The sequence below is a fragment of the Ictalurus furcatus genome, chromosome 10, assembly GCF_023375685.1.
Source record: "Ictalurus furcatus strain D&B chromosome 10, Billie_1.0, whole genome shotgun sequence".
NCBI lineage: Eukaryota > Metazoa > Chordata > Actinopteri > Siluriformes > Ictaluridae > Ictalurus > Ictalurus furcatus.
This window is the reverse complement of record NC_071264.1, coordinates 15,804,262-15,948,440: the sequence shown is the minus strand read 5'-3', so window position 1 is coordinate 15,948,440 and position 144,179 is coordinate 15,804,262. Positions and strand designations below refer to the sequence as shown.

The following is a 144,179-nucleotide window of genomic DNA, read 5'->3' as shown; positions in this document are numbered from 1 at the left end:
CAAGAAAGCACCCGGTTATAATTCAGCAAGCACGCGTCAGACTAAAATATAAAAACTCTTTTTGACTCTTAAACATGTACCACATAAAACCTCGTACGAAGATTCAATGAAAATTTGGTTCAACAACGTGTTTTCCCCTCCTGCGGCAGGCGATGCCGCGTTTCTATTGGTTCCTGTGGGTTGAAATACATTCGTAGATTGGCTCACACACCTGTCAATCACTCCTCTGACCGGAGCTTTAGGCTCAGCGCGCGAAATCGAGCTCTCGCGGCAGCACGTGCATACGTTAGGATATGTATCGCGATATTATGCTAATATAACGGACACAAACATTGTTATGGTCTTTAAAAAAAAAAAAAACACTTTTAGTGTTTTAGTGATATCATATCAGAAAACTGATATGATATAAAAGTCTCACTATTTGTTTTTTAAAGAAAAGATTTAAGGGAAAGCCGTAAACTCATAAACCAGCATTGAACTCTTGGAATACTGACAAGCGCCACACACACACACGCACACACACACACGCACACACACACAGACACACACACCTCCTGCACTAGGATTGGCCTGTAGGTCATACTCGCGGCTTCAACGGTCCAATCATAACGCAGAATGGCGTGTTTGTCCTTTGTGGTGATTGGCGGGAGAATGTACAGTCAATCAAAATGGCGAAAGCAGTTGTATCTCAATATACTTCAAACAATTTATGTTTACATATTTTTTTCTTAGTCTGTGTACACACAAATGAACTTTTCCGCAAATGACAGTTGAGTGGGCAAAAATCATGGCTGTAGTAACACAATATCTTACTTAACATTAACCAATATTAACATTATTTAGCATGAAAGGTATTCTTTTAGTTTCAGACCTGCATTGTGATAGTGACATTTACTCTTATGCACAAATTAGTTCTGCTTCAGGACTTTTTCATCTCATTCAAATATTAGAATTATGTTGTGAAAGGTATCTCTCCTAAGTTGCTCCATCTGGTAAAAGCTCACTTAAGGCACAACTCTGTAGTTGGGCAGATTCCAGGTCTGTTTTATTGGTAGTATTAACATCCTGGTTAAGAAGTGTAGTAACTTTCATATCAGAAAACATTTCACAAAAGATTTGTCTTATTCTCCAAAAGCTCTTGTGAAATGAAAACAAAATGTTCCTTTGGGTTCCACACATAAGATTTGGTCTGAGACTTATACATTTTTATTGCCCAATAAGGTAAAGGAAGTTCAGCTTAAAGTGTTGCACAGATATTACCCATGTAATACCTTTCTAATAGATTTAGGGATGATAGCTTACCACTATGTCCTTTCTGTAATCTTGAGCCAGAATCTCATACATCTATTTTGCATTTGCAATTACTCTAAAGGTTTCTGGAACCAGATATCCATGTCAATACATCATGCATTTCATAAAATAATTGCAATAGATGAACCCATGATACTGTTTTTATATTGTAACACTGGCTTTTCTATAGTTGATGACACTATAAAATTGTTGATTTTGCTTGGGAAATTTCATTTGGACAAAACAAAATAACAGCCATCAAACCCTGTTTCAGATGTTTTTGCATAGATTTAAAAATATTTTTGACTCAGTAAACAAGGTGATGTGGAACATGAACGCTACATCTACATTTCTTTTGAATACAGTACTTTGTTCAATATAAAATATCAGTGTTATAATTTATGATGAAGTTAGAGTTGTGTAATGTATCACCCTGTTGTTATTATGTACAAGATATGGTTGTTTCTTTGATCAAATAAATGTAAAAGAAACATGATTTAACACGCTAACAGTTAAATAATTAACTGCTATTAAATATGTCTAACATATTGGTAATAAACAACCAATTTTGTTTAGGGTTCGGTCTTTGTTTAGATTTTGTTCAAGGACTTTTCATATTTCATATTGTAATACCTCAAACTGGGTGGCACTTTTTGTTGTTGCTGTTATTCAGAAAATAATCATTTTCTGATAATGAGACAAAAAAAAAAGTCATGTTACAGAGAAACCTCAGAGAAAGGGTGTCCCATGCCGGAGACCATGATAAAGCACTGACAAAAAGCTCCATAAAGTTCATAAAGGCATCGTAAAAGTAAATCATGTTCCATGCTCACGAAAGCAGATTTTCTATAGCTTCATAAAATTGGGATTAAACCACTGGAGTCACACGGATTACTTTTACAATGCCTTTATGAACGTTTTGGCGCTTGAAAGTTTTGGTTACTTGGACTGTAAATGGAGGGACAGAAATCTCACAGCCTTCATTAAAAATGTCTTCATTTGTGTTCTGAAGATGAACGAAAGTCTTATGGGTTTGGAACCACATGAGGATGAGTAATTGATGGCAGAATGTTTATTTTTGGGTGAACTATCCCTTTAAGATGCCTTCGAAAAATGTGAAATTAACATCACTTTACAGAAACCTCCACCTTATCAACGATTATAAACACCATTAGATGGCATGTATATCATACAAGTCCCAGTGAATGAGCTGTTACTATATAAATTACAACATATTAGAACAAACACATAAATATAAACCTGTGACTTGCCATGCAGCTGGAACTACTTTCGGAGCTGCTGTTATAGAAAAGTAATCCACACCTCCTGACCAATCAGATTCCACAATTCAACAGCACTGTATTATAAATGTATATAACATATCAATGAATATCTAAGTTATACAAAACAGTGTGTAGACATTAAACAAAATACTAAAATATTTTAGTAGGACCCTTTACCCTTTATACTTTACGAGCGAAGAGCGCGTTAGAAGACTGTAATTTTACAAGGAACTTTGTGCATATGACGACAAAATTCTTAAAATGTGAATGTATGTGTATGTGTGTGTGTGTGTGTGTGTGTGTGTGTGTGTGAATAAATAGTAATAAAAATGACAAGAACTGTTATCACGCCTCACAAACTTTTTTTCAGCTCTTCTTCATCATCGCTGGAAATTTGCCGCCATCTTGTGGTAACAATGGCAGGCCGAATCCTAAATCACTTCCTTTGGCTGTGTAGTACACTAGGTATGGACTAATAAATTGACGTAGTGCGGGTATATAAGGAGTAGTGAGACGTTAACGTTAACTTTTTTCATGTGACTCCAAAATTATCTTATTATTACGTTGTAGAAGCCATTATATACCACACCCTATGTAGTGCACTTCTCCATGCTGTTTGTAATGGGGCCGTTGGTCTTTAACCCAGTGACGTAAACATTTGAAACTATTTCCTGTTCCTGTTTCTCTACGGAAATAACCAAACGCAAACAGCGTTATTGATTTAGAGGTATGTTTGTAAATTACATAGTAGTGGATTGTTGTTGTTTTGATAATCAGATGTTCAATGGGTTGACAGTCTCGTGTGTGTGTGTGTGTGTGTGTGTGTGTGTGTGTGTGTGTGTGTAAAAGTGAGTGTGTGTGTGTAAAAGTGAGTGTGTGTGTAAGTGAGTGTGTGTAAGTGTGTGTAAGTGTGTAAATATTCAGGATCAGATCGAAAACATATTTTAGCTGCCTATTTCCGTCATGGCTCAAACATGTTTTAATTTAAGTTTTAGGAAGCTAAGAACCCTTAATTATCCAACACATTCTTAAAGAACCATTCAAGAACCCTTCAGCAACCCAAGTACCAAGGCAGTTTAACTAAATCTTCAGTACCAAACAGGTTCTAGATATTAAAAAGAAAAAAAAATTACCAAGTGTTTGGACTTTTAAGAGTGTTTGTAGAAAAATAATCGGAACTGTACATTTTCAGTCAGTTATTCCAAAGTGTTCATGTTTGTGAACATTAGGACATTTAAAAGCACTCACAGGGGGAAAAAAAGTGTTTAAATTCTGTTGCCAAAGTAGGACCCAGAACCTACATTTTTCCCTCCATGATACTGTTATAAACATTACTGAAAATGTTAGGCATTTTATTTATTTATTTATTTATTTATTTATAACAAGGAATAGTGGTTTTAGTTTTTCACAATCTTGTCAAGAATGTGAGATATGTTATTGCAGCAAGTTCAGTTCTCTAGGTTCATCCTTTCTCTGTCAAGACTTATTGTAAACATGGCTTGATTTGGAATGCAACTGATACTGTTGTTCTGGTAGACAAGTTATTTATTTTAGTATTTATTTACTTTTTATCAGTATATTTTAGTAAAAAAGTGTGATTAGTCCAGTCAAGTTAAGATACAAACAGAAGTGAAATAGATCTGTTTCTTTTGCACAGATATGGACATTGATTCATCCATGTCATCACCCTGCTGGATCAATACCCCTTTAGAGTAGCAGGAATGAACATGTTTGCTGGGCATGAAGTTTTGGTCAATGTTTGTATTGCACTAAGTACAAAATGGCAGAAGAGACCGAACTGGTGGACGAGAAGAAGCTGACAGAGCTCTGTGTGAACCGTAACACTGTGGTGAATAGCCCCTTAGAAAGATCAATCGCTGGATCAAGAGGCACTGAGAATATCTCTGGAGAACACACAGCTGCTGAATGTCTGATTATGGGTGCCTCCTTACAGCCATGCAGGGAAAGCACTGAGGCATTCAAAGTTCAGAAAGAGCCACCTAAACGAGATGACAGCTACCCATCTTCTCTTCGTTCCACCTCCACTTCCTGCAGCTCCTACAGCCTAGAAATCAGCGTATCCACAGCCACAACTAATGACAGTAACAAAGAATCTAGACCACTGCCTCTAAAGACACCGCCAGAGAGCAGAGATGGTCAAAACCATGAGGCCAAGCCCTCAAGTCCCCTGGTCGATCATAAACCAGTTTATTCAGTAACGAAGTCTTATAAATCTTCAGATCCCACTCCACTCCAAGAAAGGGAGCAGTTAGAAAAATTAAAGTTCCGTCAGTACCCAGATAAGCATGACATTTCTGAGATTGTAACACCCAAGAGCCCAAATATAGAATCTGGACTGGAGAAGACATTTTTGTCCATCCCTAGTGGTGATGGGAAGGTAGGAGCTCAACCAGTGTCAACAAGCAAGCCGCCTGAAGCATCTTCTATTCAGGAAGTTGGAAAGCATGACAGCTTTAGTACAGAGAAGCGAGCCAGCCAGGAGGAAGAAGACATGTTTTATGCATTTGTAATTCTGCATGCAGAGGAAGACTCAGAAGACGCTGTGAGACTCAAGTCCAGGTTGGAGTCGATCTCCTCAACAACTGGAGCGACTTTTTCTGAGGACTTTGCAGTGCCCGGCCAGTCCACCTTCAGGAGTGTGGAGGACGCCATCGAGAACTCGGCCTACGTCATGCTGCTGCTCACCCCAAACTTTAACACTCACCTAAATGAGACAAACGCAGATTCTGCACTCTTGAACTCAATTGAAAAACCACACAAATACAACACTGTAATCCCTCTGCTACCCCGGGCCAATGGTTTGACTCGTAACCAAATGCCCTTCATTTTGAGAACTAAAAACCCACTAGATGAAATGAAGGACAGAGACATTTTTGAAAAGATGGCCAAAAAGGTCTTGGACTCGAGAAACATACAGAGACAGAAGTCAGTGTGGAGACAGGCACAACTAGTAAAGAAACAACGGGAAAAACAGCAGTGGTTGCAGGAAAAGAAACGGTACTGTAAGGACTTTATTCAAGAGTCTCCAAGGGTCCGAGAGTTAGAGGAGCAAATACAGCAACTGAAAATGCAACAGCAACGCCTGCAACCTCCTTATGCTCAACAGCCCAATTCACACCAAGGTTTTCCTGGAAGACCACAGTCATCTGGCCCCATGCCTTTCCGAAGCCCAAGTCCGATGCCTTCATATTACAGTGGGAATATGTGGCCACAACTACCATCCAACATCCACATCCAGAATGCTAAGTGCATCATGATTGGGAATAACTCCACCATGACTGTGGGAGGAGGTGTAGACTCTGGGGATGAAGATAATTTCTGAAAAGTGAAACACTGTCTTGAATCACAAAAATAAGTGCAATTCACCTCACTATAAGATGGACCTTTTAGATTATCCAATGATTATGATTGATATGGTATCACAGTTTCATCATTCCTCGGTGTATGATCGGGTGGTTACTTAACTGTTGACTTTTTGCACAATACATAAAATGTCCATTACCTTCTTCCAATTCATTTTTCAAGTTCCTGATTGCAGTGGTTCTCGTCTTTTGTGTTTGGCTGCGACTCCCCAAAAATATCGCAACTGCCTTCCTCTGGACTCGCCCTTAATAATACTACAGCGACCTCAGTCTCTCCGCTCAGGTGACTTCGCTGAATCCCTGTCTAATCCTGTACTTTTGTAAACATGTTGCGATGCGACCTCTGTTGAGACTCCTCGCATGTTTACAATTCTATTATACACAACATCTATCAAACACACAGAATAACATGGCATTGTAGACTCTAATTAAACCTAAAAACTATCTGGAGATGTTTTTGGCTAAGAAGTGCTATACACTGCCCTGCTAGATGGATTTTTATTTTTATTTTTTGGCTTATTACACCACATTTCCTCTCTGCCGCTCTCTCTTTCAGCTTGTAAGGACAATTTACTAAATACTAACCATGTAAGAGATTTTATGGAAAAGTCTTTCTCAAAAACAAAGAACAATTATTGGATTTGAGCTTTCCTTTTGGTTTTATCACTGGCTTGTGTGTTTTTAAATGGTTGATTAGTACCATGAAACTGTAATATTGTTTTAAACTAGGTTATCATATTGTAAAAATTGCAAATGATTCACAAATTATTGTATATGGCTGCTGGTCTGGTCAAAAAATGATTACCCAGGACTCAGATTTTGTGTGGTCTGCCATCAAAACATAGTTATTTTAAAAGGTGTTTATCAGAACTGCATCTGCAATGTTTTTGACAAATTCTCAAATGTCCGTAAATGTATCACATACTAAAAACATAAAGTCTATCTGTTTCTGCAAATACAGTACTGAACAGAGGCTTGTTGGGCTTGTTTTTGGACAGCCAGAAGCAGGAGATGAGCAAGAACAAACAAATGAGGAAGAACATCAGTGTCAAGAACAGATTAAATAACTTGACCATGACTGTGGCAGGAGGTGGAGACTCTGGGTTTGAAGATAGCTTCTGAGATATGAGAATCATGAATGAAAATTGGTGTGATTATCTGTCAATCAGTAATTTTGCATGGAATTGTGTTTTTCTAATGAAATATCTGATGATTTTATCTTCTATGTATTATATGTGGATGACGGTATGATTGTGGTATCCAGCATATCATTAATAAAATGATTATCCTGGAATCTGCTTCCAGTCAATGTTGTTATTTCAGAAGTGTTGTTAGAAGAGTTATTTAAGAGGATTATCAGAACTGTAGTTGTGATATTAAAAGGTTCTAATTTGTCAATGAATTTATCATCTATTCAAAAACACAGACTTTCGGTCATGTGGGTTTTACCTTCTAAACCAGTTCAACAATGAAGTCACATCACTTCCACCCATTGTCATAAAACACTTTGGGACATGGTGTTATTGGAAAATAATCAGCAACAGGGTGGTGTGATATGGCCTGAAGCAAAAGGTGGAGTTGCTGTAATTGTTATTTTCCCTTGACTTGAAGTGTTTTATTTCTCTTATACTACAGCAACTTGACAACAATTACAATTTTTACTTTATTAAAGAATGACAGATATACTTTGGTGTAGTATAGAATAAGTAGTTAGTATAAACAGTCATTCCCTTACCAGCCTCTATTTTTTTCTTTTTATTGAAAAGAATAAGACAAAAAAAAAACTGTTTCTCACAGATGTCTTCATATCAATGATTATATATCTTGGTTAAATAATAATACTGATAAATACTAATAATTTGTTAAATATTATGTTAAATGAAACTTTTCTGCCATTCAAGACACACGGTATGTTTTTATTATAGAAATGGCAACTTGTTAGAATGGGCACATTAATTACACACCTGTGATCTGAAATACAGCTTGACATGATTGTCAGCTGCTGTTAAAGAAAATTAATCTAACTGATCAGATCTGAGAATTCAACAGGACTGTGATATAATTGGATGTAACACTTACTGGCCATTTTATGTTTCATCCACAATGTGTGATCATTTATGTTTACTCTTAGTGTCCAACCACAGCACTGCTGCTGGATGGAAATTTTTTGATTGGTGGATTTTGTCTAAACCCAGTGGTTACAGTAGTTGCCAGAAACACTGCTATATCTGATCCACCTATGCACTATCATACCTGTCTCACTGCTAGTGTTGTTCATGAATGAGTTGGTTCTTTGATATGAACATTGATCCAAATCACATACATGCTACTTTATTTTTTTTGGTGTAGGCAATGTCATTATTCATTCAGTCCCTCATTCATTCATTTATTTATCATAAGTAACCACTTCTGAGCTGTTTGGCATGGTTACAGAGCAGGGAGAATTGTCACCTCAGAGCTCTGAGTACATGTTTTCCTTATGTCTGTGTGGGTTAAATGGTAAATGGTGCACTTATATAGCGCTTTTATCCAAAGCACTTTACATTCACTCATTCACCTATTCACACACACACTCACACACCAATGGTAGCAGAGCTGCCATGCAAGGCACTAACTTGCCATCGGGAGCAACTTGGGGTTCAGTGTCTTGCCCAACTTCGGCATGTGGAGTCATGTGGGCTAGGAATCGAACCGCCAACCCTACGATTAGTGGACTCTACCACCTGAGCCACAGCCGCCCCGGAGAAGCAGGGTTCTCTGCTTCTCCGGTTTCCTCTCACCTCCCAAAAACAGGCATGTAGATGGATTGCGCCTAGGTGTGAATGTGTGTGAATGTCTGCATGGTATTTATTCCCACCTCATGTCCACTGTGTTTTCAGAATAGACTCCTGATGTAAAACAAATGAAATATAGATATCTGTGCTGCCTCCATGTTTCTACATATTGATTTAGATTTTTTAGTTAGACTTTACAGTAGTTTTATATATATATATATATATATATATATATATATATATATATATATATATATATATATATATATATATATAAAATTCGAGCATAGAATCCTTCCCAAACCATTTAATTTTTATAATAAAGTTATGTTTCAGTATAATAATGTTGTTCTATGATCAGGCTGAGGTTTAACATATTAAATTATTTCATCAAAGCAAATATCAATACTGGACTTTTTGCCATTTTTTTAGGTTTGCAACACGGATCAGAAAACGTTTACCATGAGACAGAACGCGGAATAATTTCAGAGATACTGTCACCTCCACGTGAAATTTCCTTGGGAAAACGTGGTCGTTGGCTCCGCCTCCGGAAATGTGTCACAAGGTCAACAGACCCTCACACAGGCAACGCGACCAAGATGGCGGCCTCCTTGTGTCACTGTTACCAGGTGAATATTTTTCCATTAAAACTTTTGTTCAAACTTAATCGGAAGTGTGTATGATTATTGAAACATTGTGCTATTGCTTAGAAATATTAATTTATCTTTTGTAAGGATGTAGCAGTGAAAATAAACAAGCCGAGGTGATAGCTAGCTGGCTAACATTAGTGTGTCATGCCGGTGAGCCGATTTTTATTTTTGGGCCTTTTTCCAATATGATTTCTGTTTTGTTTTTCCTGTTTACTCTGCGATATTTATTTGTTTAATCTTTGAATTTTGGGGGGCATGTGAGGAATTTCACTTAAGAGCATGTCCATTGCTATCGAGTACACCCATTAGATACGTGCGTGTCTACACGATGCTCTGTGCCTGTATTAAAGAACCCTCACCCTAAACACATTAAATGGTTTCATATTGAAGTATTTGTGTTGTGTTTAGTGATTCTGCTTGTAATTGGTTTCTGGTGTTGTATGTTTGTTATGCCTGTGTGAAATTAGCGGTTGTTTGCCCTTCTGACGTAACAAGGGGGGTCATTGATAACTCCTTTATAATGGATTTTAATAGGAGAAAAAATAAACAGTGAGTATTTAATATTGTATATATGGTATACTTGTATATTATGGTATATGTGATCAATAATATGGTGACATTTGAAGGGATGAAAGGTTCAGAATTGGGAAACACCGCTTACTACTTACTGCTATATGCTTACATGTGCATACTGTTACAACATACAGTGGGGGAAATAAGTATTGAATTAAATGTAATTTCAGTATATATAATTCCAGTGATGCTATTCACCAGACTTTGGTATTAACTCAAGAAACCTACACATATATAAAGCAATCTAAACATTAAAGTCTATATATAAAGTTATGTGTAATAAAATGGAATTACACCAGAAAAAAGTATTGAACACAATTATACGAAGTCTGCCACTACCATGCGATGAAAAACAGCCCCACACCTCCAAACGTCACTGTTGGTATAGTGTTTTTAGGGTGATGTGCAGTGCCATTTCTTCTCCAAACATGTTGTGTAGTATGACAGCCAAAAAGTAAAATTTTGCTCTCGTCTGACCAGATTACACACTCCCAGTGTTTCATAGGCTTGTCCAAATGAGTTGTACCAAACTTTAAACAAAGTTCGACATGCCTTTTCTTTAGTAATGGAGTCTTGAGGGGTGAGCGAGAGCAGTGGAGTGCGTTGCCTATTGTTTTCTCTGTGACGATGGTACCTGCTGCCCCCAAGTGTTTCTGGAGCTCTTTCTGAGTGGTCTTTGGCTCTTGGGCTACTCTTCTGGCTATTCTTCTGACTCCCTGGTCAGAAATCTTGGGAGGAGCTCCTGTGCATGGCCGGTTGATGGAGGATTGATGTTGCTTCCACTTGCAGATAATGGCCCCAATGGTGCTTACTGGAGGATTCAGAAGTTTTGAAAGACATCTGTATTGATTCCATCAATATGTTTCGCAACAATAAGGTTGTGAAGTTCTTTGCTTTTACCCATCATGAGACGTTTCTTGTGTGACACCTTGGTAATGAAAAGCCTTTTTATAGACCATCAATTTACTAACCCAGCTGATATTAATTTGCACAGATAGGGGTTATAATTACTTTCTAACTACTTACAGATTTCAGCTGATTCTTTGCCTTACCCTGCCTTGGAGAACTGCTTTTTCTTAGAGTGTTCAATATTTTTTTTCCTGTGTCATTCCACTTTATTACACATAACTTTATTTATGGACTTTAATTTTGTGAATTCTTTATATTTCTGGATTTCTTGAGTTAATACTGATGTCTGATGAAAATTTCATGTGAATAATCTCATTGGAAATGTACTTACTGAAAAAAATGTTGACATGTCCAATACTTATTTCCCCCCACTGTATGCACTGCACTTTGGGTGTGTTGAGTAGTTTTTGAAGTTTTTCTGTCTCTCTCTCTCTGTTTTCAGCACTATGCCAGGAGGGGTTTAGTATTACTGACTACACGCACTTGTTCATCCACATATGAGAGCTCCCGTGTGCACAGGATATGTGGGTCTCTCACAAGTGCCTCACAGGTTTGAACTATCCCAAGTTTACTTATGTTTTACACTTCTAAGAGTCAGTTAAATATTTCTGTAAGGTTACAGTGCATTCCTTCTGCTTTTGCAGGTACGGTATTTATCAGCAGACAGAGGAGGGCGAAAAGGCTTCTTAGGTGAATTTTTGGACAGCATGAAGCAGGAGCTGGGCAAAAACAAGGAGATGAAGGAGAGCATCAAGAAATTTCGCGAGGAGGCCAAAAAGCTGGAGGAATCAGATGCACTTCAACAAGCTCGGCGGAAATATGCAAGTTCCTTCTTATTATGTGTATCTTGGTAATTTATGGAACAGTCCTTATGATTGATTCATACAGGATAAGCAATCTTTGTTTGTAATCTCTGTACAAACTGATTTGTTTGACTTGTATTTATCATATATATACACGTGTGTGTGCATTTGTTCGTTTGTATATATATAAGAGAGAGAGACTCTGCACAAAATCTGTTTGCTATGCAATTGATGTAATATTGGTTATGCCAGGGGTTCCCAAACTTTTCCAGGGCAAGGCCCCCCCAAATGACATTAACATTTGACCGAGGCCCCCCTTTTGCAAGATGTCTTTAAAACACATTAAAAATACAGACTTCTGAATATATCCCCCTTTTTTGTTCATATTTACATCTTACCTCTTTAAATTACATTACATTAGGCATTGATTGTGTGTGTGTGTGTGGTTGTCTGAGAGTGAGACAGAGAAAACATACTAGTGGGAGGGATGGGCATACCAAATTGTTGAGGCCCCCCGGGCGCCCCCTGGCGGCCCCCACTTTGAAAACCACTGGGTTATGCAGTATGCCAGAGAAACATCAGCTCTCCATAATGTACGATGAGTCCTTCAGTGTACACTGAGAAAGTAGCTTTTATTAATTGTTTATATGAACAAAATAGTGTCTTTATACTAGTAACATTTTATTTATCTCTTTGTATTATCATATCTCTGCTTTAAATAATCTCTTTGTAGAAAACCATTGAGTCTGAAACAGTGAGGACTTCAGAGGTGCTGAAGAAGAAGCTGGGGACGCTGTCAGAAACAGTCAAAGAGGTGAGTGCACAAAACATTTAGGAAGGATACATGAGCTGTAAATGGGAGTGTAATTAATGATAAAGTAATAAACACTGTTGAACAAAGGTAGTACCTTTTGTCGTCACTGGGGTGGTACCGTTTTTAGTACTTTTACCTAGAAAGTTGTATGTAGTATACCAAAGATTTAAAGCTTTACTCCAAAAGATAATTACAGTCCAAGTAAATACTTTAAAATGTTTTTCAAAGGTACACTATATCCACATTTTCAGCTGAAAGTCACACATTAAAGGTACAAAAGATTAGTTTACGACAGCGTTACACTATAACACACAAATGTATTCTCAGTCTTCATAAGACTCATCTGCTGTGTTTACAGTGTTTGTGTGTGTGTGTGTGTGTGTGTGTGTGTGTGTTTAGGGTTTAGAAGAGGTCGGCCGCTCGGACATTGGGAAAAAAATCATGGAGGGAATGGAGGAAGCTGCAAAAACAGCCAAGCAGTCAGCAGAGAGTGTCTCTAAGAGTGGAGAGAAGCTGGGAAAGACTGGAGCCTTTCGAGCAATTTCACAGGTCCGAATGAAGACCTATAAGTTTAATGTTTCAAGCTTATTTTTGCTGTGAACATCATGGAAGCATTCGGCTTTGCTGCCCTTTTAGTCAGATGTTTTATAAACTGTGATGCTTATGTGTGTGTGATGCTCCTCAGGGTATGGAGAGCGTAAAAAAGGAAATCGGAGACATTGGACATAGCGGACCTTACAAAGCACCCACTAGGTTACGGAAGAGAAGTGACTTCTCATCTAAAGCAGCGGAGGCTGAAGCCAAAGTTTTTGATGCCAATGAGTAAGATTGCTTGAATGTGATCCTCCTTTTCACCACTCTTGTTGTTTTGTAAGCAGGACATTTAGACACAACTTGCTCAGTGTCCAGATTTTTCTGAAATCTAATATATACTATTGACCAAATGAGCTTTGGGTGGGTGACCTGTCTTTCTCTTTGTGTGTTGGGGGTGGAGGTATCTCCACAGGAACATCTGACAGTTTTGATCTTGTTGGGGCATTATTACTTTTGTTTTTTTAAACTGCAGCATTTATTAACCAAACTAAAAGAGCCAGAAGGTTTCCCTTTGGTTGTTGAGGCTAAGTGTAGGGTTAGAATTAAGTGTAGCATAGCATTAATTAGCTGTGTTGATAACTATGTGAATGGAAGGTCCTCATAAGGATAGTATGTGAAACTTGGGTGTGTCTGTGTGTGATTTCAGGGAGGCAACAGGTGTCGTGCTTCACAAGGACTCGAAATGGTTCCAACAGTGGAAAGACTTCAAGGACAACAATGTAGTTTTTAACAGTAAGTGTCTTCTGTGTTCACTGTGCTATTATTGGGCACACAGTTGTCTCGGAGGAAATGTGGAAAGTTCAGCAAGTTGTGCGATCGTTTGTTCAGCAGATGGCGCTGTGGCCTCAGCCGAACCCGTTGTGGCTTGCATATCAGATGCGGTACTAGATGAAAGTTGTCTTTTGAGCTGAGTATCATATTTTTGCCTAATGAGGCCTATAAATGAAGCATTGCAGTAATGCGTTAATTCGAAGGGAGCTAAAATTGATGAGTCTCACATTTGAAGACTATGATTCATTCAGAATGAGGTAAATAAATTGGATGCTATCTCATGCTGATATTGGAAGGGTGTCTGTTTTTTCTGTCCAGTTCAATTTCATTTCATTTTTTTAAGCCACACAATGGAGGTTTGAGAGCTAACAGAAGAGATTTGCCTTTTTCTCCTCCAAAAGGTTTTAGCCGCATTGGAGTTTAAGAATGTTCCCTCAAGTATGAAGCTGTTAACTACTGTCCGCATGACCTATAACATATCATCTAATACTTACACTATTATAAATTATTTGTAAAGAGAGTTATGATTCATGATAAAGGGATGCTGCTGGTCAGAAAGTATGATGCTGTGAACAGAGGCCAATTAGGCCACATTGAGCTGTGGTTCAGGCCTTTTTTTAAAGGTACAATTCTGCAAAAATAAAATTTACAATACAGTTTAGAGCTTGGAAGCTAATGTAGCTAAGACTTAAGGGAAGTTTAGCATTATTTAGCATCATGCAAACTACATGCCTGAATCATCACATACTCACCTCAATCTGTGTTGAGTTGTTCGAACAGACTGACCGATGTGGTTCCTGACACTGTATGATCGTTATCTATAAAAATTGACAAAATGTTGACAAAGAGCTAAATATAGTCATTGCTCAAACTCAGTTAAAAGAATTATTTTATGTGTGTGTGTGTGTATGTGTGTGTGTATGTGTGTGTGTGTGTGTGTGTATATATATATATATATATATATATATATATATATATATATATATATATATATATATATATATATATATAATATAGACTGCTGTTTTATGAAACTTTTTGTTTATGGTAATACTGAGCTAAACGTCTTTTAATTGTCACATTGGCTTGTTGATTCTTTAAACCCTTTACTTGTTTTCTATCTGCAGGATTCTTTGAAATGAAGATGAAATACGACGAGAGTGACAATGCCTTAATCAGAGCGTCTCGTGCAGTCACGGATAAGATGACAGATCTTATAGGTAAAGTGGATCACCTCAGCTACCTATATTTTAACAGACTTCTCATAGCAAGAGATTTGATTTGGAAATAGGTTTTGTCTTTTATATTCATACAAGTGAAACTGATGAAATGGGGAGGAGCATTCCTGATCTGCATTCCTTATCTAATACTGTTTAAGAAACCTGGGTATGCGAGTGTGTGACGCTGACTGAACACCAAATGATTTATCTTCATGCATATGATTCCCCTTTATGGCTCCTTTTACGGTTTATGGACGTGCGTCAGACCCAGGTAGCAGTGAGCAACAAGCAGATTGCTGATTATTTTTTAGTAAAAAAGACTTGTATTAATTCTTTAGTGTGCATGTTTACAAGATACAAGTTTTTCCTGATTTGGTAAACTTTTCAAAGAAGCTTACTGTTATTTTAATTATGTTATTTGTAAGTGGAATTCAGAGCACGCTGACAGCACGAGCTAACCAATGTCTTTAAATCTCTGTGAATTAAGCATGGCCTCTCTTCCTGTCAGTCCCAGTGTAGGAGATATGGTCCCAGAAAGGGACATAGCCTCTGTTCCTGTCAGTCTCCATGAAAGGGGAGTGAGCTCTGTGCTTATCAGTCTCTACAAAGAAGGTGTGCCTGTCAGTCTTGGTGAAGGAGGCATGGCCTCTATGCCCATCAGTCCCAATGAAAGTTGCCCACTGTTCCAGTCACTCACAATAAAGGAGGTGTGGCTTCTCTGCCTATTAGTTGGCAGTGGCATGTCCTCTGGGTTGGCAGTTCTAGTGGAAAAGGTGTGCCATCTGTGAAGGGGCATGGTCCCTATGCTGATCAGTCTTAATGAAGGAAGTCCGTCCTATTTGCTTTAGTCCCATTAAAGGAGGCATGGCCACTTTGCCCATCCATCCCATCAACGTAGGCATGGACTCTGCCTGTCATTCCTATCAATGTAGGCATGGCCTCTGCGGCTGTAAGTCCAAATGAATGAGGTGTGTATTCTGCAATGGTCAGTCCTAAAAGAGTAGGTGTGGCCTTTGTGCCTGCTCGTCTCAGTGAAGTAGCGAGACCTCTACTGCCTTTTAGTTTCAGTGTAGGACATGTGGTCCTTATAAAGGATGGCTTCTGTCCCACAGTGTATCATCTGAATGAGAGATTAATATTATATATAGTGGCCAGAAAGTTGATGCCCATTATCTACAAATGTCTAAAATGAAACAAGGCACTTTTGATTTTTGTTTCTTAATAGGTGGCTTGTTCTCCAAGACTGAGATGTCTGAAGTTCTCACTGAGATCTTGAAGGCAGACCCCAACTTTGATAAAGACTCATTTCTAAAACAATGTGAGAAGGACATCATTCCCAACATCCTGGAGGTACGTCGGCAACACATTTAACTGTAGCAAAGTGACGTGCACTTGTGTGCCACTTTAAACTCATTCGTCTTTGTTTTTTTTAGGCTATGATTCAAGGAGAGCTTGAGGTCCTCAAGGATTGGTGCTATGAAGCTGTATGTGGACATAATTCAGTATTGACAATGTGTTCGTTTGATGTGTTGCACTTGTTATGGATTTCGATAATTCCTTAAATGACGAGATTCTCTGATGCTTTACACTTGGTTTCACAGACTTATAGCCAGTTGGCCCATCCAATTCAGCAAGCTAAAGGAATGGGACTGCAGTTTCACTCGAAGATTCTTGACATCGACAATGTAGATGTGAGCATAAAGCTGACAATATGCAGGAAAATATGTTACATTACTCTTTTCTGTTTATTTATATATATATATATATATATATATATATATATATATATATATATATAGACACACACACACACACACACACACACAAGGGTGAGATTTGTTCACTTTGACCAGGCTGTGTACTCAAATAAATTCCCCTAAAAGGATCTCATTAGTTGAAAAAAAGGGGTGACTTTGAAAATCTCACCTACCCTTTCACACTACACAATTTTAAATATTATGAAATGTCTTGTGTCAGTCAAGTCTTCAAGAACTGTGACGTATTTTTTTTTCCTGCCTGAATTCTGGTTTTGAGCTAGTAGCAATACAGAATAGTCATCACAGTATCACTAGAATAGTACCTTTTTTTTTTTTCTTTCCACAAACAGAACATTAGTATTCACTTCATTGCATTTGTGTTCATTTTTATTCTGAAGACGTAAATCAGTTTGTAACAGTTAATGGAGCATGTATGCAAAAGACAAATGCTTTCTTCTCAGGAAATGCAATTTCAAATCTAATTCAGTTGTGTGTGTGTGTGTGTGTGTGTGTGTGTGTGTGTGTGTGTGTGTGTGTGTAGCTGGCCATGGGGAAAATGATGGAACAAGGCCCTGTCCTCATCATTACTTTCCAGGCACAGTTGGTGATGGTGATCCGTAACACCAAGGGTGAAGTGGTGGAGGGTGACCCGGTGAGTTCTGATGCAGTTTGTGGAGCTGGGATTGTTGGCCCCTTTACACTTTGGGCCAAAGCAGGTGCTTAAATTAGTGTACAGGGTAGCTGGTCTGTTTTTAGCTAAAACAAGGTTTAACCTGGAACTCAAGTCCCAGAGCAATGGTCAGGGCTGGTTTAGTACTCCACACTGCCCCGTAGCACAAGTGTTCATGTTATGTACAAGTGTGTTTGCAGACACCTATGTGACAGTCTGTGCATGATAACTGCACATGCTCACAGATAAATAGATGCAGAAGTATAAATCAGAAAAATAGTCTACAGAATATGGAGCATCCTGAATATCACATATCATTGCTATGGTCACTGGTATGACCTACAGAGGCACTAAACACCAGAAAATGTAGCCTTGGGCTAGGAGTTATGGGGAGCTAGATGGTCCAGTCCCAGGTAGCTAGACATTCCAGTTATAGGAAGCTGGACATTCTTGGTCCACGGACCTAGATATTCCAGTCCCAGGAGCTAGACCTTCTGGTTAGATGTAAAAGGGGAGAGGGGAACAGACATTCCAGTTCCAGAGAGCACATCAGTTACATGTAAACATCAGTTACATTTTTTTTGTATTTTTCCCCCCTTTATCATCTTTGTCATTTCAAATCAGCTTTTATTAGGCTGGTGATTTGGAGTGGAGCTGCTTTTGGTCAGAGTTGGATTAAGAAACACATAAACACTGGCTGGGTCATTAATATGACATGAACGCTTTCTGACAGCCTGTTGATGGGGTTTTGAATGTAGATGGAGCTTTTTTGTAACAGCAGGTCACTGACTGAGACAGAAAATAGAACACTGAAGTAGCCAGGCTATTTTATTTTAAGAAATAAATAAAAACATTCTGTGATTTAGACAGTAAAGGAGTAATTTCTCTGCATGGAAATGCAGTCAGTTGACTATTTCACCCCAAATATTTTTCTGTAAAACCACATCCAGTTCATCAGACCTTCTGATGTGGTTTAAGACATGGTGTGACTTATCTATAAACATGAACAAAACTTCACCATAAAGCTAAACACGGCAATGTTTTGGAGGTGGCCATCTTGAAGACCCAAAACCTTTCTTCCTTAGAACAGTTTGTCTTGGCTCCCAAAGTTTAAAAGTTGGAAGTGATAAAAATGAGAGTATAGTTACTCCTTATATGTAATTTTGTAAATACATACACTCCATGCTATTTCTGTTATTACTTTTACTTGACGATGTCAATGAAGTAAGTATATGACGTTTTATATGATGTTTATGGAACAAATTTTTGGTCAGATAGACTTCCATTATGTGTTGGCTACATTATCCCCATAGTTTCGGTGCAAAAGTAAAGAAGTAAAATCCAGACTGGCTGACTGAGTACATTTGGAATAATTGGCAAAATGTGCAAATTAGATGTGGAGATTTATTGGTCTCTTCTATCTCTCTCTCTCTCGCGCTCTCTCTCTCGGGAAAAAACATTTCTGCCTAATATCAGCCCTGCTTTATGCAGTCTGCGTATTTTAGTATGTAACAGGGCTTTATTAACGTATTTGTGTGTCGTTTTCTGTCTATGTGTTTGACTTCTGGTCCTTAGGAGAAAGTCCTCAGGATGATGTATGTTTGGGCTTTGTGTCGAGACCAGGAGGAGTTCAACCCCTATGCTGCCTGGAGGCTGCTGGACATCTCAGCCTCGAGCACAGAGCAGGTCCTCTGAGTTGCTTGAGGACACACACACACACACACACACACACGGTTCAGAATGGAAGGAAGTGGCTGTGCACACACTCTCCACTGTGTGACACTTTCCCTAAAGCATGACTGTACTACATGGGCTGTGTCGTATCACTGGACCTGAGAGTGATGTAACATGGTTGGATGGACGTGTGACTCTCAGCTGATTGTGTTGCATTTATGCTGCAGATTTGTGTTCAGTTCCTCCCTACACAGTAGGGTCAGTGGTAAAGCAGTGCCATTTATATCAAATAATGACCTTAAAGGGATAGTTCAGCCAGATATGCTAACTCAGCTATCAGTCAGTGGAAAGGCTCAAAAGCCAATGTAACTCTGAAGTCCACCTATTATTAGCTACATTCTCATTTTTTGCCCATCTTTAATGGTTGAGATTTGAATTATAGAATCATTCCCAAAAGTTTAATATCCAATAAACTATAACTGTAAGAACCTATTTGAAGTTTTTAATCACATTTAAAAATGTGGCAAACGTTTGCAAGATTAATCCTTAAACAGGAAGTTACACATCTTGGCTGGAAAATAACATAATTTTTCAGGGTTTTTTTTAATGATACAGTGTGTAATACAGTTTTAAAGTGAAGTGGACTCTGTAATTAAAAAAAAAAAAGAATCAGGAAAGAAATTCTGCTTTTGCCAAGGCATAAACTCATACATTACAAATTGATTTTTAAAATAAATTAGAAAAAAGGTTGACTGTATAAATTAAGTCTATTGTGAATGTTCAAATTCACTTGAAGGAAACATTTTGTACTGGCACCCTGTCCAGGGTGTACCCCGCCTTGTGCCCGATGCTCCCATGGATTGGCTCCAGGTTCGCCCGCGACCCTGAAGAAGGAGTAAGCGGTAGAAGATGGATGGATGGATGGATGGATGGATGGATGGAAACATTTTGTCAGAATGAAATTGAGTGAGGATATGTTTTGTGTTTGAAGTTTGCTTCTTATGAACTGTAAGGCTAATGTAGCTAACAGGGAAGCTTATAGACACCAGTTTAGTATTCGTGAAACTTGATTATTGAATGCCTCAATAATCACACACATTTTAAAAGAGAGTGTGATTGAGGCATGGTTTGTGCCTGTCAGTGTCATTGAAGAAAGTGTGGCCTCTGAACCTTTCGGTATCAGCACAGGGGGTGTGACCTCTGTATCTGTCAGTATCAGTGTAGGAGGAGAGGCCTCTAGCACTTTTGTTCCACTAAAATTTATTTGTTTATTGAATCACACTGAACCTGCTCTAAATCATATACTAATTTGTTGGCTGCTTCAAATATATTTGATCGTTAATCATGTACAGTGTGTATTATCATCTCAAAAATTGCAGATATACACTGCAGCATGAGAAAGACGGTTGACTAACACAGAAATGGTTAGATTTATATTCCAGCTCTGAAAAAAATGATGAACAAGCACATGCATTCATCCATCGCTGAGCTTGGCTATTTCAGGCCTGTCTGCCGTGATAAATCCCCCTGCTGAGGCTCACAGCTCCTCAACACCCACATCCCTCAGTATGATTCTCATGGGTGCCAGCAAATACAACACACCTCCACAGCCTGCTGTTGCCTGAAACCATATGTGATTGTGTTCATCTGTATTAACCAATAGATAATTTACACTGTAAAACAACAACTCTGACTCTGCAAGCATAAAATATGCTCATTATCATAATTAATTTCTTTAACAGAATGAGAATTGGTCATTCCTTGCTACTTCTCAGAGGCATGTGACTCAGCAAGAGCATGCTTTAGAATAAATAGCACGTCTCTGATGTCTCCATAAATGGCCAACAGAGTGAAGAGACACGCAGGAACACTGAGCTTGCAGATTAGAGACACTCTACAGTCAGTGGCTGTGTGTCTGCATGCAGGAGCCTCATGGGCAACACGGTTCTTCAATGGTCAGCAGAATCCAGAAGTGAGCTCAAGCCAAAATTAAATCTGTGATCACCCCAGACACGGACATGCCATCTCTATTAATAAAAGCCATAAGGCAGCTTCTTTACGAGAATCTATAATTCTGTCCTGGAAGGAAGCGATGGCTAATTTGGTTTGTATTGATCAATGAGTCTTGTGCTGGCTTGACAATGTCCCAGTTGTGGCTTTGAAGAGAACACTTTGTCACCAGATTTAACGTGGAGGCAGACATGCCTCGGTCGAGCTCCAAACCAGCATAAATCACAGACTCGACCTCATCTCTCTAGTGGCAGACTGAAGTTCCTGCTTCAAAACCAGCACAAATGTCTTCTTAACTAAACAGTTCCGCCAGATATCAAACCGAATCAGAGTCTCTCTCCTTGGATATAGTAGTAGTAGTCAAGACATTGGGTGTATAACATTTGTTTCTTTTGTTTTGCACTGGAACTACAAGACTAATGTAGCTAATGAGTAATAGAAGTATGTCTCACCCAAAGTCTGAAATCTTCTTATACTTGCTTCAATCTCATTTTTAAAGTAAACAGTTCAATGTATTTAAGTGGAACTATATATTTTAAGAGATAAACAGACAAGGAGGTGTGTAATGCAGCCAGACAAGAAGCGGAGATACTTTTACCACTCTGTAGATGATTATATCCCAATATGTTTTATTCCTCTCATACCACAGCAATTTGCCAATGATTAGTTTTTATTTATTAAATACTGACTTTTTATCCTTTTTTTTTAGATACATTCAATGTTGTGTAATGTTTGTGAGACAAGTTAGTTCGTGTTGTTACTTGCATTATAACAGTTATTTATATATTAAAAAAAATAATTCCCTCATGAGCCTCTTTTTCTTCTCTCTGTTGAAGTGAATCAGACACACAAAAAAAATGCAGTTTGTCATGCTATCCAAGAAACCCAAAAGTGCAAAATCCTCTGTCCTGAAGACTTTTCTGTGACCGATTACTTACTGTTACACAGAACTGACAATGGAGACTCTTTGCTTAAATGGTAAACATCCCCAGACAGAAAACGTCACCATAGCAATGATTATATCTTTTTCTTTGTTAAATAACAATACGTTTTTATTGTTAGCCTTAGATCTTATAGATTGTCTGCCACACAAGTCCCTCTAAGTTGTTATTATGCAATCTATGATGCATTAGAACGGGTGCATTAATGCAAACCTATGATTGAATTACAGTTGGCACTTCTGTCAGAGCTGCTGGTAAAGAAAATTAATCAACACTGTCTGACCAATCAGATTCGAGATTTCAACAGCTCTGGAGTATAAAATCTTAGGAATTAAATCAAATTGCCTGAACAAAATGAGAAAAATAAGTGCACCTGGGTTGTTCAAGACGGCTTCCTGGATAACGTTACAGAATAGATACAAATATACATTTTGAATGAGATAAAGTTTCATTACCTGTTCACTACATTAGTGTCATATTTCCAGTGCAAAACTAAAGAAGCAAATATTAGACACTAAACATGATGTAGCTGATTGGTGCTACTTGAGGTGGGGATTGGGTACATTTGATTTGCTGAACTGTTCCTTTAAATCATCCAGGTGAATCACAAAACAATGAAATCTCTTCTTAAATGTCTGAAATCATAGCAGTGAGGTCAAACATTGCTGCTGATAAATGTTTCTGCTGATGTCTTCATTGTGTCAGTGAAAACAGCAGCTATAATCCTAGCACCTTAGCAAAAGGAAAATCCAATTTTTCCTTTTGTGACATTACAGATTTCACCTCCTGACATGCTTGAAGACAAGTAGTGAATGAATAAGCATGCTTGCACTCATAAAATTTTCTTAGCAAGATATTACAGCTTGACACTCTTTGAAATATTGATGTTTTAAGTGTCAGGGTGGTGTGTTAGAGTGTAAATCCTCTCAGCTCTATACATGGCCTGCCTCAGGAGTGCAGTAAAACAAGCTGAGCTCAGCTGCACAGCACAAATTCCCATCAATTATCTCTCACGCAGCATGTTAACATGTGCCCATCGTCTCCCACACTCCTCCAGCTCCCAGCATCTGGTGCCTCCTCTATTCTCATCCTTGACTGTTGTTCATCCATACATCTAAAGCAATTCCACAGGTATCGATTTCACTAGTAAGGATTATTCATGTGTGTAAGATGTTCTGTCAGATGTTAGTTTTGTCTGCAAATCATATATAAGGAAAACAAAAATAAGTATTTATTTATTTAGCACTTGTACACTGTGCTTTACACATGAGTAAAGTATTAATGATAAGCGTATGAATAAAACCATTAAACTAACGTATACAAAATGATCCAAATCATGAAAAATAACCAATAGTTATGAATAAATCAGGCTAAAGAAACTACTAAGCTCCACTTGTAATCTGGTTTTAAAATATTTCAATTTAATAATATATAGAACTTGATAGAGTTTAATAATACACATATCCAGCAATTACAAACAAGTACACACAAGTATAGTGTAGTCTTTTATCTATATTTCATCATATTGTTGCCTACTTTTACATGAGACTGAGGCTCTGCAGCCAAGAAAGTGGGTGCCAACATTTTTCAACCCACGACAAATCACAAGGAACATGAAAAACAAGTGTGGATGGTGTGCATCTGTTCTGTTTTGTACTTTGCCACAAAGTCTGAAGCACACAACAATATAGGATATCTTTGTATGCTATTGCATTATGATTTCCCTTCACTAGAATTAAGGGGCCCAAAGACAAGCTTTTTAGCTAAGTTTTATTTTCTCAAACGGTGAATTTCACCACTTTGATCAAGCTGGTTGGTTAGCCACATATGGTAATGAAATGTTCATTATGGCATTTACTGTTGTCCAATATGGCCACCCTGAAAACAGCTCTTTAAAGTAAATGCTTACGTTTTCCTCAGATTGATGGTTGTTCGCATGACTTCACTGAGGAACTTAATGGAACTGAATGTGGTTTGAGACAAATATACAGAAAGGATTTTGGATGAGATTGACTTGACCTAAATGTTTAAAATACTTATTGTAGCTTCAGGGGAAAACTAAACACATAGGACACTAAACATGCCTTTTGTATGCCTTTGTATAGCATAGCGTGCTTAGTTTGTGCAACAGGTATTTCAGATTTTTTTTCAGGAACATTTAGACAAGATACAACTTCTATGCCCTGAATGTCTTGCTAAAAGTACAGTGCCTGCTCTGTCTCATTCTCAAAGTGACACATCACTCAAGGAAGCAGTCATTCTTCTACATGGAAGTATCACGTGTACACTGCTGAAAGGATATCTCATTAGCATGTGGAAAGTAACAATTTGTTCATGGGCTGTCTAGTGTAACAAATAGCTGTATTAAAGTGCGATGCAGCTGCTCTGAGCCATGGTTTACTTGCCTACGAAATGGGCCGCATGGTGCAACAAAGCTGCTGTGCTGTGATGGATGAGCACTACACCTCTGCATTTAAAGAAGAACAGGAGGGGGAGAGAGATGGAGAGATTTAGGAAGACGGCCAAGCTTTTGATCAAATATGAAAAGGCAGGAAATTAAACCATGGACAAAAATATAGAAATCATCTTTCGTGGGGAGGTTCTCCATACTGATGACTGATTAAAAGAACAGAGCCAATCTGAATTATTAATAGAGTAGTCCAATCCTGATCTGTGCTTTAACTAGAATTAAAGCGGGAACATGGTACAGTCAGCATACTGAAAAAGACACACAGCTGTCAGAAGAGCGTGATTCTGGTGTTATAGCATATCAGAAAATCCAGGAGAGTTTACACACAAGCAGAAAAATCTACAAAGAATGTAAAATGTTATAAAATACATGGTATACATATATCAAAAAGGAATGTGTGTATCTCTTTTTTTCCAGACAGACAGCAATTTAGTGTTTGATAAATTTAAAGAAACCATCAAATGTATGTAATTTTGAGATGCTTCAGGCACAGTGTCATGCCTTCTTCAGTGGTACTGACAGACACAGAGGGGATATGCCCATTCAACCACAAGAGCATTAGCGAGGTCACATTCCCACTGGTACATTATACATGTACGTACACTGTATGGCCAAAGGTTTGTTGACATTTGAAAATTACACCCATACGTGGTTCTTTGCATGCTCTAACATTACAATTTCCCTTCACTGGAATTAAGAGGCCCAAACCTGTTCCAGCTTGACAGTGCTTCTGTGCACAACACAAGGTCCATGAAGACATGGTTTGTCAAGTTTGGTGTGGAAGGACTTGGGTGGTCTGCACAGAGCCCTGACCTCTTCGTCTTGACACCTTTGGGATGAACTGGAATGCCAATTGTACCCCAGGCCTCCTCGCCTAACATCAGTGCTTGACCTCATTAATGCTCTTGTGGTTGAATGGGCATATCCCCACAGCCATGTGCCAAAGTATAGGGGAAAGGCTTCCCAGAAGAGTGAAGGTTGTTATAAGCGCAAAAGGGACAACTAAATCTAGAACGGGTCGTTCAAAAAACACACAGGAGTGTAAGGGTCAGGTGTCCACAAAATTTTGGCCATTTTGTGTATGCTACAGCTTTTAGTAGATACCCATATCCAGAGTGACTTACAGAAGTACTTTGTAGCGTCCACGGAAAACACATCCACATTCTAGTGCAGTTCAGGGACTAAGAAAAACAAAAGAAAACGCACAAGGCAAGTATATATATATATATATATATATATATATATATATATATATATATATATATATATATATATATATATATAAACCAAGTGCTAATTCAAGTGCTTGGTGAGGAGATAGGTCTTTAGTCTTTGTTTGAAGACGGACAGTGACTCAGCTGTTTGAACAGCCAGGGGAAGTTAATTCCACCAACTGCATGCCAGGACAGAGAAGTGTATTCATGAATATCTTCCTTGTACCTTGAAAGATGATGGATCCGGTTAGGGATGTCACGAGAACCAATACTTCGGTACCAAGTCGGTACCAACATTCTTAAAACGTGACAGTACTTGTTTTTCTGCAATAATGTTAGCACCGTTTGTAACGAAAGTGTCGAAAGTACCGAGGTTGCGATTCTTCCGGACCTGATGGGGGCAGCAAATACGCGCAAGTGTTTTAGTCGGTCCACAAGTGGTGAAGAAGAAGAGGAACGCCTACAAGCACATGGGAAAAACTACAGAAGTTTAGCTTAGCTTAACAAGTTTAGTTCCGACCCGACTCGAGAGGAAAGCTAGTATCGGTTTCCGGTGGGTAACGGATGCTATCGTTCATTTCAATCAAAGCGAGGAAACACCTGGAATTTGGCGAAGCACCTGAAAGACGGTCCTATATTATGTTTGTTTGAGGCAGCTGCATTGTGGCCGTGAAACCAGCTAACGTTATGCTCCATGTAATGTTTGCGATAGACAGTTATTTGTTAATGATGCTAACGCATTGCAATGTAATAGACTACCTCCTAATGGGCCACCATACATCGCCATTCAGCCCGTGTCCTGTCAGCTAAATGTAGCCTAATGTCACTAATAATTATTAAAATGTTCATGCTTCTAATAAATCTTTTTGGCCTGCCATCATATCAGTGAATTTAAACTAATGCTTGCATTCGGAGTATAAGGCGTGTGTGTGTGTGTGCGCGCGCGCGCGCGTTTAGGAGTGCACCTCCGGAGACTCATTGTCAGACAGTGTTTGATAACTAAAATACCCTCCCCCCTCCCTCTCCCTCTGTCTCCCCCTCTCTCTCTTTGCCAGTATCAGCCAGAGGAGGATGTCCTCCAGGAGAGTTTATTTATTTATTTTTTTACATTTTATTTTTATACCACACCGTGGTATCGAGTATCGTGTACGTTTGGTGGTATCGGTACTGACTACTAGATTTTTGGTATCGTGACATCCCTAGATCCAGTCAAGCCATGCCATAAGCTCGAAGGGAGCATTGTCCAGAGCAGGGTGTGATAAGTTGCTTCAGGTAGGAAGAAATTCTCTATATGATGATTTATGAAAATTGATTGATGATTTTTTCCAATGCAGTATTTAAACTAATTCACACAATTTTCTATTTACTCCACGTATAGTCTATCAGTCCAGACATGTTTGCTGCCTGACATTTGCTTCTTTAGTTTTCTATGGCAACTACAAGACTAATGTAGCTAACAAGTAATGGAAGTCCTCACCCAAACTCATTTCTGTAATATATCTGATTCAAACCACATACAGTTCTTCAGTTATGTCACTAAGACTTACTGATGGGGCGACCATCTTGAACAACAGGAATCACTTTTATCCTTTACAGTGTAGTATGTCCCTAATCTCCACCTACCAGTGTTTGAAGGTAGAAATGTATTAGAAAGCTGGAAGATCATAATACAGCCCAACTTTGGGCTTAAACTTGTAAACTTTTTTTGTGGCTTGTGATTCGAGTCATTTGAATCTTACAGCTGTGTGTATAGGGGATGGATTTTGGGTGATATAGATTATTAGTTACATTAGCCTCACATCTCTACCACAAAACCAAAAAGCAAGCCTTGTACATATGACATATCTTGCCTGATATAATGGGAAAATGTATAAATTTGATTTTCTGTCCCTTTTATCCTAACACTTTTAACCAGCAACCAATGGAGTTGGTAGCTCTGGACTTTTCCATAAAATAATTTTGTATGTCTTGCTTCCAAAAGACCAATATTTAAAGCTTCAGGGAGAAAGGTAGAAAATACATCAAATTTGGTCATTCACCCAGTTTAACTCCTGCAGTTTGTGGTAATAATCTAAGTACCTCTTTCCAAATGGCTTTTACTTTTTGCCAGTCCATTTAGCAGTGTATCGGCTTTCCTTTATCTTCACTGATCTGAAATAATCCTCTTGTATTGTTGATGACTTTTTTTTAACAGCACCTCTGACAGAATTTCTGGCTGCAAGGCAAATCACAGGCTCATTTTAAACACAGACTTGGTCTCTATAGTAACAGCTTACACAGGGGTCTGTATTGATGATGCACCATTTAATCACACAATTGTTGATATGTTGAAGTTTATTTAACATTTGTGAAAGGGTTTTCAGTGTTAATGCTTCTTAACAGTCAGATGTACAGCTGTATACATTTTCCACCATGGGGAAAATCTTAAGGACAGAGGAGCTTACCAACATAAACAGAGCTAAATAAAATGTCCCATGACAACAGTGATGAATTCTAAGTAGGTTTCAGTATCAGTTCTATACTGTGCTATATATATATAAATATATATATATATATATATATATATATATATATATATATATATATATATATATATATATATATATATATATAGTGCCCTCCACTAATATTGGCACTCTTGGTAAATATGAGCAAAGAAGGCTGTCAAAAAATCGTCTTTATTGTTTAACCTTTTGATATGTTGTTCAAAGAAAATTCACAAAAATACTCTACTCTCATGGATATCAAACAACTGCAAACACAACACAGGTTTATCAAAAAAAAAAACCTTTCTTAAATATATGTGTGCCACAATATGAATTCATATGAGAAAAATATATTTGAGGTACATTCCCATTGATATTTTACATTTGTTAGTACATTTCTTTGGAAAAGCATGTGTTGTGTTTGCAGTTGTTTGATATCCAAGAAAGCAGAGTATTTTTGTGAATTTTCTGAACAAAAGATCAAAAGGTTAAACAATAAAGACATTTTTTCACAGCCTTCTTTGCTCATATTTACCAAGGATGCCAATATTAGTGGAGGGCACTGTATATATCCTCCTAAGACCCAGCAATTCATTTTCTGTTGCTGCATTTTGATATTTTGGTATAGTTGTGGCATATTGTATAATAGCCTCATAAGTATTTAATATATATATGAGTGTGTGTCTGCAGTGACGGGTGATTGACTCTCACACTCAGAAGCTTCACTGTGGCCATTATCCATCCATGTAGAAATCATTCTAAATGGGGACGACTTAATGATTAATGCAGTGTGATTAAACAAGGCCTCATCCATAAGAAACGTTGCTGAATTTGGGTGCCACAATTAACTGTGCCCCTCCCTTTTTCCATAAGTAACATCATTTATTATTTATGTGCTCTGGGTCAGTAAGGCTTCATTTCAAACCAGCTGTAATTACACTGGAAATGGCATTTCATTAGTTAACTGTCATTTTAGCTTTGGTGAATAAATGACTTCTGGGCTGTTCTAATATGTTCTAAAACCTTATGAACAGTAAAACCCTCAGTACTGAATTAACTCTTTGTATGCTCATTTGTGAATTTACATAATTTATAGAAACAGCAATTTAAGAATTATTGATTATTTATTAAGTTTAAATTCTTTGCTTTGTTTTCAACTTTACTCTTACTTAATATTTTCAACAGCTTTGTTTTGGTCCCCTATCTCTCTCTCTCTCTCTCTCTCTTTCTCTCTCTCTTTCTCTCTCTCTCTCTCTCTCTCTCTCTCTCTCTCTGTATATATGTATGTGTTGAAATTTAAATTTATTTGCATTATTCAGCAGTGATAGCACAACATCGTCCTATGGAATGCTATTGGTGTCACTGCATTCCTGGAAAAACAATGGATAAACTGGACATCATTCTTTATTCATTTAATTCACTCCACTTCACCATAGTTTACTATTTGTGTTTCTGGTGTTCAGGGATTTATAATAATGACTATCAAGATCAAACTGTATTTGTTTGGATTATTTGGATTATCTCTGATGATAATGAAGGCTGAAACCGGTTAATATAATTTCCTTAATAGCAGGGATGACTGGCCACTGGCAAAAATACCATTAAAGAACATATCTATTGTGTCGCCCAATTTATTACCACTCATAATTCCACTGAGATACAATATTTAAAAAATGCACAGATTTTCTTTACAGAAGTTATTTCATATGCAGCGTGACCAGCATGCGTCTAGATAGGTTCTGTAAAATGATCATCTCAAAAAGAATAGGCTAAATGATTATATGGCATACACTGCCAATCAAAAGTTTTTAAGCACCTAGAGTTTCACATGTTTTCTTACAGTTTAACGACTGTTATTACCACAGACCGAACACAGTCTTGGGGAGTAACGGAATACATGTAACAGCGTTACATAATCAGGATACAAAAAATTGGTAACTGTAATTTTTTTTCATTTAAAACCAAATAAATTACTCTTTTGACATAATACAATATAAGCAGCTGCTTGATTATAGTTCTGGTTCTCTCTTGCTAGTCATGGCTCATGTGAATAACCTCCTGATGCAAGTTAATTTGGTAGAAATGAACACAAATATTCATATTGTGATACTTGGATTACGTTACTGATTACATTTTTATGAAGTAATTTTAACTGTAACAGAATACATTATTAAAGTAACCCTCCCAACCCTGGTGATAGAGAATAGCAATTAAATACGGAAAGCTAAATCTTTGTGGAACTTAATTACTGCTCACTTTCAGCTCCTAATGGGACTCTAAATGAGCAAGTTATTAAAGGCAGGCGCAGTTGGAGGGTAAGGCCGTAAAGATTATAGATTAAAAAAGTACTATAGTGTTAACTATAAAACATACATATGTGGTGAGCATAAAAAGCATAATTAGAGTTATAAAGATTGGGGCCTTTTATTATGAGATTAGTTCTAGGATGTTCCAATAAAATAAAGTCATTGCTAGCATTACTAGCATTACTCAAGTCGTAAAACATTTAATAATAAAGATTTCTCCCTTCATTTAAAGATTTCTCAATTCACCTATTCCTGTGTTAGAGTTTCAGATTTTAGAGTATTTCAATTATGTTTTTTAAACAAAAATCGATTTAAACAATTTAAACACAATGATTTATATTTTCCATTCAAACATTTGGTAAAATAACTTCTTCATTTAAAAATAAACTTTTCTCATAAGAATTTCACATGATAGCATGTTATATCAAAATGTATGTGGCAACCTTTTGACAGCACTAGAAAATTTTATCCATCATTCATGGCTAATTGATATACAGTTAAAATTTTATTAAGTACAATCAGCCATAATAAAATTGTAAAAACTTTAAACTCAGTGCTTTATATATATATATATATATATATATATATATATATATATATCCTGAAGGTCATTGAGACATTTAATGTGTTCATAACGTGTTCAGCTCCATCATGCATAATAAAAACATTCCCATTGGTATTACTGGAGTGATGGCTTTCCCTATAATGTTGATTACTGAGGGCCTTGAGGAGAAGAAGAAATGAGGGGCTATCATATCAACTCATTCGCTGGACATGCCTACTTTATCACACGGTTGACCTGCAGGGGCTTCAGGCTGCTCATGGGATAAAGCTGTGACTGAAAGCATTGGTGTGTGGGAAATTACACTACTAATCTTTAAGCATAAAATATTAGCTGCTTTCTTCAGGAGTGTGTTTTTGTTGCTTGGAAAAAAAAAACAGATGTTGAATGTCTACATTTCAAACTTCACAACGATTGTTAGAGTGACCCTTAGAGTTGGCCAGCCTAGACCAGTTTTAGGTTTGGGGAGAGGTTAATACAGAGGCCCATAAGTGCAAAACACGTCAACAAACCAAAAACACAACAACTAATGATCTATAAACTGAGAGTTTTTTGTCTCCCAAGTGGCAGAAGAGAAAAATGCTTGCCCTATTGTTGGGAGATTGGGAGTTTGAATCCTGACAATGCCACAGTCGTTATTGGCCAAGAGTGGGAAAGAGCTCTCTGAGTGGGACTACCAGTGTGACAATCTTGGGCAACTGTATGTATGTGGAAGGGCAATTAGTGCTTCCTCAGAGTGTTCTCTGTTCTCTGAGGTGTATCAGCAGCATTAATTCAAAAAGATGTGGTGGCTTCACATGTCTCAGCAGAAGTATTTGCTGGCCATCACCTGCCCAAAGAAGGAGAACAATTTAGTGAGTGGGAACTGGCAAAATGATCAAATTGGGTTAAAATGGAGTTTAAAAAAGAAAGAAAGAATGCACCAATTAAAATTCTGGACACATCCCTGGCACCTGACATTTGGTTTCCTGTACTGAAAATTAGTCTTGAACCATGAACTGCAGATTTGTCCTGTTGACTAATTATTATTGATTTGTTGCTTCTTACTACAGTTGTTTTCACCAGTGTTACAATTCAGACAGACTCACATTCCTCCAAAGACCAAATTAAGTATTATTGTGTTCACTTGCAATTATAACAGGATCATTTAACAGGATCACTACTCAGAACCACTGAAAGTTCTTTTAATTCTGTTTTTCTTGCTTAAGGATTAATTCACTTTCTGAATTGTCAACTTTTTGCATCAGTATCATATATATTTAAAGTATAGAATTCCAGTGATTTGTAGGCTAATTTAAACAGCTGCTTTTTTGTTTGTGATGCTCTGAAGCTCTGATGCGTGAATTGCAACTTTTGCAGTAACTATAAAGATAAAAAAAAAAAAACTTCTCAGTTTTCACTCTAGAAAGCCTATACAACACTCCTTCTTCTTACCCTCACACACAGAGAGTATTATGCATATAGAAGACAAAAAAATGAGAAAGCTGTGTTCATAGAGCCACAAGAGTTCAGGATGTGAAGCAGCGCCTCTGGGATAATCAGACCAAAAACAGACTGCTTAATGGCCTATTAAGTTGAGTTGAGCATGGTGCTTTGGTGTGGGTGTGCATGATTAAAACAAAGAGGTGCTGATAATCAGTGTGAACTCTCTGGTCTGCACAGGAAATAACAGTAGGAGAAAAACAATGCAATCCTTCCTTTGATTCTGCGTGACTCTACCTCTATGCTATTCTCGGAAGTGAAAACATGAAGCAAGCAAGCACTCAAGATTTATGGCACTTAATGCTTTCTGTGATATCTTCTTATAGCTGGACTACTGCTCAAAGTGTTGGACTCACTTATTCATAGTACTACGGAAAAGGATTATAGATGCTGAGTTTAGATGATTATGTATGTTTTCATTAGTTTCATTATAATCTTTCGCTGCTTTCATATGATCAATCAATCTACAATATACAGTAAGTGTCTTCATTTTGTCCAGGTTTAAAAGCAATTCAGACAGAAGTATAAAATAATTTGGTATCCTGTCCTAGTCAGTTGTTATCATATAAAAACAGCAATAAGCATAACCAAAAAAACTGAGGTTCTGAAGCTGATCAATCCAGTATTGGAATGAATATCAAAAGTTTGCATGAATGGAATGAATATTCGCAGAAGCTTGCAATTTCTCAAAATTACCGCAGATTTTCTGCAGATTTCGGCCAGGACGCAGCATGTGACACCATCACAATGCGCATTCAGCGAAAGCCCTCTAATTCACATACGTTAAATAATAAATAAAAAAAAGACAAAACAGTTAGGAATGTTAACATTTGCCTAAGATGTGTTGATAAATTACTAAGAAAAGACTCCACTTTTACATGTAGTGTGTCAACCTACGATCAACATAGAATTAGGAAACATCCACAATGTGTCCCAACAATCCAAAAAGTTTGATTTCGATTTGAGTGTGCAGTTGATATAGATTCTGCTTATACAGAAGATGAACACTTTCCCCTTTAAACACTACATTTCTGACAGCTATGTTAAGTAGAGTTGTGAAGTAAAGTTGATCTTTCTTAATATAGCAACCACCATGGAAGTTCTGTTTATGGTAAGTTTAGTTTTTCTGCCCTGTACTGAGTCTTTTCTGAATAATTTATCAACATATTTGAGAGAAATGTTGATGGTTTTGATAGTTTTGTGTTATACCCTGCTGAAAAAACCCCCAATAGAAATCCTAATAGAATTTGTAACAGTTTTAATGGTTATAATGTGAATTGTATTGGTTTTAATGGAAACTGTAATGGTCCTTGTGGGTCTCTACTGGTAATTTGTTTCCTTTTATTGGTGGCATGTTCTGTCTAGTGGATACCATTAAGGACCAATAATGGTAATGATAATGGTTTTAATAGTTAGCTGAAAGTTTGTAACAGTATTTGTAGTGGAAACCATTAGAATTTCTGTGATGATTTCTACTGGGTTTTTTTTTTTCCAGCAGGGTATTCACTGTCACTGTCATCTTTACATTGTATGTATAATGTTGTACAAGCTAAATCATTAGCATCAGTTATTAGCTTATGCTTGTCATCCATATTTCCCAGTTGCCTAGTAACAGTGTTCTTATGACTTTAATCACTTGAATGTGTATTTGCTTTTTCATGGCAGAAGCACGAATGGGTGAACAAACAGATCAAAATCTTTATTTAGCACACCAGTGCCTCTAACTCAACGTGGTCATTGACATGATCTTAATATTTACCATGACTTCATGATGTTGCTGTTTTTCCCCCCTTAACTTTCTCAATTTCCAACCACAGCAATTTGTTGTCCTTTTGTCCTTTTTTTTGCACAATTATAAACTAATAGTTATATGTTTCCTGTACTGGTTAGCTGCATTTGCACGATAAATTTCATGCAAAACAAATTTTTAAAAAATACACCACTGGCAAAAAGGGAAATTGGCCAAACTATACCTTTAAAGTGAACCTGTGTTCATCCTCGAAGAGCAGAAAAACAACACAGCAATGGATCTTTGACCAAACGAAAATCTTTTAAAGACCTCGAAAGGTTAATGAGGCTTATTGTGCAGTGAGTGAGGAAGACGCTGTTCATTATGGAAGAAGGGCCATGTGCCGCTTGAGGCGGGGACAGTAACGACACCCCATGGATCTCATTATTAAGATTATTGATTCGATCAAGCCACCTGCTATCCAGCACTATCACTATCCCCACCTCTCTTTCTCTCTCTACCTCTATTCTTCTTCCTATATTCATTTTATGCTGCCCAGCAGGATGTAGACTGCCCCTGTGTCTGCCTATTACATTCCACAGTGGAGAGCAGTGAACCTCTAATTGTGGATACGTTTGTGTGTGACAGTATGGCTGCAGAGGCATCACTCCTATGCTTTGACCTAATGGAAAAGGTGGTATCCATGACCAGGACAGCTGAAGACTGGCTGTATGAGGAGGAAGTGGCAGCCGGTGGCACAGATGGCCAAACGGCCGCTTGCCCTCGCCCGGGGCTCTGGATCACATCTAGACCACTGAGACTTGACTGGCGTCTTGGTAGAATCAAAAGGGCGCAGGTCGAGTGGAAACCTGTGGACACATTAATCAGAAAATAAGTTAATGAAGCATACTTATACAATACACCCCCAATACAACTGGCTCTGAATAGATTAGATGTGCAGCATTGATGCTATCTCTGTTTGACACATTCATATGCTTTGATACTGCTGTATCAATGTAGCTACAATTTATTCAGAATAGTATTTAAAGTAGCTTTAGAATGTTAGATGTAATTTTCTCTTATTGGCATCAGAAATAAGGTTTATTACCCTAATTTATACTAGAAAAACTGTACTCTGGTCACATTCATGGCAAAATCAGCAGTGTTGAATTTCATTTTAACTGTATTTATTAATCCAGCTAGACAGAGAATACAGCTGGCTTGAAAGAAGAGTAAATGAGGACATCTGGAACAACTATCTCTGAATAAATAGAGCGGTCTGCAACATCACCTACACCTACCTGTACACTGTCATCCTAGCAAGTTTACTGCAGGGGTTTCAGGCCAATTCACACCTTCACACCAATCCTGGTCCTGCCCCCCCCCCCCCCCCCTCATTCATTAGATGTGATGCTGCCTCTTACAAAATGAGTCCAACGTCTTAATAACCTCCAGCCATTCCAGTCAACAAGACTATGAGATGTTTGTTGTCATGGTTACACTCATCTATGGTTAGGCTATATAATATTCAGGACATTGATTGAATTTTTACATTTTATTTTTGAGAATACCTCATGCCAGATAATCAGAAATGAATATTTTCCATGCAAATGTATAATAGTTTGTATTGGCAAGTATTTACCTTCAAATACCCAATTGTTTACAATTTTTTTATTATTATTTTAAACATATTTATTATTTACAAATAATAAAGTAGTAAGAGTAATAGTAGTAATAAACTTTTGTACTTTTGAACATGCACAATAACCTAGTATATTGCACTTTTTTAGATTATTGCTATTAACTGTTATTGTCATTATTATTAAAAAAAATATATATATATTACTGTCCTTCAATATATATCATCCTGCTGTCACTCATTTGTATTTTTGCACATGGACAATCCAGTATGTCTGTTTTGCATATTTTCTTATGCTTAATGCCCTACATGATTTCATGTTGATCCTACTGCTATTCAATTTGTATTTACATGGAGACTACTACTGTAATATTTACATTTTATCTGTAATACCTTAATTTCTTATCTTAGCTAAAAAAATTTTTTTTAAATAAATAGATACAAAGAAATTAAAGTCATATCTTTATTCATCTTTGAACACATTCCTATCATGTCATAACACATTCATTGTTATAATTATTGGTGACAATGCATTTATCTTTATTATGCATCATGGATAGTTAACAACATGCCTTTTCATAAATAATCATAATTATGTGTATAATGTCTTATGAATGCATTATAACATATTATGAATGTATTCAGAAGTCCTTATACCTATGGGCTTAATAGTAAACATTCCCATTAGTTAGTGTAGCAACAAGAAATAGATGCAATACAATAATATAAGGCAATGCAAACACTGAGCTCGTAATATTAAAAAATTGCTTTTAGTATTAGATACAGATGAGATCTACTCTGTTTGTATGCTTGACGCACTTGGTGTAAATCTACCCATTAAAGTGCAGTAGCATGTCCTATAGAATAACTGCAAAAATGTCAGATAATGAGGAGTCAAATGTTCTAATAAGGAGTCAGATGTTACAATACCCACAGCCCCAACAACCAGAAATGCACTAACGCCTACTTTAAGTTATGTAGGCTGAGTATTTGTTTGTGCGTGGGGGGAAACTCTCTGGATTTGTTCCTGGTTACGAATCGATTCGGTGATTGAATCATTCCAATGAGTTGTTCATAAACAAACGAATCGCTCACGAATCGCATGTCAGTATCCGTTGCTCGATGGTGTTGTTCGAGTTCGTTTTAGCGGAGCTGCAAAGCAGCTGAAGTTTCACTTCACTCCACGTCTGATGTTGGTAATATATTCGTCTTTCTTGGCATAGCAGGGGTAAAATATCTTTGATATCTTTCGTCTCCGTTTTTATTTGCACGCATTGCTGTCTGAGTTGCTGTTTATGCTGTTTAATATTGTAACGGTACATGCTTTGGATTGCAGTGAGCTTCAGAAACTTCCATCGGGTTTATTTGCCAGGGTGACGAAAAATTTCAGAGATAATATGCGGGGGAAAAAGCTGACATTTTAAGTAATTTTATTCCCAGACCTCATTATTTATTACTTGAATATTGTAGTAATGCTGTGTCATATATAAAAAAAGTGCAGAATAGCAATCACATTATATTCTATTCACATTATATTCTATTCTACATTATGTTGAAGAATGTATCTCCTATATACATGAGAAGGTGGTGTATACTTGTATATTTCCAGCACTGTTTGTTTAGATATAGTGAGAAAAGGTGCACACTGTCATTCACTATCAGAAAAAACGCACTACTCTTAATGGTAAAATAACATATACAGCATTATGTGTTCATTCTAACATTGTTTGGTGTGAAACACTGACTTTAACATTATTATTCAAATAAAAATATTCACGATTAATATTTGGTAAATCTAGAAGACTCTAGCAAGGTTGGAGACACTTGTTAGATCTTGGTCTACTTCACCATTCACAATATTTTAAGCTCCTTTAGATTTTTAAGTTTGTGCATGCAGACATCCCGTCTCGAGTCGGACTACGGGTGCAAATCTGGGCAGTGAGATTGATTTTGTGTTCCTGTAAACTGTAAAAATTTACAGTTTTTTTTACAATTTACGCCCCCCCCCCCCCCCCCCATTTCAAATGTATTTAGGTGTCTCAATAATTTTGCCACATTGGTTTATGCTAGAAACTAGTCTCATCTTTAAAATATCATGAGAATTATTTTTTTTTGTTAGAGGAAAGGTGATTCATTTCACAAATTGTTTGAGTTGAAAATTTGAATCATTCTCTGAAGGGAATGATTTCTAAATATAAGTGTAGCATATGGCTTACTTTCCATCTGTGTTAATACCTACACTGCACTTGTTTCCTGGTCCTCCTATGAAGAAGGTACATTTAACCCTGGGTACAGATAAATATCAGTAAATGTTTTGAACAGAGCTTGGCATGGTGTTGGATCAAAGATAAGGGTTCAATTTCTTTCCAAGTTCACTCTTGAAATATTCATTGGGCTATAATTTGGAACCATTTGATAATTGACACCATGTCTGGGTTTTTTATTATCCTCAAAGTCAAGGGTGCTGATTTACAGGCTGGACCAGTGGCTGTTAACTTGTTTGGATTGGAATCTAGCATTTTGGAGTCAAATCCTGCTCAGACTGTTAAAGGGGCGAATATGGAACACTCTTTTTGTCTGGTGTGCTTTTTCTAAGGAGTTGAATCCTGGATGCTGTTCTGAACATCCCTTCATATCTGCTTTCTTTTATTTTTAATCCAAGCTTTCTTTTTCTGGTTTACGAGCTGTAGCTTTTCATACACGTGCCTCTTGCTCTGCATCAGCATTTTCATTTTCTCCTGCACAGATTTAATTACTGTATATCATTCTGTTTCTGCTGACAGAAGTTCAAATTTAAATCCTTTTTTATAATGTTGCTCACAGCAAAGATGGCGTGACCTTTTTGCTGTCCCTCCCCATTGTCCCTTACCGTACTTTTGACATTTGCTGAGTTTTGATGTGATGCCCACAACGACAGACCTCTAGAAGGGTCTGACATGTCTGTGGGCGGATAGTCCCCGGCTGCATGTCCCCACAGCAGGTCACCATGCAGTGGTGGAAGTGCTGTCCTCTGTACTTAGACTTTAGAAAGTGCTGACTTGTTTTTTATAACAGGGTGTGTGCAGTGAGACAGAGGAATCTGAGCGTCAGTTCGGTTTGTGCCAGTCCTATAACTGTGCCATTTCTCCACTGAGGACCTGTGCTGCTATATACACTCCCCCCGTCAGTCACTCACTGCCATCTGTGCTGTCCGTTTCAGCTTAATATTTCATGCTGTGATTTGGGCTGGGAATTAAAGATGCGGCAGGTTGGTTTGACAGTGTGCTGGCATATTCCCTCTGACTGAGCTCCAGGTAGAAAGTGTGCACTCAACCAGTCAGTTTGAAAAAACATGTAACACACATTTTAAATTTGCTACTTATTCACACATTCAGTTTATACTTTATACTCCCTGTCCTTTACATGTCAACATTTTATGTGCAGCTTTATTTCAGTCGCTCCCCTCTCTCTGAAGCTATCCACTTTGGCCGTAAGACACTTTTGTCAATACATTGTAATTATACATTTTGGCATTTCTCAATTATAAGGGAATTTTGAATTTCTTCACAGGGCCTAACATTAGGAGGCAAAACCTCCTTCACTTTGGGACTGACAGGCACAGAAGCCATGTCTCCTTCAACATGACTGACAGGAAGAGAAGCCACGCCTCCTTCACATTGACTGACAGTTACAGAGGCCATGCCTCCATTATTAGGACTGACATTTGCAGAGGCCCCACCTACTTCACTGGGACAGGCACACAGCAGCAATACTTCCTTCATTAAGACAGATAGGCACAGAAGCCCTACCTATTTTATTAGAACTGACAGGCATAGAGGCCACTGATCTGAGATTAGAGCAAAAGGTTTTTACCAACCAACAGTAGCACTGAAACATTTTGTTCTGTGACATTTTGTTCCAGATCTACAATTGTGATTAATAACAAAAATTAGGTTCTGCTCTCTGCAGTTAATTTGCTCTTATTGGAATGCCTCGTTGGCCTCCGGTGGGATGGGAGGCAGCTGTGTTTGACAGAAATCCCATAAGCAGCAAGGGGTCTTTTGTGGATAGCCACTGGGTTCCTCCATTACAACGGATAGTGGTGGCACACACTCAGAGCAGAAAATTACTCTGTCATTTTCCACCACTGCCAGCTGGGCCGTGCCCAGAAAGCCACTGTTAGATTTTTCTTTATTAGTCTTGCTACTGCTTAGAACAAGATTTTTAAAGTGATTACTTCAAAGTTGGCCAGTGATAGATGTGACTGTACATTTATTTGGAGAGGAAGGTGCAGGGAGTTCAGCAGTCTGAGGAGAACCATCATTTCCAGAGACACAGCGAGGCTCAGTGAAGGGGTGGCACAAGAATTCTCCAGGCGGCCCTTAATTTGAATTTTGCCATAATATTAAACATGGCGCAGTAGGCTATTCATTTCCCCATTTCCTGAGGTTGAGCACAAACTGAAACAATAGAATAATAAATAAAAATATTTTCCCCCCTTTTTTCTCCTAGCACTTTTGGGCACCTATCTTTTTTCTGTCCAGTTTAATTTTTTTTTAAAAATTTCATCAGCAGATATGTGTTTCAGAGATGACAGAAGACAACACTGCTATTACATGAGACATATCAATCACTTATTGGAAAAATCTTGTTTTTTAATTAAGCTTTTGTCCTAATAAAGCCACAGTCATCTGTGTCTGGGAGTCCAATAGTGCAAAACTGTCTGTGTTCTCTGGGTGGGAAAGTTGGCATATTCTCTCTTCCCTGTCAATCACAGTGAAATAGGTCATTGTGGGCATCTGTGAGGCATTTGAAGCTGTCATTTAAAATTGTGGGATGTTAATTCAGGCTCAAGTCTACATTTTTTCACCTTGGTTATTAACATAATTTTAATAAATCAAAATGAAATGTTATATGTTTGACCCATAGCTAGCTAGCTAGATTAAGTGTTAACTGGTCCTACATCTTAGTCAGGAACACCTTCATAGGGCCCTTGGTTAAGAAAGGGCACATGACATGATTAAGAGTGGACCCATGGTTCATTCAGGGTTGGGCCTGTGGTTCAGAGTGGGCCCATCTCACCTCTACTACAGGTTCAATCCATCGCAGCGCACAATCACACACCCATTCACACACCACAGACACCTTAGAGATGCCAATCAGCCTATAACGCATGTCTTTGGACTGGGGAAGAAACTGAAGTACTAGAGGAAACCCCCAAAGCACAAGGAGAACATGAAAATTACAGGCACACAGGGCCAAGCCTGGAATCGAACCCCAAACCCTGGAGGTGCGAGGTAACAGTGCTAACCACTAAGCCACTGTGACCCCACTGCTTATAATCTTTAGCATTCATTTTTCTCTTCCAAACATTTTGTAGTCAGTTTCACAAACTTTAAGAGGTAGTGGCACATGATTATAGAGCACCAACTGTAGTTGATCAATGAAAGCTGGAGCTACCTTAGTAACAGTAGCTAGGATGTAGACTATGTGGATGCTGGATAGAGTACAAATTCAAGAAGATTAGATGCATGTAATTTGGGATGTATCTGAGTTCAAGGTGTCCTTGTTTTAAAGCCGGATCTTGTTAATGGGGAACAAACTGTTCTGTACTGATCAATGAATTGAGACACACAAGAGCCCAGAACCACCATCAGATCAGAACCTGCATGATTGATGGCATAAATAGCTCCTCTGGATTTCACCACACACACACACACACACGCACGTACGCACACACGTACGCACACACACACACACACACACAGAGTTTCTATTGTAGCACTGTGTGTCTTTGGTAAATGTTTCCTCTTGCCATTTTCTCCCAAACCCATTTTATCTTTATAAACGGACAGTTGGAAGGAGTTCAGCTAATTTTCCATCAAAGTGCAGGCCATCAGCATCAGCTGACTGATATTGGTGGTGGGAGTGGGGGTGGGGGCGGAACAGAGTGGATAGATGCATGACATTCATCATTAGATCATGGCCTCTAATTCATTTTGCAGAAGGACCACAGACAGGTCACAAATAATGATAAATCCTGGCTTTCACCCCACAGTGCCACCGTGTGAGGAATGGCTGCTGTTGAGATCAGACGCTGTGGGGGACGTAATGATGGGACACGGGGGGGGACACTCTGACTCTAAGCTCCCGAGGACAGCATAGTACACCGGTGGACACCCGGGTGCTTTAATGGAATGCCATTTATGTCCCCGTTTGCCCTTGTTTGTTTTATCTGTCAGCAGTGAAAGAAAACCCTGAGGGTTTTAGCTATGAGACAGACGTGTTATTGAGGATCATTACCATCCCTGCTGGGAAAGAGAGAGGGTATGATTCCAGAAAATAAATGAAAAAGAGAAGCACTATTTGAAATGAGGCAAGATAGAAGAAAGAAAATTAAGAAAGTGAATGCAAGAGATGAAGAAACAATTGTAAAACAATGGGAGAAATGAAATGACAGGGGAAATAAATTGATAATGGGTGACCAAAATAAAGGAGTGAAAGGCAAGAATAAAAGATAAACAATGATAACAGAGTGAGAAAGACTGAATGAAGAGGAGAGATTAATGGTGACAACTACAGAGAGAATGGAGAACAAAGATAAAAAGATAAAATAGTGAAAAAAGTGAAATGAAAAATTTTTTTTAATGAAATGAGCAAAAGAAATGGTAAAAGAAAACAAGAATGTAAAAGGAAAGAATGAAAGACAGATGTTAGAGAATGGATGTTAAAAAGATACATGAAACAGGAAAATGAGGGCTAAACTGAATTCTGGAAGACAAAAAAGGGAATAACAGAGGGGATGAAGAAACAGTGAATGAAAATGAGAGAGAAAAGGAAAGAATGAAAGTAAGCCTGAGAAAGAAAGACTGAAATATAAAAAAGAGAATGACAGCAGTTAACAAAAAAGAGAAAGAAATGGAAAGAATGAAAGAAGTTCCCAACAGGAAAAAAAGAAATAATGAAAAAAAAAAAGAAATGGAAGGGAGAATGGATGAGAAAAAGAGAATGATAAATGTTACATAAGTTAAATAAAGATACATTTTATTTAAATGAGAAAATTATAAAGGAATTATTGGCATATAATTTTGCTTATTTCAAGCATTTATTTATTTATTTATAAAGGAGAGTAAGGGAATGAATTGAAGATATAAGAAAACATAAAGGAGAAAAAGAGTGAAAAAGTAAGAAAGGGGATAATCAAGGAGTGAAAGAAGAATGACAACAAGAATGAAGGGTTGAGACTCAGTGGTCTGCCTACACGTAAAGGACGGGTCACGTGTTTGAGGATTTAGTGTCCACATACTTAATCAAGATGAAGATCAATTTCATTTCTCAAAACTTGACTGTAATGTGAACTTAACACATGAACTTACTAGTGATCCTCGACAAGCTTTCTTTGTATTTGAACTTTCCAGAAGTCAGCTGCCTTTGTACTGCCTTATTCTCTCCCTAGATCTCTACCAAGTGAACCTGACAACTCAATTATGTGAGGATTACTTTTGTGAACATATTTGGAGTCGGATTACTATCAGGAGTTTGGCAGGATGACCAGGATGATCATTGAACCATTGAGGCATGTGTTTACCAACATATTGATGTGCTAAAAGATGTTGAAAGAGTATCTGATGGACATAGAATGAGGCAGCTTGCTTCAATTGCATATGTAATAATAGGAACCTAGATTGGCTGAGCATCACTTTCACTTACTACTACAACAAATACTTAGTGGTTAGCACGTTTGCCTCGCACCCTGGGGCTTGGTGGTTCGATTCCTGCTTCTGCCCCGTGTGCATGGAGTTTGCATGCACTCCCTGTGCTTCAGGGGTTTCCTCACCCAGTCCAAAGACATGCGATGTAGGCTGATTGGCATCTCTAAATTGTCCGTAGTGCCCGTAATGTGTGATTGTCACCCCATCCAACCCCGACCGTGCGGTGTCCCCACCCTGTACCCTGCGTCTCCTGGGATAGGCTCCAGGCTCACAGTGATACTGTGTAGGATAAGCGGTACAGAACCGGCACCAAATATTGTACATCCATTCTCACAAAGCAGCTTTACAGAAATCAGGAGGTAGATTTAGATCAATAATGAGCAAGCCATAGGTGTCAGTGGCAAGGAAAAACTCCCTGAGGAAGAAATCTTGAGAGGGAACCCCATGGCTCAGATAGTGTATATTCTAGAACACACAAGATACTCTCTTCTTTTTCTACTGAGTTTGATCTCAGATCATCAAACCATTTTCATCCTCATCAAACCATTCAGTGAGCCTTTGTGCCCTGTGGATGGGAGCAGAGTCATCCTGGAAGAGATCAGTCTGAAGAAATTCCTATTGATTTGCAGTGAAGGTTCCTTAAAGTGGAGCCAAGCTGTGCCAACAAAAATAAATAAATAAATAAATGGTGCATAACAGAGTATTTGAGTGTTTATATGCTATAAGTGTGGGAGATATGACAGTATGTGGCTGTATTTTTATGCTGTCTGACTTGGAAGCAGGTATCTTCTAACCTCAGCATGTCCTCTCTCTTCTCCTGTAGGCTCTGATGTAAAGGTTTAGGGGCTCATGCTGCGCCGCCATCTGCTTTGCTCTCTGGACAGACGGGCACTGCCCGACCCCGGAGTCAGAGCCTGGCACTGCCCCTTTCATCTGAAGCTTCTCCCTCTGCACTACCTGGAGGACACAGAACGCTTATGAGGTCCTACACGTGAGATTTTTACCTTTAAAGTCCGTGTTATGAGTGCAGATCATGTCGTAAGGTTTGTAACACTGAACTAATGTAAGTGGTAAAGGATATGAAGAAATGATTTGGCTGCTAGCTCATAGCTTAGAAATGATGGGGGGCAGTATGATCAAAAAGCAGTTCACACAGAGTGTATACATGTTAAGGATGTCAATAAGCACTGTCAAATGTCACACAACACATTTTATTCATAATGCTCTAACCAGGACCACAATTTTAGTGTGGTCCACACTGCAGAAATTTAGTTCTTATATTAAAATGCTGTATGTGTACTACATCAATTGCTCATTTTTAATCTCTGTTGCTTTATCCTATATTATTGAATTTCTTGGTTTACAAGAACTTACCTATTGATTTCAGCCTCCAAAAAAAAACAAATTTCACAATATCCTAGAATGATTTATTTAATATTTCTTAAAAATGCCCCAGTGAATTGACGTCATATTAAAGGCGCATATAGTATAAGAGGTTTCTTGGCAAGCATATGCTGTTTATTTTGAAGATTAATTGAAACTTAACCTTTTTTCAGCCTCAAAATATAAGACACTATTTCTGACAGCATGTTCTATATTTTTCCTCGCATTTTTCAGTGAATGATCAGTGAACTAATTTCATATTAAAGAACAATAAAGCAGAGTAGGGTTCTTAGCATTGCTAAATTGTCTATTTTATCTAGTTATTATAAATTATAGAGCTGAGCTGTTCATTGTTTTGTATATTGTACACAATTTACATAAAAAATGGATAATGCAAAATGAACAATCTATTCTCAGAAAAAGATGCTGCGTATAGTAATGAATAAGACAGCGTGCATGTAAACTTTTCTAGTGTTTACATCTTAAAATAGAAAACAGATGCGTGGCAGCTTTTCCCCCACAGCAGCTGTTGGTAATCGTAAAACCATGTATATACAAGCAAACAAACAAAACCTTCAGAAATTATTGAGGTCCGGACCCCGCTGTCCTCATAGCTAGTTATGGCCATGCTTGAGGCATCGGTGCATAACAATTTAAACTCCATTCAGTTAACCATTCAATGATTGTTTATTTATTTATTTGTTATTACCCAGGTACCTTACTTTGCTAACATGACCAGCCTTACTGCACACTTATACATATACAACAAAAGTAGCTACTGCATATCAGGGTTTTAATTATTGGATTTAATCTGAATTGGGAAGCACTGATATTGTTTTGGTGGACAGAATCAGATTCTTGTGTAACATTCAAAGTCTTTACATTCACTTGTGCTTATTTACACTTTGTTCTCTGATGTCGGCTCTCGGAAATCACTGTGTCTTCAAGAACAATCAATTGAGCTGGGTTTATTAATAAAGTAATTTTATTAAGTGCGTGTGTGGATGTGTGCATGTGTGTGTGCGTGTGTGTGTGTGTGTGTGTGGGTATTGTGTTTGAAAGCACTTGGACCACAGAACTACAGACCAATAATAATACTACCAGTGTCCTTGTGTTCGCAGTGTTGTACATCAATATGTGATCGATGATTTATTTTTAACAGCCAATAATTCTGTGCAACAATACTTGAAGCTTTTTTTAATGAGATATATTGTACAGTCAGCTCCAGAACTATTGGAACCCATAGTTACCATTTCCAGCAGCCTTAGTTTTCCCCAGGAGGTGCTTAAGCCTAGTTCACACTACATGCTTCTAAGCCCGATTTGCAACTTGCCAAGCTCGCCTACAAAAACCCTTTGATTGGAGGCAAATCGGTGAGCAATCGGCGCTTGCCAAATGGCAGTTGATAGTTATGTGTGAACAACTCAAGGATGCATCAGAGAGGCTTTCATCACTGATGCCAGACAGATATTTGGCATGGTAAATATCTGGAGCCGTCAGTCGACTCAACATCCTTTGGTGTGAAAAGTGTCGTCACGTCCATCTTCAAATAAACAACTCCTGTTTCGCGTGTGGTTTTTGCATCATATATCTGTGTCACTTCTCGCTTGTGATTTCATGACAAAACGTAGTTTGGACAGCAGATAGAGTTGTCGGGTGACAGAGTCGTTGTCAGATTGTGTAGTTTGTGACCCCCTGTCACCGAGCAATCACGTAGTGTGAACACCACAAAGACTTCATGACTCCCAATTACAAGACAGTCGTGTAGTCTGAACAACACAGCGATCTGCCGACATTGAAAGTCGTGTAGTGTGATATAGCCATTAGCTTCAGTGGGAAACCAGGCAAGAACTGCAGGGAGATATGGCTCTGGCATGCTGACTGCGAATGCTGCTATAACAAGGTAATCACTGACTGATCATGCTGTCAGTGTGTCAAAGTAATACCTTAAGCACTACTAAGACTTGATGTCATTTTAATACCTGCCCAAATTTCCAGCAGTGTTACAAATGTGCTGGATGAAGGTTATTCCATTAATGGACATCTGGTTTGGCTGCTGTTTGTACATATACTATATATTAACCTTGGTTCTGAATGAAGAGTGGGGTGATTTCTCAGACCAGTGGTTTTACAACCTGACCTGTTAAAATTCCACTGGCCCGCCAGCAAAACATTGCAGTTTTGCTGTGTGTACATAGGTACTCATAGGTTTCAAGATACAATCACAACATACAAACAAACATTTACAAAACAGACACAACTCACCTATGAAGCCTCATAGTAGTCCACTGATCCATAACATCCCGACAAAAACAGTCTTGTTACACTGGCTAAGGTCCAAACCATCCAATTATGTAAAAATATTTAGTCCAAAACACATTATTACATCATTAAATACCCACGGACCGTTGCTGCATCATTTCAAATTAACGGCAGATATGCCCAATCTTTCAGGTACTTTAAGAGGTTAAAATATCAGTCACATCAGAACTTTGTAGGGCAATGATGGATCAGCAGTTAAGGCTTTAAAGGAACACTCTACCCTGAAACACATTAAATATGTTTGTGATGTGTTTAGTTATTCTGGTCCTAATTTGTTGGTTGCTGCTGTATTGTTATTAATCCTGGGAAAAATTAGCAATTGTGTGCTGCGCTGATATCACAGGCATACATTGTTATTGGTAGCACAGTTACAATGGTGTTTAATAGAACAAAAATTAAACAACCTCAAACTTAAAGGATAATGGTTAGCTTTTTCATATAGCATATTCATGAGAAATTCAACATAGAAGTAGTTGAGACATTTCTGACACACTGGACACAGAAAGTCCCAGAATGCAAAGCAGTTATACAAGTTACGGCAGAGACTTGGCTCAGCTAGTCAGTGATCTACGAGATGATGAGTATAATGCTGTTGAAGTGGTATTATCATTAAAGTTGAAGCATTGTTTAGGTAGGGAATTGAAGCAAGGGCTAAATCATGCAGCACTATCAGCAGGTAGTTGAATAGCAATCCGGGTAATGTAGAAAACTGTTAACCAAGGTGAAAATTGAGAAACATGTTGATGAAAGAAGCCAAAAGTCGATCACATGTTAATTATAAATGTTGATATGCAAATCTTTCAGGGTGGATACTTCTGATTGTTTAGCTACTGTTCGAAAGGTTGTGAGTTCAAATCCCAGCACCACCAAACTGCCACTTTTGGGTCCTTGAAGATCAAAAGTTCAGTTGTATCCTGATTGCACTGGAACTGTAAGTGACAGCCAAATGAATAAATCCATCCATCCATTTTCTATACCGCTTATCCTTCAGGGTCATGGGGAACCTGGAGCCTATCCCAGGGAACATTGGGCACAAGGCAGGGTGCCAATCCATCGCATATACATTCACAAAATCAAAAAAACATTCATACATTCATTCATACACTACAGACACTTTGGACATGCCAGTTAACCTACCATGCATGTCTTTGGACTGAGGGAGGAAACTGGAGTACCCAGAGGAAACCGCAGTAGCACGGGGAGAACATGAAAGCTCTGCACACACCGGGACGTGGCAGGAATCGAACCCCCATCCCTGGCGTGTGAGGCCGAACGTGCTAACCACTAATGTGCCCAAATTAATATGCAGATTTGTGTCTCTCTACTACAAATGATAACCTACCTTATTTAGTAAGCGATACAAAGGTAAACAGTAGTTATATCATCTCACCCACCCTCTTTATTGTTTACCATGCACCAGTTTTGAAAATGAATACATTGTTGGGTTGGGAAGCGTTATATAAAGTCTCATGCGAAGCTATAATTAGTGTATCATCCACTTTGGATCTTCTGCTACCCATTCAAAGGACAATAATTCCAAAGCAGTTGCGCAGAGTTGAACTTGATGTAAAGATTTGCTCACAAAATCTATTCACATCAGAATTCAGTATGATCCTAGCAAATTGATTGAAATAGCACTTTTTGCTGATAAAGAGCTAGTGTGAGTGGAACGTTATTTAAATTATTATAATTTTTTTTTATCTCTTAGCTTTGTCAAATGCAGGTTTTGTGTGTTCACAGGTGTGGACCAAGGAGATAAGGAGGACAACTAGAGACATTCATATGTGCAATGGATTTCTAAAACTTGGACTGGAGAGCCGCAGACTTCCTCAGCTCTGTCCCCCCAGCCTTCTATAAGTGACTCTATAATAGATTCTGAACCCTACAAAACCACCATCTATCTGTCACTAGCTTCCTCGAGTGTTAGCATTATTAGATTGTTTGTGTAGTGCTATCAGCAGCTTGTGTATCCCATTCCATCTCCTCCCTCCAGTGTCCAGACACCTTATTTAGCAACTACTATTATTATTCTATACACATCCATCCGCTGTCTCACTGATCTGATTAGTCTCAGGTCTGCAGGCTTGGACACGCTGAGAACAGGAAACAAGGATGCGTGTCATAAAACCATTTACAGTTCAGCTGTGCTAACCTCTGAAAAGCAGGGTCCAGTGTATATAACACCTGGACACCCAAGTCCCATCTGGATCCATTTAGCCGGTGTGAGTGAGTGTGTGCATCAGCTTTCTGTCCCTTGCCATGTAATGTTGTCTTCCCTCGTGCCACGTCTGCTGCTGAGAAGACCAGACGTGCTGGGTCTGAAATAAGCAGACTTGTCATTTTGTCCTCCTTGAGGGCCAACTGAGAATCGGAGAGCTCCCACTTGTGTGAGACTGTACAACTCGCAGAAGTTCTCTCCCTTTCTGTCCAATCTGGCTGAGCTGCCCTTACTCCCGAGTGTCCAGACAGTGTGCAGGTTCTGCGGGCGAGGTGTGTGGAGGATGAGCGATGTTCCCCCACTGGAGTACGAGTCGCTCTCCCCTGTGCTCCCCAGCAGGCCACCGCTGGCTGCAGACGCTGAGCAGAGAACGGCTCTAGCTTTTGTGGGCCTGCTCATGCTCTTCCTGCTCTTCCTGCTTGTGCGCTGCTTCCGCATCCTGCTTGATCCTTACAGCCGCATGCCAGCTTCGTCCTGGACTGACCACAAAGAGGGCCTGGAGAGAGGCCAGTTCGACTACGCGCTGGTGTAAAACACAGCCCAGCGATGGTGGACGAGCCGAGAGCCTCTGCCTTCGCTCTCTCTGTGGTCAGCCCTTGACGACTTCCCACCTTCCTGTGAATCTCCTTTCACCGCATCCCGTAGTGATTCCTCAGGGCTACAAGGTTCCCCTTAGAGCAGTGCTGCCTGAACCATGATCCACTTTTCCCTTGGCCCGTAAAATCTGCAGCGCTTTCAGACACAAAATTCAGTCAATTCAGAGTCCAGTACTATGAACTACTACTGTTCCATCAGTTATGAAAAACTAATACAGTTTTGTAAAATTATATTTTTCAGATTCACAAGTCCAGAATAATGTGTTTTTATTGAGTCAATATCAGGTATTGGCATAACACTGTGTGTTAGGCGTATATATGGCGTTACATTTTATAATATATTTTTTTTTAATTAAGTTTTATTTAAATTTTATTTATGTTAATTAAATAAAAACAGAATGCAATGATTTGCAAATCTCATAAACCCATGTTATTCACAATAGAACATAGAAAACATATCAAATGTTTAAAATGAGTAAATGTACTAATTAAAGAAAAAAATTACATAATTTTGAATTTGATGACTGCAACATGTCCCAAAAAAGTTGGGATGGGGGCAACAAAAGGCTGTAAAAGTAAGTGTTACTAAAAAAAAAACAGTTGGAGGTTAATTGGCAACAGGTCAATAACATGATTGGGTATAAAAAAAGTATCTTAGAGAGGAAGAGTCTTTCAGAAGTAAAGATGGGCAGATGTTCACCAATCTGTGAAAAACTGCGTCTACAATTTGTGGAACAATTTCAGGATAATTGCGAAGACTATGAATATGTCATCATCTACAGTACATAATATCATCAAAAGATTCTGAGAATTTGGAGAAATCTCTATGCGCAAGGGACACAGGTGAAAATCAATATTGCATGCCTGTGATTTTCGGGCCCTCAGGTGGCACTGCATTAAAAACAGGCATGATTCTGTAATGGAAATCCCTGCATGAGCTCAGAAACACCTCCAGAACTCATTGTTTGTGAACACAGTCCACCGTGCCATCCACAAATGCTGCTTAAAACTTTATCATGCAAAGAAGAAGCCATATGTGAACATGATCCAGAAATGCTGCCGTCTTCTCTGGGCCAAAGCTCATTTAAAATGGACTGAGGCAAAGGAGAAAACTGTTCTGTGGTTAGACGAATCGAAATTTTAAATTCTTTTTGGAAAACATGGGCCCACATCCTCTAAACTAAAGAGGACTAAAGAGGAGAGGGACCATCTGGCTTTTTATCAGCACTCAGTTCAAAAGCCTGCATCTCTGATGGTATGGGGGTGCATTAGTGCCTATGGAATGGGCAGCTTGCACATCTGGAAAGGCACCAATGCTGAAAGGTATATACAGGTTTTAGAGCAACATACAGTATGCTTCCATCCAGATTCTATCCCATATTTACTTCTGAGAGACTCTGCATCTTTAAGAAACTCTTTTTATACCCAATCATGATACTGACCTGTTGCCAATTAACCTAATTAGTTGTATAATTTTCTAGTAACACTTACTTTTCCAACCTTTTGTTGCCCTGTTCCAACTTTTTTGAGACGTGTTGCAGCCATCAAATTCAAAATTACCTTATTTTTTGCTTAACATGGTACATTTCCTAAGTTTAAACATTTATAAAATAAACAGTTTTCTATGTTCTATTGTGAATAACATATTTGTTTATGGAATTTGGAAATCATTGCATTCTTTTTTTATTTACATTTATTCATTTATTTACATTTTACACAGTATCCCAACTTATTTGGAACTGGGGTTGTGGGCATATATGTGTGTGTGTGTGTGTGTGTGTGTGTGTGTGTGTGTGTGTATATATATATACATATATATATATATATACAGTTGGGTAAGCAAAGTGCTTCTGAGGATGTAGCAGGTGAAACCATAGTTAGACCCATTTTATTTCATTCAGACAAAAATGGATTTGTCTCACTTTAAATTAATAAATATGGATTCTAAATAAAATAATAATATAAACATCTGATACTTGCCATCCGTATTTGACCAATAATGGCTTGAAATGCTGGATGTTTATCAGATCATATTTGACGTTAATTTTTTAATATGCTATCAACTAGTCAGGATAATGATCTCCATCTCAGGGCCATCATTAGTTTAAAGACAATAACATCAGGCATTCTCACAGTAATGTCTTTTGAACATGTTCTGCAATTATTAAAGTGAATAGTTTATAAATTAAAGAAAGTATTGGATCCATATCAGCCCATAATACAGCTCTGATATCTGTGTCATATCAGATTTGAAAGAAAAAAAAAGGCGTCTCCAAATGTCAAATGTGTAAAGTATTAGTTTTTGATAAATGAGGAACTGTTCTTGGTAGTGGACTCAGAGAAAGTATTAATTAGATGTATTTTATTCCATTCTGTCATCATTCAGATCATAATGTTTGGGAACCCACTGTCCGAGTATGCAGGCTATCATTTTTCCACAGCAGGGCTGCCATACTGGATTGACTATTTCCAGGTTAATCAGCTAAACCCTGCCTCATTCACTACAGAGCCACCCCCTTTAACTGAATGAAAAGTTATTGATTTTATTTATTTATTTATTTATACATTTTTTATTTTATTTTATTTTTTATTTTTCACAGATAATCAACAGACAGATAATATTGCCTAGCTGAAAAGGGAATAAAAGTGAATGCACTTCCTACTAAATGAGAGCTAGTAGAAAAGGACAGGCTTTGCTAATCTGGTAATCAAAGCTACAGCTACTTTTGCTTCTCATTTAAAAATCTAATTAGCTAGCTAATGTGCTAGCTCATCACTGGATCTCTAATATGACTTGTCCAGTTCAATCTACTGATTTGTTGATGACTTTTTTTCTTATTTATTATTATCTTTATATACTTAGCTCAGTAACAGCTAGCAAATAAGAGAAGTACCTTTTTTCTCCACTAATATAAAATACAATGTGATTGCTGCTTAAGGCTACTTTCTAGTCCAGTGCATCACCAAACTGCTGTAACAGAGACTAGATAAACATATTTACAACTGTATTTACATCACGTTTGGATAGAATTGTCATACACCAAATATGTAAACACTGTTCACCTGCTATGTGGAAGTACCCTCAGACTGCTGCCTTCGACCACCCGTAATTAGCACAGTTCTTTTTCCCTGATGGTGTGTTATTTCCTCGGTGTTTACATTAGCAGAATCCCCTTTAAGATGTCAGAAATGTGATATTGCTGCCGTGTATTTCAGTGTATTTGTATCATTTACAAGCCATATCTCTATCTATCTATCTATCTATCTATCTATCTATCTATCTATATTTATGCCTTGGACAGTGTTATATGTGTGGTCATTAGCATTAGCTCTATCTCCCGAGCTCTGTGACTGTGTAGTTACTTTGTGAGTTTTAGAACTACTGAAAGTGCTTTATTTTTGTATTCAGACTCAGATTTGGAGTCTCCTTTTGCTAATACTGTACTGTATGTATTCAGTTTAAGATTTCTAGCTCAGTGTCTCCTCAAAGGTTCAAGGAAAAAAAAAAACCCATAACAATGTGTTGCTTTGGTGTGTTTTTGATATTTGTATTGTAAGCAGATTGGATATTTTCCTAAGTCCTTTGTTTTTGCTAAGCTGGGGCAATTGTGTTAAATAAAGAGGGGTTTTATTCACTTTATGCTTCAGAAATCTTCAGGATAAAATAAAAATTACAACAGACACGTTCTACATTATCAATAAGCCACTTTACAACACCTGCACCAGCTGAAATAAGCCGTGACATGTTTGGTGTTTGAGGTTTGCTTTTTAAGTTTAGCACTGGAGTGCCAGTTAACAAGTAAGTGAGGCTTACAGCTCCCAGTGTTGCATGACTCAGTCATTACACGCTTACCTCAAACTGTGTTGAAATGTTCAGTCTATCAAAGACATTTCCTGATCTTGCACTGTATGGCACACTGTTATCTATTAAACTCACCAAAAATACATTATAGAGCTAAAACAGTCATAGTGCCATCTTGAAGCTGAATCACTTTCTTTCTCAGAAACTTTTGTGTCATCAGACCCAAAGTCCAAAGGAAGAATTGTACGTTAGAAGTAATTCTGATTATAACAGGGTTTTAAGGTGCATACTGGTTATTTAATCAAAGAATAAATCACAATGGAGTTAGCTGTCATGTGATGCAGCTTGACTTGAAGTACTGTCCCAACCAGAAGTTGATTCTTTTCCAATAACAACACAGAACCTACATTTCCTGGGCATGAGTAATACTGCATATGCTATTGGCACACTGCGGTTTAGCACCTGTGTGAGGAACAGCACATATATCTCTTTTCCAGGTCTGTTAATGACTTTAAATTCCATACTTTCCCAGCTATTCTAGACATAATGAGGCTTCCATGTTCAAGGAATTGACACACACACACACCAAAGTATTTAAAAACATAACCCATGTTGCTTTATTGCCATTTCTTGTGTTTTACAGATTGTTAAAAAAAAAAAAACCCAAACATGATATGACCAATGTAACTGATCAAAAGTTTCTATTTCCAAAGTGTGGTGGATGCTCATATACAGCCTCATTCCTATATGGTCAGAAAAATACTGCAGTGTGTGTGTATGTGTGTATATGTGTGTGTATGTGTGTATGTGTGTGTGTGTGTGAAACAGTGTTACAGCTGTCATGCCAAACCATCATGAGCACCACAGATGAAATTTTTTTCAGTTCTGAGAACGAGACAATAACTGAGATATTTCAAGTTTGCTTATGATGTTGAAATACAGTACACACACGCACATTCGTTCTTTTACATGTAGTGGCAAATAAAATTATGATTAAAAACATTACAAAAAAAAAAAGAGATACAAAAAGTATACAAAGTTCCCAAGTTAGACAAATGGTTATGCATAAATATAGCTCAGGCTGTTTTTTTTTTTTATTTTTATTTTTTTACAGTGCAGTAACCTTGATGTTTAGGATTGAAGATGTAATGATTTTAGCACCAGAGAGAAAGGACCAGACACTGCAGTCAGGCTGCACCAGATACAGTGCGATAACTCTGAATGTGCAGGTCCTTGATACAGCCACTTCACATTAAACACCATGCTGGCATTATTTCAGTGAGTGTCACATAGAGGACGGCGCCATGTAAACAATTATGGGTGTCACTCGGTGTCTGGCAGCAGTCAAGCACGCATTTATTAATTACAGAAACAAAGTCAACAGCACTTTTAGGTCTATTGCATGTTCTGTTTGGTTTGTCAGCCTTGATGCTCTTAAAAAAAGATTGACATTGAAAAAAAACAATCTACATTTCACTTTTAAAATATACAATTTAATTTTCGAAAAAGCGAGTTTGATAATTGGTTTTCAGCATTGAGACAATACAAAAAAAACAAAAACCAGACAAAACCTCTGATAAAAAGATCATGATTGCAATCTGTAGATTGAGACTGCAATTCTGTAGCACTGGTGGAGTCATTTAGCACCTTTATATTCCTTGAGAGCAAACAAAAGTATGGGAGGGAATAAGTGTTGTGGTTAAATGTGTTATGTGGTCTGGAGTGTGTCAGAAAAATCTGCTACTGTACCGCTGTAGAATTTAAGGTTTAACGGCAGAACAGCTTTGTTAGCTTGTGTGTAGCCGTGTTGCATGTCGAAATCCCTGGTTTAATAAAAAAGCAGGTTTGATGCATAACAGTGATGCCTTTAAAAGGAGCGGTTTGTAATTTTTTGCGACTTTTTAACTTGTGAGGTCCATTTCAATGACAGTGAAAACATTGAGAAGCCTACACCTGAATTCTGATCTGCTCTGATGAAACTATGATTTCCTTGTAAGTTGCAATTAAGGAAAGTGGCTTTTGGCTTGTTTCCGGGCTGGAAAAATGTAAACAATGGCCTAAAGTAAAGCCTGACAACAGAATGATTACATGGCACTATTGTGAATCACAGTTTTTCTAAGGTACCTTTAAAATGATATGATTGTCATAAATTACAAACTGCACCTTTACGAGCTGTATGGTTGAGGTATTACGACATGGCAGCAGATGCAACATTCTCCTGAAACGTCCAGACCTGGGACCGGAAACCATTTGTTCGAGAGGTAAAAGCAATATGTGACACCATTAAGACGTGGCCAATTTTACTCCTCAAGCTCTACCTTTAGATAGATTTCAGTTCTGGCCTTGATCCAACACTGGCTCTAGATGTGTAGCTGCTGGATTAGGTTCAGAATGAAATACTAGAGTTAGGAAGACCTAGAGGAGCAGGCTTGGCCAGCTTTGACATGATTGACTTTCATTCTGACCTGAAATATGGTTGTTGTTGCAGTCCTTCGTGACAAAAAAAGAAACAAATAAGAAACAGTACAATTCTTTATGAATGACTCAATACTGAATGGAATATCCTTTGACCCCAGTGTTCACTGAGATTACAGAACGGTCAGTGGTTGTTCTGGCCATATGTTCAATACATTACATAATATTATGAGACACAATTTAACTGTATGTGCATTTACAGGCTGATATAGTCGCTACATTAAGATCTAAGAGGAATACTGGATTGTCTTGGATTATAGGGAAAAGATTTGGGCATCAGCTTAAGTCCTTTTTTTGGTCATTTTGACAGTTTCGTCTGTCACTAATGGCTTAAATGCCCTTATGGCTAATTAAGCTTTCTGATTGTCTTCATGCTTGTCCTGGCTTGACTGTTATGCTTTGGTCTAAGGGGAAGACTGAATAAGTAAAAGAAAAAAAAAGGGGGTGTGTGGTGATTGAAGACAGTTCTTCAGCATAATAAAGCTCTATAGTGTAGGGACTGGGGTCAAAGGTCAGGAGAGCACTCAGTGCAGGTAAATGTGCAGCTTGATGCGCAGTGCGTCTCCGATCTCCCCCAGCAGGTAGTCAGTGTCGTGCTGGTCCTCCAGCTGGCGGAGTTGGCGTGGGCCGTACAGGGGCAGGGAGGCGATCTCCAGGCGGTAAGAGCCGGCCGGGGGAGTCTTACGGCCCAGGCGCAGAATTGTCTTACCGTCACGCCGCTCCAGCAGCCGGAAGTGCTCAGCCTGGTTGCCATGAGTGATGACGTAGCGAATGTGGTGCTCCAGAGGCTCCAGGGCTGGAAGCAGCTCCAGCAGTGGCTCTCTATTCTGCAGTGAGGCCAGAGACAGGTTCATGGGGATGGAGCTCTGAGTGTCTACGCTGGCCATGCTCACGGACTCCTGCAGCAGAGGAATGAGATTAAAGGGGGTTAAAGAATGAGCATCAATGCACAGACATCTCTAGAGCCACTGTAATATAAAAAATGGATGGATGGAAGGAAGGAAGGACAGAAGGGGAAAAAATACAGAAAAAAGAGATGTAGGAGGAAAATATGTAAGAAATAATGGATAAAGGAAAATGAAAAATGAAAGAAAGAATGAAAAACAAGATCAAAGAGAAAATGAAAGAAGACAGAAAAAAAGACGATATTATAGACAAGGATTAACAAAAAAGGCAGCTAAAGAGAGAAAGCTTAAAGAATGAAAGAACAAAAGAAAGAAGAAACAAAAAGAAGGTTAAATAGATGAAAGCAAGGAGGAAATAAAGCAACACATAAGAAAAGGATAAAATAAATAATAATAATAATTGTTATTATTATTGTTGTTGTTGTTGTTGTTATCTTGTAAGCCCAGTCATAAAGAAACAAACTGAATACAAGTGGAATCAGATGCTGAAGCCAATAAGAGATAAGAGGGGCATAACACACCTTCAGCTCATTGTCTGCAGCGCTGCGTCTGTGACGGCCGCCATTCTCCCTGTTACCATTAATCTTGCACTCGTAACAGGCTTCAGGTGAGAGAGCGCTGTCCTCGACTTCCAATGAACCAAACTGACCCTGGAAGCCCGCTCCTGTGATACAGTGTCTAGACACACACACACACACACGCACACACACGTATCACAATATTTAGGTTTACTCACAAACCTCCAGCAGAACAGTGTTGCATGTTTTAAAAAATTGCACATATACACACACACCAATCAGCCATAGCATTAAAACCACTGAGAGGTGGCATGAATAACATTGATTATCTAATTACTATGGCACCTGTCAAGCGGTGTTAGATATTAGGTAGCAAGTGAACAGTCAGTTCTCAAAGTTGATGTGTTGAAAGCAGGAAAAATTGGCAAGCATAAGGATCTGAGCAACTTTGACAAGAGCTAAATTGTGATGGATAAATGGTATATCACAATTTATATGTGTTTACAATTATACAAGATTTAACAATGGAGAAGAAATATGTAAAAGTAGAAAAAAGGAAAAGTATATATATAAAGATATCACAATATCCCAGTTATCTGAGAAAAGCAGATTGTGACATCATTTATCATGATAATGATATTATATCGACATACTTCCCTTTATTAATGTACACCTTTCTTATTTGTTTTATTTTTATCATATTTATATTCTGTTTGTGGCAGTATTGCATTATAGGCTCATTAATATGCAAATTCCTTAAAGTACTGAATCTTTTAACTTATTAAAGTTAATGTTCAGGTGAATTTGAATTTGAGGAAGTGGAGTATGGTTGCTTGTTAAAGTCTTACCCCTGCCCTGCTCTGTAGAAGCCCCCGGGACAACCGCACAGGTAACCACCGTCCGTGTTGGAGCACCCGTAAGTGCAGGGGTTGTTAGACATGGTGCACTCGTTAACGTCCTGGCACCCACCCATACCCTGCTGGAAGTCGAACCCTGACGGGCACACGCACTTGTAGCTGCCCAGAGTGTTGTAGCATGAGGCCGAGCCACACACCTGACTGCCGGTACACTCATTCTCATCTACAGAGGTGGAGGGAAACAGTGAGAGGAAGAAATACAGAGAGAGGGAGAAGAATGAGTAATGCTTTAAAGGTTGTATTCTAGCAGTGTTCACTACAGGAAATGAAACTGTAACAATCGAGTCAATAAATATAGTATTTCACTTTAGTAGAAACTTCTTTTCTCTGCTCATGAAATTATTCAGCCTACAAACAAAATAAACTATTATATTGTATATTATACTATTATATTATCTATTATACTAGTATATATTTAATAAACTATTTGATCCATTACATGAAGATGTACTTCAATAATATGATAATAAGACACAAGTCAGTTGATAATCATCTTTATTTTTAAATACACGTCTTCACTGCTACAATTGCTGAATAAATCCTGCTGTTTTTTTCTCCCCCAACATAAATTTGCATCTCTTCTCATAATATGTTTATATCTGTATTTTTGTGATTTGTGAAATCTGAAATGTTAGGGTTCTGATTTATTTATTTTTTAATCTGAAATTGTACCACTAGCAATTTCAAAAGAAAGGAAAAAACAGGGATAAAATGCAAATGTATTAAATACACCACAGAAAAAAATATCCAATGTTATACTAATATATTAAGTATATTCTCTACCTTGTTATGTTTGATATCAGATTAACAGTACACATTAAAGTATACAACCTCATTATTGATTTGAAATCCACATGTTTTTGTTGGGTTTCTCAAAATCTGATAACAGCTTTAATTTAATATCTGAATATGGTATTTACATGGTGCCAAAAATAATCTGGTAACTGACAATCAGGCAATTATTAGTGTGCATATCAACAAACGTGGATCAAACAAATTTACGATTTTAAAGCGCACCTATTATGCTTTTGAAACGTGCCTAATTTTGTTTTAAATGTCTCATACAGAGATTTACATGCATCCAAGGTCAAAACACACTTTAACGTGCTCATAATTTAAACTGCAGCATTAACTTTTCCCCCCAGCGTCACAAACGACTCGTTCAATGATCCGTTCTAAAGGATTCATTCTAAACTCCTCCTTTCAGAGAGCATACTCTACTTTGATTGGTCAGATGTCCCAGTCTATTTTGATTGGTCTACAGCTGTCAACGTGTTTCAAAAAGATAACACCCACTACCATAACGAGTTTTCGCTCCGTCTGTTCGCAAGCAGCCGATGAAGACCAGATCCGGGGCTTTTTGTTACAAACCTACGTAAGTTAGTACAGGCAGTAAGTCTGGAATTACTAACGACTCGTTTCAGCTGTTCAAAATCGCTTCCTTCTTTTGTGAGTCAATAACTCCGTTTGTCGTGCGCTTTGATTTTTGAAACTTTGCAGACTTTTTATATTCACAAACAGCTACATAACACACTACATGAAAGGTAATATTTGAGAAACCATAATAGGTGCACTTTAATTTAAATGGATACCTTTCATTTTTTTTTTTTTTTTTGCATGTCTTTGTCTTAATGATGCATATTTGTTTTGTTGGTGGATTTGAGAGGTTGTTCGAGAAGCTGTGCTGTAGGACACTCACCCACGCACTGGTTCCACTGGTAATGTTGAACATAGCCCTGCGGGCAGCCGCAGCGGAAACCACCCAGCATGTTCTGGCATCCGTGTTGGCATCTGTGGTTCCCTGTGCACTCGTCCACATCTGCAATGCCACAAGTGTTTTTATATTTTTACATATTTTATTATAACTCTTGTCACAACAGACACCGTTATAAAGCAGCTTTACAGAGATCCAGGATTAAAATCTCCCTAAACTATATTAAATGTGTTCATTATTATTATTATTATTGAATCTTTCTAGGGGAATTGGTATTCTCAAATAAAACTGGCATATTTTCAAATACCTTTTCAATGTGAATGTAAATGTAATTGAAAATCTTAATTTTCAGTGATCATTAAACAGACAATGCGTTTACTGTATTTTTTTGAGTTTGAGAGAGAGAAAAAGTCTCATTATAAAGTGAGCTTTGGAATTGTTTGGAGGACCTTTAAACACCCTGGTGAGCAGGAAGCTGAAAACCTTATTGGTGAGTGTTACTGTATCATAAAATACACAAGCCTTTCATGTTTCAATATACATCTTAAGTCCGTGCTACATCAGTTTACTATGTGAAGTGGACAGGAATTTAAGTTTTGTTGACATTCTAATTTGCATATTCATATAAACTGGAATTCTCAACAAGAATAAATCATGTAGTCTAATGACATATTGTGTGTAACCTCCATATTAACCAATTTATTATGTGCAATTATTTTCAGAAAATAATTGCTGGCAAATTGTTGTATAATATAGAGGCAAAAGCTGACATTTCCACAGCAGCTCACATTGCGAGTGTTAATCTGCCATCAGTTGCTAGCTGTTCAGAGTTTATAAAGGTCAGTGACACTCACTGTGTCCTCTGGCGATAATTCCTTAACCACTGACATTAAATGCCCTACTGTATTATCATTACCTTCACACTCCAGTCCACTGGTGTCCAGAGAGAAGCCCTTCTGACACTCACAAGAGAAACTGCCGGGGGAGTTGAGGCAGGATGCTCGGGATCCACACGCATTCGGCTGGTTGTTACACTCATTGTTATCTGCCGGGTAGAACAGCACAATCAGCACCACATAATTCTGAGGTACAGACATTTATCTGAGAGAAGTACAATGCTAATTAACCAGATTTTGTTTTTATAGGTCTTATGTTCTTGTATGCTAATGAATACAGACACAGTGAAGCTAATATTTGATCTGTTTTGGCCTCCTGGTTTCTGTCATGTCACGGCCAACTAGTGACTCCATTTTCCAGTATGCACCACGACCTATAAACTCCCAATGGAACACACAGACACCAGACTAATTACACACATTTGTTCCCAATCACACTGACAATCACACCATGCTATATAAGAGACTTTTTGAACCCTCTGAGTTTGATGAAGTAATATGTTCAGTTGCCATAGTCTCTGGAGATTACTAAGCATTGTTGTGTATATTCTGGTTTTGATTGTGCTCTGCCTTTGATGTTGATTTCTGCCTTACGTGCTCTAGCCTGTTTGCCTGATCACCTGACCACTGCCTGTCTTTTGCCTTGCCCTCTGGATATTATAATCTTCATTAAAGCTCTTAACTGCAATTGCATCCGTCCTAACCCTCATTACGTGACAGTTTCTAGCAAGTGTGTGTGAGCTGGGCTACGTTAAGGAGGCAATATATTCATTTTATCATGAATTTCAAAATCTCAGATAAATATTTTATTTACCCGAAGTTGATATCTTTGACAATACTTACACTAACCCAGGATCCACATTAAAATATTTTAACTAAACTTAAAAAACTTTTTAAGATTTTTTTTATTCATACCCCTGTAACACAGAACCTACAGTATGTCGTACACTACAGTTACATACACTAATGTGAATGGAGCTAGGCTTACCGATGCATGCTGTCTGGTGTTGAGTAAATCCAGAGGGACACTTGCAGGTGAAGCCTCCAATGGTGTTCACACAGAGGAACTGGCAGTTGTGCTGCTTCGTGGAGCACTCGTCCAAGTCTGGGTGTCACATCATTTATAAACCGTTACTTGCACTCATGAACTCTACATGCTGTATCACGAATCTGTTTATGCAGTGAGGCGATGCAGAAGGGGAAACTCACCTTTGCAGGTCTTTCCATCTGGCTGCAGGATGTACCCTCGAGGGCAAGAGCACAGGTAACTGCCTTCTGTGTTCTTACACAGGAAGTTACACGGCTTGGGGGACTGAGAACATTCGTCCAAATCTGAAACGCAGGATAAACAATCAATTAGGACTCACTTCAAGAGTATAAGGTTATCATCATTTATGTTCAATTTGTCCATTCAGGACAGTTTGGTCATCTTCTAGTATTTCACTAGTATTTGTTTTAGATCAATAAACATACAGACATAACAGCTTGTTAATTCTATAACATTCACCATGTAGTTCACTGTTTTGAGGGTGTAAATATACATCACTCATCACAGTTAGCTGACATGAAACCATTATTGTTGATAACAAAAGGCAAACATGGAGGCATCCATGTTTTTATTCCACCATGTTTTGATTTTCCACTTCCGAATTAAGTCAAATGCAGTATTAGTTAATTCAAGATAACAGCTTAGAGGTTCTTTCTAAAACTGTTTATCTCCTTGGACTTGGACAGTAGCTGTTTCTATGGCAACAGCTAACACATACAGTTCATTTAAGACTGAAATCTACATTTTAAAGCCTAAAAAGCTGAACTATACCATGTATTGTGGAGTCATTGGGAAATGATAAGTAATGAGTTAAAATATGTACATACAATGTGGTCCAAAAGTCTGCAAAACATACAGTAAACTATTTGAACATTTTGTTACCTGTGACAAAGAAACATCTGTGAAACTGAAATATCATGTTGCTATAAATTAAAATTCTTACAATTATTTTAAGGGTAATTTAATCAAGGGCACTAAAGTAAATTTTTGTTTTGGTTGTATTTTTTTTTTATAAAGAGATTTCACAACTGTCAGATTGGAACTTTCAGAAAATACAGAATTTCTATTTTGGCAGTTATGAGTTTGACAAACATGACTTTTATAAGTTCTTATAATTATGGTCGTTCTGATATGACCTTAACACGCAAAGAATCCAGAGATCTTTGTTGGGCTCATGATGAACAGGTTGTTCATGAAGGGCGTAAATAAAAGACGTACCAGTGCAGGAGGTGCCACTGAAATCGTTGGTGTAGCCCACATTGCAGTGGCAGCGGAAGGAACCCACGCTGTTAATACACTCGCCATTCTTACACAAGTTGGGCATAACCTTACACTCATTGATATCTGTAGAAACAAAAAGTCACGCTCAGTTTAAAACCCATCAGTGATCATGAAAAAGCAATTTTATGTTACTGGATTCTACAGTGGACCTGCAATGAAAAAATATAGTGGCAGCACCACTCAATGCAATTAGCCATAGATCAGTGACTCCAGTTTTCTAAACATGAATCAGCTTGATTTCTGTAGTAGATCCTCTGCTGTGGTTTATCCAATCACAGGCATTGATGTAAATTATTTAGTTTAAAACAACTCATCTGACCAGAGACTAGCTACCGGGCTAGAGACATTAGATCAGAAAAGGGAGAGCTTTCAGAGGCATCTAGATTTTATTTCAGTTACACTGTCTGGTCTGATTAGTGATGTAATGACTTGGTGTGGATCAAACAATGAGGATTGGACAGAGAAGGGTGCATTTATACCTGCACAAATTTTAAAGGATGTTGTGTGGAACTTTTTTTGTAAGGAATGTAAGGTAAGTCCTGAGACTTTCCATTACGTGTTAGATTTTCTTAACGTTTTAACGAGCTAGTAATGAAAAATAAGCAAATTCAATGTAATTGGCACAACACACAATGCTATCACCATGGCAACGTGTATATGGCTGCATGCTGCATTTGGTCATGTAACACCACATCAGACTTGCAACATCTCCGCCAACATGTCCTTGCAGCATAACCCTTTAAAATGAACTGCTCCCTCTCACCTCTGCCATCGGTAGTGTAGCCCGGTCCGTGTGGACACATCTTCTTGTACTGCACGGTGCCAGGCAGGGGGCAGAGCTCGCACTGTGGTCCCCAGCCACGGCCTCCGTTACAGCAGCACTCGGATTTGGTAACGCTGTTGCGGTTGGTGGACGATTGCTGGCACATGGTCTGTAGAACCTCAGTGAAACAGAAGCCCTGACGATTATCTGAGAAAGACAACGGATGATCAGATTGTTAGCTTTTCATCTCTGTGATTTCACTGTTAACAGCTTTCTGTGGTCTAGAGAAGGAAATATCAATCATTTAGACTAGATGTAATTGACAGTATCATATGATTTGATTCATTATGATGATTTGATGTCGTGGTCTGTGTTTCTCATATTATAGATCTATAGCCTGCAGCGGCCATAGGCGAATAATCGCACCAAGTTCCTCTTGTATTACTGTGATCTATCCCTATGCTGTCTCCAGTGTTAGTCATTTGTAAAGGTCAGAGGTAAAATTGTGACTTTAGGTTTTCTACCACAGGAAAGGCTTCAGGACTAAGGAGGTGGTGGGTTTTTCCCCTCAGGGACAAGTGGTGCATTTTTTGTCTTAATGACTTCAAGACACAGAGAAAAAAATATCGCCTGGTGAGGGAACAACAATTTATATCTGCTATAAGGTAAGTAATAACAGGAACTAACTTTTTTCCTGGATGTTCAACAACACTGAACATAACTATAAATGGATAAAAAAGTATGATGTGTCATGCTTTAATTAATTTTTGGCAAACTGCTGTGGTATAAAAGGAACAAACTACTTTGTTATTGGACAATAATCAACCTTGGCTTGGAAACAATACATAGGGCTACATCACAACATTATGTTGTTGATTATTTTCTTAAAAATGCATGCCCCCTAAGTGTTTTAATCCTCACATTTTCATAGGCCACTTTCTCTCTTCTGCTAGCCACCATTTCCACTAATGTATTAAATACAACTATAGCTCAAATCACACATTGAAAATTGTACATTATATTTTTATTAACTATATTTTGGCTACTTTCTCTCTAAAATTATTACAAAAAGGAGTTCTAATTTACCACAATTTAAAGCACTGAAATTTTTAAAGTCCCAGGATCTGTTTTTATTAACGATAACAACCCTGTTCACAACTTTTACCTGATGCACACAGATTTGTGTAGCTGTGTGATAAGTATGGTACACTGATATGAATTTCTCCACTGTGTGTGAATTCACAGGCCGTGTATCAGATAAATCTTGAAGAGAAAACCCTGCCAGCATGGACATGTTATTAGAATTCCAAGATAGTTTTGCAAACTTGTTATTGTCAGTGTTTCTGAGTGGGTGTATGTTAGATAACATTTTTGGAGGTGTGCTGCAGGCTGCATTTTTGCCTCACATATTTGAGAATCATCAAATAGTCACAGATTTGTTTACGGCTGTCATGCATGTTATAGTGAAAGCATATGTGAGCCTCTGTGTGAGTGTGTGCTCCTTCATGGCAGGTTCTTACCAATGCACTCAGTGCCTGTGGAGCTGGGCTCGAATCCTTCGCTGCACTCGCAGCGGTAGCTGCCCACTGTGTTCACGCAGCGGCCGTTCTTGCAGATGCCAGACTTGGTTCTGCACTCGTTCAGGTCTGCCAAGGAGACATGCAGAGGAGGGGAACGAGAGATACAGTGAGTCAGGATGAGTGGGTGGCCAAGAGCGAAGAAACAGTGAAGAGAAACCAAAGTAAAGAAAAGGAGATGGAACAAGCTAAAACTTAGTGGGAGAACCTATGCAATGCAATATCTATTAATATCACGAGACTTATTTACAGTATTTACTGTACATCCAAAAACAAATTTAAACACTTGAGTTAGTGTGCTCTTGTTTACAGACGGTTCTTTTTCTATGTTCAAATGCATTTACTGTGTTCATTCACGGGATGATACTGACAAGTCTAAAAGTTGAAATTATTGGATAGAACCATTGTTGGATAAAACTGTACCTTTCTTTCCTTATCGCTGGGATGGCGTCCTGTTGTCATTTCACATTTAAGCTACTTGTGTCCCTGAAGTCTAAAGCAATTGCTTGATCTCCTCTTAAAATGTGTCTACACACACTCACTCACACAGGTACTCACCCATACAGCCCTCCCCATCAGGGCGTCGAGTCATTCCTGGTGGACAGATACACATGAAGGTGCCGATGAGGTTTTTGCAGACCATGCCCCTACTCTCACAGTCATCCAGCCCCTCCGAACACTCATCCTGGTCTAGAGAGAGAGAGAGAGAGAGAGAGAGAGAGAGAGAGAGCGAGAGCATATGAGAGAGATTAAGAACATTAAACAGCAAAATGTGGTTCAATACAACAGCATGCATACCTTAGCAAAAATTATGAGGAAATTTTATTTATACCATCAAGACATTAAAGCCATTAAGCATGAAAAAAATCAAAATGATGCAAGTTCAAAAATCTTCCTGTCTGAATGTGTAACAAATACTCGGTAATAACTTGGATAAGAGAAACACTTCAGAATGTGCTCTGGGAACACTATTTCATGTTGTGTTAAGCTGCATCACACCACTACGTCCTTGATTATTTTCCAATAACAGCACACCCCCAACCCTTTTATTCCTTATGTAATATTCACCCCCTGTTCTTCCTGATATACCTTACCAAATGTCATACACTCCATTATATAAAATCAGCATCTGAAGATACAGTCAGAGCAAAATCTGACTATGTTCTATAACGCTGTCTTGTCGCAGGATACTGCATACACCCGTTTCATATAACTGATCAAATATACAGTACAACTTTGCTTTTTGCCTCCATAAATCTTTTGGTTCAAACTTGCGCACATCACTGCAAGCAAAGTTTTGAAAACTACGTTTTCAAACTTAAATAAATGAAAACAGTGATGAGTGATGGTAATATGAGGACAGTGTGTTAATCCTGTGGCGTGGTAATTGGAGACGATGTCTTCTCGTAGCGCACTGTGGATTTTCTCACCTCGACACATCCTCTGATCCTCCCGCAGCACGTAGCCTGCAGGACACATGCACTCGTACGAACCGAACGTGTTCACACAGCGGAAGGCACAGAGCAGCGGGTTCACAGCACACTCATTAATATCTGAAAAAGAGGGGAAAATAAATAAATAAATAAAGACTGTGAGGCAGCCTCTGTCGAGTCCCAGTTTATAAATATACCATTCTCAGAATGTCCAAATTGCCATTTTGTAGAATTTCTTATTGCTATTTTAAATATGAAGTGATTTCTAGGTTGGATGTGGATGCGATTGCTTACAATTGATTTCCCAATAATGTCCTGCACATACGTTGCTTAAAAGTCTTTGTCCAATGACCTCTGTATCATAACAGTATTAATGCTGTATGATCTTAAACATGCCTTTGATTTAAAGTGTTTATAAAATAGTTATTGCTGCAGCTGCAGAATTTTAATGTCAATGTCATTTTAATAAATAAACAGATTACATTTCAAGGTTATGCTGATTAACTACATATCAACTGTCTCAAGCATTTTTTTTTTCATTCCAAACACTAAAATCTATTTAAATTGCACAATATATTGCCTGTAAATCTTATAATATAAGATGGCCACTTCCCTACATTACTAAATCTATTTTTATTTAGGAAATGTTACACAACTCATTCATTTATTCAAGTGTGGTTAACTTCAGTTAAGCGTTATACAGTAGAATTATTATATGACACATGGCATTATGTTTGGGTGCACACACCTTCACAACTCATCATGGGCCCAGGTTCAAAGCCCTCCTGACAGGAACACTCGAAGCCTCCTACCACGTTAGTGCAGGTGCCGTTGCCACACGGGTTTCCAATCGAACACTCGTCCGTATCTAAAACGTGAAGAAATATGCGTCACACTAATGATCTGCATTGTGGGCCTCTTGTTAGGCGTCTCTGAGAGATGTGTTTGTGTGTGCATTTGTTATGTTGGCTGCATGCCTTGTACGTACATTATGTGCGTATGTACGGATGTACATTAGTGTGTATATGGATTTGTGTGTGTATGAACTCACCCACGCATTCGATACCAGTGTAATCCAGGTTGTAGCCGAAGGGACATTCACAGCGGAAGGAGCCATCGGTGTTGATGCAGACGCCATTTTTACACGGGTTATCCAAACACTCGTTCATATCTGTGCAGGACAAAGACGAGGTGTGTTATACTGGACACACAAAAGTTTCAGAATTGGAAGTGAATTTCCAGGTCAGAAGCGGAGATGATCTGATGGGATAAGTGGTAGACCTTTGAAATAAATATTAGAGCAAAAATCTTTCTGATTATGTCAGGATATTAAAGGGCAAATGTTTGTTTTTTTCTTTTTAATTTCTTATAAACTTTTATTTAAATTATATTTGTTATAACTGTTTGTTTTCATACAAAGAGGAATCTATATCTGATGTCTTACACATTATTAAACACATTAAATTTGCAGCTGGTCATTTTTATAAGTGTTTCTAGCCCTTCAGTAATCTTATAGTTTTAAAGATACCTTTAAAAAAAACTATAATTTGCAATAATGCCTTGCAATAGAGGCTGCTACTCTTTTTTTTTTCAAAATCCTTTTTTAAAAATTTTTTTTTCCAACTTTCTGTTTCTTTATTATCTCTACAGCCACATATTAAAGAGATTAAAGCAGTTACCAAGAGCTAACTTTACAGTCCATTCTATCAAAATAATGATAACTAAACTTGCTGCAAACATTTTTAAACTATAATTTTTTTTTATGAATGCTATTAGGACTTTCATTCTGAACATTTTCTAGTGCATGCCCAGATTAAGATGTGTTAGTTTAATAACACATAGATTTCTCCATGATTTCTCTCATGATTTTTTTTTTTTACTGCGAGCAAAAGACAAGGGAAATATCAGAGTATTCCCAGCATAGACATCGTATGGACATTATTCCAGTACAGTATTCCATTGAATTCTCTAAGCAAAGAAATGATGTGTGTGTTACATTAAAATGCTTTGATGTATTCACTGTAAAGTATTTACGAGAAGATCCCTCTCATGTACCAGTTGACAGGTTGTAATGAGTTTTAATGTTTTAATGCTGATGTTTCTCACATGTTTGGAACTGTTTAGTAATAAACACATCAGAAAATGCTACAACTCCAGACAGTTCCTCTCATGTTCACATTCACTCCACTTTTATACTACATTCTGTCATTCCCTAATTTCTGCATCGCATCTCTATTTGTGTTCCTGACTGTAACCACTTGAATGGCGAGTTTGCTTTTGTTGTTAGCTTTTGTGATTTCTGTATATGTATGTGTATTATGTAGTTTGCTGTACAGATATGTGTCTTACCCACACGACCTTCTCCTAGTCCAGGTACAGCTCCGTGACCGTAGGGACACAACTGTTTAAATGCAGCTGCACAGGGACAAGAAAGCAAGACAAATATTAAAATGGAATTGTTAGTCTGTATAAATGCGGTAATTAGGTGTATATAGTGTATATATGATTGCATATCCAACACGGCATTTACTTCTTTCTTTCTTTTTTGCATTATTTATTTCATTTCAGTATGTTCAGTAAATGTAGCCAGCTGTGAGAGACGGTACCTTGGCCCTCCTGGGGGCAAAGTTCACAGGGGTCACCCCAGCCCTCCCCGGGCATCAGGCTGCAGCAGCAGTCAGCCTTGCTAATGTTCTGAGGTTTGGGAACGGAGCATTTACTGGCCTCGAAACGTGTGAAGCAGAAGCTCTTGCGCGTGTCTTGAGAGAGAGATGACAGGAGAAACAATGACAAACTAACATGCCGAACTCTTCATTCATTAGGTCGTATTATGAGCAGGACATTCACTAATGTCTACGCACTAAATCTTTCACTAGCCTGGTTTTTTTCTTCAATAAAGTCACTAAAGGGGTCTAAAAAGTTGCCGAATCTCAGCTGCTATGTTGGCAACACTGCCTCACAGCATCTGTAGCTATGTTCTGTGGCTTACTTGTTTACCAATAACAGAAGTGATACTAAAATACATGTTAAATGTGCAACAGGTCGCACTCACCAAAGCAGCGATGTTTGTTATCAGACAGAACAAAACCTGGCTGGCAGTGACACTGAAAGCTTCCCGGTGTGTTTACACAGTGGCCAAACAGACAGAGGTTGGGTTGAGATTCACACTCGTCAATGTCTGCGGAGCAATTATGTGAAAGAGAAAGAGAGAAAGAGAGAGAGAGATGCACTATGAAAAACAGAGCTTACTCTAATTTTGTGTGTGTTATATAGCAGATAAGAGACAGGCTCACCAATACAGTTCTCGTTCTGTAACTCGTAACCCGGAGGACAGATACAGCGGAACGAGCCGTCCAGGTTCTGACATGTACCAGGCGAGCAGGTGCCAGGGTATGTCACACACTCATTAATGTCTGCAAGCAAAATAACATCTTACAAACTGCTCCACAAAATGATTTCAAAAGTGCAGAAATAATAAAAAATAAATAAGAAAGTTTAGCAGTGCCCATGCATCAGCAGTGGATTCTCTCAGTTTCTGCTCTCTTACTTTGAAATGTATTGAAAATTCAAGCTTTTACTGACGGTACCTTTAATTTCCACACCTTAAAGTGCCTTTAAATCCTATACTTTTCCATAACCTACAAAGGATCCCTGATGATATTTTATGCCCTTCTCCAGCTCTGTAAAATCTCTGGATTTTCAGTTTCAGCTCTTGTGATAGTTGCTCTCATTCAACAGAGTCTTAAGTACTCACACAAACTGCTTGAGAGGACGAGATTGTTTCATTTTTATGTCTTAATTTAACCAAGTACAACTGTTTTAAGTTACTGCAGGTCATAAGGAAGCACATACAAAAAAAATAACTAGTACATAGTATAGGGGATGTAAGCTTTTGAGCTTGCTATTAAAGATGACTGCTGACTGAGTCTTAGTTATCTCCATATTTATAAGATAATACTTTATTAATCCCCAGATGGAGAATTTAGGGTGTCACAGCAGCAGCAAAAAAATTTAGGCTGTATGATCATAGAACAAAAAAGTGTCTATCCAGAAATCATGGGGGACACAAACTTTTGCACAGAATGGTATAGTAAATGAGGCATTGTACGTTGTGAAAATATGATAATGTTGTTCACTTACCAACGCAGTTCTTAGAGTCGGGGGTGAGCTCATAGCCTTCCAGACACAGACACTGGAAGGAGCCCAGACTGTTGATACACTGACCATATCTGCATACCTGACCAGCCAGAGTAGTGCACTCATCCACATCTGCACAGAGACACAAAAAATACTCTTAGAGACACACAAAACACTCAAAGACACAACAATCTCTCAGAGGCACATAATAAACTTTCAAAGACATACAACAAACACTCAAAGACACAACAAACCTTCAGCGACACAACAAAGCTTCAGAGACACAAGACATTCACAGAGATACAACAACTTAGAGAGAGACACAACAAATTCTCAGATATACAACAAACTCTCAGAGACACACAACAAACACTCATAGACATGACAAACTCTCAGAGACACACAACAAACATTCAAATACACACAACAGACACTCAGAGACACACAACAAACACTCAAATACACACAACAAACTCTAAGAGACACACAAAACTCTCAGAGACACACACCAACCTCTCAGACAAGCAACAAACTGTCAGAACGCCCAAGAAACATAAACAAAGAACATATAACTGTTGAAGTTTTCAGTAAGACGATGTTTATAAGCTGCCTTTTTACAGGAGTCTCCTGTGTCAGTGCTTTATACATGTCAAGTTGTGATTTTTTTTGTGAAAGAGAAAAAAGAGAGGCTGGTGAGGGAACAACTGTTTATAGCTGCTATAATGCAAATGAGAACAGGAAATAACTTGTTTAACATTAATTGTAGTTATAAATGGATAAAAAGTATGATGTGTCATTCCTAAAAAATGTAAATGTACACCGTTGGTAAATTGCTCATTAGATGAAGAATAAAACACTTCAAGATGTGCTTTTACTGGAAAATCAACAGTAACTCCACTTTATCACACCTCCCTGCTGTTTATTATTTTCCTACAGCAGCACCATGTGTTATGTTTTATTCATTACATAATCATCCATAGCTCTAGAAATCAATGCATATATAGTGAGAGTGATACACTCCATCCTTTCAGATGTTAATCATATATAAACAATGGCAGATTACATACTGGCAGAGATTCAAATAGCATGTGTTTGCAGAATGTGCTAAAACATTCCACATCCTTAATGATGAAATGTGTGATTTTAAGAATTGTTCGCTAAAGTTTTCTGTTGTTTTGGGGCTATAATGTATGGAACTGGATCCTACATATATGAAGCGCTGATGCTTTATTGTGTCGCCTCTTGCTGGTTGTTAATAAAACAATGTACTGTTCGGAAATGTAAATAAAAATGTTTTATGTCACCCTTATAAGAGACTCACCCATGCAGTCGTTATTGTGTGTGAGCTCAAAGCCTGGGAAGCAAAGACAGTTATAGGAGCCCACGGTGTTCTTACATGTCCCGTTTCCACAGGGCTGTCTCTCACACTCATCGATGTCTGATAAAGAGAGAGTGAATACGAGGAAAAAGAAGATTCAGTGAGACCTTATCACATACAGTCAGGTCATTATCTCATTAGCTTGTTATTGATCTGGGTAATGAGTGTTTAACAAAAGCAGGACTGAAGAGCGTTTTTTTTTTGTGGATTTTTTTTTTGTTGAAAACTTGGACACACACTCACCCATACACATGGTGAGGTCAGCCGTGGCCTTAAAACCATTGTGGCACAAACAGCGGTAGCTGCCCTGTGTGTCGATGCATTCACCATGGCTGCACACATTGGGGATTTCCAGACATTCATTACGGTCTGCAGGAAAGAGTCATGGCATTAACTTTCGCAAACACATAACAAGCATTTAACAAGCATTTGAAAAGTGTAACTGATGGACCCGCTTGTAATGTGCTGCTGAACGACCAACCTCATAACTATATAAAATGTCACATCCTGTATGGATTTTGTACGCAGAGGACTCACCCACGCACGCTCCACTGGGGGACAGCTTGAAGCCGGGAGAGCACTCGCAGCGGAAACTTCCAGGGATGTTGTTGCAGTTGGCGTTGCGTTGACACAGGTTGTCCCCGCTGTTACACTCATCAATATCTGAGAATGAAATAGAGAGAAAAGGACAAACAGCAAGTGATACAATCAGTCATGAGAGATATAACATGGTGGGTCTACTTATGGAATGCATGGGGGGGTGTCTGTGTGTATATACCTTCACAAACCAGTAGGATGTTATTGTAGCTGAAGCCCATAGGACACTCGCAGCGGAAGCTGCCGATCTGATTGATACATGCTCCATGGGCACAGATCCCAGGAATCTCCCTGCACTCGTCAATATCTGGATCATGACACACATTTCAGTTTACACACAATGTCACGACAAGCATGGCTTTATAAATTCTTCTTACAGAAATATATTTCTTACCGATGGGTTTTCCAGTGTGGATATCGATGATAAAGCCTGGAGCTGGGTTCCCACACAGGAGCTCGTACTCAGCTACGCAAAGCAGCAACATAATCGTAAGTGTATAAACGACTGCAGCGGACATTAGAGACTAACCGAGCATTTATTATTGCCTTCCAAAAGGAGCCCTAGATTTTCTAAATTCAAGAATGATGCACAAGCCTACTAACTAGTGACTAGACAGCAAAATGGACACTCACAGGTTGCTGGAGTTGGACAGGGCTCACACGGTTTGTTCCAGGCTTTTCCCACATTGTAGGCGCAGCAGCACATCTTCTTGGTCATGTTGAAGGACAGCTCGTTCTCACACGTGTCGTTAAAGTTATGGTAGCACACACTTTTCCTCATGTCTATAAAAGGCCAGAGAACATCACACAAGTTTTGAAATGACATTACATACTTCACCGTACATGTTAGATTCCTGTTTCTCTGGTAAACAAGTGCTTTACCCATGCAGTTGTTGCCTCCATTGACCTGCATGTACTCAGGAGGGCAGACGCACGTGTAGTTGCCCAGTGTGTTGTAACACGTCCCTGGGCCGCAGATCCCGATGTGGGTTGAGCACTCGTCAATGTCTGCAAGAGCAGAATTGCAATAAAAGAACATTTTTAATTTATGGATAATTTTATTTGAAGTTATTGGGTTTAAGTGGCTGGGGTAATGTCATCTATTTAATTTTTCTCTGGATCTGCAATGATGATTCTTTGTATCTCCTCTCATGAGACAAATCCAGTCCAACATTCACCCTGTTTTATGACAAACCTTTATTTATTTTAGTCCTGTCTGCACTGACATCTCTATTTTACAAGCAGATGTTTCCTCTTGATTTTTGGTAGGCTGCTACAGATTTGACAGTTGTTACTTTTACTCACGCTTGTTAGGAGGAGAAGAAAGTTAATCAAAATGAGAGTAATCCTACAGTGTAATGTTGCCCTGCCCACCCGGTAGAAGAATAATGCATATATACAAGCACTACAGTGGTAGTATATAAACACGCACTACATAATGGGCTTGACTATGCTGTTTAAAATAATTTTCGAATTTTCATTACCATTCAATTTTAAGCCAAAACGTTTAGGCCAAAATACTTCTATTTCAAGCTAAAAAAAAGTGCAGTTTTTGAGCAATTTGTCTGGCGCATCTCTAATACATATACTTAACTGATTTAAACTATATATTTGTCTAATGTTTAGCCAGTCAGACATACATTGATACATTTTATTTCACATTAATGAACTCAAAACTTCAATTATCATGGAAGAAAGAAAACCTGCATATTTCGAATGAAAAAATCCTCTACATAACCTTCAGTCATTCCAGATACAGGTCTGATAGGATAAATACAGCTGGTATAAAGCCTCACTTTAATAAAATAAAATAAAAAGTTATAATCCAAAAATATGATCACGTGTGTGATCCAATCATCCTAGTTTATAGGAAAGAAATTTTCTAGAAATCTAGGGTAAACTTGTCCCACAGGTTGTTCATTCATATACTTTATTCTGGACATCATTAAAAGAATGTATTAAAAGTATGTATCATTCCAAAAGAGATTGAGACTACACAGTTGCTAAATTTATGTAAGTATGAGTAATATTAAAATTTGTGTGATTTCTCCTTTAATCACGAACTTAAATTGGTAGTGAGGTGAAAGGCTTTTAGCGCCGTCACCTTCACAGATGCGCGTCTCCTCGTTGAGGAAGTATCCGGCGGGACATTCACACTGGAAACTGCCAAATGTGTTGACACAGTTGCCCCCCTGACACAGGCCGGGCAGTTCCTGGCATTCGTCTATGTCTGTTCAGAAGGACAGACAGGGGAATTATTAATGCTAGCATCAGAGTGGAGACAGTAAAGCTATTAGCAGTCAACAGTCACAGCCACAGCAAGGATTCTGCAGACATACACACAAATGAATACCGCAAGGACATTCAGAGCACACACACACACACACACACACACATTCTTACCCTCCAGGATGACTGTGATAGGGTTGGGCCTGAAGCCTTCTCCTCCAGGACATAACGTTTTGTATTCAGCTACATAGAGACAGAATTTGTTAAAATGTCTTCATAATTTCACTTCAAACAACACACACACACCCACAATCACCTAAACTAGCCTATCAATTAGCCTTTCATACACCTACCTCATAAGACTGTAATGTATGAAAAGTGATATACAAATAAAGTGTTTATTATTATTATTATAAATTTAAATACTTTATGTAAATTTACTACAATTTTTAAATGATTATATATATATATATATATATATATATATATATATATATATATATATATATATATATATATATATGTTTATTTATAATAATAATAATTATTATTATTATCATTATCTTGGTAGTTGGTGGTGGTGAGTTGTGTTCATGAGCAGCTGAAAGGACGTACTGGAGTTGATCAGGGGACAGAGTTCACATGGATTCCCCCAAGCTAAGCCCAGAGAGCAGCAACAGGAGGCCCGGGACACACCCACTCCAATCTCAGCGCTGCATGAAATGCCACCGTCACCCCGATCCAGCGTGTCCAGGAAACAGTTACCTACCCGAGTGTCTAGAGAATGAAAGACAAAGTGGCAGAAAAACACACACATTTAACTCCACTTTTCAATGGCTCATTCCATGCCTTTTTATAACTAATGTCATTCTTAGAGAAAATGTTTTGGATAAAAATCTCTAAGTGCAGATAATTGTCTAAGCGCATTTTGTTGGCTGATAAAAAGATGTTGCAGTTCTACAGACGAAGTGGAAAAGATAATGATAATGTCTACGATAAAGAAGCATATTCTGCATTACTGTATTAATATACATACTATATACAGTATATACTGGTGCCCAGTGGTGCTTGAAAGTTTGTGAACCTTTTAGAATTTTCTATATATCTGTCCTAAATCATCGTCAGATTTTCACACAAGTCCGAAACGTACACACAGAAAACCCAATTAAACAAATGAGACAAAAATATTATACTTGGTAATTTATTTACTGAGGAAAAATGATCCAATATTACATATCTGTGTGTTGCAAAAGCATGTAAACCTCTAGGATTAGCAGATTAATTTGAAGGTGAAATTTGAGTAAGGTGTTTTCAATCAATGGGATGACGATCAGGTGTGACTGAGCGCCCTGTTTTATTTAAAGAACAGGGATCTATCAGAGTCTGATCTTCACAACATGTTTCTGGAAGTCTATCATGGCATGAACAAAGGAGATTTCTGAGGACCTCAGAAAAGAACTTACCATACACCATTTACATTAGCAGATATGGAAAGTGACAGGTGACTTTATTTCTCGTGTAAATTTCAATGACGGCAAATGGCTATGGAATTAATTTTTTTTCCCCATGGATATTTTTGGGAAATAAATTACAACAAATCCAAATGACTAGCTCCTGCCCTGTGCCTGGGTTGTCAATATTGAAAACAATCTACATGCCATTAACACAATCATATGCTTAAAGTGACTGACATCTGGCTTACTGATGTAAAGGAAGGGTGAGATTTTTACTTGCTGCTGTTTGGCTCAGTGATGTGACTGACACACTCACCCACACAGCCCACTCCTGTGGGGTTCAGCTCAAAGTCTGGAGGGCAGTTACACATGTAGCTTCCTGGCATGTTCACACACAGGCCATTAATGCAATTCACTGGGTCAGCACACTCATTCACATCTGAGAGAGAGAGAGAGAGAGAGAGAGAGAGATAGAGAGAGTTGAGTTGTCTGGTGTGGAATGTGTATTTCACTTGAGCGTTTCACCACTTACAGTATGTCTATAGGTCATATGTGTGTGAGTGTTTCACAAAAAAACATACAGCAGAAATGTAACACAATAAAATAGAAAATTTCTAATCATATTTCATGTCAACTTCATGGAGTTTTTACTGATGTGATAGTTCAATCAAAATGGGTTAAAATGAAAGTTATTTAAAACCCTTTTAGTAAATTGGTTGGATCCAACCAAACCAAAAAGTCAATCAAACAAAGGAACACTGACTACGTTTACATGGACAGCAGTAATAATGACTGACCTTACTCTGATTAAGATAATAATGTGATTAAGGTGTTTACATGAGTAGCTTTTAGAATACTCCTGTCATGTTCCCGTTTTACATGTTATAGAACATAATTAGATTAACAGCACACGTCATTACGTCACCGTGCCACGCTGTCCAACGTCCCTCCAGTATTTCACGTATCAACATACAGTTCGTCTTCGTTATGGTACCGTATACAGTTTTGGGTGTTTTTATTGAATTTTTTTAGGAACGCTTTAAGTGCAGTTAATTATTTGTCATGCTATACGTGCTAATAGACAACTGCTTGAAGCCGTGGGCTGTCTCAAACCACGTACTTACCGTCTATATAGTAGCCGAGATACATGTATTTTTCCCCACTACAGGCCTATAGTAGGCAAGTAGCGTTTTGGGACACAGCCGAACTCTCTTCTTCGCCGTAAAATGTAAAACTGCCATGTGTAATCATGTCCTGTCGCAAAATGCGGTGAAAACTCTCACACGACGTTCATAATGTGATTAAGGTGCTTACATGTCTGTAATACTCGTCCATAATGCGACTAAAACAGGAGTACTCCACCTGTCTTTATTCGATTAGAGCTTAATTCGAGTATGACCTTAATTAGATTAAGGTAAGTAAAAATTGCTGTTTACCTGGTAGTTTTTTAATCCAAGTATGGTCTCAATCGGGTTAAGAGTGGATTATTGTTGTCCATGTAAACGCAGCTAGTGTTACTCAAAGCACTTCGTCCATATTAGTGTTATCGTCACTGCAACTGTTCTGGTCGTGTCTCTGTTTTGTCGACTATACCTTGTTGCCTCTGATATAAAACAATTTTTGATAACTGAAGGTTTTTGAAAATGCTGAGTTGGTCAACATTATAGTTCCTAGTCCACAGAAAAATACTGACTCTGGGGTCAGAACTAAAAAGGAACTGAATCTGGCCCTGGTTCCTCTGGTGCGAATGAGCTCAAACTGCATCAGGTTTCCCTTGATGGAGAGGACATTCATTAGAGCTCTGCAGGAATTTACTGTATCTTCTGGTTGGTGCTGAAACTTATAAGACAAAGCATCGTTCAATTTTTGTAGCCTACAGTGTACTGGACTACACCAGGATGAGGTGCTGTTTTACAGGCAGCACAAATCCCTTTTATTTTATTAATGTGATTTGAATGAATAAATATATGTACACTCCACAGTGACCCTAGTCCAGTGTGTTAACCTGCAGTACTTCCTCTCACCTGTGCAGTTGCCTCCACTGCGGTCCAGTTCGTATCCATCGTCACACACACAGCGGAACATCCCGGGAAGATTCTGGCACGTTCCAAACACACAGATGTTCTGGAAGTTGCATTCATCTATGTCTGTGTGTAGAGAAAAAATACTGAGTGTGTGCTGTACATGCAGAAAATTTATGTGTGTGTGTGTGTGTGTGTGAGAGAGAGAGTGTGTATACCCTGGCAGGTCTTGCTGTCCTCAGTAGGAGTGAAGCCCATCTCACACTCGCAGCGGTAGCCTCCAGGAGTGTTCAGACACTGGCCATTCTCACACAGGTTCACATTATCTGCACACTCATCTGTGTCTGAGAGAGAAAAGCAGAGTGAGAGATCTTTTACAAGTCTGTGCGCAGCCTCATTTTGCGTTACTGAATCAACAAGGATGGAGCTCCAGTTACATTTAATCAACCAATCACATGCTTGATATGGAAGGAGTCTCCAGTGTCAGCGCTTTGTAACGGTCAGTAAGTTTGCAATTTGTGGTTTACAATAACATAAGCTGTAGGGTTTTTTTTTTGTCTCATTTGGCTGGTGAGGGAAGGACTGTTTATAGCTGCTATAAAATAGGTGATATCAGGAACTTAAACAATATTTTGAAGGAACTGTCGGCAAACTGCTTTGGTATAAGAGGAACAAAACCCTACAGGATGTGCTGTTATTGGAACATGATCAGGGTATCAGTAACTCAGATTTGCATCAGGCCATGTCGTTGATTATTTTCCTAGAACAGCACCCCCCTCCCCTCCCCCCCACCCCCAGTGTTTTATTCCTTACTTACTAAATGTTAGCTAACAAACTTAGCTACTGGATTTACTTGCAGAATAAATATGAAAGAACAGAAGAGAAGAAGATTTCCTCATATGCCATATCTCTGTAAATATATTTACTGTATCTCAACATGCACAAAACTTAAACAGATAAATTCACAAGTGTTGTGTCAGTATGTGTAAATATAAATACTTGGCTAGCTATGTAACATCACATACTGTAGCTTCTGCTAGAGCGTTAATGTTAATGTTAACATTCGTTAAACTAAATGGGTATCTTCCTAATGTTAGTGCTATAGTGTGTTTAGACTAATGGTGCTAAACTGTAATGTTGTGTCTTTTTAATGTCAGTATTTTGTGATAATCAGCAGAAGTTAAATGGTGGATTTCACTTAAGCGCTGCCTGTGGTCCACTCAGCAATACCAGGCTGGAGAGTTCTCTCTCCATGTGTGAAAGTTTAGTGTCCTAAACGGAATTGGCCAAATGGTATTTTTTTTGTGGTGATATTTCCTGTACCAGAGCAGGAGAAGCCGTCGCCATTGAAACCCTCCTTGCAGGCGCAGCGGTACGAGCCGGGAGTGTTGACACACTCAGCGTTGGGGTTGCAGGAGTGGTCCTCTGTGGAGCACTCGTCCAAATCTAAACACATACACCACAGGGTTAGAGCTCACAGAGGAACTAGAGACAAAACGGAGCTCATAGCTAGCTCTAAAATGTAATAGAAAATATTTTGATCGATGAGTGTGTGGAAGGGCCGTCCTTTATCACCGTGTTGTCTTGCGCAGTCCCTTACCTACACATTTAATTCCGTCTCCCACCCAACCGTCCCTGCAGCGGCATTTAAAGCTCCCAGGGACATTGACGCAGGCGGCGTGCATGTCACAGTTATGAGCACCGATCTCACACTCGTTGACATCTAGATTACAACAAAGACAAACAATGCAGTGAAGACGCAGTGAAAGTAAAGAAATCAAATATGTTTCATTTAAAACAGAGATAAATTTACAACGCCGGATACAAACACATACACATACATGTAGACAGCAAACTTCACACACACACACACACACACATACACACACACACCTGTACAGCCAGTAGAGCCTTTCTTCACAAAGTATCCCAGCTGGCAGTGACAGATGAAAGAGCCCTTTGTGTTCTCACAATCACCATGCAGACAGATGTTGGGGTTCAGGTCGCACTCGTTGACATCTTGAGAATCAAACATGCGTGAGTATCAGACAATGAGGAATGAGATGAGAGAGCATGAAGTGTGCGTGTGTGTGTGTGTGTGTGTAGTGTTTTCTCACCCACGCAGGAGCGCATGTCCATGGAGGCCATAAAGCCGTCAAAGCAGAGGCAACGGTACTCTCCGGGGATGTTGGTGCACTGACCACCGTCACAGATATCTGGAGTGTCCTCACACTCATCGATGTCTGAACAGATAAAAAAGACAGGTCAGGTCACTCTGTGTGTGTGTGTGTGTGTGTGTCTATACCACCATTACTGCACGGGTTCAGGTGTGTGTGTGTGTGTTTGTGTATACAGTGTGTGTGTGTGTGAGAGTGTGCGTTTCTGTATACAGTGTGTGTGTGTATGTGTGTGTTCGTGTATACAGTGTGTGTGTGTGTGTTAATATACAGTGTGTGTGTATGAGTGTGTGTTTGTGTATACAGTGTGTGTGTGTGAGTGTGTTTGTGTATACAGTGTGTGTGAGTGTGTGTGTGTATACAGTGTGTGCATGTGTTTGTGTATACAGTGTCAGTTTACAGCGAGTGTTTACTGTGTGAGTGTGTTTATATACAGTGTGTGTGTGAGTGTGTGTTTATATGTGTGTGTGTTTGTGTATACAGTGTGTGTGTGTGTGTGAGTGTGTGTTAATATACAGTGTGTGTGTGTATGAGTGTGTGTTTGTGTATACAGTGTGTGTGTGTGTGTGTTAATATACAGTGTGTGTGTGTATGAGTGTGTGTTTGTGTATACAGTGTGTGTGTGAGTGTGTGTTAATATACAGTGTGTGTGTGTATGAGTGTGTGTTTGTGTATACAGTGTGTGTGTGAGTGTGTGTTGGTGTATACAGTGTGTGTGTGTATACAGTGTGTGCATGTGTTTGTGTATACAGTGTAAGTTTACAGCGAGTGTTTACTGTGAGTGTGTGTTTATATACAGTGTGTGTGTGAGTGTGTGTTTATATACAGTGTGTGTTTACAGTGTGTATGTGTGAGTGTGTGTTTGTGTATACAGTGTGTGTGTGTGCTTGTGTATACAGTGTCTGTGTATACAGTGTGTGTTTACAGTGTGTATGTGTGAGTGTGTGTTTGTGTATACAGTGTGTGTGTGTGCGTGCTTGTGTATACAGTGTCTGTGTATACAGTGTGTGTTTACAGTGTGTATGTATGAGTGTGTGTTTGTGTACACAGTGTGTGTGTGTTTGTGTATACAGTGTATGTGCATGTGTGTGTGTGTGTGCTTGTGTATACAGTGTGTACAGTGTGTGTTTGTGTATACAGTGTGTGTTTACAGTGTGTATGTATGAGTGTGTGTTTGTGTACACAGTGTGTGTGTGTTTGTGTATACAGTGTATGTGCATGTGTGTGTTTGTGTATACAGTGTGTGTATACAGTGTGTGTGTGTGTGTGGGGGTGTGTGTGTGTGTGTGTAAACTGTGTGTGTGTGTGTGTGTGTATACAGTGTGTGTATACAGTATGTGTGTGTGTGGGGGGGTGTGTGTGTAAACAGTGTGTGTGTGTGTGTGTGTGTGTATACAGTGTGTGTATACAGTATGTGTGTAAACAGTGTGTGTGTGTGTGTGTATACAGTGTGTGTATACAGTGTGTGTGTGTGTGTATACAGTGTGTGTATACAGTATGTGTGTGTGTGGGGGGGGTGTGAGTAAACAGTGTGTGTGTGTGTGTGTGTGTGTGTGTGTGTGTGTGTGTATACAGTGTGTCTATACAGTATGTGTGTGTGTGTGGGGGTGTGTGTGTAAACAGTGTGTGTGTGTGTGTGTGTATACAGTGTGTGTATACAGTATGTGTGTGTGTGTGGGGGTGTATGTGTAAACAGTGTGTGTGAGTGTGTGTTTGTGTATACAGTGTGTGTGTGTGTGTGTGTGATTACCAGCACAGGTCCTGAGGTCAGGCATCAGGGCGTATCCCTCACTGCAGCTGCACTCGTAGCTGCCCTCTGAGTTTGTACAGTGTGTATCACAGCCTCCGTTCATGATTGTGCACTCATCAATATCTACCAAAACACACAAACATCATCACCAACACACTCACTGTCTCAAACATTTGAATGAGGATGTGCTGCTTTTAAATGTGTAAATATGTACTGTATTCAATGTCTTGCATGTGCGTGCATGTGTGCGTGTGTGCGTGTGTGTGTGTGTGTGTGTGTGTGTGTGTGTGTGTGTGGTGTAAGATTGTGAATGGTAGTCACTCACCCACACAGCCCTGCCGGTCCGGTGTGACCTGGTAGCCTGTGTTACATGAGCACTGGTAGGATCCCACCATGTTCACGCACTTGCCATTCCTGCAGAGGTTGTCACTCAGCTCGCACTCATTCACATCTGGAGGGTTAAAAAAGGAGAGACTCAGAGGTGTTGGAGAAAAAGAAGCATGAGTGTCTCATGTCACAGTGAATTGCGAATGGATGCACGCAGTGATTGCACAACATTCGCGTAGCTACAAATGGATAAAAAGTATGACTTCTTATTCTGTAATAAATAAGAATATATATATATTTGGTATAAGGGAAAGAACACTTCAGGATGAGTAAAATGATCAACTTTGGGGTGAGAACAGTAACTCCACTTCAAATCAGGTTGCTGATCAGGTCACATCGGATCATACTACCTTGTTGTTGATTATTTTCCTATAACTGCACACCCCCAAGTGTTTTATTCCTTATTTAATGCATTACCAACATGCATATTCCTTATGAGGAGAATGATCTCTGTGTGGTGTGATGACATATCGGCTGTTTCTACCTTCGCAGGCGGAGCCCTCAGGGCTAAGCTGGTGACCTCGGGGGCAGTCGCACTCATAGCTGCCCTCGGTGTTCAGACATGTACCTCCTCGACACAGCAGAGGATCCCGCTCACATTCATCGATGTCTGAGAGAGAGAGAGAGAGTGTGAGAGAGAGAGAGAGAGAGAGAGAGAGAGTGTGTGTGAGAAAGAGAGAGAGAGAGAGAAAGAGAGTGTGTGTGTGTGTGTGTGTGAGAGAGAGAGAGAGAGAGAGAGAGAGAGAGAGTTGAGTGGATGAGAGATGTTATACATTTTCACATACAAACTTGCATATACAGGGTAATGAGCATGTGTGTGTGTGTGTGTGTGTGTGTGTGTGTGTGTCTCACCCATGCAGTTCTTCATCATCATAAAGCCACTCTCGTAGCCATCGAAGCATTCACACTCGAAGCTTCCTGGCGTGTTCACACATGTACCCTGACCACACAGGTCCGGAGAGATAGCACACTCATCAATGTCTAAGGAAGAATGAGAGAAATATTTTTTTAAAAAGGTATTGAGAAAATGGATAATCAAAGATAAATCTACAATTTACTGAAATTGTGTATGGGTGTGTGTGTGGGTGTGTGTGTGTGAGTGTGTGTGGGAATGTTTTTATAATATCTTGGTGGCGATATTAGGCGCATTTTGACCTTGTAGATACCTTTGGCAGACTTCTTTTTTCCCACAAAAAATTTTATTTTGTGTGTGTGTGTGTGTGTGTGTGTGTGCCCACCTGTGCAGTTCCTCTGCTCCATGGTCGGCGCAAAACCATTGTTACAGCGACACTTGAAGCTGCCAATGGTGTTTCGGCATGTCCCATATGTACACAGGCCCTTAAAGACTTTACATTCGTTCACATCTACAGAGAGAGACAGACAGATAGTGTGAGAGAGAAAGAGTGAGAGAGAGAAAGACAGAGAGAGAGAAAGAAAGAGAGAATGTGAGAAAGTGTGAGAGAGAGTGAGAGAGAGAGAGAGTGAGAGAGAGAGAGAGAGAAAGAAAGAGAGAGCGTGAGAGAGAGAGTGTGAGAAAGAGTGAGAGAGAGAGAAAGAGAGAGAGTGAGAGATGGAGGAAGTGGAGTTACACTGCAGTACATCTACAACCTGCTTGATTGTGCTTGTTGTAACAATAAAATTGAAACTATATTACAAATAATAATCATAATCAGTTCGTATTAATTGTTAATTGTTAATATAATTATGTTTGGAAGGTCCTGACACCCTCCATTTGAGCATTTTGAAACTAAGTGAATGGAAGTGAAATGTCTGTAACAGTTTATTACATTGTAACAACTTAATAAATGCTTTCCATATTTTTTATTAACAGCCATTCTGTTTTGTCTATGATGCTAGTCCATGGGTTCAAAATGAAAGTGTATTTATGGTGTCATTTATTTCAATTCAATTTCAAATATTTTTGCGAATGCTAGTTCCCTTTATGTATTCTATATTGTGATATCTTTGCACGCTGATGTTTGTTAGAATCTGGGAGCTGACATGATTCAAAGACACACTGCAAAAAAAGAATATAAGTCATCTTAGCAAGTGAAAATATCTTGAATATAGCCAAATTTATCTAGATTTCTTATTATAAGACTACAATAAAAACCAAATATAAGATTATTAAACCTACTTCTGGACATTCTTACTCATTTCACGCTTGTAGTTTTCTTATTCTATTGGCAGATCATTTTGCTTCTTTCTACAAATAAAAGCTTAAAATGAGTAAAATCATCCATCAATAATAAGATAATAAGAAATACTGGATAAATGTGAATATATTCCTTTTGCTAAGATGTCATTTTTTACAGTGCAGTCATGACAATAGCAGTCAATATGAGGTCATATGTAAAAAAATAAAAAATAAAAAAAGGGACAAACAAACACAAACGGTTCATTTAGAGTAGCACCTTTGTAGAAGGGTCTGCCTGTGACGATGTCGCCTCTGTTGGCGAAGCCTGGGCCTCGAGGGCAGATGCTCTTATACTCTGGGGTGCCGGGTTTAGGGCAGGCCTCGCAGTCTGCACCCCACGCTTCACCCACGGAACAGCAGCACATGTCCAAACGGTAACGGCCCGGTAACGGCTCACCACATTCATCCTCGTCCCACTTCAGATAACACTGCTCACTGCGGATATCTGGACACACCCACACAAACAGATCACAATTCTGTATATCGCTATGGACCTTCAGCCGCAGCTAGAAAAAAAGGAATAAAATATAAACCGGTATCCTCACCGACGCAGGTGCGTCCGCCCTCGTCCAGTGTGAGCCCCTCAGCGCATTCACAACGGAATGAGCCGTGCGTATTCACGCAGCGTCCGTTAGCGCACACACCCGGGAAGACCTCGCACTCATTAATGTCTGACACAAGGACAGAGACAGAGCCTCATTCAGCTGATAGAGACTTTTTGTGTATGTTCAACTGGGAGTGTGTTTGTGTCTAAGTAATATGCTTGCAAGGACTGTATCTGTATGTCCAGAGAGGCACGAATTCAAGATATCGTACCTTCACACACAAGTCCCTTCCTCCGAGTGAGACCACGAGGGCAGTGAGGGTCTACAGAAGAAGAAGCAATTGTTATTAAGTCTGCGCTGAACAACATTGTGTTCTCATGTGTATGTGCTGTTTTTGGTTTTATATCAGGACTGCAAGTTAGCTGTAAAACGTCATGCAGAACTCAAGCAGATTGGAGAGAAATTTAAATAACTTGTTCTCATTTTTGGTTACTGTTTATGGTGTCATTTAATTGCAGGAAAAGACCTACTGAGCAACACAAACAAACCGGCATGATTTTACAGTTGTGTTATATGTTTCTCTCTGCATCTGTGTGTACGGTATATCTGTGTGTGTGTGTATACACGTGTACTCACTCGCTTCACATATTTCACATGGACTTCCCCATGCTGCGCCCAGCGTGGAGCAGCACTCCGATTTGAGCGTGGCTCCGTTGATGTTCACCTCACAGTGGCCATCTTGGGCATGGAGCCAGCAAGTACCTTTCATACTCTCTGTATGAGAAAGAGACTGAAGTGAGAGTCTGAGAATGTGTGTATATATGTGACTGTGTAGAGCTGCTCTTATTGTAAACAGGTTTTGTTATTTGCTGAAGAATATTGTATAATAAATAACAAGTCAATAATCGCTCATTCACAGGGACTTGTACCGGCATAATCGAATAATAATAATAACCAATACTAACACAGAAAAACAGAACTGTTGATATGGTGATATTTACTGTAAGGAGATGTTTATTTAACATTTATGGAAGGTGTCTCCTGCACTTCGTAATGATCAATAAGTTTTCTGACACAGGAATGTCTTCGCGACAGAAGAGATTGTGCTAACTTGTTTTCGTGGACATTCCACAACATCCTCATATGTAATTATAACTGGACAAAAAGCATGCTGTGTCCTTCATTAGTAAATTAAACATTGTAATTGTGCGCAAAATGCTACGGTATAAGAGGAATAAAACACTTATTCGGGTGACATATGGTCAGGCCAACACCCTGTCGTGGATTATTTTCCTATAACCGCACTCCCCCATTGTGTTTTATTCCTTAGATGTAACCGAAGAAACCCCAGCTGCTTGAAAATGTTTGACTGGCAGTGTAATTCGACATAATTTATGACAAATAGTTTATACATAATTCAACATATTGTATATAAGCAGTATCAGTAACTAATGCGACCTGATTGGTCAGGCAATGCTTTTCTAAAAATCTTTCAACCTTTAAATGCGGGTTCTTTGTAAAAGATTTGCTGGGGGTTGAGGAAAAAAATCTCTAGTATGAGCATAATGCTTCGGAAACCCAAAAGCGTTCTTACCCACGCAGATGTTGTTGGAGTCTAGCCTGCTGCCGTGAGAGCACTCGCAGGTAAAGGAGCCGGCAATGTTCCTGCAGATTCCGTTGATGCAGGGGCTAGACTCACACTCGTTAATATCTGGAAGACAGAGAAACGGTCAAACACTAAGACTGCGTTTGTCTGTCTGGATAAGATGGCACATAGAACCCCATACAAAGTCAAAGATTGGACATATCTTGAAAAATAGAAAAGTTATCTAATATTTCTCATTATAAGACCATTATACAGTATTACAATATGACACCATTAAGCCTATTTACTCGTTTCTAGAAATAAATACTGGAAATAAGCAAAATGATCTGCCTAGAGTATAAGATCATTTCAAGCATGGATTTAGTAAAAATATCTAAAAATAGAAGTAATAATCTTACATTTGTTTAAATAGAATTATTAGTTGAATTTGCCTATATTTAACATTTTCTTCTTGCTAAGATACAATTGATTTGTGGTGAGCACTTAGGACTGGGCAATATGATGATATAATATTGATAGCACGATATGATATTCTGAGATATCATGAGTATCGCCCATCCCTACTAGTACTCTACTTCAAGCATTTTAAGGAGTCAGGAAGCACGTCACATCATACTAGCTCTATGACAGCCATGTCTGCATTTTATTATGGTGTCCAACTCCAATAAATGGTGTGGCTGTGTCTCAGGTGGTAGAGCGGGTTGTCCACTAATCGTAGGGTTGGTGGTTCGATTCCCAGCCCACATGACTCCACATACCGAAGTGTCCTTGGGCAAGACAATGAACCTCAAGTTGCTCCCGATGGCAAGTTAGTGCCTTGCATGGCAGCTCTGCTACCGTGTGGGTGTGTGTATGTGTGTGTGAATGGGTGAATGAGACACAGTGTAAAGTGCTTTGGATAAAAGCGCTATATAAGTGCAGACCATTTACCATTTAAACTATATTACTGTTGGCACTTCTTCCAGACTTTAATCAGACTGTTAGACACCAGTGCATAATCATAAAAAGATGCTCTCTGATGCACCAGTAGAAAAAAAGCCAAGTAATAAGCAAGCAATAGTGACAACGACAAATTAAAACCATTAAATGATTGATAAAGGGAGGATTGATAAACCCCCCCTTAATGACATTTTGAAGGACGCTTGTGTTACATTTGTAACCATTTCAGTGGTTACAGGGTTGCAGGTCTACACAAGCAGGCTGGGTTGTAAAAAACAGTGAGGTTGTGAAAAAAAGGAAAAAGTCACCTTCACACGTCTCTGAGTCAGCTTTGAAGATGAAACCTTTGGGGCAGGAGCAGGCATAGCTACCAGGCGTATTCCTGCACTGACCATTATCACACAGCAGCCGGTTCACCAGACACTCGTCCACGTCTGGAACATACAGAAATTAACAAATGAATATCAATGAGCAGGAAAAAAGCCGTAGCACCTTAGAGTGTCGACATTTCATTATAGGAAGAAATATTTTCATTCAGAAGTGGTGTGCCTAATTGGAGTGGTCTGACAGTGCTAGTAACAAAAAGCTGCATGTCAGAATGTGTACGTGTGTAGTGTGTGAGCAATCTTATCCGGAAAGGGCCGGTGTGGGTGCAGGTTTTCATTCTAACCAAGCAGGAGGCATACCCGATCCCACCTGTTTAATCAGTTGATCGTGGCTTTCAATAGATTCAGGTGTGGGTTCTGCTTGGTAGGAATGAAAACCTATACCCACACCGGCCCTTTCCGGATAAGATTGGACACCCCTGCTGTACAGTTTATTGTAAGGGTAAAGCTTGTAAAATATAAAAATGTATATATTGTTGTCACACATGATTTTAAGGAGATGCCAGTGATCCTGACCCTTTCTGCTCTCCAGACCTGCCTGATCCATCATGATGCCCTACCTCTGGATGCAGCTCTCATCAACTGGAGGCTACAGCCTGGAGATTGCTTAGGATAGTACCACTTGAAGTACCATGGAAATGGTTTTGGACCTCAACTCCACATGGACATTCTCACTGTGGTTGCTGGGACTACGGTTGCTACTATTACGTTGAGACTGCAATTACCACATGCAGTTTTGCACTCGGGTCTCCTTTAGTGAACAGTGGACTAGTTCAACAAACAGACTTCATATAAAAACCATTATGAACTTTTTTTATTTTCACACTATCAATTGTTACCCAGATGAGTCTGGTCCCTCTCAAGGTTTCTTCCTCATATGATCTTAGGGAGTTTTTCCTCACCAGTGTCGCCACCGGCTTGCTCAGTAGGGATAAATTCACACACTTAAAATCTGTGTCCTGTGTTTATATATTTCTGTAAAGCTGCTTTGAGACAATGTTCCTTGTTAAAAGCGCTATACAAATAAAACTGAATTGAAAAGTCGAGTGTTCGTGTTTTGACACGAGAAAAAACCTCGGAACCACGACAATCAAGAAGAACTCAAGAAGAAATCTGCTGCTGGTCTGGATCATGAATAGCTGACACCATCACAGGTCATAAAAAGGTTCTCCCAAAACAGTGATAGAAATATAAAGCTAGATATGCGTTTAGTCATCGAATCATCATCTGATCACATGGTGTGCTGATTCCACAAAGGCCAGTTTTCACACCCTGTGTTGGAAGGAGTAGCTGTATGAACACATGTTAATACATTTTCTCATTTAAACACGATGAGTTACAGTTGAGTAAAATGACGGAAATGGAACTCATTTCAGCACGTCCTGTAGCGCTGATAGCCGGACAGGCGTGATCACTCACCCACGCAGTTCTTGCCACTAGAGTCAGGCTCCCAGCCGAAGTCGCAGATGCAGCGGTAGCTCCCACGCAGGTTCTCACACACCCCGTTTTTGCAGATGTCTGGGTTCAAACCGCACTCGTTGATGTCTGAGAAGCAACAGATGCGTGAAATTTAAAAAATTTAGAAAGTGTATAGTCTGTGCACATTGCTACAAGGTATGACAGTTGTTTTTCATCAACGATTTATGAATGACCTGGATGTTTATCAGGAATTACCAGGTAGCTAGTAGCAAGAAAAAAAGGTAGATTAAAGATTGCCATTAATACCTGATGTACTACTGTGGATCACTATGTGCTTTTTAAACATAACATGAAGCGTGACGGTAAAGAAGGACGACATGATGGCTAAAGAATTTTACAGGCGCTGCATTCACTCAGTTGTTGATCCCATTTTTATTATTTTATATAAACAGAAAAAGGTTCCAGTGTACACATCTTAACCAGAGAATAGCCTGTAATGGAGTCAACTTGTACTTCCAGGCTGACGCTGTTCATGCTGAAATGTGCTACAGTGGGTATCTTTTCATTTTCATTGATATTAGATTCTCGATTTTGTGTGGTTAAAAATGTAGAAACAAATCAGTTAGAAATGAAGATGAAGCTAAAAAATAGTTAACGCAACATACATAGTCCGTGTGTACATCAAGTGTCAGTGTGTATATATAAACTCACCTCTTCCGTCTATTGTCATGCCGATGCCACTGCTGCACAGAGCCTGGAACTCAGCTGGGGACAACAGGGGCTCAGTGAACTTTACAAGTCTATCACACACATCAGCTCAAGGCTAAGATATCGTTAAGTACTGAATAATCTATATCATCTTTTTCAGTTATGCTTTAAGCCAGTTGATAATCTAAATGTATATTAGATAGATAAATGAACTTTTTTTTAATGAGTTCCACCTCTCAATTCATGAATCCACAGAACTGATGATGTTATATTTTAAAGCAAAGATATGGAATTTTTACCCGAGTTGCGAGCAGGGCAAGGTTGACACGGCTGGCCAAATCCATGCTCAGGACTGGCACAGCAACACTCTGACTTGGTCACGGCACCAGGGAACGGCCGCGAACATGTGCCCATCTTGATGGCGCCGTAGCAGGTGGTGCGCATGTGTGTGTCCACACAAACACGGCCGTCCAAGTCAATGGCCAGCCCAGGAGGGCACTCGCAGCGGAACGAACCCTCCGAGTTCAGACAGCGGCCATTCATGCAGATACCTGCTGTCTGGCACTCATCGATGTCTGTGAGAATAAAAGGAAGCAGGAATTCATAAGACAGGTTCTACTTTGAGATCTTTGACCCAAGTGGCAGCTGCTGCATGGCTGTCAGTCAGAGAGAATGGTCTGTCATATCAAAAGAGTTAAGGTTAGGGTTTTCTATAGTTATATGATATTCTGTAGTTCTTGGTGTATGGAGTCTTCTCAAGATATTTGCTTACAGCACATAAATACAATTTGGTAGTGACAAATTCATGCCAGTCCAATACTGAAAAACAGCTTAGGCCAGCTTTATCAGAAAGGTTTTGTTAGTCAACCAGACCAGCTAAAACAAGTAAAAGAAACAAAGGAGCTAACTTAGCAAACAAAAGTGAATAACCAATCATAGAACTTTATATTTATACTATGCTGATATTAGTAACAACAAATGTCCATATAATAATCACTAAAACGTGCGTAAAATGCTTGTGTTTAAATTCATTTACAACTGATATCAATATTTTTTTGTATTATTAATGTAATTGTAAATGCACTGTACAATTCTGATTAACAAAATGAACAAACTAACCAGTTTTGTTATTCATCCACTTAATTAATTAATATATATCAATTTCCAACAAACTGGCTTATTACTCCGATAATTTGGTTTCAGTATGGAGATGTTCCTGGACACCAGATGAGTTGTGTAACATGATTAGGAATAATCCTCATGTAACACAACTAATAATAATAATAATAATAATAATAATAATAATAATAATAATAATTCTCCAGATTTCTAGACAGTCAGTCCCTTCAATTCAATTCGATCAATAAACTCAGTTTGTAAACTAAATGAATCACTTCAAATCATCAGTGATATCATGAATTTAAATTGACGATTGAATCAGATTTCTAACTGAGCTATAGTAGACCCCAAGCCGCCTCTGCTCACCGACACAGTAGCGTCCGTTTGGAGCCAGGGTGAAGCCGGGTTTACAGATGCACTTGAAACTGCCGTCCTCATTGATGCACATGCCATTCAGACACATGTTGGTGGTCGCACATTCATCATGATCTGCAAAAGAATTAAGGATAATGATACTTTATTAATCACATATACATTACAGCACAGTGAAATTATTTTCTTCTCATATTCCAGCATGTCAGGAAGCTGGGGTCAGAGCGCACGGTCAGACATGATACAGTGCCCCTGGAGCAGAGAGGGTTAAGGGCCTTGCTCAAGGGCCCAAAAGAGGAAGCCTGGCAGTGCTGGGACTTGACCCCCTGACCTTCCAATCAGTAACCCAGCACCTAAACCACCAAGCCACCACTGCACCACTGTTACAGCTAACACTAACAACATTGTAGCAAATAATAAAAATGATCCTCAATTAACTATAAAGGCTAGCGTAAGACATGATTATAAAGGTTTAAAGGAAGGTGTGAGGAGTTTGGATCTTCACCTATACAGTTTTTTCCATCTGGACTAATCTCAAAGCCAGCATTGCATATGCACTGGAAGCTTCCTTCTGTGTTCACACAGCGGCCGTTGCGACACATGATTCCGTTTACGATACACTCGTCAATATCTGAAACATTGAGCATTAGGAGAAGATGTTAATGTTTTATTGCATGCATGTGCATCTGGGTCATTGTCTTATAAGGTCAATACAGTCGTGTATATATGCAATATCTGTGAGTTCTTCACAAGTACATTTGAATGCATTTTATAACTCATACCAATGCAGGCCTGCTTGGTGGGGGTGCCCTGATACCCCTCGTGGCACTTGCAGTGGTAAGAACCCGGGGTGTTAATGCAGTCTCCGTTCACACAGGGGTTACTGCTACACTCGTCCATATCTACAAAAGAAATAAGAGGACAAAATCTCATAACATGAAAGGCCTACAGATGGCAGCAGAGGAGAGGAGAGGAGAGAAGTGAACAGAAAACATATAACTTCATCTTGATGCGACACGGTTTAAAAATCTCTTGCTCGATACTTCACTCCAGACAACATTTTTACAGCTTCTTACAAATGATTTGAAACCTATGAAGTTGCACAATACTAGGAGCAAATTAACATAATTGTATTATATGTAACAATTGAGAACACTGGTTCCAAGCTTTCAAGTATTTATGTATATACAGTATATACAGTATGTCACAGTTCCACTGAGAGCTGTTGTGTTTATATAACTTTGCATGTGTTACCTGTGCACTGGCCAGGCCCCTCCTGACTGTAGCCCATGTTACACTCGCAGCGGTAGCTGTTAGGGGTGGGGATGCAACGGCCGTTCAAACACAGATTGGGGAAATGCTTACACACATCGATGGTTGTGCTTACGTTCTGAGGCAGGACTGGAAACCAAACAACACGACAGAGTGATCAATCCAAGACATTACTTTTAACTATAAAACACTACATATCATACGCAATGCAAAATTACCAATAATTGGACGGGTGTCAATCTTGGGCCACTCTCCTCCATTGCCATTGCCATTTCCATTTCCATTGCCGTATCCATGCCCATTCTGTCCAGGATACTTGTGACCATTAAACACGTTAATAGTCTCTCTACCGGTTGTGAAGGGAATTCCCTCCATGCACAGCCTCCGATATTCATCTATAAGTACAGAGGACAAATTTTTACACTGTGTAACATGTGTTGGTTTCACCTGCTACTACTGCTCAATAACCAGCACCAAGATAATGGATCCAAAAAGGTTCTGGGGTTCTGTATGTATTCAAAAATAGTTTTCAACCTAATCTCTATTCACCAAAATCTGTAGCATATGTGAATTTCCTGTACTGAGAAAATAATAAAAATTTTTGGTTGCATTGCTACAGGAAATTTGGATATTTGAATATGTATTATATATTATCATCTATTATATAGATGCATTGTTGAAACATGTATTATGGTAATTCATACTTTGGTAATTGTGGTTTGTGATGTCCAGCACTTTAATAAAATGAAATAATACAATCACAGACCCCTGGGGGTCACCAGACCCTACTTTGAGAACCATGGTTTTAGAGTACCTAAAAATGCCCAAGGTTTTTCAATATCAGACTGAATGACATTAACTATTCGGTTATTATTTAGAAAATACAATGATGTATTTTAACCAAATTTCTCATCTTCATCAACTATGACTATGCTATGAATTTGTCTCACTATCATTAAACATATAGGACTAAATATATACAGGGGGCTATAAACCTAATGACATCCTCTAGTTCTTTTTACATACATCTTTAATTAAGAGAAACAATGGTAAGTGTAGTCTACCCAGCTTTAGTTAATTACAATTTCCCTACCTTTGTAGGAAATGCACTGCTTTACATGTAATACAAAGACAACAGTTTGCATGTGAATAAGTAGAGTCTGTCTATGAATAAGTCAGAACTGCTGGCCTTGACTGGTGAGCATATGTGTTTTCTGTTATATGGAAAAAACATGAAGGCCATGGACGGAGATGAACCAAAGGAAAGAGGGCCTAGCGCAGGTTTTGGCAAACACTCAGTCTGTACATTCCTGTGGCTCACACATACACTCTCATAAGCTCAGAGCCAAAGAGATGGCTAGCACTTGGTTGAGGAAGGGAAGTATTTAAAAAGTAGGTAATGTCTGAGGATGGTTTAAGAATCTCTGGCTTTGTCAGTCTAACAAAGTGTCCATCCAAAGCATTTACATTACCCACACTGGTTTGGATCTGTCACAAATTCAGAATTTGTATGTGGGTTTGAATTCTGTTTTGTTTTTTTTTTTTCTGAGAGTGTGTCCTACTGTGAGTTTTGTGTGCATAACCGTACATGTATATCGTAAACTCACCGGAACCCCGTACTGGACAAATCTCTGGGATGTGACCCATGGCCCAGCAGCGGCCTGTATCACAGCAGCACTGCATCTTGGTATACTGGCCTGTCATTTCCATCGCGCAGCGCCCGTTAGCAAAGGACGCGAAACACACACCCAGTCTCTGATCTGAAAGAGAGGGATAAAAATGAGAACAAAGCCAGAGACAGAGCAAATATTATGGATTAAGGAACCATACATAAATTGGTCCATAGATCTCACATAAAGAACTTTAAAGTTACTGTGTGTAATAATAGAGTTCCAATGTTTCTATTATATTACATAAACGTTCTATTATATTCTATTTCATTCACATCATATTCTCTACAGCCAACTGTATATTTACTATGTCTACTGTATTTTATTATTTTTATTATATTCTATTTTTATTGTGTGTGTATCCTTAGTTTGTTGTTGGTCTGTTTGTCGTTGCACTGTGGGACGAGTAATTAAGAATAAAAAATGGTCGTGCACTATATATTTGGTTAGTTTCTTCATTTTCGGCCTACGTTTATTTTGTTCTGGGCCACAAATGAGCTGTCAGCCAGAACAGATTTTTCTTAAAGCTCAAGCCAAAAGACATTTCTCCTTCAATAATACTGTGGTGTCGGTTTTGTGGAGTCGGGAAACGGGGTGGTAGCAAACCTCCTTGAAACTCTCCAAATGCTGGTCCACTTTTTAGGTGTGCATCGTCGCCTAGTTTACAGAAATTTTAAAGAACTTTTTTATGAGCTAACTAGCCACTGCAAACAACTATTTATTGGCAAGGGTGCCAAACTTGATCTGATGTCATCAGATCAAGCTTGGCTAGTAAGCTACAACTTGAGAAAGAGATTGTTTTCTTTCACTGATTGAAAGAGAAAAAAAAGAAGATAAAATCAAGCAGAGACATGGAGAGAGAAGAAAGAAATACCAAGGGTAGAAACTAGACAGAAAAAAAATCATATATGTATGTAATATGGTTCATCTATGGTTCATCTATTGCCATCTAACACACTCATTTTCACACTTTCTTCTAAATGTGATGAGTCATGTCAAGCTTTAGAATATCGAGCTCCTTGTCTTGAAGATGAACTCCAAGATTTCCCAGTACTGGCTTTCTCCACTAAATATTCACAGGAAGACAAGTTCATGTGTGCCCTTCTCATGGCTAGCTTCCAGGAAGCCCGTTTATGAGGCGGGAGCTGGACATGTCAAGAGGGGGTTGGAAAATCAACGCGGATTTGAAACCCAAAAATGGTTCTGTGACTGTTTCCCCTGGTCAAGGTCAAAAAGTGGGACTTGGGTCCAAAGAGTTTAACGGGGGCTATGTGTTTAGAAAGAGAAAGCACAAGCATGCAGGAGGGGTGGTACATGTCAATTAGCCAGTCTAATGAGACAACACTCTGAAATTAATCAGTTCCATGTGGTGCACTCATGACCAATTCCAGTCAACGTAGGCAACCATCTGTCTGGAGGCTAAACTGCTCATTTTAGACCCAACTAGCAAGCCCACTGGGACACGGTGGGGCAGAGAGAAAGGGGAGGAATTTAGCTCAAGGGGCATGAGGGGCGGGGGCACATGGGTTTTTCTGCAAAGGCCGTGACGGAGATGATAGCTGTAATTGGAACCAGACCTTTTTATTTCTATCCGCACAATTGCAGCCTTTCTCTTTTTCCTTCCCCGTTTCATTCTTTTTTTCTTTCGGAGTGGGATTTCACAGTGTGACACGGAATTGGCATAATTATTGTGGCATAACTTTTTTTTCTTGATACCCCTCCCCCAATTTTTTCCCAAGATAGTTACAGGCAATTCCTACCCCCTTTGTACAACAGCTTCCCATCTGGAAAAGTGAAACCTACCATGTGTGTCTTCTGACATATGAAGCTACCTCATCTTTTGAAACTGCTGGTCATGCAAAGCAGCAGCACATATGGAGCTCTAACTGTCCTACATAAGCTAGCAGACAGATTGCTTAAACTCGCTCCAATAGAGAGGAGACAAATGCCATCAAAAGGGCAGGGCCAATTATGATGTTAGACTGTAGCTATCTTAAGGATATTCACTTGTGATCTTCTGTTGATGGAGCGAAACCAAAAGAAGTGGCACCACTCTTGAGCTGGACCATGACAGCTTTGCTATGTTTCCCCCATGCTAAAACACCAACAAAGTGCATAACTCTTACAAACCTCCCACCATTCTACAGCCCTATTGGTGGAGGTGATTTCTGGAGTATCCTATATGGAACACAGTTCATATTTCAGGATTTAGGGTACAAATCTGGGTCAGGCCAGTTAGACCCAAGGATACTGTAAATATCTCCAGCAATAGACAGGTCATGTTTATAGCAGGAAACAACTATGTTCAGAGGTTAAGATGGTGGGGTGGGAATGTGAGAAAATGGCTGTCTTCTAAAGAAAGAAAAACTTATAGGGAATGAATAAGGAATAGAAAAGGAGTTTGAGAATTAAACTGCAATAAAAATAAGAAAGGACAGTCAGAGAAGGAAGAAGTATTCAGAAAGTCAGTGAGTCAGAGAACATACCCATGCCAGAGTCAACATCTAGCCTTAGTGTAAAGAGGAAATAGCAGTCTTGTGTCTCCCTGCTGAGCTCTGGACTTCTACTCCCCTGAGACTGAACTCTAGCAGTCCTCTAGCACTTCCCAGTACTAACAAGAACTGTTTTCAGATTAATCCACAATTGCTGGCCTGAAACTTTCCCAAAATAAACTCAGTTATTTGCTATCCACTCACTGTTCCCATATCAGTCCATTACCAGTCAGTCTGGAATGTCCACACAGTCTCTCTAAAGATATAGAGTGGACAATAACGCTATTTCCACAACCCCATAATCCTTGGTTCTGGCTTTGGGAACGGAACCAAAGCATTTCTTAACATCTGCTGCCAGAAACAGAATTTCACAGGCCCCTGTTCTGCATAACACTTATTTTGGGAATATTTATCATAACATATTTACCTGAACAGGTTCATGTGATCCACACAGGGGCGTCGAATTTAGTAGGGACGCTAGGAGACATGTTCCTACCAATATCCAGCAACTACTGAATGGTCCCTAGCAATAATTTTGTACAAACAATTCAAATACATTTATATATAACCACTGTTGTCCATTGGTTTTTATTAAAAAAAATTTTTTTAAATTTTATTTAACCAGGAAATGTCTCATTGACATTAGAGCGTCCTGGCCTAGACAGGCAGCAGCACAATTTGTGGTACACAAACAGTTAACGGATATCATTCTCTACTACGAGTCCCGTCTAACCTAGCCCACTTCGCTAATAGGATTGGCTTTGCCGTTTCTTGCTAATGTGTGAGAGACTGTAGCTACATCTGGTTGTACAAAGCGCCAAAGCTCCGTCAACTAGACGCACACCATGTAGGCTACCGGTACGTGAGGAAGACACTGTCCTTACACCAACGGTTCTGTTCTGTGCACGAAAATACAGGACAATCAACCGCATCTCATATTGATTCAGGGACAGCGCAGTTTCTCAACGCGTGGCAATCCCGTATTAATGGGACGAGTGGCAAACCTAAACGTTAGTTTGTGTGTGTATATACTTTGACTCGTAAAGTAGCTCATAATGCCCACCTTTCTTTTATTGGCCACCATCCTGACTCAGCATATCACCAAATTAACCTACCCGCCAAACACACGCACACACACACACACACACACACACACACACGAGCACGCATTAGGAGCTACTTTACAAGTAAAAGTGTAAATCGCTTAAAATATTTTCTCAATTTGTAATTTGTAGAGTCAACAATAATGGTAATAATACTTAACTAAGCCATAAATGTTTTTCCTCAATGTTCATGTGGCATGCATCGATGTGTTATTTTGTCAGGTCAGGTGACAGAAGCAGTCCTGCCAGGTAGTATCTCAGACAGAGCAGGAAGTGAGGCAGGTGGAGCGGCAGGGTCACAGGTGAGCTCGAACAGTGACATGGTGATATGTTAGTATATGTTAGATTCAGTATTGTGACAAATCTTAGGCTGATGTACTGTATGGTTCATCCATGTGCGTTTGAAATGAAAACTTTGAATAGGCACGTTTTTGTCTCTGTGGACTGATTTTATGTCCCCACCAATGTCAAAATCAAACCTACACCCACACCACCTCATGTGACTTTTTGTGATTATACAACTAAGGCACAAAAAAGACTTTCCTCACAGATGGTAGATGACGAATGAGTACAGGCGAATACGACTTCTCCATTACAATAATCACCCACTTCCTGTGTTCAGGCAGACAGATCTTTGAGAAAGAGTTCAGAGGGTTTGCTCAGGAATGAAAGAGGCTTTAGGAGATGCCTATATCCATTAACACCTATTTGTGCTTCGCAACAGATGTGGAACTGAGTCACACATACACACACTCCACGTGCCTGAGCTTGCAGCGGATGACCACAAGCCAAAAGGCCAAATGACTCATATAGGCAGAAGAAGAATGGTGCCAGATGTCAGACAGGTGTGTATTGTGTATTGTGTGTGTGTGTGTGTGTGTGTGTGTATGTGTGTGTGAAGACCGACATACATATTTGGACTCACCTGTGCTGGTAACGTAGTCTCATTAGGTCAGAAAGAGAATATGTGTAACTGTTTGTTGTCTTAACTACTCATTTGGACCATTTTTGGCTGATGATGTAGCCAGGATTACAGGTCAGGGAGAGTGTGTGAAGTCTTACCTATACATCTAGACCCATCTGCACTGGTGACAAAGCCACGAGGACAGGTGCAGACGTAGCTGCCAGCAGTGTTGGTGCATTCTCCACCGTCACAAACACCAGGGGTGGTGGAGCATTCATCCACATCTGGAAACGTCAAATAAAATAACAATAGTACAGCTGGTCATATGGAACCCTGGCAGCATAACCAGAGACACACCAGAGATTTTTTTTTTTTTTTTTTTTAAATAAAATTTGTTTAACTTTCTATTAGTCTCTTCACAGATAACAGATCATTCTGGACCAAATTCGGTTTAGATATGTTAGTTTTGGTTATGGTATTGACAAAGTATATTGTGTAAGCCGCCACATTTAGAGTTTTAATTGCATTTGGGATCTAGGCCTGAAACTGCTAATATACAGCCTATCATATCTAATGCTTATGCCTTAGTTTCATTTTGCATTGAAGGTGTTCCAGGTGTAAGCTCTGGTCTCATCAAGGTTAGGTTCTGGCAGCAGTGTGTGGTTGGGGGAAATTAAAGTTTGGGCCTCTCACTTGGCCACTGATTTGCCTTCTACCACCACTATCATCTACATCAGGGGTGCCTAACTCTGGTCCTGACAATCTACCATCCTGGAGAGAATTCTTCCTACACACCTGGCTCTAATATTCAGGTCCTTCTAGAAAACATCTCCTGTGAAAAGTTGTACTTAATAAACTACAAAAACGACAGCTGATGTCGGATTTGAATACATACTCTGCATCTTCTAGCCAGGATATTACCCTCCACACCAGAATGGGTGCCAGTCTGTATTCATAATTTTTAAAAAATGGTACCCTGCGAAATACACAGGCAATGCTCAGACATAGGCATTCAATGAGCACTGATGAATTTGGTGTATCTTGGCCCTTAAATAAGAGTGATGGCTAAAGAAATAGAAGTGTATTCCAACAGAATGTCATCCTAACGCCCGCATACACAGCTGTCATAGCTTGTTTGTAAAAAAAAAAAGAGAAAGCCAGCCAACTGGACTTCGGTGGCACTAGAAGATGGTTCACGGAGGCTTTTATACTTTTCTGAACCTCTGACATTCACTTCCAGGAAATTTGTAAGCCTCATAGCTCTGAGTGCATTAGATGATGTAAACCAGGAGACGGTTTAAGAGCTGCAGGTGTGGACATGGGTTTTCCCCACTCCAGCATGGCAGCATACTGCCAAGCCTACAAGACCAACATCAGCAGAAAACAACTGCCACTTGGCACCACATTTTATGTAGATGGGAATCTGTGTGTGTGTGTGTGTGTGTGTGTTTATGCATGATGTGAATCTAAAGCAACAAACAGCAACACATGGAATAAATATATCCCTAATCCGGCGCTTGTTTTTATGTATATGGTTGTACAGTAGTTTGAGTAATGATTGATCCTGTCCATCCACAGTATGTGTGTGGATGTCGTAGTACTGTAAAAAGTATCTGTGTGTAAGTAGCAGGCTATGGAACTATGGGTCACTCCATTAGTGGTAGTTTAACAGGCATGATAAGAGTCCAGCTAAATAAATCAGACGTCCTGTGAATGGGTCCAGACTTTACACTGGCCAGACGAGAGGGTGTATGCTAAGGGAAATGACTGCCACCTGAACAAACTCCAACTGCAGTGTGTATTATCCGGGTGTACTTTCTGAGTATGTATGTCTACATGTCTGATTAAAAATCTGGCTAAACAGGAGTTGTTAATTAATTTTCTAATTAATACACCCGTTCTAATACGGTACTGTTTCTATAGTAACAGTTCATTCACAGGGACTTGTATAGGGGCTGCTACACATAATCTAAGACTAATAATAAACAGATATTTAAAAACATGTAATTTAACAAAATAAACGGATAATTGCTGATATAGTGGACTTTTGTTTGACTTTTTTTTTAAGTAGTCTCCAATGTCGCACTTTGTAACAGTCAGTAGGTTTTCTGCCATGGGAACGTCAGGACAGAGGAGTTTGTGCTTTCCAGTTTCTCAGTAAAATAACAAGCTTTTAAACATCAAGAGAGAAAAATATTATTTTTAAATATAACTGTAAGTGGATAGAAAAAGTTCAGCAAAGTTCAGTTTAGCAAAGAAAGAGAAATAAAACACTTCAGGATGTACTGTTATAGGAAAATAGTCCATTCAGGGTGGCATCACACCATCCCATTGTGGATTGTTTTCCTATAACAGAATGCCCAGAGGTGTATTATTCCTAATACATACAGCATGTGAGCATGTCTGTCTGTTTGCTGGCTCGGGTCCTTGTAAACTACCATTTGCGAGCACCCTTTGTGGCCACGCCATTCCAGATGTAAACGATTCTTTGTTCAAGTACTAAGATGGCCCGTTGCCAGCACCCTGTATTTACATGAAGAGAATGAGAGAGCGAAACAAGGGGGAAAAATACGATTGAAGACCAATGCTGAAGTGAACAATATCTCTGTCTTTCTGCCTTTCACTCCTTGTTGCATACTTCAATTACAGCTATCTCCATTTTTGGTGTGGTGGTATGCAGCACACTCATTAGTGTCTGAGAAATATAGCTTTGTAGCTGCAGTAGAGTATGACTTCCTTTCTAAGAAATTGCCCGTTTAAGCAGCAAATGGAGTAAGAGGTGGAACCCGACGGCGCCTGAGGGTACACATCTCAGTTCGGCGCTGTCTTGTAATTAGCTCAGCTGCTCCACGTAAGCAGCTCCTCTGTGACACCAGCTGAGTTCTCACAACCTAAACATGTTTTTTTCCCAGCAAGACACAGCAGCCCAAAAGTCTTTTGGTCTCCCATCCCAACCCTCTTTCTATGTCTACATGGCTCCACTACAGTACATTTGTGTAAATTATGTTTTTCTGCATGGAGTGTGTGTTAATGTCTCTCACTCGCTTTCTGTCAGGTTCTACGCTTTCTGCATGACCTTGATAAAACTGCCAACTGAAAATGGCTGAGTCAGACAATAAGTTGGATTCTTGTCCCGCCGCTCATCAGACAGCAGCACACAGAGGTTAATTTAATGACACTGAGAATGTGGGGATCTCTGAGGACACTCTGGGTTTAGAATGACATGTATTTCACTAAACTTGTATATGCATATTTAACACTAATACAGATCTTTTTTTCTGTATGTCTTTATGTCTGCTCTCCATTAGGCTTGTGCAATATTGATTAACATTAAATTAGGTAAAGAATAAAACACAGGATAGCATGATGAAGTGGAGTTACTGTTACCACCATGAAGTTGATTATTTTTCAATAACAGCATGTGCTGAAGTGTTTTATATCTCTTATATCACAGTAATTTGACCATGTAAAAAAAAAACATTCATTAAAAAGCGACATCATACTTTTTATCCGTTATTAATTACTTTTAATGTTGCAGAGGAGCCACAAAACAAGTTAGTTCCTGTAATCACATATGTTATAGCAGCTATAAACAGTCTTTCCTTCACCAGCTTCACTTTCTCTTTCTTGAAGTTAATAAGAAAAAAAAGAAAGAACCTGAAAAGCCCTCTGTCCTGAAGATTTCCCATGTCTGAAAGCTTAAAGTTGCAGCTTTTCCTCTGTAGATACTTTTTTAAAAAAATTATTATTATTATATTACAATTTTATATGAAACTATTATTAAATATTAATACTTGTTATATACTTGGGGGTCGAAATGTTAAATAAACTCCTGACAGAAAACTTCACCATATTTAGTCATTACTATAGAAACAGTATAAGCATTATATTAAAGAGGCTGAGTCTTAGACAGGAAAACTAATATTTTTACTATTTCTGGTTTAAGGAGTTAATCAAATATATTTGCTATGCTACATAATAACTTCTGATTTGACAGGATGTGCATTTTTATAGTGTACTCAGAATAATGTGCATGATATCAAGCTAATAAAAATACAAAGCTAAAAAAGGTTCAAAATTAAATATACGTTCATTATATATTATTATTTTTAACCCTTGAAGAGGAAAAGAGAAATTACATGAGAGATTACATTGTTATATTAGACAAGCCTATTCTTAAACCTTCTACATGTCTCTCTCTCGCTCTCTCTCACTCTCTCTCTCTCTCTCTCACTATACCCCTAAAGGCTGTGTTTAGACCTTACAGCTTTTACCCCCTCTTGAATCCAGTTGCCTGCGTGTTTTCACTTCTCATTGTTTAAATTCCACCTAATCAAGTCAATGCAAAGTAACATACCCCAGAGCAGAAACAGACGCAGAGTGAAGAAAAGGCCTAAAGCCTTAAACATGTTGGCTAATGAAAAGACACACAAGCCCGAGAAACAGACCAGCATTTTGCTAGCTATCTGATCATGATAACAAGTGCATTTGAACAGCATGGTGTGCTTTGGTGAAGGTTGACGATAAGCAAACAACTTAATTATTTCCGTTTCTTAGAACCATGCACCAAAGATAATTATAATCACTTTACTTTTCATCTTCTCATGTAACACCAAGTCTTATCTTTTAGAAGAATCTCTCGTAATAGAAGCCAAGTTACATGATAATTAGATTCTGGGAGTAAAGCCACTTCTGCCATGGGCCATAAAACTTTAACAGCTCCACACCTCCACCTCAGCAAAACGCTTCTCTTAATGTGAATTCTCACTGCAAAATCCCATTGCTTAATCAGCTCAATGTCATTTTCCTACTCGGTATGATGCAGCAACAGACTGCATGTCATGTATAGCAGAGAAGGAACTCTGAACTACAGTTCCCAGTGGCCACTGCACCTCACTGCATCACAGTCACATGGAAGACAAACGTAAGACCAACTGTGGCTATATACACATAAGTGCTCATTAACAAGAACGTGATTCATGTGCAGGGGGTCATGTGATTGTGATGCAATGAGGTGCAGTGGCTGTTGGGAACTGTAGTTCAGAGTTTCTTCTCTGATATACATGACACTGCAGATGTGAAAGGATCTGCCAACATTTTGCGGAAAAATGTTTCTGGCGTTCCTGGTGTTATGTCTGAAAACACCACACCGGTGGAGTGTTGATGGTGAGACCACAGTGGAAGTACAAGAGCACAATACAGTTAAATCTAAAACCATTTGCAGGAATACCTAAGGATTTTATGTAGAAACCGACAACAAATGTTTAGAAAAGGGTTCCAAGTAGAACATCTTTAAGATGTTAAGAACTCTTAACTATCCAAACAACCATTCAGGAGCCCCCTTAAACAGATTTTTCGATCTGTTCTAATTAATAGAGAATGTGATCATAACATTCATTAATGTATATGACTGGTTCTAGAGGTTAAGCCATAATGTTACATAAATTACATATCTGCAATGTTCTCAATGATTCACAATGTTTCCAATTCAATAAATCATTAAAAGTTTAATGAAATGAACTGACAACAACTGACAGAGTGGACATCCGACCGAAAAGTTTTAATCAGTTAAACAACTTTTTGTAACCAAAAAATAGGTCTAGTATATATGATTTATTTCTGAGTCATTTACCTTCACACTTCTGGTTGGTCTCACTCTGCCGATGGCCTGCAGGACATTTACACTCGTATGAACCTACAGTGTTAATACAGTTCCCTCCTGCACAGAGACCGGGGATGGCCTGGCATTCGTCCACATCTAGAGGGACAGGATGAAAGAAAGAAACTTAGTATGTTGTGTATTCTTGACACAGGTTTGGCTTACACAAAATAAATGATTAACATCATCGTGTGTTATGTGTAAAATGTTAGGTTTTCTACATTGTGTGGCCTGAGTAACATTTAACAACCTTCCACTCAGTCAGTCTATAGCTGCGAATTTACTAATAGGCTCTGACTCATAGTTTAATTCGTTCCTGTAAGCATTCTGTTAGCCCTGAGAACCCGTCGTAGCCAAAAAAAGATTTCCTTGTTTCAAACAAGAGGTGATTTCTTTTTTTTTTTAAACCTGATGACCCAAGAACGGATTGAAGAAAGAAAAAGAGAGGCTGGAATTCCTGGCGTCAACGCAGTCTCATAAGAGTAGAGCACTTGTTCCAAAAGGAAACGCTCTCATCGTTGAGCCGGCATCTCTTTCCCCTCAACGAAACGAGCTGGCCATTGAAGCCAAGTGGTGGCCTGATCCATGGGGAACACTCCTTCACTCTCTCATACATTTCTGGGGGTTTGTACTGTAGATGCTGATTATGTTTATCTTTATTATGATAAACGTCTTTTACTTTGTCCTCTGCAGTACAAACTCTATAGCTTTCTGTAGCCTCTGTGGCTAATTGTTTTCCAAATCCAAATTTCTGAATTGACTCAACTGTAGTAAGTGAACCAGAAATACGGGGTTTTTTTTTTTCTAAGTATGGCCTGCCACTGTGAGCCATGAGATGCAAACTGTGTCAAAGCACAGAGCCGAAGAGCTGCAGGAATGCCATGTGTTCTGGACGGATGAACAAAAAGAGAAAATAAACACAGGATGCGATACACAAAACGTTTTTAAACAAGCTATTTCTATAATTATTTAATCATTCATTTAATGCCAGTTCTGTGTTCTAGCAATTTTTATGCACACTTGGCAAAGATTTCTTTACCTATTTTTCTGCGTGCATATTTCTGACCACTGAATGAGAGTTTTACAAGTACGTTTTCACATACCCCTCAGCCAGCGTTGTTTTGTTCACTGTGAAACAAAACCAAATAGCAAACAAACTAAACGGATCACATTTGCTCTGATTTGGACACTGCAAACAGGTGTTACGAGATGGGAAACCACTGTAAAACCAATCACTCCTAAGCTTTTTTTCACTTTCCTATTATTTTCCTTTATGCAATGTTTCTGTCAGTTGGCCTATTTTAGGTGCAAATAAATACATCTTTAAATACATGACAATGAGATCTGATGAAACTGATGAAACTGCTGAGAGGACATTGTAACTGACGAACAAAAGGAAACACTCTTTCTGATAAGCTGTACGGGTGGTAACTTTGGTAAATTACTAAAGTTAAGACGTTTTTACTGCAATTTTACTTTTAGATTTTACTTTGTGTTTGACTGACACAGAAAACACAAAGTGAGCAAAGTTTCATTGTCCGTCTTTCTGCTCCTTTTCTCCGTCCTATAGCTTTACACATGGCTCTACTTCAGAAAAGTACTATAGTCTGGTTTCAGTCAAACGCATCACTCATCTGTCTTCAGAGCCAAAATAGTTCTTTTCATTAAAGAGTACTCAGTGCCCAACACAAAGTTCCTGGGCAAAGCCTGATGCTCCGAGCGTGATCTTCCAGCTCTGAGCGCAAATGTGTGTGTGTGTGTGTGTGTGTGTGTGTGTGTGTGTGTGTGTGTGTGTGTGCTTTGTATTCAAGCCAGGCTTAAGAGCTGTCTCCATATCTGATATTGAGGTGTTGGGGTATTTGAGTTAAAAAGAAGCCAGTGGAATTTCACTGACTTTAAAGGGTTTTTTTCCCCCACCAAGTCATTGAGCAGGACCTCACGGAGTCTCAGAGTATTTTTATGAAGTCTGTGCGCAGTCTGGAAACTGGAAAAGACCGGCTAAAGCAGTGACGTGGAAATAAGCTCAGAGGCAAGGTGAGGCCCTCTTTGAGCTAAAGGAATAGGCAGATTATCTTTTTGTTTGATCAGTTCATTCCATTGAAATCCCCCAAATTTGCAAAAGTGGGCTGTTGTCATTTTCATTATGTCATTTATGTTATGGCCTCAGGACAACATTCCAACATGTCCACTTTTAAAGATGCATCACTATCATGGAATTACAAAACCCATAGCCTTAGGGTTTGTGGAGATCGTCTGGAGACAACTATCTGATGCAGAAACCAGCTTCAGACTGGAGCTGCTCAGGCTTTGTGACAGAAGTGTCATATTAAACTGCGTAATTACACAGTCTGACTGGTCATTAGTTCAGTCTCTTTCTGACACATTGGCCAGAATATGCTGTTCCCATGCCATACTTGTAGTCTTCATGGTGTGTCCTATTCCCCATTTTGTGATTCAAATGTCAGTGCAGATTCAATCACAGTCAAAAGTGGCCTCTTACCCAAAAACGCATAAGATATTGGCAAGAAAGGATCAGAGTGTTCCAAATTCTGTTTTACCCCTTTGCACCACTGAAGACTTGAGGCCTAGTGCACCACTGCTCTGTCGACTTGGAGGACGTCTTATTGAGACTTTTGAGATGCTGCTGAGGAGGAAAATACGGTGTTATTTGCTCTGGAATGTTGATGGAACAGAGGTGAAGCTCTGTTCGCATTCCCATCTCTGAGCCTCAATCTCTGTCTCTGACTTTTAGATTTTTCAGCTTCCAGGCTGGGTTATAGTGTGGCATATGGTTTGTCATTGGTTGCTTCGAAGAATGCAGCTGTCACATACGTTGCATAATCACATTCATGAGAACACACTCATGTGGTGATACATCTGCTGTCAGACCACAAAAAATGGTCTGTTGTTGCAGTAATTTCTGTCAGCTGAAACAGCAGGTGATAGATTCCGAATAAGGCTTTACGCAGCTGTCTCTTGGGTGAATAAATTTCATTCAGCTCAAAAATTGGCTGCATAGATCACAATTGTGTGTCACATTCAACTGCTATTGTGAAAACATATGAATTAAATAATAGCTGACTGCAAACTCCACTGCATTTCAGCAGCTATTTTCATATTTTAACCTACTGACTAAGGTCATCTGTAGGACTGTTTTTGGCTTCCTCAATGATAACTAAAGTTGGCTAGAACAATAATATTGTAGTAAAAAAAAAAGTTAAGACTGCAGACAGAGGCACTTTCATTTGACTAGACTGACAAACCTAAAGAGTACTAGACCTATGGCAGCCATGACTGCATACCGTGGTGCACATGTACATCTACTTGTTTTTACAAACAGGAGATTGTGAATATGAACCCTGACAATACCACAGCAATCTGTGGCTGGGAGCCAAGGGAGAAAAACTGGCCGTATTTCCTGAGTGTGAGGTATGGGATTACTCTCTCCCCTGTCAATCAGTGCAACACTAGCTAATCATGGTCATCTGTGAGCTTGTGTTTATGAAAGAGTGAGGATAGCACTCTTCTCTGAGTGTGTTACGCTGCCCTGTGACATAGCATGAGTAGAAGTTCAAAAAGATGCAGTAGCTGGCTTCACATGTCTTGGAGGAAGCACATGTTTGTAGATGTTGGTAGCTGTCGTGTCATGAGGAGAGCTGTCTGGTGGTTGGGACTTGGCAGATTTAATGTACAGTGTGAAAATAGCCTATTTTTGTTGGGTTAAATAATTGTAATAAATGTACTTTTTGAAAAAAGGTACTAAATTGGAACCTCTAGGCCTGGGGTCTTCAACTGGTAGCCACATCAAAGTATTTTGAAAAATACTGTAGCAGTTCAGAGACTCCAGTTTTCTAAACACGAACCAGCTTAACTTCTGTGGCAGATCCTCTGTCATGGCCTGTTGTGGCATTTTGAGGCCAAAACATGCATTTATATAAATTATTTAGCTGAAGGCAACCCATCAAGAAAGGAAAGAGTTTTCACAGACTTAGATTTACCCTCTCTTGTCTTAATAGCAAAGTCCATGGCACTAGCCAAAAGCGGTAATGCACCACTATGAAACAAAACATAACCATTTCAAACCGATGTCTTATTTATAGCCATGAACTAATCATAAATGGTTAAGCATTAAAATGTCACTGTTAGTAACTGTTAGTAACATGTTAGTTAAATACCCCTGCTCTAGGGTACATCATTTATACATTGGGCATATATCGTTCATCCAGGAAATTAAAAGTAGTGCACTGTTAAAACTCGTTTAGGTGAATAATTAGATATAATGCACCATGGTTATAAACATTTGACCTCTAACCTTGGCAGGCACCACTGCGGATGTTGGGGATGAACCCTCGGCGGCAGGGGTGTGGCTGGGCAGGGCACATCTCGCACGGATGACCCCAAGCTCTGCCAATGGTGGCGCAGCACAGCGTCTTGGTGCACACAATACCACTCAGCTGACCCTGGCACATCTGGTTGCTGACCTGTGTGAAGCACGGGCCGGTCCTGTAGTCTGAAAAAGAGAAGAGAAGGGTAGGAGAAGAGTTTATGCTTTAAATACCAGAGACAAACCTGCTTTGCTTGTTTGCAGCATTAGATTTGTAGGTCCAGCGGGAAGCTACAGAAGCAAATGTCACCTGTCACATGGCCATTACACCCATATGTGCTTGTTGAACATCCCATTCAAGATTTAGCCCCCATTTGCTATATAATAACCTCCACTCTTCTGGGAGGGCTTTCCACTAGATTTTGGAACGTGGCTGTGGGGATTTCAACATTCAGCCACAAGAGCATTAGTGAGGTTGGGCAATAATGTTGAGCAAGGAGGCACAGTCGGCATTCTAGTTCATCCCAGAGGTGTTCAATGGGGTTGAGGTCAGGGCTCTGTGCAGGCCACTTGAGTTCTTCCACTCCAGTCTTGGCAAACCATGTCTTTATGGATCTCGCTTTGTGTAGAGGGACATTGTCATTCTGGAACAGTTTTGGTCCCGTTAATTCCAGTGAGGAGAAATTGAAGTGTTACAGCATACAAAGACATGCTATATAATTGTGTGCTTAAAACATTGTGGCAACAGTTTAGGGAATGACTCTATTTTTATGCTGCACCTACTAGGAGGTAGGTGTAAGATTTAAGTTAAGGCTACGTTGGAACTATTTCAAATTAGTAATATGGTTTAGATGCACAAAATAAACATCTGAAAGACTCCTGGGTGCATAGGAAAAAAGTTTTTTTCTCCCACTGAGACGAAATTCTGTTATAGAAATCAGTAATACAAGAATGATTTAATGAATAATCTATAGACACATAGATAGAAGGGTTTGACACATTTTCCAGTGGTCATGATCATCATTATAGAGAAGGCTGGAACTTCATATGTAATGAAAGGGAAATCACTTTCATTCCACAGAGGAAAGAGAAAGTAGGTCAGGAAGAAACCATTAGAAAGAGAAGTGCTATAAGAGGAGGAACCTGCCTAAAACCACTCCCCTGTCCCTATACCCCTTCTTGTCCCCTCTCATCTCATCTCCCTTCATGTCCTCTCTTGTGTGCACCCATGATCTAACAATCCTTCCTAGATAATTTGAGTCCAGGAATGTGAGTTCTCCTCAAGCTGGGGCGACCTGCTGGGTGCATCCTATTCACATCTGGATCCAATTAATAATGCCTGGTTGTAACTATGGAGCACCAAACTCCAGCCAAGATGCATCCATCCATATCCTACTCCCAATTCATCAGTTCCTCTCTCACTCTATATTGCAGCTGTCCTACTGGTTATGGCTACAATCAGTCATGTTCAGAGCATACATTAACATTAAATCAGGAGCAAAGTCTTTGGGCTAGCATGATTGCATCAAAATATGATCCCTTGCTCAGGTTTAAGGCTCTTGGTAAAGGGTAACTAGAATTATTTACAGAAAAGATGATTGGGGAAATTGGACCACATACTTTGGTGGAAAAACCTTTCGTAAAGGTTTACACTGAAAGAACCTGGTTAAGAGTATGCAAGCAGTGAGTGTAGGACAGGACCTGCTCTAGTCTGACAGTCATCGGTTCCTTTCATCTGCTGGAAAAGTAAAGCTAGAGATTTATGGACAAAGCCAAAATCTGGGCAAGTTCAGTGTGGTTCTGTCTGTGTGTGTGTGTTTAAGAATAACTGAATAATAACTCAGCAAAGCACTGTGAGGCCAGACTGAAGCCCAGCAGCTTGTTTTAACAGACCGGACTGCAACACTAAGCCGAGAAGTGAAAACCGATCAGCCAAGCTGAAAAGTCACCTTGGCAATGAATGAATGTATGGATCAAATTCCCAGAAACACCCCAAAACCCAGACAGATTCGCAAAGGGGATCTACACGAGGGTGACGCAGACAACATTCGGAAGCAATTTTGACTGATTACAGTTCAAGCAGCGTGGTTGATCAAAACCATTCACTTACACCCCCATCCCATTTTTGCAAACTTTTTAGTCACTACACTGACTCTTTGCCAGATGATTCTGGCAGGGAGTCCACGATTCAGAAAAAGCTTTATTGTATCATATGACAGAGCTTGAAAGGACAAAAAAAACAAGACAAAAACAAAAAATAGTTTGAAGCTCTTGAACTATTGTATGGAATTTACATTGGTAAAGAGGCCAAGACAAGGGTATCAGTGTACAGTGTGATCTGATTCTGGGAATTTCAGTTCATTATACCCTAAAGGGTCTTGGCCTACCTTTATCATTTACAATGTTAATGGGCCAAATGTGATAAGCTGTCATGAAAGAGTGCAGATAAATGAGAAATAATCACAGCAAAGGAATGATGTCTAATCTGGTCTGGAACGCTTAAGCCTTGGGGCCCAGTCTAGCTCTGCAATTAATACTAAGGGAGTCTTAACTTCTGCCAAAAAAACATGCTATGTAGTTTATGACTGAGAAGTTTCTCCAGTTTGATGCAACCTAGTGCTGACTAGTAAAAAATCTGAATTAAGATGAGAACATTTTTATTTATCCACAGTGGGCCACTAATGGCTTATTTGTCAGAATGCTTCATTAGAATCATTCCAAGGACCACCCAAAATGAAAATCGGAAAGCCTGCTCATGTTTTTGTTTTGTTTTGTTTTTTTACAGTAAGTGAATGTTGGCTGGCCATCAAATGAGATGATGCATTAGAAACAAAAAGTAGCAGATGATTAGTAAAATTCTTTCATATGTTACTACTGGCCAATCATTGCAGAGGTGGGCAGCACATTTGGACCTTTTTGTTTCAGACTGTGACCGATCTGAAGTGCCTCATCTCCCATACTCTGAAATCACTTTCTGCCATTTAAAGTCATGTTGATTGGGAGTCATAAAACAGACTTAAATTTTCTTGCTCTTTTCCAGGGGCACTTATGTAGTGGGGCTTAGAGACAGAAGGATAGGAGTGTCATCAATAGTGCAACACCTCAGGAGCAACTTCGGGTTAACTTTCCCAAGGACAGCATGTAAAAGGAACTGACCTATCCAGCTTTCAGTACTGACCTAATATGATATAGTACTGGAATACATGGTTACTGGAATGCTAATGTACACAAAAAAGTCTAGCTGAATTCTAGTGTACTTGGGGACCAGAATGTTAACTCCATATGGGAGAAGAATGGATCCTTTCACACAGGCTTGAAAAGAGAGGCCCCTCATGAGAAGAAGGGAAATATTAGAGGCTCAATCCTTCCCGTCAGGATTGTAACTTTTCCTGGACAGGTCAGCATATGGTTTTACAGCCAAGTGATTTACAGGACATCTAAACAGGACAATCACTGAATCTCCTCTACTCCAGAACTCCAAAGTTTAATGACCAAAAGCAGCATTTTTCTCCACAAGCTTCTGTTTTAACTTCAGCTCACACTTCTGCATTCCAGTGGTTAGCTGGTCATTATGGATATTTTCAGATTTGGAAAGCCACAAGTTGACAATTAAGAGTCCTGCAGGGGGTCCATGAAATTCCTCTCTGTTCCAAATAACCATTTCCAGCAGTGAGTGATTATGTTTGCTGCAAGCAAATAAGTACCCAACTGCTGAATGAACAGGCAGTATTCATCACTGGAGACCACTGACAGTGGTAATGCAAAGCAAACACGCATCCATGAGGAAAATTAATTAACCCAGAGCTCATGACACTGTTCTTAACCTTAACCCATTGCACTTTTTTTTCAGAACACCAACTGCATAACAGAGCCAGCTGATCTCTCAGGAATTCTTCTGCAGATGGCCAGTCTTTTCAAGTAAATTCCAGCTATTAAGCTGCAAGTATGAGCTTCATATACACTACCGGTCAAAAGTTTAGACACACACTCTTTATTCACATTTTAGACTCTGGAATAACACAAATGGAACCATGGGAATTATGTTGTGATAAAAAATCCAAAATAAATAAAAAATAATTTAGTATTTTACCATCTTTAAAGTAGACACCGTTTTTGCCTAGAATTTCCAGAAATTTATTCTTGGCATTTTCTCATTACTCAATTTCTTCAGGAATCCCCCTGAGATGCTTTTAAACAGTATTAAAGGAGTTCCCACCTATGCTGGACACTTATTGGCTGCTTTTCGGAATATTTCGCTCCAAGTCATCAATTTAAAAAAATATATTTTTGTAAATAAACTGTTAGTAAGAAATTAATATGTTGGCACAATTATATTTTTGTCTACAACACCGATTTAATCATACACCTTCAGATCAAAAGATTTTTAAGATCATGAGAAACATTTCAGTCAAGTGTCAACATACAAATATTTGACTGGTAGTGTATGTACATCAGAAATACTCACTTAGATTCTTTCTAGACTTTCTATCATCCATGGCTCCACAGTAGCCTTACTGAAACTTTAATGCACATTAATACAACTTAATAATTTAGTCAAATAATGCTCAATTGTGTGAACGTCTTCAAGAATGTGTTTTACCTTCATTTAATTTTTACTCAAGGGATATACATTTCTCATTTGCAGGTCACTTTGGATAAAAGCGTCTTCTAAATGAATAAATGTAAATGTAAATAAATGTACAAGAGCATGTGGGACTGAACAGAAGCCTTCCCTCGCTATCCATCGCCTCAGTAGTGACATAATCACCATGAACCTGCTAACCTTCAAATGTGTGCTTTACTCATGCTGTATGAGGTGGACCACAGCCAAGTTACCAGATCAGAACAGTGGACACATAGGCAAGCCCCCTAAGTCTTTCTAATGGAAGGGTTTCACTTTTTGGGAAGTTGCCTACATCAAGAAGAATAGTCCCCCATTCATGTGAAAGTGTCACGCATGAAGAAACCAATAAAGCAAAATGGAAAGCTCAGTTATGAGATGACGTTTCAATCTATAAGCAGCATGTTGAACACAAATGTAGTCTATAATTTAAGTCATATTACCACAGGGCATAGTCTAATGAAAATCCTCAAATCCTCATTAAATAAGCAATGTGTTTTACAAGGTTGAGACTTAAATATCCGGACTTTTTGTGTAAACAGTCAGTGCTGATGGATGAGCATCAACCGCTCCCTCCAGACATGAGGCAAGAGCTAAGTATGAGCTCTGTGGGGTTCAAGATTCAGTCCGGAGGCTAGTGGTTCTCTGCAGGGTGCCATAACCAAGGAGTGAGTTTGAGAGAGTATGGGACTGAGAAATAGAGAGAGCATTGGCTTAGGTGGTAGGGGACTCCAGTGACCACCAATCCCAGACTGTTTGTGCTGGCTTGCCCAGGCTTTGCTTTGTGTACACAGCTGGCAACTTCATTTTTTGCTTCCTCTCTCTCTCTCTCTCTCTTGCTGCAACTGCCTACTCTACTTCTTGTCAAATGTCCAAAAAGAAATGAGCACCGCTCTCATTCTGGCCTTTGCTTTATTTATTTCCAGATGCTCCGTCTGCCTCCCCCCAAAGTGTTTTCCAAGAAAACAAGCCCATGGTTGCAGAGGCTGCTGGGGGAAGTGACAACACAAGAGACAGAGACAGTGATTAGGATAAAGTGGAAGAAGAAAAAGAGTGAGGTGTGAAAGAATGGGTCATGCATTGTGTTACCCAGTACGTAAAGGCTGCAAAACCTATTCCCACAATTCCCTGGGCCCTAAGACTGGTTTTGACCTCGACCGACATGCTTCAGAGCAGTTCCAAGAATTAATGTTCTGGAATATTCTTGGTTTTTCAGAGCAGTACGTGTAGGCTGTCCATCAAGTAAGGGGACGGAGTAGTAAATGGCAAGGAGTAATAGATGAAAGTGCACAGTTTGTTGTCTGTTCCAACAAATGGCAGCATAATTCAAGTGAGAATAGGAGAATCAGGTGTCAGCTGATCTGCAGACAATAGGCAATCGCACCATAAACCTCTTTGTGATTCAAGGTAGTGCTGCATGGTTCTAAATGAAATAGGAATCTATTGGCTTAGAATTGATATCATGATTCTCAGTCATGATTCTTTGGCTAATTTTCTAAGGAACACTGTGTGTATTTATTATATTCCTACATCACTGTAGCAGAGTGTGATAGCTCCATTTTCCTCATGGGTGATAGCCTCTATGCACTCTCAATTACTGATTTACTGCACATCTTTACTGCAAATACCAAAATCCTGACCAGAAATAACTGCTATGTAGTATAAAACTTTATTCGTATTAGAGTGCAGTGTACTAAAGTGTGTCCTCCCAAAAAGTTCTAATGTAATCAGCAATATTAACATCTGGTTAAATAATTACTCTGGATGATGTTTCTGTTCTGCTGGTGGGTAAAAATCTGTCTTGATAAACACACTCTGTGAGTAATGCGTCACTGGCGAGGTTTGAGAGGCAGCACAAACAGCCATGACTCATTGGCCCATTCGTTTCATACATTAGTCATTGTTTGTTTAGTAATTGGGGAGTAACTTATTATTCAGTACATAATATTAAACATATATTTAGAACTAATTTAGCCCTTTTCACTACAAGTGGACATATGGATCAGTTTGGATCATCACAGCTTTCCATTTTTTATTCTATAGAATCACAGAGCTTCAAGTCAGTGAAGTCATGTTAAGGTTTTGAATTTTACTCAGACCTTGTATAACATGGAACACTTATTAAATTAAATTATAATTTACAACTCCAATGGGCACACTACTGTAAATGATCTGGACTTATATAGTGCTTTTTTTAACCTTAGCAGTTCTACAAAGTGCTTTACAGTGTTTCTCATTCACCCATTCACCCACACACCAGTGGCTGCAGAACTGCCATGCAAGGCACTAGCTTGCCATCGGGAGCAACTTGGGGTTCAGGACACTTCAGCATGTGGACATGTGGGCCAGGAACTGAACCGCCAACCCTATGATTAGTGGACAACCCGCTGTACCACCTGTGCCATAGCCACCCCATATAATACTGATCAGTTTACGATTCCTTCATTCATCAATACTGGCTAATAGCTGCTTAGTGTGTGGCACAATCTGTGTAAACAAACTCCAGGAAACCATTGAAAATTCATGTTTTTGAGCTCTCACTCCTTCTCTCATGGCTGAAACGCAAGAAATTCTTCAACGAAGCAGTGTTTTCCTCCACATGACAAGCTATTCTTCATTCTCACCCTTATTACCTAATCAACCCAGCATTCAACAATTTAACCTCAGTCCAAACTACCCTGTTAAATCTACGGTCTGTACCACTAGGTTCAGTTTTCAAACCATTTTTCAGAACCGACTTACAATTAATGACCATCCATTAACCTGTGAGTCAACCAATTTAGAGGAATAAAATATAAGTTGGCCCTACTGACATGCCTCTGGACCTGGGCTGATACCGTGGGTTGTGCTTTTCTCACACTACATTACTGTAAAATCAACCAGCAAAACAAGGCTTAAAAAAAGAAAGGAAATGGTATTGACAAGTCCAAGTTGTTTTAAGGCTGTTATTTAAGCTATTATTATTGTGTGTGTTTTGGGAGGGGGAGACCTACACCCAAGTGGGAACTGGCTACAACTAAATCTGGGAGAAAAGCAAAAAGGGTCATTTTTAATATTATCTCTAACATTGGCTTACCTCTTTCACATTGTGGACCAGTAAATCCATAAACACACGCACATCTGTTTGGTCCAATGCAACGCCCGCCATTCTGACACCCATTCTCACAAACAGCTATAAATGATAAGTCAATTAGTTCATAGTTAATATTCAATGTACATGAACCCTGAATGATGTATAGCCCATGAATAATGAATGTCTGTGTGTAAAGGTCTGAGTATTAATTTGAGATAGAAATGTTACTCACGCTGTCCGCAGTGAGTCCCTGTATATCCCTTCAGACATGCGCAGGAATCTTCATTACAGGCGCCTCCGTTCATACATCGGACACTACAGGACTGAACTGCAAGGAAGAAGGAAAGATTAATGTGTAGAAGTTAGTGAGTAGTGAAACCAATTTTTCAGAATTTTCAAACAAGCCATGTTTACATGCAATCCCAACTGATAGCTCAATCAGAATAAAAAAAAATATCATATCTGAATAGAGTAAAACTGACTGAGATTAAACCAGTCCAATGGAAGAATAATAGCCATGCCTGTGTGTACACTCTGTGCATGTGCATTTGGGTCATGCTGCAATAAAATGGTCCTATAAGAAAACCGGTCAATAAGTTTCAAATATTTGAGAGGCTGAACCACAGTAATGTTTTGAGGCGCAGAATGAGAACTGACCATGGTAAGGTTTGCATGGTTATTCACAAAAAATGCTCCTTAGTGTAGGTAACATTAGAAAATAAGTAAAGGCATTATGATACTGCATACTGTGTGTGCTTTAGGTAATTTCCAACAACCAGAGCATCCTTGTTCCTGGATATTGAGCCAATATGAAATGCTCTTATTCTTCCTGTTTATTTAAAGCATCCTGAAACACTAAATGTGTCCCACATCATAAAAGACGATCTTAGCATCCGTTAATTTGAATTGTGGGAGAAAACTGGTTAATTTTTAGCTTTTTTCTGTTATTTTCGTCTTCCGGGTTTAAAATCTCGTCATGTCACACATCACAGGCAGTGACATGGCAGTGAATTATAGTACATCAATGATGCGTTGGTACCTCATAATTATTAATGAGCCTGCGTTTGCTTATCCTATGAGAAAATGCGGTCTCTTAATTATTCATGACGGCACGTTGTGCTTTCCTACGACAGATGTAGTAGATGAGAGAGGCATTAAAATGGGTCGGAGGTGTTGTTTCAGTGGTGTAAGAGTTCAAATGTGTTTATTCAGGAGAGCTATGAGAACTGGAGAAAGGTGGACTTCGGATTCGCTCATGAAAGCAGTTTGCGTCTACACAATGATGCAGTACTCAGTCCCAAGGACTTTTCCATCCCTTCAAATGAGGTATGTGTCTAATTTTTAACCATGACAGTTTTACTTGCCTTACTTGCCTTTTGAGCTAATTAAACCGCTTAAAGCTCCGCAGGCCGTCGCATGCAAAACGCGTGCCTTCACCTTTTTATTCGTGAAAAGCTCAAGCCTATTAGCTAGCTACCATTCCGACACTTCTCCTATCCGTGCTGCCTCCAGTTTTGTTTTATGTTTTCCTCCATAGTCACGCCAGGGTCTAATGATTCAAACAGATAGGGCAGAGGACCTGCATTCTTATCTATTGTGTCTCCATTTAGCCATGGGGATTCAGGAGGAGAGAAGTCCTCTACCTCATCCGAGCCCTGCGTACTGCTGCCACTGAAATCTTTTTGTCACTATCCATCTTTATTGTGAGTGTTCTGAAGGCTCACCCCCCCCCCTCGCCACGCCCACTCCCCCTCCCTTGTTCACACAGCCATCCATGCCCATTTAAGCTGCATTTTGGAAAAACATTGAGAGGTAAGACTTGAGTTGAAAGAGGGAGGTTTCATGACCCTTTAATAATCACACTTGAATTATGTTTTACTGATACAGTAATCATATAAAACTCATTCAAACACAATCAATGCAATTAAAAAGCTAAACGAGTTGACACCATGTTGTTATGGGAATGTTGATCCTAACCTCGATCTATGCATGTATGTAACTATGGAATGGATTCTATATAATGTGCAAATAAACAGAGACTGTTTGTAAAATGTCCAGTTTAGGATACGTATAAACAGTTCATTCGGAATCTGCAATCACATTGAAGTCATTTGGAGTTGTGGAAATCTTTGTATGCGAACATAGCCATTGTTCCATTAAATGGCCCACACAGACGCTGTTGTAGCAGTGAGCCTGTATAGCTGCAGGGGAAATCTACAGCAGCATTAATTAGCAGTCTAATCTCCTGAGATCAACAAGGATATTGTAAAATCCTTAAAAGCAAGCTTGTCCACTCAGTGGCCATTTTCAGTCCAACCAGACCAGACTCCTATCTATTTGAATGGACAGAGAACTGAGAGTCAAGCTTACACATCTGTGCATAAATAATTTTCTTCTACAGTTTCTACAGCTAGGCCAGATCTCAAATTGCTTCTTGTGCTCAACTTACATGAAGTTCATACATGTTTTTTTTACATCCTATCAAATGCATAGGAAGGCAGGTAGGATTTCCTGTACCTTGTCTGCATTTATTCAAAATATTGTAAAATATGTTTTTCGAGAGAGAATACTATTAGGCATTCTTCTTACAAGAATGGTTTTTGTTACAGAAATAGTTTAAAGCTTCTCCAGTAGTTTGAGTGGAAAATTTGACTCATTGTGTGTTATGTTTATTTTATAAACTCATTTACCCATTCTCTTAATGGGTGCCAATAATTATGGAATGGACTCGACCATCTTTGAGGGTGGGTAATGTCAGAACTTCCCATAGTAATACTTCAAAGTGCATTGACTCCCAGCAGTTGTCTGAAAAGAAATTCGGGTTCTTGGCTGTGTGTGTTTACACAATAGATCGTTGTGAGAGGCATATGGAATTCCTATGAGGAGAAATCATCTTCGGTCTCTGACTATTTTTTTTGTGTGTGTGTGTGTGTGTGTGTAAAAACAGAATGGTCCCTTTGTTCTGTCCAAGCAGACATGCTATAGAACAAGATTTGTCATGTAAACCAGAAAAGCACATAAAAAAAATTATTTTTATTTGAATACCATGAATTTAGATGCAAGGCTGCAGACAGCAAAGAGAAAAGCAATGGGAGAAAACGTCTGGAAAAAAAATCTTAGCTTTATCTAAATTCACATGGAGAGTGGAACTGGAAGGAGATCAGTCACGTTCTCCTTGCACACTTCACTGCTCGCTTTTGTAACTTAAGCTGGAGGGTGTGTGTACGTGTGTGTGTGTCTGTGTGTATGTTTTTTTTCTTGTGTCCCATTGAGCAAATAGGGATAAAGATGACCTCAGTACTTAGACTTGCTGACAGGATGCTGATATCTCCGCTTGATATGTCGCCTTACTTGTATTTCCACATTTGTGAGTCGCTTTGGATAAAAGCATCTGCTAAATGAATAAATATAAATGTAAAATGTATAGACATGTTTAAAAAATTTCTTAATAAAATATAATTATTCAATTATTAGTAGTAGTAGTTGTATTAATTAGCAGATAATTAATTGTAATTAACCGTAATCATTTTGTTTCCTTTTAATGCTTTTGAAACAAAATTTTTGATTAAAAGCATTAATGGAAAAACACTCAATTATTGTCTAGCTTTTCAAAACATACAAATCCACCAGTGTTATTTTTGGACGTTTTCAGGGCTGAAATTTTGGTTCACCCCCAGTCTCCAGCTTTGTCTTTCCTCCCCATGAAACCTGAGCAGCCTCTCTCTCTTCATATGTTTTACAGCCACGTCTGAAGAGCTCCAAGTGTCTCACACACATCTCACACACCACTGGCTGGGTTGACAACTGATTATGAGCCTGAGAATGCACGGCCGGGGCATTTAGTGCATAATCATAGCAAAGACGAAGGTAGAGGAGGATAGTTTTTTTTATCATGAGTGCAGCTGTGATTCCTTGAGCCCAACTAACAGTGGCCAACGGCCGTTACTGTGGTTTGTTATTTATGGAGTAATTACAGATTCATCGTTGAGTCATAAACATAGCCGCTCTTGCAATGGCTCGGCCATTCAGGCTTTATGAATAATGTTATTACTGATCTATCAAATCTCAGTAGCGTTGCCAAAGAAAATCAGTGTGAGTGTGCGTGTGTTTGGAGGTTATGGTGGGGGCTAATTCGTGTGCAGTTTCATAATATCTCAGCATTTCAAGATTCCAGAGAAATGACATGGCTGATTTCACCATGAGGAGTCAATTGACTGTACAATTTTATGACCTGTGAGACCATAGCCTTAAATTAAGTGTCAGTTTATCTGTTCTGGACACTGTTACTGTAGAGTAATGGAAAAATAATGGTCAAAAGGTACAACTAGTGGTTATCTAATACATTGCCAAATGATACATCATTCTGAAAATAATAATTGGCATGATGTTTGCATGCATGTGCTTGTTAATAAGGAATTATTAACTATTAGCTAGCAGCAGTGCTAAGTTGACTTAGCATGGTTTCAGCTTAAGAAATCATTTAAACCAGAGTAACATTTTATGTCTCAAATAAAGGAAATGCAGTTTGGTCTGGGGAAAACCTGCCATTTCTATTCTGAATAAAGAGTCAAACCTTTAGTAATTGTTCTTTTATATTTTCAAACCCAAAGCAGCAACAACACAAAAAACAACGGAAAAAAGATTTAGCTAATATTTTATCATTCTATTTTAGAGGATATTGAACAATGAGGGTGGAAGCCATGTTGTTCAATTATAACACATTTGCAGGGATTAATGTGAAAACTAGGACAATTCATGCAGTAATGTATTGGCAATATACTAGACTCCTGTTAGATGTTTATTTTAATATTACTCTTTGCTTTTGTTTATTTATTTTTTAATTGTCTGTTGCTGTTATGTTACACAATCTTTTTCTTTAGTCCATATTTCCCCTGTTTTTCCCCTGTTTTTCCCGTTTTTGTTTTTAGACTCTATCGAAAACCCCTGGCAACGTCAGAAGGATGAACTGTATTCAGGAATGGGTGCTTAGAAAATCTATTTGAATCAACTGAATTATTGGCAATCATATCCGTTTGTTTTGTAGCTATCAGATTATTATTATTATTGTCGCTGTTGCTTTTTCTTTTAATACATTTTTCATCTTTCTAACATACCGCTCAAATCTAAATGCCCAAGTTAGTGTAAAAGCAGGTATCATGGTATTATCATTCTTACGTCTGGTCTTCTACAAAGGTCACAACAGCATCAAGAAACATAAATATTTCCAGAGATTGCTTGAGAAACCTGGCGAGCCAAGCAATCGATTGTGGAAATACTCCAACGATAAAATTCCATTAGTAAACCTGTTTATTCATTCAAGTGCAGTCTGAGTGAAAATTGCCACTGTTGCAGTTTTGCTCCATTTTTCTTTTAAAACAGAAAGCAGGAAATATCATTGGACAATTGGTTTGGATTAAACATGTGACAGGTGAATGAGTGTCATTTCACTATAATTATCAGTATGCAAACACAGGCTATGCAGTGCTGGCATACCATGGGAAGCGAGACAAGGCACAAAGGGTATTTCCAATCCATATAGTTGTATTGTGCAGGTTCAAAGGACAGAGATGTTTCTGTAACATTTCGCTGCTTTCTAATAACATTTTTGTTGAATAGATTTCATCATGGCTTTTCTTACCTGCAGCAGCTGCAGCTCCACAGCTGGGGGCAAGGTGACCACTGGAGCAGGTGCACAGGTTCGGCCTCGAGCAGAAGCCATCGCCACAAGAGTTCCTGCAAATTGCTGAGAGGAGAAAAGGTGAAGGTGGAGAAAACGAGAAGGAGTTAATAATAGGCGAACGCCATGGCTTATGAAGCCGTTATGGAATTATACATAATAATGATATATTTATAGCTTTTCACACTACAAACTGTGTCAAATCAGGTGACATCGTTGGCTTAGTGAGGAATGGTGAAAGTGGTGAAGAAAAACAATCATAAAGTTAAACAGGAAGAAACCTTCAGATGAACCAGGCCTTGGCTAAGAGAACACATCCTCCTCTGGATTCATGGATTATTTTATATTGATACCATTTTTTTTTACCATTGATGACATTGATACCATTGTCTTTAGACTGAGTAAGAGTTTTTTCATACTTAGCAATACCAATACTGATACTGATACCGAAATGAGTAACCTACTTAGTATTACTCAATCAGGGACATCACTGAATATTTTATGTAGCTCTGTTTATATTTGTTGTTGCCATGTGTTGACAGAAATAAACTGTCTGTACTATGTTTAAGATGTAATGGTTTTTGAAAATAATCTTTAATAGACTGAGCCAGGTTGATCGACCTGAGCTCACAGAGCATGGTTTTTAACAATAAGTGCTAGCGCTATTCAGCATGCATGTCTCAGTGCTCGCAGAACTGAAGTGCTCTCATAGTTGCTCTGCATGCTTGATTCATGGCACCGGGATCACACATTCCTCGGTGTATGCAATTCACGGAACCTTGTGCTTATTTTAATGACTGCTGTATTGGATGATGGTATCAAGCATTTGTGCAAGTACAAATAAATGAAAATTATTTTTAAAAGCCTTATTATTTTTACTTTAAATTAACAGCTAATGATGCCAACATATTAGTTATTTCTGTATTCGTTTGAATCCCTTAAACACCAGGACCCATCAGAGGGTCCAGACTTACAAACCTCACTCTCTCACTACACACTTCACCTATTAATTTCATTGTAGTTACTACTAAATACTATGCTTAATGTAAATAAATAAGTAAAAAGCTGAGAGTTTATGGCTATAGCTTTAAATTTATGTTTTAGAGTATGGCTAGGAGAGCTGCTACATACATAGTTGTGCTTTAGTCACTCTGGGAGGCGTTCCCTTTTTCCATTTCCCCTTATGGACCCCTTAACACATGACCCATCACTTCTCAAAACAAAAACTTCCTGGACCACTTTAGCTCTCAGTCATGAGTCACAGAGGTACTACTCACGAACTATACACTGGTTTCCCCCAGGCAGCGTTTTCCATCCCGGGCAGCAGTAAGGCTGGAATCGAGAACCACACACATTGGGCCTGAAACAAAACAAAATACATCTAATAAACAAAACACACCAAAAGTGCTAAAGTGTACAAATAGTAATCAAAACATCATTCATGAATGCTGTGGAAAATTGTATTATAATCCTGTTTAGTTCCTCAAGTGCCAGTGAAGTACTATGATAACCTATCTAACAACCTTAGCATGAGAGCCACCAATCAGACATTACTACAGAACTGGTGACAGCCCACATTTTTACCGTGTGGGTTCCAAAAGTATCTCTGCAATCACTAGCTAGACTAGCCATCCAGAAAACTAGAAAGCAATTAAGTTAAACAAATTCAATAGAATGAAACTAAGGAACATGAAACAAATCAATACTATAACAACAAAATATAAAACACTACATGTTGACAAAACTAACATAGACAAAATCACTAACATATAAACAACAGGACTAACAGATAAAATACATAAAAACAATATAAATGGAAAGAGGTGACGAGTGGAATAATTTGCATCTGTACAGTGTCCGTTTATACACTTTTCTATGAAACTACAGGTTCCACCATATGATATTAATTATATAATGTTCTCAGCGTATAGAAAGTGTGATTTTGTGGTTTCAAGGGATTTCTATGGAGTTTATGTTTCACATTTGTTTGCATGGAAAAATAAATAAATAAATAAATAAAAATTTGTCCCTACATGACTCTACAGTCTGGGCTAGTAAAAAAAAACCCAGCCCACACCTCACTTCTCACTTCTGCATACTGTTCTGTAGATTTATCTTAAGACCAGTGGGGGTGCTGTTGCGCTTGGTTCCACAAAAGTTCACACTTAGAACATTTATTATCAGTAAAGATTCTGATGTGCATGCCAAAATTGAAACCCTTTTTATCCTTGAAAGTCAGGTAGCTTCACCCGGCTCGCACATTTGTACCAGATCTGTGTTATAACAAGTGACCTGACCGCAAGGGAACCGCACTATCACCATTCAGCTCTGTAATCATACAGGAAAATCTCCCAAAAATACACAGTTATGAGTTAATGTAAAAGTTTAACGCTGATGTGGCTTTTAATGTATATATGGCTTATAAAAAAAGCTTAAAACACACTTTTCAAGGGGCTCACAGAGAATGGTGCAGCTCTCTCAGTAACGCTGAGCTGTTTTTGGCTTAGTTCCAGCTCTGCAGCCCACTTAAAGAGTTCAATATGAAGACGTCTGACCACATGAGATTAATGTCGTAGCTGTGTTTAACGTTCCCCCAATTACCCAGCATTTCTGAGATAACAATGTTTGTACCATTTTCTGAATGGGTTCTATTTAGTACCAAGAAACAAGAACTATCTGAAGTGAATTGATCCAGTTTCTGTGCTACGACAGACTCCTGCTGCTGCATGACCGGTTGGACAAAATCACCTGTACATGTGGTACAATTTCTGTGATTTTACACACTTTATCCCTGCTTAAAAAAAGTGTGAGGTCCACTGGGAAAGCCAAGCTCTGTCTGCTAAAGCCACTTTATTTCTGTCAGCACCTGGTTAAGCCTACTGGCCCCAAACAAGCAACATCCATTTGTCCACACACACACACACACACACACACACACACACACAAACAGAAACATCATTCTTCTGCAGAAATCAAGATGTCTCATGAAAGCAAGTTTGTAGGTTGTTTATTGGATTTCAATGATAATGAATCACAAGTGAGAAATAGCAGGACAAAATCAAGGACAACAGGAAGAGAGAGGTACAAGGTGAAGAAGAAGAGAAAGCAGAGAGAGCTGTTGAGCAGCAAAGACACAGCCATAAAGCACGTGAGCGAGAGAACAATTGCAAGGAGGTGAAAGGGTGAAGGAGATATTTTAAAAAACTAGAGGCTCAAGACAGGAAAAAGAAATGGTGGGAAAGGGCTAAGAATCGGCAGGAGGGGAAAAAAACAGCTTTAAGTTAAGTACATGGGAGGGGTGGCAGAAAACAAAGCCGGGGATATCAGGCCAGACAATGATGGAGCACCAGCTATCGGGGTAAAAAAAAACCCAGAGGGGTCGCATTTCTCAGCCTAACGCACTCTCTTTTACAACATGACAAATGCGCTCTTACATACAGAGAATAAAAGGAACCTGCCAAAATGGATTCCCCTAGACGTCTTTCTGCATCGGCCTCCACTAAATGCCATGAACATAGTTGACAGCTCTTTGAGTTTAAGCCATTACACTTCCTGGGTTTGTTGTTTCTCCCATCACACTTAAGCACTGGTTGCATTAGACATTGCAATTTTCCTCACCAGGCGAATATGACTGGGTCCTAATGTGATATGATTTTAGAAGGAAGTAAGTTCAGTACATTAGCTAATTAGCAATCTTAGGAAAAAAGGAGCACCATAAATGTTGTAAAGGGATTGTTTCTCTGGGGTCCTTTTTTGTGGTGGGGAGGTGGGGGTGAGGGTGGTGTCCTTTTTTATCCATTCTAAGAACTCCTCAGTTTTTTCTTTTTAGTTTTACTAAAATAGGACATACATCATAATGTGCATGTAAGGCGTTCTTTTACTTTTTATAGCAGCCAATAATCACATTTACTGCCTTTAAAATTAGCACATTTGTGAAAATCCCCAGCTTTAGGAAAATCAGTGATGTCCATAGACGGCTTTTAAAAGAATATTTTGTCATTGCTGGTTTATTGGCTGGGTTTTTTTTTTGTTTTGTTTTTTTGGTGGGGTTTTTTGCAAATTCAGAATATGACTGGATTTCATACAAGTTTAATACAAATGACATCATAAAAAATATGATGTCAGCCCTGCTGCTGTTTTTAACCTTGCCTTTAGATCTTTTCTTTAGACATTTCCTGTTTAGATTTTCATGTCTATACAAAATATAAAACCTGCATAGAAATATTCAGAAATTAAAATACTAGATTGTCCTGTACGAATTTACATAATATTTACATTTCCACATATGAATGGGATCTCGTGCTTTACTTCCAACATGAATGTATTAGAATGCTGTTTGATGTAGAAATGTCTAAGTCTGTCAGAAGGCATAATTTTTTCAGATTTAAATCGCTGGAAAGCTCTAATGTTACAACTTAAATAATAGGCCCCTGCAAACAATGGTCTACAAAGCACTTTACACTGTTTCTCATTCACCCATTCACACAAGCACCCATGCAAGGTGCTAGCCTGCCATTGGGAACAACTTGGGGTTCAGTGTCTTGCCCAAGGACACTTCAGCATGTGGGCCAGGAATCGAACCGCCAACCCTATGATTGCCCTGTGAGCAAACTGTATGAACAGGAATGTTTGCTCGTCTGATGGTAGTTTAATCCATCTGTCCATTTTCCATACCGCTTATCCTTCACAGGATCGCAGGGAGCCTGGAGCCCTTCCCAGGGAACTCAGGCCACAAGGTTGGGGACACCCTGGACAGAGTGGCAACCCATCTCAGAGCACAATCACACACTTGAACCAATTTGGAAATGCCAATCAGCCTACAGCGCATGTCTTTGGACTGGGGAAGGAAACTGGAGAAAACCCCCGAAGCATGGGGAGAACATGCACACAGGGCAGAGGCGGGATTCAAACCCCCAACCCCAGAGGTGCAGGCAAATGTACTAACCACATACATGTATTTGTCAGCCCTGGTAAGAAACAAGATACATAACACATAATGGACAGTGACTGTACTACAATGACTGCAGTAGCATGAGAATAATTTTTAAGCATTGCCATGCTAAGGAAGGAGCCTGCTGTCTGTCAACATGTTCTCATTGCAGTCAATGGCAAAGGGTGCATTTTTGGCAAATTCCTTTTAAAAGCAGCTTTAGGATTTTGACATTTTCAAGAGACAGACCCCTGCAGGCCACTGATCTATTACCAGCCAAATATCTCAAGACAAATGAAGCAGGAACCAAGCATGTTCCTTGCAAAATGATCTTGGAGCAGGGCAAAAGATCATAAAAAGAACACATCACCTTGGGACCTACAAAGCAGGAAATTCTTCAGTGGCCTCCAGCTTAGTTTTCAAACCTATAAAGAACTAGCCAGACTCATGGAGAAACATTCTAAGCAGATGTGATGGCAAATGTAGGACAATGTTGACTCAGGAGCTACCGTCCATGAACAGGTCAAAGGGTGAGTCATTGGCATCTGCTCTAAGCTCAACCTCCGTACTGCTGTTAGCAGACCCTGTAAATCTGTCAATTGTCTTTGCAGGTCGTGCATGGTCTTTTCCAAACTCTTGGCCTGGATGACCTGTGATGACCCAGATGTCTAGACAAGACTTTGCCCTGAATGTCCGAACAGACATGGAGGAGTCTGCAAGTTCTCACATCTCATCTTTTTTCAGTGGATAAACTCAACTGCATACTATAGACTAACCTAAGAACTGCTGCTGTAATCATAAAGACTAAGATGATCAAACAAAAAAAAAAATCACTCTAAAAATTGCCTGTTCATTTTACAGAAATTTACTGGCAACAGGGTTGACAAAGTACTATAATTTTATTTTATTTTTTTTTACAATAATAAGTACTGTAATATCTTACATACTATAAAATCACACATAATCCTGCACATTTGCACATTTGGCTGATGTTGGGTTTTTTGGGGTTTTTTTTTAAAAAAAAAAGCATCTAACAATTGTTGCAGGACACAATTCAGCTGAATGTTAAGGGTCTTGCTCAATGACTCAACCATAGCAGTTTATAAGTGCTGGGATTTGAACACATGACCTTCTGTAACTCAAAGCCTTAACCACTGAGCCAACTAGCTTGTACTGAGTCAATGTCATCTTTTAGTGTTCATTAATTCAGTGGTAGAAATTCAGTGCTAGTTGTGGTGGCTCAGTAGCTAAGGCTTTGAGTTATGAAGCAGAATGTTGTGTGTTCAATTCTCAGCACTGACAAACAGCTACGGCTAGGTCCTTGAGCAAGACCCTTAACCATCAGCTCATCAAATGTAAGCCATTTTTTAAAGCATATCAAATGAGCAAATGCACTGGATTATGTGTTATTTTATACTATGTACAACACTACTTTACTAGAGATATGTTTACAGTTGTTTACTGTAAATTTTTATAGTACTTCATTGGTAACCCTGTAAATTTTATAGTCAGTTTCTTACAGTGTACATCTGGATTTCTGTAAAGTTTCTTTGTTATTAATCTATTGTTAAAAGTGCTATACTAATAAAATTGAATTGAGTTGAATTAAACTATTCACACAAGTTCTAAGAGGAATGTTGGTACTACCATTCCGAAGTTAACTTATTAAAACAAATGGATTAGGCATTCCTTACAATATCAGTGAAAAACAATATAAATTCACATGCAATAAAATGCAATCCGTATGGTTTTGTTTTCTGGTATGTGGCGTAAAGTATAAATATACACTATATACTATAAACTAAATACATTTTTACATCATAGAGCACATTTATATAAATGTGCATTGTGCACAATGCTATCTATTTTACACAGTGCTATCTATTTATTTTTAGATCATAACCACATTGGCTGTGTTACCAGATTATAACAGAGATTATCTGCATAGAAGTTGCAGAAAGGCTTCCTTTTCCCTTTCCCAAGCCAAAATATTTACACAATGCACATTTATATAAATGTGCTCTATGATTCATAAAACATTTGTTGTTCATCACGGAATTCATTGTGCATGAGGCGTTTGAAAGCTGTCCTGACTAGCAGATGAAAACTGACAGTCCCTTGGCTGTGGTCCGAGTGTCTGAATATGATTCTCTGCTTTGAGGAACATTCTCAAAGCCAGCAAATGTTCAACATCTCCCTTGTGGGCATCGCTGGTCTCCTAGCCAACGTTCTGCTTTTCTTCAGAGGTCTTTGAGTCCAGTGCAGCCTGCCGTTGGTGGACCCATGCCACAAATTCTTACAAATCACTCCGCTAAGAGAGCCAATAATTCAGGCAGACTCCACATTAAACAGCCTGCTCAAACAGTCTGAAATAGGCATAATGGCCGGGACACAGTTTTAACGTCCAGTCTACAAGACCGTCTGAGGTGAGTTTTCATCATTATGTTCCTTCCAAAAAAACAAAAACAACATAATAATTTCCTGTTCACTCCATGAAAAGAAAGCAAAATGGGGTTGTTTTAGAGACAACTGTGCAATTTAGACTTCTTTTCAATCAGGCTAAAGATTTATGGTTGGCCAACACAAACAAAATGGCAGTCTTTTAGGGTGGGCGATGTGACAAAAATATCACATCAGGATATCTGAAGATGTTAGTTTTGCTGAGGTTAGAATTGGAGCACACAATACACTACCACCTATATAAAAAGTAGCTACCACTCATTTTTAATGTAAAACCTTTTCAAGAATTAGATATTTTAACATCCGGCCAGCTACTTGTTACGCAGAACAACAATACAGTTGCTCAGTGTTGCAGAAGCGCTGATGATACCCACTCTCCAAAGAACATTTCATTCATTTAGGCTATGTTACAAGGGACATCTTATTTTAGAGATAAGAACAGGAATCAGGAAGTTGTGCAAGTTCAGAGTCCCACTGAGCAAATCAGCATTTGCATGTGTTTGTGTTTTCTAAATTATGCAGCACAAATTAGTTCTACACAAGGAGGTTCTGGCTGACTGTGTAGATTATTCATAAAAAGTAATGGTGGGAAAACTGGCCAATAGATCTAACCATCTGGAGGGCTTTTGCGTGCAGAGACAAAAAGGTTCCACTACACATGTTGTTATTAAAATCTGTCATGATTTCTTGTACAGAAAGAGAAACAGAGCCAGGAGAATTTAGACACTCAAGCCAAAAGTATTTATTTAGGCCTGGACGACTGACTCACAGACATTTTTGAAAAATCAGTTCTTTGTGGGTATGGCAAGGTCCTGCTTAACGTAATTACAGATGATTCAGTGTAATGGTGACGTATTTCTGTTCACAGTGCTTTCTGCCTCGTTGTCACCTGTAGCCTGGAAACAAACGTCCTTTGTAACAGCACCCAAGTGATGGGAATACCTCATTTCCTGTGGCAGTTTGCGGGGGAGTAAATAAGCAGGGACAGATGAGAGGCTGACTGGAATAACTGATCCAGACATTCAAGACCACAGAAAACAAAACATCCCTTGTTGCAGCAAAACTTTTTAAAATATACTGAAATCCACCCAGTTCTGTGGACTCACACATCTGTCCCAGAAACCCTGAGAGGCACACTGCAGAAAGGCTTGGAAAGCTACCTTCATCACAGAAAGCTTCGTGTTGAGTGACAGTGTATTTAGGATAGCTTTTGAAATAAACCACTGTGAAATTATCCTTGTAGTCAAATGTGTAGAAAGTAAACGCCCATGTCACCATCGCATCCATCATTTCACTGTTTCTGAAAATTGCCAGGTCAATTCACCTATATCACCTACACAGTATGTCGCCTATATGTGCCTCTTTAAATACTCCTCCTAAATTTGGTATGGCTTTAATCCAGTCGGTATTGGAAAGCAAATGGTCACATGCTTATTCTTCAACAAATGGCATTACAGTTATTTTCCAGATTTTTTTTTGCCCATTTGTGCTATGTTTAAATGGGAAATTGTGTGTTCACTATATCTACGAGAAGATTTCACATGAACAGCCCACTCTTGTGTTTACAACTTCTGAAGTCTAATTTTTTTTTAATAGTTTCAGGGTCAACAGTGCTCTCACAACTGATGTGTGATGGTTTTCAATATTGCAATTCAGTTAGCATTCAAAGCTAAGTGCAGTTAAAGTTCCATTTTAGTCATACAGTGTCTTTTTTTTTTTTTTTTTACAAAGTTACCAACATATCTGAGGTAAATGTTGATGTTCCCAACTGTATTCTCTCAAATTAACTGTCACGATGTCTTTACATTGTCAGTACAAAAGACTTATATATTGATATATCCAAACTAGATGAATTGTTACCATCTGTCACTTGCTAGCTTTTGCACAGTGTCCATGTTTTCCAGTTGTTTAGCAACAATGCTCTCACAACATGGTAATGTGGCTGTTCAGTTAGCAGGCAATGCTAAGTGTAATTAAAGTTTCGTTTTAGACATATGGTGTTTTTGCTCACAAATTTTCCAACATATCTGAGGTAAATCTAATTTCTACTGTCATTATGTCTTTACACTGTCAGTACAAACGACTTTATGGCCATGATCGAGCTTGATAAATTGTTACCTTCGGTCATTACCATTACCTAGTTTATAATTACTATACAGATTTCTAATTGCCTAGCAACAGTACTCTTGCAACTTTTCTCAATGTTGCAGTTCTGTTAGCAGGCTAAGTGTAATAAAAGTGGCATTTTAGAATATTTTCTCACAAATTTACCATGTATGAGGAAAATGTTGATATTCCTAACAATGTTATCTCATTTTTATTGTCATTATGCCTTTACATTATAATTACATATGATTTTATGACTGCGGACAAGCTAAATAAATTGTTACCCTTAGTGATTAGCTAGTTTATGTTCAGTGTCCATATTTTCCAGTTGCCTATCAAAAGCGCTCTCGCAACCACTTGAACAGTGAGCCTATCCTCTGCTTGCCTTTTGACTACACATTGACATATTCAAATAAGATTCTGCCTCTTGATTCACTTTGTGAATTAGAAAAGACTTTTTGCACTGACAAGGTACTAATGCTGGATCCCTAGTAGTGTTTAATCTTAAGCAGTTCTGGGCGTTTCCACTGCAAAACTGCAGTTTTGTTCAGTTCCATCAACAAAATGCTCTGGAACCGAGAACTGGGTCATAACGTCATGGCAATTCCAGGTGGATTTTAGGATTATCATTGGAAAATCTGTGAAATTAAATATTTACAACCATGAAGCAATGGTGCAAGGAGGAAACAGCCTGTTTTTTTTTACTGGCAATTGCAACAATCTAAGTAGCAGCTAGATTGCTAATGCGGGTGGTTCCCTGAACCAGCTCCATCAGCATATTGGTGGGAAAGTGGTAGTGAACAAGCCTCTTACCCCCTGAGGGTATCCTGTCCTCTCCGGCGCACCCTCTGCTGGACCTCCCCCTCTGGCTTTCCATTAAAGAGGCTCGCCTGCAGGCCTCCGTCTCCCTGAGCCTGCACCGTCTGGAGAGACGCCCAGCACATGGCAGCCCATCCCAGCACCACCCTGGCTACAGTCCAAGCCCCCATCAGCCCACGCCGTGCTGCTCCCCGAGTCCTCACTCTTAACACTCACTCACTCTGATCGCTTGGACAACTCCGAGTTCCACTTGTCCTGTCCACTTCCACTCCAGAGTGAGAGCTAGGGGTTCACAGGGGGAAGGGGTAAATAAGTGCATACTATATATTGCCTTGACCTTGAGTTGTATTTGATTATGTTGTTGTGTATTTCACAGTTTACTTATAACTACATAACTACTAGATCACAAATTACTTGGAGACAAACCCTAGTAGTATACGACAACAAATAGCCTTCTCTCAAATATCCAGTATCATGTGGCCTTTACTCCTTAACCCTTACTTGAGGAATATACTGTTTTCCAAATTTAGCTCTGATAAAAACGTGGCTCCTGCACTTGGCTAAGTGAGTCGGTATGTGTTTATTCTGGATACAGGTGTGCTGCATGAGAGGAGATGTCAGTACTGCTGGAAGCATGCTGTTGCTCAGTCCTCCAACATCCACATCCACTTTAATTTGACAGTATAGTGTCTATTAATCATCTACAAAAGTTTTTCATTTCTCATCTTAGATTTTTCCTGTGAGCTGTTCAAAACCTTTTTTTTTTGGTTTCTGACCAAGACAATCCTCACGGCTCATGCACCTTCACTTTTATCTCCATAATTAAACAGTTTCACACATCCACAGTGGAATTTAAAGCCGCAAGCATTTATGAACACACCCATAGTAAGGGCAGGGTCTGTAAATGAAACATCAAACAATCTCTTTAGCACTACTTGCCTGAATTTTAGTCATACATTTTAGTCTGTACATTGCAAATAGATTTATGAAGATTTCACTCTTTAAAATGAGTTCTGCAGGTCACCAAGGAGAAAAAAAAGACACCACCCCACACAAATGTTCAAACGATCTCACCGAGTTTCAGAGACGATCATTTGATCATTTGATTGAAATAAAATCTTATTTAAATCAAATGATCGTCTCTGAAACTCTGTGAGATCATTTGAACATTTGTGTGGGGTGGTGCCTTTTTTTTCTGCTGGGTGACCTGCAGACTTCATATCTCAGCTTTCAAAACGAAATCAAATGGAATCAATCGGAATAAACACTAATGATGTACAAATCAAAGCTCCAACAATTTACACCCTTAATGTCTATATAAGTGGGTTATGGTTGGAAGAAATGAGTCCCTCTGTAAAGCTGAAAATTTGGAAACCCATAGCTAATCTTTATACCATGAAATAGCCTATTATGCCCACTCGATCAGAGCTTTCATGAGCAAAGCGATGCTGAATCACATACCAGCCTATGTGGTTTTACAAGTCCACATCGACCGCATTAGTGTGGTCTTGAAAAATGGCCAACTGCTCAGTCCTCTCATTAAAGTAAGAGTTCAGGCTAAATAACGGGCCTCTGAAGATTTATAACTGGTAGAAATGAGTTTCAGCTCCAAGGGGGTTGTGAAACAACTGGGTATAGGGACTGGGTATTTTCTTTTCAGCAGGATCTATTTGTATTCCAATAAAGAAAGCAATATATCTCTTTAAACTTTCAAAGGATGGTTGTAAATTAAGCTGTACTAACCCCTTGGTCTACAAAACCCTCTCCCTAGAAAACTTCAGACTTCATTATACAGTGTGTATTCTTTATAAATCTATATGCAATGTAGACACTACAGCGTAAAATGTCTGAGCCAAATCATGTTTATTGTTTCAGACTAAATGAATTACAGACACCACTCTAATAAACGCTAATTAGACAATCATGGGTGCGTTCATAAACGCTTCCGGTTTCCATTGTGCACGCGCGTTATTTATTTAATTTTCGCGTGAAATATGACGGCGCGGGAGCTGCAAGGGTTGTCTTGGTGACGGACCCAAAAAAGTTTTGAACAGCTCACAAGAAAAATCTGCAGATGAGCGACGAAAAACTTGCACAGCTTTGTCAGAACATATTTCTGCGAACATTAGGCTATTAAACCGAATCACTGGAACTTTATTTAATTGCATTAACCATCTTCCTTTTTATGGATGATCGAGAAGATCCTAAGAAAATCAGGTAACAGGACAAAGAATATATGGAAATAAAAATGAAAACAACATCAATGCATCAAGCATAATGCAATCCGACTGAATGAATAAACCTGACTTTCATGGAATTCCTCAATGAACTTTTTTCCCCCACTCTATTACCGTTACTATTCATTGCAGGCTCGACTGCAATGACTAACTTTTTTTGCACACAAAAAAAAGGTCTTGATACGTTTTTGCTAAGAAAATCTTTAAGAGAATTACCTTATAACTGTCGGGGTGCGTTGAGACTGTCCAGCCCGGAATCCGGTTTTTGTAACAGGATACGCTACGGAGTCTGAATGGGGAAAATTGCAGCGCTGACTCGCGAGGAAAGAAAAAGTTTACTGAATTAGTGCAGAAAGGGAAAGGGGAGGTGCTTCCTGTAATGCGTGGATAAAGGGGCGGGGTTTGTATCGGACAGTGTGGGAGGGGTGGGGTGGGGCGACCCGCATATCTTTAATGCCATGAGATAATTAAGAGCAATGCAAACTGCAGACTTACACTGAGGCTACGAAATAGTTTTAGTGAGTGGGAGTAAGTGGGAACACCACACACACACACACACACACCAATCAATCAAATCAATCAGTCAAACTGAAACTAGCTGGCTACTGAAATTATGTAATTGAACATTATGAATTATTTTTTGTGTGTTTTTATGTGTTTATGTGTATGAATTATATATCCATTATTATATGTACGTGTGTGGAGGCGTTTTTATATCTTGGTGGAGACCAGATGTACCCATAAGGATCTGAACATGACAGTGAGGATGTTTGGCTGGTCCCCATGAGGAAAAGTGCTTTTTGGCAAAAACTGAAGTTTTTATTTTTGTAAACAAAAAAAAACTTGACACTTTTTTAAGGGTTTCCTTTTGGTTCCTATGGTTAAGGTTAGGGTTAGATTTACGTATCGGCATAGCATTAATTAGATGCATAATTCTATGCGCATAATGTCGTCACAAGGATAGGAAGACAAAATTGTGTGGGGTTTTTTAAATCTCATCAGTCTATAATTGTGTGTTTTGTGTGTTTATTAAATGTTTTCACATTTTAAAATCTCAGATATCTCAGAGCCCATCTGTATCCAATGACAAGACCAGGCCAGTTTGTTTGCTCACTTTTCACTAACTATCTCTGAAACACCACGGTCACTACTCGACGACGCGTCTCACTGCCTCTACCAGCCGGGTGGCTGAGCAGCTGAACACACCTTCACAGAGTGAGTGCACACTGATGACATGAGACAGCAGGTTGGGACAGCACTGAAGAATCTTCTTTAGATGTTGTTCTGAAGAAAAGGATATTTCAGCGATCGGCTAATTCTAACCTATAATTTTTCTAAATATAACTTAGAAATTGGTTTCAATAATGCAAATTTATGCCAAAAGTAATTAGATACCAAAATAGATGTAACTAGCTAATGTTATACTTTTTTATCTGATTATAGTTACATTTAATGTTTTGAAATGTCAGTGAAAGAAATTAGGTCCTGCTATCCCTTGCACTATAACAGCTAAAAACAGTAGTTCCCACACTTTCTCATGAAATTAATAAAACAAAACTGCAGTTCGTTACAGAGAAACCACAAAATGCAAGCCCTCCATCCTTACACGTTCTTGTGTCAGAAAACTGAAACTTACAACTTTACTCCCGACTGTTAAAACATGCCGATACTGGAGACTCCGTCCATAAATGATAAATAAATGTCTCCTTACAGAAAACTTCATCATATTACAAATTAAACATTTTAAAAAGCAACTCATATTTAAGCGGTTTTTTAGATTCTGTGGCGCATCTGCCACACAAGTCCCTGTGAATGTACTGTTACTACAGAAACCATAACGTATTAGAAGAAGCTCATTAATATAAAACTGTGATTTGCATTACAGCTGGAACTACTGTCTGAGCTATGCTGTTATTAAAATGAATCAGCACCATCTGACAACTTAGAATTGAGAGTTCAGCAGTGCTGTAGTATAAACTTTACTATACAGGAAATTAAATTTAACATGGCTGCACCCTAAATAGTGTACTATATGGTAAATAGGGAATGAATAAAGTCACGACAACAACAGTCTTTAGAGTTTACACAGAATGGTGCAAAAAAACACCAAATGCCATGCAGTTCTGTGGGTGGAAACACCTACAGTAACTCAAACAACCACTCTTTACAACCGTGGTGAGCAGAAACATATCTCAGAATGCACAAAACACCAAACCTAGAGCAGCAGTAGACCACTGGCTTCATCTTTAACTGTCCCCTTTAACTGAGAAACGCATCTCGGATAAAAATCACTTGAGATCTTAAAGAGGATCGTTTTTGTCATTGATTACAATAAATCATTAAGATTCACTTGGTAACGCTATCAGTCTGATACTACATGTAATTACTAGTGTTTAGCACTCTTATTCAATGTTGCATTAATCCCAGCAAAACAGGCAAATGCTGGTGATTTTCTCACACTTAAGGGCAAGATTCTACAGTCATATATTGTAAGAAGGCTTATGAACTGTATCCACATGGTGCAGTGGAGGTACAGGACTGATTTTCAGTTTATTTTGCAACCCCCATGGGTCACACTGCATCTGTTCCAGAATATGGGATAGGAAGAACGTTTCTGGCTCAACCCCCCTTCCCCCAAGGCCACTGCTGTTCACCGCCCTCCTTTTGTCCTAAACAGAACCACATTTTCTGCAGAGCCCAGTAAGATGCCCCCCCCACCCCCACCCCCCCATACTCCATGACTCGTTAAAATGAGTTAAATGAGACTGTAGTTCCTTCCAGTGCTTCGCATGGCATGAGGTAGAATCAGATATCTGTTTCTGTGTCTTTTATTTAGATCCAGTTTTGTCCAGGTAAAGTGGACATACGGTAGAGACACTGTTTTTTCAAACTATACAGAATGTCCATTACAGCACTGTTAGGTTTTTCTGAATATGGTTTATATGTGTTTATTGTTATTACTGGCTGTTTTGATTTTTTGCTGCCCATAATTCAAGTCCTCAAAATGTGGAAAAACAGATTTCTGAAGTCCCTGCATGCAATGTTATGTAGACAACACATCCTGCAGCAACCAGATGAGAATGCAGTTTGGTCACCATATGGGCCCAGTGTCACATGACATGATTCAGTCTCATGTCTCAAGTTGGAGTAAAGAACATTCTTGAATGAAAATGAGCACCAAACCTGATTTGGGCCACTTTGGGACTGTGACACACTAAGCAAACCTTTTTTTCATATCCTGAAACAAGGTATCAAAAAAATAGCATGTCTTATTCTTTGATATATTTTCTGGCATAGTGAACAGTTTCAAAGTCCAAATATCAGATTTTTCTTAGACTCCACGTGAATCTCTGGTTTGTTTATCTTTAGAAAACTTCAGCAGCATTTTATAAGCTTCATCAGTGTTTTTACTACAAGGTCATGCAGCCAAGACAGGACTGCTGTAATTTAATGTGATTTGGGATACCATTCATTTATCTTCATTAAGAGCTTTATCCTGGTCAGGTAGTGATGGATCCAGAGCCTCTCCTGGGAACACTGGGTGTGAAGTAGGAATACACCCTGGATGAAGTCCTTGGGATATATGAACGTGGCAAAAACATTTGTGAACTTGGAATTTGAAGTGTGTTTAGAGTGTAGGCTGGATGAGGTATAAAATGCATTAAGGCTCGAAATGTGCTTGGTTTCAGTTCATGTATATCTTTTCCACCGCTATGCCTCAGCCTTGACCAGGATAAACAAACCGGCATGTTTAGAGAAAAGAGAGATTGCATGTCCAGTATAGTGTATGAGATGTATGAGAATGGAGGTTTGGATGTGTTTCTGCATTGGATTTGTGGTGGAGTTTGTGGAGTGTGGGTGGAGCAAGCTCAGTTTGGAGAAACTCCCGCCTGGAAAGGAAGAGAAACACTCAACAAGGATTTTCCTGACAAAAAAAAAAAAAGAATGGGGAAAAAATTCTTCCGTTCTAAGGAAAATAATGTGTGAGCAATGTGGTGGGTTTTTTTTTTTGTTGAGATGTCAGTAGGGTCAGTATAAGCTCGTTAGACAGAATCGTTGAGGCCTGTCAGATGCAGCCATGGTCAAAAGGGTACACTTTGTGGTCAGTGAGTAGAAAGAGCCACCACTGACTTCACTATAAATCTTACTTTGAACAGGGTGCTCTTATTTGCCCAACATTTAGTCATTTCCTTTAAAACACTGCAGAACAGAATGAGGTTAGTTTTTGGGAAACTGCTCTTCCATCACATATGCATAACTGTAAGCCACAGTGGTTTCATTTACATTACAAAAATCTGGGTACAATTCTCTTTTTTATTGCTGAAGTGACACAAATACATTTTTTAGTGTTATCCACTAATTCACACCTACTAGTTCCTAATTCTCCTAGTTTCCTGTCACATAACAGCTGCAGTTTACCAATTTAGGAGTGTAAGTGACAAAACCTGCTTTCTCCAAGGCACTAAGCCAGTTGGTGAATTTCAGTTCTTGTCTAAATGTAACATGGGGGGGGGGGGGGGGGGGGTTATTATTTTATACTTTTTTTATTTATTAAAGGACAACACTTTATACTTTTTTATATGTTTATTGTTGCATTAATGTTGTGGAACATCTGAGAGACAAGACAGTTCCGGTTATAATTTATGTTATAACAGCTATAAAATCATTCCCTCATCAGCCTTTCTTTTATTTTCTCTTGAAGTTAATAAGACAAAATCTGGAGCTTGTCATGTTACCAAGGAAGCAGAAAGTGCAAAGTCATCTGTCCTGACAAATTTCCCATGCTGGAAAACTGCCGGTTCAAAGCACCGACACTTAGTCCTTCCATAAAGGTTGAATAAACTAGTTCTTACAAAGCCTTCACCATATCAGTGATTAGATGCATGAGCAATTCCTACATGCTCAATTCTGATTTAAAAACACAAAATCCACAGTACTCACTTATGTAGCAGTAAACAAAAAAGAAAAGACAAGACTAGCAATTGTTCACCAAAAGTATCATTTAACATTAATGTGCAAGTGAAGGCAGGTTGCAAATTTGTAGACAAAATAAGAGGAGCAAGATAAAACCGGGAATATCTACGTGGTAGGATTTGTGGAACCGAGATGTGGATGCATTTCTAGACACGGAATTCAACCAGAATTTTACAATGTCTAGTGCAACATCTGTCTGCTAATTTTGGTAAGGTTCTGAAGAGAAGAAAACTGTTTCCTTAAGATCTCATTCATTCATTCATCTTCAGTAACCACTTTATCCTGGTTTACCTGCTGCTCAACTGCTTCACCCCAAATGTCAAACTGGATTGATGGAAAGTTGCATGAATTCCAATAGGACTGTTAAGGTTTCTGTATATATAAAAGTGGCCAAAAGGCACAAAATTTTCACACTGTAATGAAAAACAAAAGGGAAGAAATGGATTTCACCTCTAGTGTGAACGTAGCTTTTTATACATGGTGTGGATACATATACCTTCAACCTTTATTTTTTAACACAATATTTATATAAATTACGATATCACTGATGTTTCCTCTCCTCCGCCCAAACATCCATGGACTCATAAGGGATAATTAGGGCTGCAAAACCAACAAAAGCCATGTATTTGGCCTTTATTCATCTTTGCAATGTTCATTTTCTAGTTCTGCTTGTTCATTCATTTTATCACTATACTGCAATGATGGGCTTGAGAACGTAGCCCGTGTTTTTACTACATCTCCTCGTTCAACATACAAAACACCTTGTTTCTTTTTTATGACTGCTTGGTAACTGTAACCTCATCTACCCTCCAGCAGCAGCTGTGCCCGGCCAGTGATGTAGTGCAGCAAGAATGTAGGACTTCAAACGAGAACCGGGGACAAATGTGAGTTGTGTTCCGGCTCTGAGAGCATGTCATCCCATAAAGCGTACTCCAGCAAGCCCTGTGTGTCGGCTTATTCCCGATGGCCTTGAATGTCTGTACGGTTTCTGAGATTATAGGGAGGACGGTACATGTGTATGAGGCTCCCTGAGTTGATTGGAAATATTGTACATCATCCCTGGGGTTTGGTTTACTGCCTCCTTAACACGCAGAAGGAAGACACATGAGGTAGAGAGAAGGGAGGAGAATTTTTCAGTTGATGCATGTTGAGTTTTGAAATCACTCGATCATGAAGTAAGACTTCCCGGAGGGAAAACAGGAGACAAAAACAGAGAACAAGCAGAGCAATACTAAGAGCTGAATGAAATGTTTACTCACTAATTCCAGTAAAAGCTAATAGTTTTCTGATGTATTACATGCTTCACATTTGAGAGCACATAAGATGGAGGGGAATCCAAACAACAGAGTAATGTGTTCCAAACATAGTGCAATTACAGCTTTACGACTGATCATGATGTAAATCTGCTTCAGTGAATGTGCTTCACAGAATTTAATAATTTCTTTCACAATTATTTCTTTTCCTGTTTTCTGTCTGTGTTTTGTTTTAACTAAGGAACGATAGAGAATGGACGGATTGAGTTCATTCTTTTGAGTATCCTTTTGGGATTAGAATTTCTCCATCCTTAACTCACATTCTCTCAACAAACCACAAGATATTCCTCCATGTCTCAAGTAACACACTATGCATTATATTCTTACACTACACATTAGGGATTATATAGTACCTGTAAACAAAAAGATTTTGCATTAAATAGAAATAAAAAATTACAAACAATTCAACAATGAGTGCTCTGTCATTGCTATATAGACGGGGCTATTGCCATATACTAAAATACTATTCCAGCTTTTTGATGTATCCAGATTATTTACTGTTAGCAAATGTCTTAAAGTGAATTATTATGGATTTTTCTGTAAACCAAGTGCAAGTCATAAGAAAAATACATAGAATGTTATGAAGAAGTGCGACTGGGGCTGATTCTTTCTAGTCCAGACTATAGAGTTATACAATGACAGCCGTGTCAGGGAATTTCATACAGAGTGAAATTCCTCCTAGATCTGATCTGATCTCTATTTGTGTTGATCATTTTCAGACAAGTCATCAGTAGTGATTGAGAAAGTGCATGTGAAATACAGTCACAAACAAGTTGGAATATTTACTCTATCTTAATCCTTTTTCTCCCAAAATGACACTGGAGGAGAAACTAAAACCTTAGATAAACTAACTAACTAACTAAGATAAACTAAGCACACATTGTCCAATCAAACTACAAATTACACAAAAGGACAGATGACAGAACCATAATTTTAGTGTTTTGTTTTGTTTCTTTTTTTAATGAAAAGGGTTAGAGCTTTTCAGTTTGTTTGGTATTCTGAGGCATTAACCCAAAAGAGCAATCAGCATTTAAAAAAAAAAATAAAAAAAAAAAATCTAAATCATGAATGAAGCTATCTATCCACCTTTAAGTGTGTGTAATGGTTTGACCTACATCTTATTATGCCATCAATGAGACCTCGTAATACAGTATAATGCATGATTAACCCTAATAATTTCATTATCAAGCTATTGATTGATATTAGATATCCCTCCCATTTCATTTCCCAACCAAATATAACTTATTTCTCCTACAATTTAACAACTTATCTCTCCACAGTTTAACACATTAACTAAATGTAACTAAATGTTATAACTAAATGTTATATTTGGCATAAAAGTATGACTTCTTTTATGGGTGTTTATTTTGGGCCAATCACACATGACCAATTTAGCTACATCTGTCCTACAGCATCTGCATTTACAAGGAAAACTCATGTCGAAGTTATATGTGTACAGCCTTAGGCTTCTTTTTTGATCAAGCTAATCCTCAGTACTAGTGTAAATTAGAAGAGGCCATGCTATGAGAAAGATTTTGCAGTTAAGAGCACACAGGAATGGCAGCTTGTCTTTGTCTTTGT

General features: G+C 38.9%; 5 protein-coding genes across 6 annotated transcripts in view; 3 read left to right on the top strand and 2 right to left on the bottom strand.

Annotated features, from left to right (window-relative positions):
- Positions 1–359, bottom strand: part of uhrf1 (ubiquitin-like with PHD and ring finger domains 1) — a 13,921-nt gene extending 13,562 nt beyond the window's left edge. The window contains exon 1 of the mRNA XM_053635397.1: positions 1–359. This exon is cut by the window's left edge and continues 25 nt beyond it. The gene's annotated coding sequence lies outside the window, so the exon portion shown is untranslated.
- Positions 360–3,251: 2,892 nt separating this feature from the next.
- ticam1 (TIR domain containing adaptor molecule 1) lies at positions 3,252–7,250 on the top strand. The gene is made up of 2 exons (XM_053635518.1): positions 3,252–3,300; positions 4,231–7,250. Exon 2 carries the CDS (start codon positions 4,354–4,356, stop codon positions 5,914–5,916), a length of 1,563 nt encoding a protein of 520 aa, XP_053491493.1. The 5' UTR covers positions 3,252–3,300; positions 4,231–4,353; the 3' UTR covers positions 5,917–7,250.
- A 1,929-nt stretch (positions 7,251–9,179) lies between these two features.
- timm44 (translocase of inner mitochondrial membrane 44 homolog (yeast)) lies at positions 9,180–21,982 on the top strand. Its single transcript, XM_053635391.1, has 13 exons — positions 9,180–9,359; positions 11,305–11,412; positions 11,507–11,683; positions 12,399–12,479; positions 12,879–13,028; positions 13,165–13,301; positions 13,720–13,805; positions 14,972–15,064; positions 16,290–16,414; positions 16,498–16,548; positions 16,666–16,755; positions 17,363–17,473; positions 19,067–21,982. Exons 1-13 carry the CDS (start codon positions 9,330–9,332, stop codon positions 19,184–19,186), a joined length of 1,359 nt encoding a protein of 452 aa, XP_053491366.1. The 5' UTR covers positions 9,180–9,329; the 3' UTR covers positions 19,187–21,982.
- A 14,862-nt stretch (positions 21,983–36,844) lies between these two features.
- LOC128614284 (cortexin-1) lies at positions 36,845–54,487 on the top strand. Of its 2 annotated transcripts, none has more exons than XM_053635684.1 (3): positions 36,845–37,232; positions 44,519–44,677; positions 49,141–54,487. In XM_053635684.1, the coding sequence occupies exon 3, from the start codon at positions 49,902–49,904 to the stop codon at positions 50,148–50,150; it is 249 nt and encodes an 82-aa protein (XP_053491659.1). In that variant the 5' UTR covers positions 36,845–37,232; positions 44,519–44,677; positions 49,141–49,901; the 3' UTR covers positions 50,151–54,487. The 2 variants fall into 2 exon arrangements, with proteins under 2 accessions (XP_053491659.1, XP_053491660.1); XM_053635685.1 differs by having other exon boundaries at positions 44,519–44,686.
- Positions 54,488–54,605: 118 nt separating this feature from the next.
- On the bottom strand, positions 54,606–136,674 carry fbn2b (fibrillin 2b). The gene is made up of 65 exons (XM_053635683.1): positions 136,528–136,674; positions 134,069–134,356; positions 125,037–125,119; positions 123,721–123,825; positions 118,315–118,410; positions 118,086–118,181; positions 110,377–110,574; positions 106,038–106,163; positions 100,564–100,689; positions 95,844–95,996; positions 94,455–94,631; positions 94,219–94,365; positions 93,747–93,866; positions 93,470–93,595; positions 92,959–93,081; positions 91,773–92,048; positions 91,477–91,530; positions 90,766–90,891; positions 89,269–89,394; positions 88,010–88,126; positions 87,052–87,189; positions 86,687–86,737; positions 86,416–86,541; positions 86,088–86,315; positions 84,912–85,037; positions 84,526–84,654; positions 84,158–84,283; positions 83,612–83,737; positions 83,287–83,409; positions 81,477–81,602; positions 81,253–81,378; positions 80,960–81,082; positions 80,683–80,805; positions 79,578–79,703; positions 79,363–79,485; positions 77,655–77,777; positions 76,500–76,661; positions 76,059–76,127; positions 75,760–75,885; positions 74,538–74,663; positions 74,289–74,438; positions 74,050–74,121; positions 73,837–73,962; positions 73,596–73,721; positions 73,302–73,427; positions 73,002–73,118; positions 71,684–71,812; positions 70,837–70,956; positions 70,596–70,721; positions 70,150–70,302; positions 69,893–69,958; positions 68,595–68,714; positions 68,292–68,411; positions 67,541–67,663; positions 66,669–66,800; positions 66,054–66,179; positions 64,534–64,740; positions 63,708–63,833; positions 62,651–62,773; positions 62,430–62,546; positions 61,462–61,590; positions 60,531–60,650; positions 58,763–58,994; positions 57,918–58,074; positions 54,606–57,390 (listed from the first exon to the last, which is right to left on the bottom strand). The coding sequence occupies exons 2-65, from the start codon at positions 134,242–134,244 to the stop codon at positions 57,016–57,018; spliced, it is 8,595 nt and encodes a 2,864-aa protein (XP_053491658.1). The 5' UTR covers positions 134,245–134,356; positions 136,528–136,674; the 3' UTR covers positions 54,606–57,015.
- Between the last annotated feature and the right edge of the window lie 7,505 nt (positions 136,675–144,179).

Bases quoted from the DNA above. Each gene is read 5' to 3' on its own strand.
- ticam1 (XM_053635518.1), top strand. From the start codon at position 4,354: ATGGCAGAAGAGACCGAACTGGTGGACGAGAAGAAGCTGACAGAGCTC.
- timm44 (XM_053635391.1), top strand. From the start codon at position 9,330: ATGGCGGCCTCCTTGTGTCACTGTTACCAG. The intron at 9,360-11,304 runs GTGAATATTTTT...CTCTGTTTTCAG, and splicing joins CCTTGTGTCACTGTTACCAG to CACTATGCCAGGAGGGGTTT. The intron at 16,756-17,362 runs GTGAGCATAAAG...GTGTGTGTGTAG, and splicing joins TTGACATCGACAATGTAGAT to CTGGCCATGGGGAAAATGAT.
- LOC128614284 (XM_053635684.1), top strand. From the start codon at position 49,902: ATGAGCGATGTTCCCCCACTGGAGTACGAGTCGCTCTCCCCTGTGCTC.
- fbn2b (XM_053635683.1), bottom strand. From the start codon at position 134,244: ATGGGGGCTTGGACTGTAGCCAGGGTGGTGCTGGGATGGGCTGCCATG. The intron at 81,603-83,286 runs GTAATCACACAC...TTATCTGTTCAG, and splicing joins TGACCTCAGGACCTGTGCTG to ACATCGATGAGTGTGAGGAC. The intron at 68,715-69,892 runs GTAAGACACATA...TGTCCTGCACAG, and splicing joins ACTAGGAGAAGGTCGTGTGG to ATATGAACGAGTGTTTGGAT.